At 37.6% G+C, this 117907-nt stretch overlaps 1 protein-coding gene, 1 long non-coding RNA gene and 2 pseudogenes across 7 annotated transcripts; 2 read left to right on the top strand and 2 right to left on the bottom strand.

Annotated features, from left to right (window-relative positions):
• Window positions 1–11323: 11323 nt before the first annotated feature.
• LOC101696514 (RB1-inducible coiled-coil protein 1 pseudogene) lies at window positions 11324–17217 on the bottom strand (annotated as a pseudogene).
• Window positions 17218–32606: 15389 nt separating this feature from the next.
• Window positions 32607–33178, top strand: LOC101715723 (large ribosomal subunit protein uL23 pseudogene; annotated as a pseudogene).
• An 18701-nt stretch (window positions 33179–51879) lies between these two features.
• Window positions 51880–65449, bottom strand: LOC110347171 (uncharacterized). The gene is made up of 3 exons (XR_002391608.2): window positions 64814–65449; window positions 60372–60508; window positions 51880–54431 (listed from the first exon to the last, which is right to left on the bottom strand). It is a non-coding gene; the product is annotated as an uncharacterized LOC110347171 (long non-coding RNA).
• Zc4h2 (zinc finger C4H2-type containing) lies at window positions 64305–112392 on the top strand. Of its 6 annotated transcripts, XM_087208143.1 has the most exons (7): window positions 64369–64482; window positions 80569–80602; window positions 91856–92040; window positions 106206–106377; window positions 109282–109454; window positions 110248–110410; window positions 111161–112392. In XM_087208143.1, the coding sequence occupies exons 3-7, from the start codon at window positions 91862–91864 to the stop codon at window positions 111272–111274; spliced, it is 801 nt and encodes a 266-aa protein (XP_087064269.1). In that variant the 5' UTR covers window positions 64369–64482; window positions 80569–80602; window positions 91856–91861; the 3' UTR covers window positions 111275–112392. The 6 variants fall into 6 exon arrangements, with proteins under 6 accessions (XP_004872313.1, XP_021105872.1, XP_012923771.1 ...); XM_021250213.2 differs by lacking the exon at window positions 80569–80602 and having other exon boundaries at window positions 64325–64482; XM_013068317.3 differs by lacking the exon at window positions 91856–92040 and having other exon boundaries at window positions 64327–64482.
• The last annotated feature ends 5515 nt before the right edge of the window (window positions 112393–117907 follow it).

Below are 117907 nucleotides of genomic sequence, written 5' to 3'. Positions count from 1 at the left end.
TAGACTGAATGTCAAAGTCTGGAAAACAATACTCATGTGACAGGAACTAAAAAAAAAAAGCAGTGGTAGATATTCTATTTGCAGACAATGTGGATTTCAAACTAAGACTAATTAAGAAAGACAAAGAAGGTCACTACATCCTTATAAAGGGAACAATCCAAGAGGAAGAGATCACAATCATAAGTACATATGCAACAAATGCTAGTTCGCCCAACTATATAAAACAGATATTAATGAACATGAAAAATCTAATAACCGCTAATACAATAGTATGGGGGACTTCAATACCCCACTGTCACAAATAGATCAACCTGACAAAAAATCAACAGCAAAATACTAGAACTCAACCAAACTCTTGAACAAATGGACTTTATAGATGTTTACACAGTGATCCACCCCATAAAATCAGAATACACATTCTTTTCAGCTGCACATCAGTTGTTCTCCAAAACCGATGACATAATAGCTCATAAAACATGCATAAGAAAATGCAAAGGAACTGAATTTATCCCCTGTGTGTTATCAGGTCATAGTGCAATGAAATTTTAGATCAATAGCAAAAGAAACCACAAGAACTCCATAAAAACATGGAAATTGAATAACACCGTCCTGAACAACCAATGAGTCACAAAGGAAATTTAAGAAGAAATTAGACAGTTTCTACAATTAAATGACAATGCCAATTCAACATACAAGAATTTATGGGACACAATGAAAGCAGGCTTATGAGGGAAATTCATTGCAGTGAATATGCATATTAGGAAGCTAAGCTCAAATAAACAACCTAATGCTGCACCTCAAGTTTCTAGAAAAAGAAGAGGACAAACCCAAAGCTCATATAAGAAAAAAAATTATAAAGATCAGAGTAGAAATCAATGCATTTGAGTCTAAGAGATTGATACAAAAAATCAATGAAGCAAAGATTTGGTTTTTCAAAAGAATAAATAAAATTGACAAACCCTTCGCCAGCCTTACCAAAAAAGGAAAGAAAAGGCTCAAATTCATGCAATTAGGAATGAAAAGGGTGAAATTACTACAGACCCAGCAGAAATTCAGAGGATCATTAATAGCTACCTTGAGAACATGTACTCCAATAAGATAAAAAACTCAGAAGAAATGAACAGATTTCTAGATACATATGAATTAACAAAGTTGAACCAAGAAGATATAAAAATTCTGAAAAGCCTAATATCATCAACAAAATTGCAAACAAAATTAAAATCTTACCAACAAAGAAAAGTCTGGGTCCTGATTGATTCACTGCTGAATTCTACAAGACATTTAGAGAAAAGATATTGGAACTACCATTTAAACTCTTAAATGAAATTGAAATAAAAGCAGTACTGTGAAATTCACTCCTGGAAGCAAACATCACCTTGATCCCAAAAACAGGAAAAGACCCGACTGAGAAAGAAAACTATAGGTCAATCATACTAATAAACATAGATGCAAAAAATACTAAATAAGATGCTGGCAAAGAGAATGCAGAAGATCATCAAGTAGATGATACACCCTGACAAATTAGGATTCATCCCAGGGATGCAGGAATATTTCAACATGCAAATAAATAAATGTAATATATTTTATTAACATAGTCAAGAAAAAAGCATATGATCATCTCAATTGATGCAGAAAAGGCATTCGACAAAATCCAACAGTCATTCATGATGAAAGCTCTATAGAAAATTGGAATAAAATGTCTTTATCTCAACCCAATAAAATCCATCTATGAAAAACCAAAAGCCAACATCATAGTAAATGGAGAAAAATTGAAATCTTTCATGCTAAAATCAGGAACAAGGCAAAAGTGTCCACTATCACCACTCCTGTTCAATATAGTTCTGGATATATTAGCCACAGCAATTGGACAAGCAAAAGAAATAAATGGAATGAGGATAGGAAATGAAGAAGCTAAATTGTCATTATTTGCAGATGACATGACACTATGTAGAAGATCCCCAAAACTACCAAAAGACTTCTAGACTTAATAACATAAATCAATAGAGTAGCTGGATACAATATCAACACTCAAAAATCAATAGCTTTCCTGTACATGAACAACAGACTCACTGAGAGAGAAACTGGAGAAACAAAAGCATCCAAAAAAATGAAATACCTAGGAATCAATCTAACGAAGGAACTACAAGACCTCTACTTTTAAAACTACAGCACTCTGACCAAATGCGACCAGACAGGAAAAACAAGCAGCTTGAAACTCCACAGCCATCCCTGGCCCCGCGCAGGCCATGGTGAGGTCCCAGGGGAGATGTGCAGTCCCACCCCCATCTGACGATCTCCTAGCACTACCAGCCAGCAGAGACAAGCAGCTTGAAGTTCCGCGGGCGTCCCGAGCCCCGCCCACGCCGCCGTGAGGTCCACTTAGCCGCACTGGAACCTGCAAGGCCCAACCCCCCCCCCCGGCACGCCTCTGGCCTTCTGGCTTTTCTCCTACATGGTCCCACACTACAGAGGCACAGGAGATTATAAAGACCCTTGTGCTGAGCGCCACAAGATAGAGCAGAAGTTAGTAACAGAAAGAGGGCTTCTCAGGGTCCTTGATGAAAACTGAAGCTCAGCGGAAAATTAAAGAGAATCTCTACAATAAAGGCACATCAGACCACTGTACTTGGTCTGCTGCTGCCTTGCTGAGACTCAGTGACTCGTATATGCACATGGATTCCTACGTTGCCTACTGTGACAGCAGAGACAACCCCTGAAGGAGGCCCATAATTTTTATTGCTATTTTCAAAAAAGAAAAGAAAAATTTTTTTCTCTTATTTTTAATTCTTAAGTTTTACTTTTTTTCTACTCTTCAAAGTTTTGCTTTTCTTTCTTTTCTTTCTTTTATCTTTTCTTTCTCTCTCTCTCTCTCACTCATTCTCTTGCTGTCCTACATTGCTCCTAATCTCCCCATTGGTTCCTTTCTGCACTGAATTCAGATTTCTCCCTTATTGTTTTTTTCTTCTCTTTTTCCTTCTCTTGATTATCATTAAGTTTAAAGGAAAGTAAATTCGGTATCCACCCTTCCTGTTGCTGTTAGATGATTCTATTCACATCTTTGTTCTTTCATTTTGCCTTTCTTTCTTGCCTTTAACAACTTCTTAAAGTTTGTGTGATCTTTCTGTGTCTTCTGGCCTCACCACTAATCTTACCTGTTCTTTCTACCTGTGCCTCCATGAGCAACTACTTTTAACTCCCCACCCTGAAGGGGAAAGATGCTACATTGAAGAGTTTATTCATTATAAACTTATGTTGGCTTGGTCCTCGGTTTTAATTTAACTCACATAGTTAAATGTGATAGATTAATAACTACCACAAATTGTCATTTTCTAAGCTGTGCTTGATGCGATGGTATTGCTGACTATGTCATTTGGGCTAACATGTTGTGATTGATCTAATTAGTTTTCCTTCCTGGTATAAAGAAAATAAAATAGCCTCAGAGGCATTAGAGTCTCAAAACCCAAACACAAGCTATATCTGGAACACACCTCTGAAAAGCAATCATTCCACAAGGGTTTTAAACAAAAGCAACCAACATACCTACATTAAGCAATTTTGAAATATCAACCCAGGAATAAAACCAAGGACAGTACCAAAAACAAAAATGAGAAGACACTTAAGCAAGGCACAGACTCAGGCTTCCACACCACAAAAAGGAAATTCTGGGGGAAATGAGGTGGAAAAGTCCAATAAGCAACCACTTGGACACCCTGAACTGATAGCACAGGAAGTAACAAAGAAGATGCATGAGGCTCTAGAAAGATTCAAAACAGAAATAATCTCCCAGATAAACACAGACATGGTGAGCAGAGTGAAAGACATGATTAGAAGCTCTAGAGCAGAAACAGATAAGAAAATAGATGAGATCAGAAACATGCTGGAAGCCATGAATGCCCAGCATAAGAAAGAAATGGAAAACATAATCACCCAACATAAGAAAGAAATGGAATCCATGAAACAGATTCAAACAGATATTCAGGAGACTGAAAACTCCATTGAAAGCATGCAGAGCAGACTAAGAGAATCTGAAGACAGAATATCAGATATAGAAGACAGGATTGCGGTGAAGGACCATGAAAACAGAGATTTCTTAAAGATAGTAAGGGATCATGAGAAAACAATCCAACAGCTGCTAGATGATGCAAAGAAGAATAACATAAGACTCATAGGAGTCCATGAAAAAACAGGAGAAAGTACAACTGACATAAAATACTGTTCAGAGAAGTAATAGTAGAAAACTTCCCAGACAGAGGTAGAGAATTGGATGTACGGATAAGTTCAGCATATAGAACTCCAACCAGGCATGATCAAAAAAAATCTACACCTAGACAGAAAGTAGTCAAGATCCCAGAAACCCAACAGAAGAACAAAATCCTACAGGCAGTTAGAGAAAAGAAACAAATCACCTACAAAGGGAAGCCAATCAGGATCACATCAGATTTCCAACACAAACCCTCAAATCAAGGAGAACCTGGAGTGAATTATTTCAAGCCCTAAAAGACAATAACTTCCAACCTAGACTGTTGTATCTGGCAAAATTATCTTTCAAAATCAATGGAGAAATTAGATACTTCCATGAAAAAGAACACCTGAGAAATTTTGTAAAGACCAAACCAGCACTCCAAACAATTTTAATCAATATCCTAGAAAAAGATAATGAAGGTCACAACTCCATGAGGCCCAACAGAGAGAAGGCACAATGCAAGGTAAGACACTAAAGTGAAAGGGGGGGGAAATACGAAATAAAAGAGCCAACAAGAGTAAAACATCATGACAAGGATGAGTGAATATCTGTCAATTATAACTATCAATGTTCATGGCCTCAATTCACCAATCAAAAGAAAAAGACGGACAGAATGGATTAAGAAGCAAAACCCAGGAACATGCTGTATACAAGAAACACACCTAACTCAAAAGGAAATCCATAGACTGAAAGTAAAAGGATGGAAAACAGTTCTCCACACAACAGGAAACCAGAAAAAAGCAGGGATAGCAATCTTATTTGCAGAAAAAGTAGATTTCAAGCCAAAACTAATTAAGAGAGACAAAGATGGTCACTACATACTTGTGAAGGAAACAATCCAAGAGGAATAGATGACAATCCTAAATATATATGCACCAAATATGAATGCCCCCAACTATACAAAAAATTTTAATGGACATGAAAAACCAAATAAGCACTAATACAATTGTAATGGGGGATGTCAACACCCCTCTATCACAAATAGACAGATCAACTAGAAAAATTTTAACAATGAAATTCTAGAACTGAACCAAGCTATTGAACAAATGGATTTAATAGATGTTTACAGAGTGTTCCATCCCAGAAAATCAGAATACACATTCTTTTCAGCTGCACATGGGTCATTCTCCAAAATAGATCACATGCTAGCTCATAGAACATATCTAAGTAAATGTAAAAGCATAGTGCAATAGAATTGGAGATCAATAACATAAGATACCGCAAAAATCCCACAAACACATGGAAATTGAACAACACCCTCCTGAACAACCAATGGGTGACAGAGGAAATTAAAGAAGAAATTAGACAATTTCTACAAGTAAATGATAATGCCAGTACAACATACAGGAATCTGTGGGACACAGTGAAAGCAATTCTATGCAGGAAATTCATAGTAGTGAATGCCCATATTAGCACAATAGAGAGAACTCAGTTAAATAATCTAATGTGGAAGCTCAAGCTCCTAGAAAAAAAAGAGCATAACAAACCAAAGCTCATAGAAGAAAGGACGTTATAAAGATCCGAGCAGAAATCAATGCAATGGAGACTAAGAGAATGATACAAAAAAACAATGAATCAAAGAGTTGGATTTTTTGAAAGAATAAATAAAATCGATAAACCTTTAGCCAACCTTATCAAAAAAAGGAAAGAAAAGGCTCAAGTCCATGCAATTAAGAATGAAAAAGAGGAAATCACAACAAATCCAGCAGAAATCCAGAGAATCATCAATACCTACTTGGAGAAGCTGTACTCTAATAAAATGGAAAACACAGAAGAAATGGATACATACAAATTGCCAAAATTAAATGAAGAAGATATAGAAATTCTAAACACTCCAATAACAAGTAGTGAAGTTGAAAATGTAATAAAAACTTACCAACAAAGAAAAGCCCAGGTCCTGATGTCTTCACTGCTAAATTCTGTAAGACATTTAAAGAAGAACTATCACCATTACTCTTTAAACTCATCAAGGAAATTGAAAGGGAAGAAAGGCTTCCAAATTCATTCCTGGAAGCAAGTGTTACTTTGATTCCAAAACCAGGGAAAGAACCAAACCAAAAAGAGTACTACTTACCAAACTCCCCAATGAACATAGATGCAAAAATCCTCAATAAGGTACTAGCAAACAGAATACAGAGTGTCATCAAGAAGATCATACTCCCTGACCAAGTCAGATTTATCCCAGGGATGCAAGGATGGTTCAATATCCATAAATCAATAAATGTAATACACTATATTAACAGAGTCAAGGACAAAAACCACATGATAATCTCAATACATGCAGAAAAAGCATTTGACAAAATCCAGCACCCATTCATGATAAAAACGCTACAGAAAATTGGAATAGAAGGTCTTTATCTCAACCTGATTATGGCTACCTATGAAAAACCAACAGCCAACATCATACTAAATGGTCAAAAACTGAAAACTTTCACACTAAAATCAGGAACAAGACAAGGATGCCCACTATCACCACCCCTGTTCAATATAGTTCTGGAAACATTAGCCATAGCAATTAGACAAGAGAAAGAAATAAAAGGAATAAAGATAGAAAAGGAAGAAGTTAAACTGTCATTATTTGCTGATGATATGATACTTTACATAGATGACCCAAAAAACTCAGTCAGAAGTCTTCTAGACCTAATTGACAGATTCAGTAAAGTAGTTGGATACAAGGTCAACACTCAAAAAATTATAGCCTTCTTATATGCAAATTGTAGACCCATTGAGAGAGAAATTTGGGAAATAATTCCTTTTACAATAGCATCTAAAAAAATGAAATATCTAGGAATCAACCTAACAAAGGAAGCAAAATACCTCTACACTGAAAACTACAGCACTCTGAAGAAGGAGATCAAAGAGGACACAAGAAAATGGAAGACATCCCTTGCTCCTGGATAGGAAGAACCAATATAGTGAAAATGACCATACTTCCAAAGCTACTGTATAGGTTCAAAGCAATGCCAATTGAAATTCCAACAATATACTTCACAGAACTAGAGAAAACAATACAAAAATTCATTTGGAAACAGAAGAAACCTAGAATAGCAAAAACAATTCTAGGCAACAGAGACATGGCTGGTGGTATCACAATCCCCAACTTGAAACTATTCTACAAATCTACTGTGGTAAAAACAGCACCGTACTGGCAATGAAACAGACCCAAAGATCAGTGGAATAGATTAGAAGACACAGAAACAACTCCAGACATACTCAGCCACCTCACCTTTGAGAAAGGAGCCAACCACCCTCATTGGAGGAAAAATAGCCTATTTAATAAATGGTGTTGGAAAAACTGGATTTCAACCTGCCAAAGATTAAAACTAGACCTATCACCATGCACTAAACTAAGATTGAGGTGGATTAAAGATCTAAATATTAAGTCACAAACACTAACCTTGCTGGAAGATAAGTTAGGTAGAACTCTTGAAGACTTTGGCATAGGAAAAGACTTTATGAACAAATCTTCAGTAGCACGGGAGCTAGTACAAGAATCAACAACTGGTATCTCATTGTATTAAAAAGCTTCTGCACTGCAAGAGAAACTACCTAATGAGCTAAGAGACAATCTAGAATGTGGGAAGAAATTTTTAGCAGCTGCACCTCAGATAAAAGTCTACTATCAAGAGTATATAAAGAACTGAAAAAAATCAACCCCCCCCAAATTCAAAGACCCAATTCTAAAATGGGCATCTGAAATGAGCAGACATTTTTCAAACAAAGAAGTAAAAACAGCAAATAAATATATGAAAATATGTTCAACATCATTGGTCATTCAAGAAATGTAGATGAAAACAACACTGAGATTCCACCTCACCCCACAAAGAATGGCTGCTATCAAGAAATCAACCAATAACAAATTCTGGCACGGGTGTGGAGAGAAAGGAACCCTCCTCCATTGTTGGTGGGAATGTAGATTGGTGCAACCACTGTAGAAGTCAGTATGGAGATACCTCAAAGAACTAGGACTACAGGTCCCATTTGACCCAGCTATTCCCCTACTGGGAATCTTCCCCAAAGAATTAAAAGAATCATACCACAGCGATATATCTGCACCTATGTATATAGCACCACAGTTTGTAATAGCTAAAGCTTGGAAACAGCCCAAGTGCCCATCGACTGGAAACTGGATAAAGAAGATGTCTTTTTTTATAAAATGGAGTACTACTCAGCCATAAAGAGTGAGAAACTAGAGACATTTATAGCCAAATGGATGCATATTGAGGCCATACTCTTAAGTGAAATAGATAGGACACACATGTGTAAATACCGAATAGTTTCTCTCGTGTGAGAAATTAAAAGTGTAAATAAGGATGAAAATGATTAAAATGAATAATTGATAATTTGAAATAGGAAAAGGTCCAAGTGTTTGGGGATAGCAGGAGGGGAAGGGGAAAGGCAAGAAGGGAAAAGAAAAATTATGAGTAAGAAAAAATAATGGAATCACAGTCTGTGTAAATAGGGAAGGATGGATGAGGTGAAGGGGTCACAGGTAATGGGAGAAAAAATAAGAACTAAGATACATCATATTCTGGTACAAACACCCAATGATAAATGTAAATGTATTTTATACCTAAAATGTATATATATATATATATATATATATATATATATATATATATATATATATATATATATATAACTACAGCACTCTAAAAAAAAATCAATGAGGATATCAGAAAACAGAATGACATCCCTTGTTCCTGGGTAGGAAGAACCAATATAGTGAAAATGGCCATACTTCCAAAACTGCTATATGGATTCAATGCAATCTTGATTGAAATTCCAAAAGTATATTACAGAGTACAAGAGAAGACAATCCACCCATTCATTTGGAATCAGAAGAGACCTAGAATGGCAAAGAAAATTCTAGGCAAAAAAGTCAAAACCAGGGGTATCACAACCCCCAACTTGAAACTGTACTACAAAGCTACTGTGATAAAAATGGCATAGTGCTGGAAGAGAAACAGACCCAAAGATCAATGGAACACATTGTAAGATGTAGAAACAACTCCAGACTTACTCAACCACCTCATCTTTGACAGAGGAGCCAAATAGCCTCACTGGAGGAAAGACAGCCTCTTTTATAAATGGTGTTGGAAAAATTTAGGTTCAACTTGCCAAAGACTAAAGCTAGAGCGATATCTCTCACCATGCACTAAACTAAAATCAAAATGCATCAAATCTCTAAGTTTTATAACAAAAACACTAGACCTGCTAGAAGATAGGTTAGTAGAACTCTTGAAGGCATTGGTGTAGGAAAAGATTTTATGAACAAAACCTCAGTCACCCATGAACTAGCACAAACAATCAACAAGTGGGATCTCTTCTTATTAAAAAGCTTCTGCACAGCAAGAGATATCATCAACAGCATGAAGAGACAACTCACAATGTGGGAAAAAAGTTTTCACCTGCTGTTCCTCAGACAATGGTCTACTATCTAAAATCTATAAAGAACTTTAAAAAGCAGACCTCCCAAATTTAAAGACCCAATCCAAAAATGGGCATCTGAAATGAACAGACATTTCTCAGACAAAGAAGTAGAAATAGCAAATACACATATAAAAAATGTTCAACATAACTGGTCGTTCGATAGATGCAAATGAAAACAATGCTGAGATTCCACCATGTCTGTTTAATTGCTTGTCCTGAATGATGCCTTCTTCCTATTGGTTTTCTTGGAATGTTGGTCTTCATTATCTCTTTCTAAAATATCCTTCAGAACATTTTGTAGAGCTGCTTTGGTGGTCATGAATTTCTGCAGTTGTTCTTTGTTATGGAAGTATCTTATTTCTCCATAGAATTTGAAATACAGTTTTGCAGGGTATGTCAATCTGGGTTGGAAGTTGTTTTCTTTCATGACCTGAAATAGTTCACTCCAAGCCTTCCTAGACTTAAGGGTTCATGTTGAGAAGTCTGCTGTGATTCTGATGGGGTTTCCTTTATAGGTGATTTGTTTCTTTTCTCCAACAGCTTTTAATATTCTGTTCTCATGCTGAATTTCTGGTATCTTGATTATTATATGCCTTTGTGTAGATTCATTTTGGTCATGTGTAATTCGAGTTGTGTATGACTCACTTATTTCTATGTCCAATGTATTTTCCATGCTTTGGAAATTTTCTGCTATTACTTCTGTGAACAGGTTTTTTATGTCATTTTCACTAACTCCTGCTTGTGATTAGTCTTATGTTCTTTTTCTTTGCATCACCTTGAAGCTGTTGAATTGATTTCCCACAGAACCTTGCTATTTTTAAGAAGTCTTTCTTTTTGTGATAGCTAACTGCAATCCTTTTTTCTAGGTCTGATGTTCTGTCTTCACATTCATTCATTTGGCTTTGCAAATTTTCAATGGAATTTTCTATCTTCTGGGAATCTATTTGAATCCGTTTCATGGATTCCATTTCTTTCTTATGTTGGGCACTCATTGTTTCAATTCTTTTCCTAAATTCTTCTAGTTTTTTAATCTGTGTCAACTTTTGATTTGCTGAGCAAGTCTTTCATTATGATCATCATCTCTTTTTTTTTTTTTTTTTTTACCTGAGAGATTATTTCTTCTCTGGTTTTTTTCTATACCTGCATTCTTCCATTAATTTACTCCTGCAGGTATCATTTCAGGAAATTCAGGTGGGCAGCTTCTTATTTCCTTTATCTTGTTGTCCCCTGGATTTGTCCTGGTGGGGCCTGAGGTCTGGGGTTACATTTTGCTTCTGCATCTAGCCATTTTTTATTTTTTCTTTTAAATCACTGTTCATTTATTCATTAATGTTGTCAAATTCAGTTTTCTATACATTATGATGCTTATTTCATTTTGTACTATTAGATAAACATATTTAAAAACATATTTAACTTATTTTATGAAGAAATTAAATATTTTCTGAAAAAAATCATTTTGTTACTGTTCTCTACCAAAAAACCTGAAACAACTTTCACCCAAATCAACTAATTCATTTAAATATCTCTGCACAATGGCAACAATTCTAAAAGCCTAGTTTTCACATTCTATTCTATATAACACTGTTTTACACTGTTTACTCTGATACAGAACAGTTTTCTCATACTCCCCCACAATCACTCAAATATATTAAAAATGTATTCTTCTTTAAAAGGCACACACATTTACAAGTTCAAGTCTTTATTGTTTAAAAATTGTACAGGTCTTTTACAATACAATATTTGTTATTTGAATGACCTTTAAATGGTTAATGTACAATGCATCTTTTTCTGAAATGTAGCTATGAATTACAATTTCATCAATATGATTATTCTAAATAGAATCATAAAGATGTTGGGAAGGTTCGAGTGCTGCCCTGGAAAACAGCAATAGCACAGACTCTTCCCTGTACAACCCAGATGACTTATCTGTTGAAAGTGCTTTTCAGGATTGCTGATTATTTATTACTGATCTTAAAGTCAGTCAGTCAAACTACAGAGTTCCTTTTTTTGAAACATTTAAGGGCATTTAAAAATGAAATAATTTGCTTTAGTAATCTACTGAGGCATACTCAAAATTATGATTATCTGCATGCAGCAACACTCTTTAAATAGTTTTGAAGAATTTGTATATTTTTATAAAGAATGTGTTAAAGAGTGCAAATATTCTGATACCGATTTCACAAAAGGACAAATGCTGGTAATAATAACTAACATTTAACATCTAACTTCAAGCTAATGCATATTTAACAGGCAATAAATATGTCTAACCATAAGCCACAATGCACAGGGTATGCCCTTTAAGAAGATGAATTAGTTTGGACCACATTTCTAGTTATCTGGGTATAAAAGAGAAAAAAACCCCGAAAACCATTTTAATTCAGCCAAGGGTTTTGATGAATTTATTGTTCCTAAAAAATAGCCAGTTAAAAAGTACAACAATGAAATATACTGTCATGATGACTTTTGTATAAAAAGATGGCCTGCTGTTTTTGAGGTGATTAATGAGAGATGTAGGAAAAGTCAGAAAATGACATAAAATGTAGTAATTTCTTCCATAGGTTATACTTCTCTTATTCCATGACACAGCTTTCACTCTGTAAAACTTTGTCCCTAAAGGAAATTTCAATCTTTTTTGTGTCTTTTTGGCTTGACAATATTCCTTTTCTAGTACTTTTCTAAGTACCCAGGGTCTTCTAGATGCACTTGAAGCTGGTTTGAGATCCAGGGCAGGCAGAGACTCTGAATGTAAAAAATATAAAGTAGCACTAACAGTAAATAATATGTAATTGTCATGGCATTCATCTAGGATGATGAGTACCAAATCTCCCACCTGAAAATCTCTAATTGCTATCTTTTCAGAATACCTTGAAGATACTGAAAACATGCTCTGAGATATCAGTCATTGATTTAACTGCTTACTTTCTTCCTCTTTCAACTCCAATGTTCTTTCTAAGAGCATTATCCTCTGTTTTTCTTCAGAAAGCATATGGACATTTTCCTGGACAGACATCATGCTTGTCTCCATTGCTGAATCCACTTTTCTTTCATCTGCTGTCTCCCTGATCTATCTGCTTCACCTGGGGATCCAGGTGCACAGGCTCCATAAAGTTCTGGGGGTGCAGCTACATATGGAGAAGGAACAAAAGTGCTGCTCTGCAACTTACTGACTTCAAGCTTCTTTTCTTCAACCAAACGAGCTCTATCTTCAGAAAGTGATTCTATCAAATCTTTATCCCTTTCTTGTTGTTGCATTGCACTCTTCAACTTATCATTAAGATCATTTATTATGTTTTCTTTTCTCATTTTCTCTCTTGTTAAAAGTGTTAATATTGGTTTGTTGTTCAGCAATCAAAGATGTTTGAACATTTTGCATTTCTTCATTCTTTCTCTTCTCTTGCTCTTCAAGTTGTTCCAGAAACTTAGCTTTTTATTCCTGAAGTTTTCTTGAAGTTCAGCAACTAAACTTGAAGAATCTTCTCTGGTAGATTCAATGACAGGACTTTTTGCTATTTGATTTTCAAGATGTTTAATTTTTTCTAATAACTCTATCTCAACAACTTCTCTCTTCAATTTAAATTCTTTTCGGGCAGTCTGAATAGCTTCATCCTTTTCACAATTAAGTTTCTGAATTAACTGTTCTCTTTGTTGCTCATGGCTCATAATCAATTTCTCTTTGTCTTTCTCAAGATTCTGTATAATTGCTTCATATTTCTCTTCTTGTTGGGTGATTTTTTTCATCTTTTCATTTTTCAAGAACATGCAATTCTGAATCCAATTTATTCTGCAGTTCAACTACTTGCTCTTTTAGGTTTTTTTTCTATTTCAAATACTTGGTGATGCAAAGATGTTACTCTGTCTAATTCAGCTTTAAGTATGCCAGAGTCTTCTCCCTGTCTACTAATTAACTCTGAAATGCACTGATCCTTTTCAATTGTCATTAAAGTTCTTAGCTCTGCTAAGCCCACCTAATAATTTTCATTATTATCATGAATCATGTGGTTTAATTGACTTATCTCTGTTCTCAAATTTTCTGTTTCTTTTTCAAGAAGAGATTTCAATGTTTCTTTCTGCTGCATTCTGCTTTCTTCCAGCAACATTTTTATTTCATCAGTTTCTGCTTCCTTCAATGCAAGCTTAACCTCTATCTTACACCTCATGTCTGACAAATCAGAAAATTTGTTTTAATTCCTGCAGCTGCTGTTCTTTTTCATGGATAGCTACGGCCTGAGATTCTTGTAGCTGATCAATTCTTTGTTGATTTTCCTGCTTTAATTTCTCCAAAGAAATTTTGTGGTCTGTCATAATTTTCTCAAACTCCTGTGTGTGCCTGACATGCAATGTGTCCTCTAATTCCTTTAGGTGGCTTTGCTCTAAACACTGAAACTCTGCCCTCAATAACTCAATCTTCTCATCATTTTCAACATGAAGCTTTTTTAAGTCTTCTAATACAACCTCTCGTGACTGCTTCAGTTTGTTAATTTTGCAATTTTGAGTGTGCATTATGTTTTCCATCTCCAACAACTTCTGATCCTTTTCATTCTGCAGGCAGATGACAGCTTCTTTTTCATGTTTAACCAAAGCAAATTCACTATTTTTATTTTGTAAAACTTCTTCAAGGTATACCAAGTCTTTCAATTTTTAAATTTTGTTTTCATTTTCTTCACTCTCCTTAATTAATGCATTGATTTTACCTTCATATTCAGTTTTCAAAGACTGTAGTTCTTTTTGATGCTTTTCTTTTAGTGTTATTTCCAGGGAACATTTTACTTTTTCAATAATGCTTCTTATTTCTATCACTGTACACTTTAAAGAATTTGAGAAGTCACATTGTTCATTTTGTACAAATGTTTTGAAATGGCAAAGAGCTTCCTTAAAGCTTTGTGTACTGAAATGATAACCTTGGGCAACAACTCTACATTTTTCCAACTGGACATTCAGAGAAGCATGATCTCCAAAGTCCTCTTTACCACATGTATTTGTATCTTGCATACGTCTACTATCTATTGCATTGATAACCGATGAATAAAGTGATTCCACCATCATTTCTGGACTTTGGGGATCACTTACAGGATTAGGAGATGATAGGTTTTCTTCTATCACAAACTCATTCACAGCAGACATAAAATCTGACTCAGGACTTTCTGCTAATGAATCTAAGTCTAAAGAAACTTGGTGAATAGTTTGTTCAATGTTTGGATGGGGTATAGTTTCAAAATCAAATGTATGTGCATCAATGCTAGCTGGAGTTAATTCTTCTAAGGGACACACTGCAGGACACAAGGCACCCTGAACAGTGAGTGGAGGGGAAGTTCTTGGTGAGGTAGTAGTTGTAATACCTGCTGCACTTTCTGTCCATGGGGAAGAAGCTGACTGAGGGGATGCTTGATTCATGGATGCCTTTTGTTCATTCAGGAGATCTGTAATGGTCTGCAACATTTCATCCAAACTTTGTACTGCTTTTACCAAACTTTGTAGGGCAAGTACATGCTGGTGTAGAGGTTCAAAGTCACAAAGTAAGGGAACCCTGAGGAATGGCTGAACTTCAGAAGGACAAAATGATTGCAGAAACTGTAAATCTTTTAATGAAATATCTGGAAGTTCACAGTCAAACTTTTGAGGCTTCTGAGTACAAAAGGAAGGTGGCCAGGAGTCCAGTCCCCTAAACAGACAATTTCTTTAAAAGGACTTTCTAAATACTTTCCCAAAGGATACCCTTTTAGAGTTTCCTGCTTCATACAATCATTTTCCATCTTTGACTAAAGCACCAGCCCACTCCCTGTAGTGTTTAATGAACATTTTTCTATTTACAACCTCAACAACAGCTAAGCAATACATCTGAGGAACAGTACTAAGGGCTTCAACAATTTTGACTCTTTCTAACAGCTCTATTAAGAGGCAGAGCAAAGCTTGCAATTTTTCTCCATCTTGATCAGCATGAAGCATCACAAAGCAACACCACTTCAGTCTGACATGTTGATTATTTGCTAGTTCTTGTTTGTCAGTGGTACACTTCTGCTTAATATCCAGTAGTTTTCTGTGATTTTGCAACATAATCATCAACTGATCTGTATGAGTCAGGCACAAATCAGGTAATACAGATTCATCCTTCAAATTTTCAGCTCTCATCTGATTAGCTAAAAATCCCTCAGAGCTCTTTCTGTTTGTTCACCAGCCAGCCACAGCTGTCAATCATCTGGTCCAGGGCATATAGCCAATCTGCAAGCCCTTTAATGGCTTTCGTATTCTAATTATCAAGTTTGGCAATAGTTTGATGGCATTCTACTATAAATGGTTGTCTGATAATCTTTGGGTCAATCCTGCTCATAGAATCAAAGCACTTTCTGACCAAAGATTCCACATCATTAGATCTATCTTGAACATTTATCCAGTCTAACAAAGATACATTTTAAAAAGGCAAATCACTGTCTTTAGCATCTACTGAAGTTTCATCTTGCTATACAATACTTTGACTAGATTCTCTAATTCCTTTGCCTCTCTTAGCATCTGTAGTATCTGGGGCTACATGTTCCACTGACTTGTGAAATGAGGTTAACAAGGATGTATTAGTTGTTCTGGGCATATCAGGAAAGAGCACCAGTTCAGTGGATTGTTTGGTCTCAGCCTTTTCTGAGCCTTCGCGTTCATTCAAAGAATCCAGTCTTCCCAAACATTCCCTGTAACTATGTCTGGTTAGGCACTCTAACAATGGAATCTTGGCAATTACTGAAACAGCAGTTCCTAAATGAGTAAGTTTTAACTTGATGTCTTCTATGGATTGCAGATAATTTGAATAAATTCTTTCAAACTTGAAAAGTAGCTATTGGTATGAATTTGAACAGTCCTCCAGATTGGCCATGATTGCAGCCCAGCCTTCGTGTTGAAGATGTTCATCATGGACAAGGCCTTCACAAAAAGAACAAAGTTTCTTGGCAACTTCTTAAATGTCCACAGCAAGTTGTGTCCTTGAAGCAACAGTGTGAAAAACTGCAGGCATCATAAGAGATTCTTCAACTTTTATTTCCATGTTATTTGCTATTGAAAAATGTAGTTTTAGGAATAGCAGGTGCATGATCATATAAGATCATTTCTTTGTTAAACAGAAAAATTGGATTTGTGTCTGTCCCAGTGCTATAAGTGCATACACTTCAATCTGCAGCCACATTTCATTCTCCTCCATTGACCACCAGCACCTGAGGCTGAATGGCAATCTTGTATTTGCTTTGAATGGCATGTTTAAGGTCTGCCACAGTTTGCACTGTAAATTCAGTGTCAAATGCTAGAGTAGTTCCGGTGTTAACCAGAAATACATATAACTTCAAGATTTCACTGGATTCTGTGAGTTTAAGCTTCACCTTCTGATATAGTTCGGTCAGGCACTGTGAAAAGCACTACCACTTTTCTTAAAAAGCACATCAAAACTGGCTTTTGTTTGCTTTGCTTGATATTGGCAACTGAATGGCATTACTGGTTGAACACAAAGAACCGACAGCGCCTCCTCCTCCGCCGGCAGCAGCAGTACAGCGGGCGTATCGGGGCACCATCTTCCGCTGCCACCTACCAACCGCCCATTCGGCACAGCCAACCGACACAACTGCAGATGCCAGGGAGCCGATGTGCCAGCTGCGACGCCGAACTCTGGGTAGAAAGGAGGGTTCTGGGCCTAGGACGGGGTCAGGCCCCTCGGCTCCTGATAAGAGGCCGGGAGTAAGGGGGCCACGGCCGGTCAGAGCCTAGGGGCCTGGGCGACTGGGGGACCCGAAGGCAGCACCGAGGGCTCTGCAGGGCTGCGGACATGACCATGGGTGAGTTTGTAATTGTCGACTCTGTCTCTTCCTCCCTCTATTTTTTAATTATATGTTTTTTATGTATTGATGCTTCTGAATTTCTTATGGCAGATAAATTTATCACTAGTATCGAGGCTTCCCTAGGAAATGTCTATTCCTCAGAGATGTCTTCTGGCCATATGTGGCTCTTGGTCTTTGTGTCTGTCCCAAGATTCTACCTTCCCAATTTTTTAGGGATGAGAAATTACTATTTCGTTCAGTACTCAGTCCTTTAATACTTGACTATGGTGATAGTTATGACCCCAGACAATCACAGTGTTGTCATATAAGGGAGAACAATTGATTACAAGTATGACATCTTGGGTAAAGTATTGCAATTAGCAATATCATTAGCATCAAGCACAGCCTTGAAACTGACAAACTGTGGTGTCTATTAATTTGGTACCTTTAAGCATAGGAGCAAGCTCTAGAGGTATATACCAAACTCCATCATATACCAGAAACTTGTATGAAGTTAATTTTCCCTTAGTAGAGTGATTTTTCCCTGTGGGGTATAAAGTTAAGAGGGATAGGTGACAAAACAGAGATAAATAAAGAGAAATGTAGTAGGAGCAAGGTTGAATGCTTCTTAAAGGCTGATTACCCAAGCTTTGGGAAACTGAAGAAGAGGACAGGAGGAAAGAATGAAGAAGAAAGCAAAAGAAGAGAACCAGAAAGACTAGAGACTATGTTCACTTGCATGAAAATAACAAAAAATCAAGAGAAACAGTTGAGGAAATAGAGAAAGAAAACAAACAAAATAAACACTAAAAGTAAAAGCCTAAATGACAAAAAAACCCCTAGACAAAAATGACAACAAAACAAAGAATACAACAACAACAAAATAATAAAATTCTTCTGTTGTCCACTGTTCCATAGTTCTGTGGTATTGTCCAAATTAGAGCCCAAAACTGTGTTGGATGATTCCTCCAAGTCTGCAGTAGGATTAGTGCTGGAAGTGAGACTGATCTTGGCCTCCAGGTGATGGGGCTGGGTCCAATCTTCAGCCAGGAAGTTTCCATACGTCCCTTGGTGGCCTCCCCACATCTCCTCACCCTTTTTTTCTCTGTTTCACTTTCCTAGCTGCTGTGGCACCCTCAGACAGAGACATCCTGAGGCTGATCCCAGTTCTGTATACAGTTGGACCCTCCCAGTCCTTGCACAGCCTTCACTGACATGTCTCTCTTCTCATGCTACTTATCACAGGGCAGGAAGAGTGGTGTCACCACTGTCACCACTGCTGCACAGTTAGCCCAAGGCTGCTCAGTCCCACTTCAATCTCCTCTGTATCAGGGAAAGTGATGACTTGCCTCAGAGCCAGCCCAAGGCTGCTTGGTCCTACTTCAACCTGCAAACATTTTTTCATATAGTCATTGACCATTTGTACTTCCTTCTCTGTGAAGAGTCTGTTAATTACATTTCCTCATTTCTGGACTAGGTCTTTAATTTTAAGTGGTTGAGTTATTTTTCAGTTCTTTATGTATTCTATATATTACCCCTCTGAGGAATAGCTCACAAATTTTTTCGCATTCTATCAATTGTCTTTTCACTCTACTAATTGATTCTCTTGCTATACAGAAGCATTTTAGTCTGATATAATCCCATTTGTTGATAGGTGCTGTTATTTATTGTGCAAATTGAGGTTCTCTTTAGAAAATCCTTTTCTATATGTATGCCTTGAAGTTGTTTTACCTATTTTATCTTCCAGTAAGATAATTGTTTCCACATCTTTGATCCATTTTGATTTTAAGGTAGTACATAGTAAGCAATATGAATTGTTTCAATCTTCTACAAACAGGAATGTTAAAGCCTCCTGCTTTGCTCTTGTTACCCAAAATTGCTTTTGTTACTCTGGGTCTCTTTGGTTCAATATGAATTTGAGGATTGTTTTCTATAGATATGTAAAGTATGCTGTTTGTAATTTTATTGGGATGACACTGAATCTGTGTAACAAGAGTTTTTTGGTGGAGTTCTTTGGGTCACCTATGTAGAGTATCATTTCATCTGAAAATAATGATAATTTGAGTTCTTCCTTTCTTATATATGACCCATTCATTTTTTTCTCTTGGCTGATTGCTTTGGCTAGTTATTCAAGCACTATGCTGAACAGAAGAGATGATAGTAGGCATCATTGTCTTGTTCATGACTTTAGGGTGTATGCTTTTAGGTTTTCTGAATTTAATGTGAAGCTGGCTATTGGTTTGTCATAAATAACTTTTACAAATACTGGTAAGGTTCTTCTATACTTGTTTACTTGAGGGTTTTTATCATAAAGCGGTGTTGGATTTTGTCAAAAGCCTTTTCTGCAAACATTGATATGATCATGTGATTTTTGACTTTGCTTCTGTTTATGTCATATATTACATTTATTGACTTCTATATGTTGAACCATCCTTGCATCTCTGGGATGAAACATACTTAGTCATGATGTATGATCTTTTTGAAGATATGCTTCATTCTATATGCTAATATATTGTTGAGGAGTTTTGCATCTGTGTTCATTAATAGGATCTTTACCAGCTTTTGGAATCAAGGTGATACTGGCTTCCATAAATGAATTTGGGAGTATTTCATCTCTTTAAAATTCTTTGAAGATCTTGAAGGAGTATTGGTGATATAACATCCTAAAAGTTTTTGTAGAATTAAGCAGTTAATTCAGCAGGTGCTGGGCTTCTTCTATGTGATAGACTCTTTATTAGTGTGCCAATTTCATTGCTTATTATTGGGTTGTTAAGCATAGTTATGTATTCTTGGGCTAGCTCTGGTAATTTTATACGAGCCTAGGAACCTGTACATTTCTTCAAAATTTGTTAATTAGCTGGAATACAACTTTTCAAGTAGTTTCTAACTTCAAGATTTTGACAATGCACTTTGTGATTTCAACTTTTTCATTTTTAATTGCTTTGAAGTGACACTTTTCTCTCTTTCTCTTGGTAAGTCAGGTAAAGAGCTTATCTATTTTGTTTGTTCTTTCAAAGAACAAGCTCTTCAATTTGTTGATTTTTTTGTAATGTTTCTTTCCTCTCTATTCCACTGACTTCTCTTATGTTTTAATTTTCTGTTGCAGTTCATGAACATGGCTCCATGCAAAGGATGAAAGATTACTTGGAGTCAATATCCAATTCATACTCCAAGAGGGCTCAGAGGGACTGCTTTTAACTGAAATCCCTCAGCATGAGAGAGTCTGATAATGATAGAACCCAACTGAAGCCTCGATGGCTATTTATTAATAGAACCATGAAGCAAGGATAAAGAACAGAGGCAGAACAATGTTTATACACGAATTTATGTAAGGGACAGGGGAAGGACAGGGGAAGGTTGGGAAAGACAAGGGACAGAGCCCTCTTAAGATAGTGTGCTTGATCCTATTTCGAATTGTGGCCTTGAAGGCTATCTTTGAATCTCTAACAATACATTCCAGGAGGCTTTGGGCATGTGGCTCCAAAAATCCCTTATGTCTGCCTATCCAACTCGTATATACCTCTGGTCAATAACCCCACACAACCCTCTTTTTTGTTTTATACATAGGCTTGAGAAAGAAGGACAAGATGAAGGGAGGAAGGTAATTGGGCTTGGTGGAAAAAGGCCATCATGGCTTCAGCATGCAGCATCCACTGAAATAGTATACAGAAGGCTCTTAGTACTGCAAGAAAATGGAAAAAGAAAATTATTCCAATAGCCATAAGAATCTAAATGTGAAGGCTGAAACCAGAAAACAAACTTTTATAATTCAGCCAATAAATAATATCATTGAAATCACCTAAAATAATATTTTAAGCTTCCATTTAAAGCTTTTAAATTTGGGCCTGAAGCCGCCCCATAAGACCTGTGATTTCTCTATCTAGATTTGTATGAAAAGCACCATAGAGAAGACGTTGGCCCTCTGCTCAAGAATGAGAATGATTAAGTGGAATAGGGGTGATGTACACAAAACATTAACCAGCATCATATTTGAGCCTACTGTATCCAAAGAGCTTCTTGATGTTTGGTGAGCCATCTGGCAGCTGCCTGAAGGGTGTCAAGTGTTTGAAAACTTTCCTTGTCAATATAGGTTTGAGTTAAGAGCTTAGAAATAACATTTTTAAAATAGCCATGCATGATTTGGCCAGTTTGGATGGAATGAGTTAGGGGAACAGTTGCTGTGGCTATAGTAGCTGGCAGTTCCATTGCTACTATAATGCCCTCAAATGGCTTTTACCTGAGATATTTAATTGTTGAAATGTTGTAATTTGTTCAAGAGGAAAGTCTCCTACCCAATCATGTGTGAGATTGTTGGGGAGCTAGGCTTTAATCTTTAGTCTACGAACCATAATATGAATAATATTTAATTGAGAAATATTATTAACACATGGAGTGAGCCATGTGGAGTTTATAATAAGGTAAAATTGAGAGACTTAAAAGGTCAGTACCGAGCAGTGGGTGAAATGTAAACAGTAAAAATAGGTTCCTCCTTAGTGGGGGCCAAAATATATGGTCAGGAAGTACAGATCATGACATGATCAGAGGTGATCCATGTGAGCTTCTCTATATATTCATAGCTGCAAATTCTGACAATGCAAGAAAAGAAAGCAATAGTTGGGCCTGGGATTTAGCTCAGTGGTTTCGCTGCCTGCTGCACAAGTGCAAGGACCTGAGTTCAATCCCCGGTACCAAAAAAAAAAAAAAAAAAAAAAAAAGAGAAAGCAATAGTTCAGCACTATACGGCTTTTAAAAGGGGGATATAAGTAGGTACCAGAAGAAAGACATTATAAAGGTCAAGCAAGCCCAAGATTCCATAAGGGAGTGTTGCCTCTATAATTAAAAGGTACAATATAATTTCAGGTTGATTAGACTGCAACACTTTCAGATTATGAGATCTCAAATTTTCTAGCATTAGGATATAAACAACATGAAAAACAGAGAGATTAGGGACAGACATTAAGTCCACCCCATATCTAGGTCATCTCCTACAGGCACCAACAGATGAGAACATACAGGAATATTGGGTTTAGGAAGGTGCCTGCTAGACACAGAGGAACATAGGATTCTGAAAATATTAATAAAAACTTGATGATGGGGCCCTTAATAGTGGTTAGGTCTGATGAAAATATGAATTCATATACCACAGAGGCTGAGAGGGAATATAATGACCACTGGATATTACATTAGTGATGATATATACAGGAAAGACTTCAAGCAAAAAGTATCATTCATGAGGTAGTAAATATCAGCCAATAAAGTACCCAGAGTGGACCACTTCCTGCCCAGAGGAAGGCACTTCCAGGCCGCCTTTCCACTGCTCCCAGCCCAGAGGAAGGTAAGCCATGCCAGCACCTATAGGAGCCCCCCCCCATCAAATGAGAAGATATATAAACACTCTCAAAACCAGACTTCCAGATCACCTACAGCAACCACAAAGGGAAATGAGATGGAACACTCTGATACTCAACCACGTGGACTCCCTGAATTGGCAACAAAAGAGGATCTGGAAAAAATGAAATCAGAAATAATTTCTCAGATAACAGGAGAAATTGTGCTCATAGTACAAGACATGATTAATAAGTCTAGGGAGGAGCTGAGAAACATGATGGAATCCCAGCATAGGAAACAAGGGGAATCGATAAAACAGATGCAAATAGATTTCCAGGACATCAAAAACTCCATTGAAAGTCCACAAAGCAGAATGAGCCAATGTGAAGAAAGAATTTCAGATATAGAAGATAAGATTGCAATTAGTGACCAGGAAAAGAAAAATTGCTTCAAAATTGTACGGGACCATGATAAATCAATCCAGCAGCTGCTAGATGATAAAAAGAATAACATAAGACTGATTGCAGTCAAGGAAGAAACAGGAGAGAGTGGAGATGACATAACAAAATCTGCCCACAGAAGCCATGGCAGAAAACTTCCCAAGCAGGGGAAAAGAACTTGACATACAGATAAGTGAGGCATATAGGAATCCAAATAGCCTTGATCAAAAAAAACTACACATAGGCATATAATTGTTAAGATTCCAGAAACACAACAGAGCAAAGTTCTACAAGCAGTTAGAGAAAAGAAACAAATCACATACAAAGGAAAGCCCATCAGAATCACAGCAGACTTCTCAACACAAAAGATCAAGGCAAGAAGAGCTTGGAGGGACAGATTCCAAGCCCTAAAGGAAAACAGCCTCCAACCCAGATTGATGTACCCTGCAAAACTATCTTTAAAAAATGATGGACAACTAAGATACTTTCATGACAAAGAGGACCTTACAAACCTAATGAATACCAAACGAGCACTCCAAAGAATTTACACAATATCCTAGGAACAGAAAATTAGGATGGCAACAAAAGGAAGCACAGCAGGATGAACCCATCGGGTGTGTGTGACAAGAAAGTAAAAGTAAAGGAGGAGAATCCAACAAAAAGAAAAAGTCATGACAATGATAACTCAACATGTACCAGTTATAACCATCAATGTTAATGGTCTCAATTCACCAATCAAAAGAAATAGACTGGCAGAATGGGTCAAGAAGCAAAATCCAACATTATGCTGCATTCAAGAAACACACTTAATTCAAAAGGAAACTCACAGACTGAAAGTTAAGGGGTGGAAAACAATACTCCATGCAACAGGAACTCAAAAAAAGCAGGAGTAGTTAACCTCTTTGCAGATCAAGTAGATTTCAAACCAACACTGATTAAGAGAGACAAAGAAGGACACTATATCCTTATAAAGGGAACAATCCAAGAAGAAGAGATGACAACCATAAATATCTATGCAACAAACACTAGTGCACCCTACCATATAAAACAAACACTAATGGACATGAAAAGACATATGCGCACAAATACAATTGTAATAGGGGACCTCAATACCCCACTGTCACAGATAGATCAATTAGATTAAAAAAAATGAAATACTAGAACTCAATCGAACTCTTCAACATATGAACTTAACAGATGTTTACAGAATGATTCACTCCACAAAATCAGAATACACATTCTTTTCAGCTGCACATGGGTTGTTCTCCAAAATAGACCACATTCTCGCTCATAGAACATGTTTAAGTAAATGCAAATGAATTGAAGTTATCCCCTGTATATTATCAGGCCATAGTGCAATGAAATTGGACATCCATACCAAAAGAAACTGCAAGAATTTCATAAACACATGGAAATTGAACAACACACTTCTGAATAACCAATGGGTCGCAGAGGGAATTAAAGAAGAAATCAGACAGTTCCAAAATTAAATAACAATGACAGTACAACATACCAGAATCTATGGGACATAATGAAAGCAATCTTACGAGGGAAATTCATAGCAGTGAATGCACATATGAGGAAAACAGAGTGAGCACAATTAAACAACCTGATGTTGAACTTCAAGCTTCTAAAAAAGAAAAGCAGGACAAACCAAAAGCTCATACAAGGGAGGAAATTATAAAGATCAGAGAAGAAATCAATGCAATGGACACTAAAAGAATGATACAAAAAAATCAAGGAAGCCAAGAGTTGGTTCTTCAAAAGAATCAACAAAAGATCCCGCTGCAGATAGGCAGGTCTGCCCATGCCCTACCTAGGTCCTGAGTCACACAGAACACCCTGAATCAGCCAGCTGCAGACAGGCAGGTCTGTGCATGCCCTACCCAGGTGCTGACTAGAGCAGAAGATGCCGAGTCACCCCTCTGCAAACAGGCAGGTCTGCCCACACCCTAAAGAGGTCCCCAGTTATGCAGAACACACGCCAAATCAGCCCACTGCAGAGAGGCAGGTCTGTGCACACCCTACCAAGGTCCTGAGTCGCTAGGAAGATGCCGAATCACCCCGCTGCAGACAGGCAGCCACCTGATTCCACACTAAAAGATGCAGAGGACACCAGACCACCAGATCAAGGTACTGAGTCCCACTGTTCCCGGCCCAGAGGTAGGGGCTTCTGAGCCACCACCCCACTGCTCCTGGTCCAGAGGAAGGGGCTTCCTGGTCACCATCCCTCCCGCTCCTCCCAGCCCAGAGGAAAGGGCTTTTGGGCCACCTTCTGTCCCACTGCTCCTGGCCCAGAGGAAGGGGCTTCTGGGCCACCATCCCTCCCACTGCTCTGGGCCCAGAGGGAGGGGCTTCTGAGCCAACATCTCACTACTCCTGGTCCAGAGGAAGGGGTTTCACGGCCATCATCCCTCCGGCTGCTCCCAGCCCACAGGAAAGGGCTTTTGGGTCACCATCACTACGACTGCTCACGGCCCCTGTCCCACCTCACCCAGCTCAGAGGAGGTAATCCATGCAGGCACTAACAGCCCCCTGCCCCAGTCAAAATGAGAAAAAACAAAAATAAGTCTCAAAACCAGACTTCCAGATCACCTACAGCAACCACAAAGGGAAATGAGATGGAACGCTCTGATACTCAACCACCTGGACCCACTGAACTGGCAACAAAAGGGGATCTGGAAAAAATGAAATCAGAAATAATTTCTCAGATAACAGGAGAAATTGTGCCCCTAGTGCAAGACATGATTAATAAATCTAGAGAGGAGCTCAGGAATATGATGGAATCTCAACATTAAAAAAAATGGAATCCATAAAACAGATGCAAATAGATTTCCAGGACATGAAAAACTCCACTGAAAGTCTGCACAGCAGAATGAGCCACTGTAAGGACAAAATTTCAGATATAGAAGATAAGATTGCAATTAGTGACAGGGAAAAGAAAAATTGCTTCAAAATTAAAAGGGAACAAGTGAAATCAACCCAGCAGCTGCTAGTTGATGCAAAAAAGAATAATATAAGACTGATTGGGCTCAATGAAGAAACAGGAGAGAGTGCAGATGACATAAAAAATCTCTTCACAGAAATAATGGCAGAAAGCTTCCCAAGCAGGGGAAAAGAGCTTGACATACAGATAAGTGAGGCATATAGGACTCCAAATAGCCTTGATCAAAAAAATCTACACATAGGCCTATAATTGTTAAGATTCCAGAAACTCAACAGAAGATCAAAGTTCTCCAAGCAATCAGAGAAGAGAAATCAAATACAAAGGAAAGCCTATCAGAATGACAGCAGACTTCTCAACACAAACCATCAAGGCAAGAAGAGCTTGGAGTGACATATTCCAAGCCCTAAAAGAAAACAGCCTCCAACCCAGATTGATGTACCCTGCAAAACTATCTTTCAAAATGGATGGAGAAATAAGATACTTCCATGAAAAAGAGCACCTTAGGAACTTCGTGAATACCAAACCAGCACTCCAAAGAATTTTACACAATATCCTAGGAACAGACATTGAGGATCACAACCCCAGGAAGCAAAGCAGAATGAACCCATCTGGCATGACAAGAAATTAAATGTAAAGGGGGAGAACTCAACAAAAAGAAAAAGTCATGGCAATGACAAGTCAATATGTTTCAGTTATAACCATCAACGTTAATGGTCTCAATTCACCAATCAAAAGAAGTAGACTGGCAGAATGGGTCAAGAAGCAAAATCCAACAATATGCAGCATACAAGAAACACACTTAATTCAAAAGGAAACTCATAGACTGAAAGTTAGAGGGTGGAAAACAATACTGCATGAGACAGGAACCCGAAAAAAAGCAGGAGTAGCTATCCTCTTGGCAGATCAAGTAGATTTCAAACCAACACTGATTAAGAGAGAAGAAGAAGGACACTACATCCGTGTAAAGGGAAGAATCCAAGAGGAAGAGATGCAAACATAAATATCTATGCACCAAACACTAGTGCACCCAACTATATAAAACAAATACTAATGGACATGAAAGTCATATATGCACTAATACAATTGTAGTGGGGGACCTCAACACCCCACTGTCACAAGTAGATAGATCAAGTAGACTAAAAATAAGTAATGAAATACTAGAACTCAATCGAACTCTTGAACCAATGAACTTAACAGATGTTTACAGAGTCTTCCACCCCACAAAATCAGAATACACATTCTTCTCAGCTGCACATGGCTCATTCTCCAAAATAGACCACATACTCACACATAGAACATGTTTAAGTAAGTGCAAAGGAAATGAAGTTATCACCTGTATATTATCAGACCATAGTGAGATGAAATTGGAGATCCAGAGCAAAAGAAACTCAAAAAATTTCATAAGCACAAGGAAATTGAACAACACACTTCTGAATAAACAATGGGTCACAGAGAAAATTAAAGAAGAAATCAGACAGTTCCTTCAATTAAATGACAATGACAATACAACATATCGGAATCTATGGGACACAATGAAAGCAGTATTATGAGGGAAATTCATAGCAGTGAATACGCATATTAGGAAAACAGAATGAGCCCAATTAACCTGATGCTGATCCTCATACTTCTAGAAAAAGAAGAGCAGGACAACCCCAAAGCTCATCCAAGGGAGGAAATTTTAAAGATCAGAGGAGAAATCAATGCAATAGAGACTAAGAGAACAATACAAAAAATCAATGAAGCCAAGAGTTGGTTCTTTGAAAGAATCAACAAAATTGACAAACCTTTAGCCAACCTTGTCAGAAAAAGGAAAGAAAAGGCCCAAATCCATGCAATTAGGAATGAAAAGGGTGAAATTACAACAGACCCAGCAGAAATCCAGAGAATCATCAATACCTATTTCCAGAACCTATAGGCCAATAAGATGGAAAACACAGAAGAAATGGACAGATTCCTAGATACATATGAATTACCAAAGTTGAATGAAGAAGACCTAAAAATTCTAAACAATGCAATATCAACCAATGAAATCAAAAAATGTAATTAAAAACTTAACAGCTAAGAAAATCCAGGGCCCTGATGGCTTCACTCCTGAATTCTACAAGACATTTAGAGAGGAACTGCTGCCACTACCGTTTAAACTCTTCATTGAAAATGAAAGGGAAGGACTACTCCCAAATTCATTCCTGGAAGCAAGCATCACCTTGATCCCCAAAGCAGAGAAAGACCCAACTAAAAAAGAGGACTATAGGCCAATCTCACTAATGAACATAGATGCAAAAATCCTTAATAAGATACTGGCAAACAGAAAGCAGAAGATCATCAAGAAGATCATACACCCTGATCAAGTGGGATTCATCCCAGGGATGCAGGGTTGGTTCAATATATGAAAATCAATCAATGTAACATACTACATCAATAGAGCCAAGGACAAAAACCATATGATTATCCCCATAGATGCAGAAAAATCATTTGGCAAAATCCAACATGCATTTATGATAAAAACCCTACAAACAATTGGAATAGATGGTGTTTACCTCAAAGTGATAGAAGCCATCTATGACAAACCAACAGCCAATATCATACTAAATGGTCAAAAACTGAAATCCTTCACACTTAAATCAGGATCAAGACAAGGATGTCCACTATCACCACTTTTGTTCAATATAGTTCTGGAAACATTAGCCATGGCAATTAGACAAGAGAAAGAAATAAAAGGAAAAAGATAGGTAATGAAGAAGTCAAATTGTCATTATTTGCAGATGACATGATACTCTATATAGAAGACCCCAAGAACTCCACCAAAAGTCTTCTAGACTTAATAACCAAATTCAGTCAAGTAGCTGGTTACAAGGTCAACACACAAAAATCAATAGCTTTCCTCTACACCAATGACAGACCCACTGAGAGAGAAATAGGGCAAATAATTCCTTTCACAATAGCATCCAAAAAACTGAAATACCTAGGAATCATCCTAATGAAAAAAATCACAGACCTCTTCTCTGAAAACTATGGCACTCTGAAAAGAGAGATTAAAGATGATATCAGAAAATGGACAGACATCCCCTGCTCCTGGGTAGGAAGGATTAATATAGTGAAAATGGCCATACTTCCAAAACTGCTACATAGATTTAATGCAATTCCAATTGAGATCCCACCAGCATACTTCATAGACCATGAGAAAACAATCCAAACATTCATTTGGAGCAAGAAGAGACCCAGACTAGCAAAAGCAATTCTAGGTAATAGAGACATGGCAGGAGATATCACAATCCCCAACCTAAAACTATACTACAAAGCTACTGTGATAAAAACAGCATGGTACTGGCAAAGAAACAGACTTGAGGACCAGTGGATCACATTAGAAGATGCAGAAACAATGCCAGATACGCTCAGCCATCTCATCTTCGACAAAGGAGCCAAACACCCTCACTGGAGGAAAGGTAGCCTCCTTAATAAATGGTGCTAGAAAAATTGGGCTTCAACTTGCCAAAGATTAAAACTAGACCTATATCTCTCACCATGCACTAAACTAAAATCAAAATGGATTCAAGATCTAAATATTAAAATAGAAACTCTGAACCAGTTGGAACAGAGGTTAGGTAGAACCCTTGAAGACATTGGTGTAGGAAAAGATTTTATGAACAAAACCTCAGTTGCCCATGAACTAGCACAAACAATCAACAAATGGGATCTCTTCTTATTAAAAAGCTTCTGCACAGCAAGAGAAACCACCAGCAGTGTGAAGAGACAACCCACAATGTGGGCAAATATCTTCACCTGCTCTTCCTCAGACAAAGGTCTACTATCTCAAATCTATAAAGAACTTAAAAAGATCAGGTACCCAATCCAAAAATGGGCATCTGAAATGAACAGACATTTCTCAGACAAAGAAGTAGAAATAGCAAATAAATACATGAAAAAATGTTCAACATCACTGGTCATTCGAGAGATGCAAATGAAAACAACGCTGAGATTCCACTTCACTCCAGAAAGAATGGCTGCCGTCATGGAATCAACCATTAACAAATGCTGGCATGGCTGTGGGGAAAGAGGAACCCTGCTCCACTGCTGGTGTGTGTCGACTGGTACAACCACTGTGGAAATCAGTATGGAGATACCTCAAAGAACTAAGCCTGGAAGTCCCATTTGACCCTGCTAATCCACTGCTGGGGGTCTTCCCCAAAGAATTGAAAGAATCATACCACAGTGATATATGTACACCCATGTTCATAGCAGCGCAGTTTGAGATAGCTAGAACTTGGAAACAGCTAAAATGCCCATCAACTGGAGACTGGATAAAGAAAATGTGGGTTTTTTTTATAAAATGGAGTACTACTCAGCCATAAAAAATGAGAAATTAGAGACATTTATAGCTAAGTGGATGCACATTGAGGCAATATTCTTAAGTGAAATAAGTAGGACACACGTGTGTAAATACCGAATAGTTTCTCTAGTGTGAGAAACTGAAAGTGTAAATAAGGACTAAATGTATAATAGGTAATGGGAAATAGGAAGAAAAGGGGCAAAGGGGAAGGAAGTGGGAGGGCTAGGGGAAAGGATAGAAGGGAATGGGATTAATATGAGAAAATGGAAAAATAGGAACAAAATCTTTGTAAATAGAGAGGAATGGAGGGATTGAAGGGAGGGCTGGGCAAGGGTGAAAAATAAGAACCAAGAGAGACTATGTAAAGGTGCAAATTTCCAATGATGAATGTCATTATATTGTATACCTAAAATGTACCAATGATTAGAATGAATAATCGATAATGTAAAATAGGAAGAAAAGGTCCAAAGGGGTAGGGGTATTGGGAGGGGCAGGAGAAAGGAAAGAAGGGAAAAGAAAAAATGATGAGAAATGGAAAAAATGGAAATAAAATCTTTGTAAATAGGGAAGGGTGGAGGGCGTGAAGGGAGGGCTAGGAATGTGGAAAAAATAAGAACCAAGATGCATTATGTAAAGGTACAATTCCCAATGAGAAATGTAATTGTGTTGTATACCTACAATGTACCAATAAAAGAATTTAATATAAAAAAAACAATGCTGGTAGGGTCCTTTCTCAAGCCTCCATTCAGAGTTGAGCTGCATATTGGGACTGTCCTCTCTCTGCTAAGAAGATAGGCCACTGGGCAGACACAAATAGGAACAATAGCTCTCTGGAGGTTTTTGACAAATATTTAATAAGCTAGAAACTCCCAAGCTCTTGGGAATTAACTTTAGCAGTGTTTAGCTAATTTATCATTAGACTGCACCTCTAGAGGAAGACTCAGGCAGAAATAGCTTATAGAAAACTGCCTTTCACAGAACACCTAACAGAGAAGTGATTTACATTTGTGCTTTGCTAACTAAAAATAAAAGAGATTTCAGCCAACTTGTTTCTCCTTACATTTGCATGTGGAAAACCAATAAGTGTGCCTTGTGGTTGCTAAGTGACAGGTATAAGCTTAATCTGTGAGATTCAGACTTAAAATGAACTTTGAACAATGCATAGCCTTTTTCTTGCACTGGGGAAGGTTATCCAAGTTTCTCAGACAGATAAGACAGATGTCTTACAGGTTTCTTCACAGAGAAGGATTCTCTGAAGCACTTCTTTGTTTTTGTCTGTCTCTAGAAGTGATCTCTTTTGAAGGGTAAGAATTGATCTCTTTTGAAGGGTAAAAAGTGATGTCCTTTAATCTGTCTGTCTCTTTCTCAAAGAATTAGAAAAGAGTGGTTTAGATATCTTGAATATTGGTTTGGCTAACAATGCTTTATTCTTTAAAACATGATCATACAGCTACAATCAATTTTAACTTGGGCTTTTAAAATACCTATGGGAATAAGTACAGAAGTTCTCTGGAAAGATAAGATCATGTGCTGGTAAAGAGTGGCTATTCCAGTCCAATCTATCTTCTAGGCTCTCTCCAGATGGCAGCCAACTGCCTGGAGCTGTGTCACCTTGGGAAAAGTAGAAATCAATTAGAATTACAGGAATGGCTTCTTTTTGCATTTCAGACAAATGGGGAACTTAATCAAAACCCCTTACTCCTTTGAAATATATTCTTGAACACTGGCAAAAGTTTGAGCCTTGTGTACTGAGGAAAAGCAGCTGAATATTCTCCTGCATCCACACATAGGCTGCCTAGCCTCTAGAATCAAAATGGAATGCAAAAGAAAATATTGATTATGATGCTATTTAACAATTAGAATTATACTGTAAGAAAAAGGGAAAATTGTCAGAAATGGCTTATGTTCAAATATTCACTGTGTTAAAATATAATCCTTACTTATGTTCAAAATGTAAATATAAGCTGCAGAAAGACCACACACCTCTGGTCCTTATCACTAAGTCTGAGGTTTGCCACCCTTGCCTTTTGGACCATGAGGATGAGGTTTCCAAGTCAATCCTAGTTAAAACCCTACCTACTACTAAACTTGAGATTTTTCCCACTTTCCCATTAGAGACTGAGATGCCTCCCCCTTACTCTTAAGAATCTAGGGGTGAGCCTTTTTTACCAAGATGGCACCGAAGGCAAAGAAGGAAGCTCCTGCCCCTCCCAAAGCTAAAGCCAAAGCAAAAGCTTTGAAAGCCAAGAAAGCAGTGCTGCGAGGCATCCACAGCCACAAAAAGAAGAAAATCCACATGTCACCCACCTTCCACTGTCCCAAGACACTGTGGCTCTGGCGGCAGCCAAAATACCCTCGGAAAAGCGCCCCCAGGAGAAACAATCTTGACCACTATGCCATCATCAAGTTCCCCCTGACCACAGAGTCAGCCATGAAAAAGATAGAGGACAACAACACACTCGTATTCATTGTGGACGTCAAGGCCAACAAGCACCAGATCAAACAAGCTGTGAAGAAGCTCTATGACATTGATGTGGCCAAGGTCAATACCTTAATCAGGCCTGATGGAGAGAAGGCGTATGTCTGACTGGTTCCTGATTATGATGCTTTGGATGTTGCCAACAAAATTGGGATCATCTAAACTGAGTCCAGCTGGCTAATTCTAAATACACATTATTTTCATGATATAAAAAAAAAAGAATCTAAGGGTGAAACTTCCAAGCCAGCCATAATTAAGGCTGGTATGGGACTATATGCCCCTGTAGCTAATTTTGTTCAAGCCCTTCAAGGACAAAATGTCTTACAAGAAATAAATAGTGAATTCGGACATGCCCATGTCCATGTGTCTTTTTCTCTCGGTAACTGTAGATGGGTCAAACAAGCACTAGGAAAGTTTTCAGACAACCTTGATAAATACATTGATGCCTATAAGTGACGTATCCAAACCTATGAACTAGATTGAAAACATATAATGTTACTTTTAAAGCAAGCATTAACTGCTAATAAAAAACAAGCAGTGTTATAAGCTGCCATTGCATTTGGAGATAATTACCATATTTGTTTAAGGGCCAAAACACAGACAGCCTGGGGAATAACCAGTACCTCCATGTCATGATCACAGTGATCACCACTAGGGTCAGATTGCTCCGAGACAAAGACGCCAAGAATCAGGTGCAACTCACCAGCTGGACCAACAAAACTAAAGGGCCGCAGGACAATCCTTGCCACCTCCCTCTGGTCAAACTTTTATCTCCACAGAGAAGCACCAAATCATCTGACATGTATGTATCTCCATTGTTCTTTTTATTTTTTATTTCTTATTTTTTTGCTTAAATTCTTCTATTCGTACATTTTAGGTATACAATACATTTGCATTTATCATTGAGTTCTTGTACCTGTACATGATTTATCTTGGTTATTTTTTCCCCATTACCTGTGCACCCTTAACCCCTCCACCCTTCCCTATTTACATAGACTTCATCTCCATTTTTTTTCTTTTCTCATAATTTTTCCTTCCCATTCTTTCCTTTCCCCATCTCCTCCCACCACCCCTACCCCTTTGGACATCTTCCTACTTCAAAGTATCAATTATTAATTATTAATCCTTTTCATCCTTATTTACACTCTCAGTTTCTCACACTAGAGAAACTATTCAGTATTTACACATCTGTGTCCTATTTATTTCACTTAAGCATATGGCCTCAATATGCATCCATTTAGCTATAAATGTCTCTAGTTTCTCATTCTTTATTGCTGAGTAGTACTCCATTTTATACAAAAACCACATCTTCTTTATCCAGTTTCCAGTTGATGGGCACTTGGGCTGCTTCCAACCTTTAGCTATTACAAACTGTGCCACTATACACATGGGTGCAAATATATCCCTGTGGTATGATTCTTTTAATTCTTTTGGGGAGATACCCAGCAGGGGAATAGCTGGGTCAAATGGGACCTCCAGCCCCAGTTCTTCAAGGTATTTCCACACTGATGTCCATAGTGGTCACACCAGTCTGCACTCCCAACAACAATGGAGAAGGGTTCCTTTCTCTCCACAACCCTGCCAGCATTTGTTATTGGTTGATTTCTTGATAGCAGATATTCTTTCTGGAGTGAGGTGGAATCTCAGTGTTGTTTTCATTTGCATCTCTCGAATGACCAGTGAGGTTGAACATTTTGTCATATGTTTATTTGCTGCTTTTACTTTTTTGTCTGACAAATGTCTATTCATTTCAGATGCCCTTTTTTGAATTGGGTCTTTGAATTTGGGGGGTCTGATTTTCTTCAGTTCTTTATATATTCTAGATAGTAGTCCTTTGTCTGAGTTACAGCTGCTAAAAAAATTTTTCCACATTGTAGGTTGTCACTTAGCTCTGTTGGTGGTTTCTCTTGCAGTACAGAAGCTTTTAATAGATGAAATCCCAGGGTTCTTTCTGCTAGTTTCCATGCTATTGAGGTTTTGTTCATAAAGTTTTTTCCTGTGCCAATGTCTTCAAGAGTTCTACCTAACTTATCTTCCAACAAGTTTAGAGTTTCTGTCTTAATATTTAGATCTTTAATCCACTTTGATCTTAGTTTAGTGCATGGTGATAGAAATGGGTCTAGTTTTAATCTCTGGCAGGTTAAAATCCAATTTTTCCAACACCATTTATTAAATAAGCTATCTTTCCTCCAATGAAGGTGGTTAGCTCCTTTGTCAAACATGAGGTAGCTGAGTATGTCTGAAGTTGTTTCTGCATCTTCTAATCTATTCCACTGATCCTTGGATCTGTTTCTTTGCCAGTACCATGCTATTTTTATCACAGTACATTTGTAATATTTATCCCAAGGATGCAAGGATGGTTCAATATTCATAAATCAATAAATGTAATACGCTATATTAACAGAGTCAAGGACAAAAACCATATGATCAGCTCAATAGATGCAGAAAAAGCATTTGAGAAAATCCAACACCCATTCATGATAATTCATGATAAAAACCCTACAGAAAATTAGAATAGAAGGTCTTTATCTCAACCTGATTAAGGCCATCTATGAAAAACCAACAGCCAACATCATACTAAATGGTCAAAAACTGAAAACTTTCATGTTAAAATCAGGAACAAGATAAGCATGGCCACTCTCACCACTCCTGTTCAATATCATTCTGGAAACATTGGCCACATCAATTAGGAAAGAGAAAGAAATAAAAGGAATAAAGATAGGAAAGGAAGAAGTTAAACTGTCATTATTTGCTGATGATATGATACTTTACATAGAGGACCCAAAAAACTCTACCAAAAAACTTCTAGACTTAATTGACAGATTCAGTAGAGTAGTTGGATATAAGGTCAACACTCAAAAAACAATAGCCTTCTTATACACAAATAACAGACTCACTGAGAGAGAAATTAGGGAAACAATTCCTTTTACAATAGCATCCAAAAAAATGAAGTGTCTAGGAATCAATCTAACAAAGGAAGCAAAAGACCTCTACACTGAAAATTACAGCACGCTGAAAAAGTAGATCAAGGAGGATATAAGAAAATGGGAACACATCCCTTGTTCCTGAGTAGGAAGAACCAATAGAGTGAAAATAGCCATACTTACAAAACTACTATATAGATTTACTGCAATGCCGATTGGATTCCAACAATATACTTCACAGAACTAGAGAAAACAATCCAAAAATTCATTTGGAACCAGAAGAGACAGAGAATAGCAAAAGCAATTCTGGGCAATAGAGGCATGGCTGGGGGTATCACAATACCTAACTTGAAGCTATACTACATTGTTCTTTTTTAAAATTACTTTTATTGGTACATTTAAGGTATAAAATATAATGACATTCATCATTGGAAATTTGCACCTTTACATAATCACTCTTGGTTCTTATTTTTTCCCCATTCCCCTGCCCTCTCTTTAACCCCTCCAACCCTTCCTATTTACATAGACTTTCTTTCCATTTTTCCATTTTCTCATATTAATCCCATTCCCTTCTATCCTTTCCCCTAGCCCTCCCACTTCCTTCCCCTTTGCCCCTTTTCTTCCTATTTCCCATTACCTATTATACATTTAGTCCTTATTTACACTTTCAGTTTCTCACACTAGAGAAACTATTCGGTATTTACACATCTGTGTCCTATTTATTTCACTTAAGAGTATCACCTCAATGTGCATCCACTTAGCTATAAATGTCTAATTTCTCATTTTTTATGGCTGAGTACTACTCCATTTTATAAAAAAACCCACATTTTCTTTATCCAGTCTCCAGTTGATAAGCATTTTAGCTGTTTCCAAGTTTTAGCTATCTCAAACTGTGCTGCTATGAACATGGGTGCACATATATGCCTGTGGTATGATTCTTTTAATTCTTTGGGGAAGATCCTCAGCAGTGGAATAATGGGGTCAAATGGGACTTCCAGTCCTAGTTCTTTGAGTTATCTCCATACTGATTTCCACAGTGGATGCACCAGTCTACACTCCCACCAGCAGTGGAGCAGGGTTCCTCTTTCCCCACAGCCCCATCAGCATTTGTTATTTGTTGATTTCATGATAGCAGCCATTCTTTCTGGAGTGAAGCGGAATCTCAGTGTTGTTTTCATTTGCATCTCTCTAATGACCAGTGATGTTGAACATTTTTTCATGTATTTATTTGCTATTTCTACTTCTTTGTCTGAGAAATGTCTGTTCATTTCAGATGCCCATTTTCAGATTTGGGAGGTCTGATCATTTTTAGTTCTTTATAGATTCCAGATAGCAGACCATTGTCTGAGGAAGAGCAGGTGAAGACTTTTTCCCACATTGTGGGTTGTCTCTTCACACTGATGGTGGTTTCTCTTGCTGTGAAGATGCCTCTTAATAAGAAGATATCCCACTTGTTGATTATTTTTGCTAGTTCACGGGCAATGGAGGTTTGGTTCATAAAATCTTTTCCTACACCAATGTCTTCAAGGGTTCTACCTAATCTCTGTTCCACCTGGTTCAGAGTTTCTATTTTAATATTTAGATCTTTAATCCATTTCAATTTTAGTTTAGTGCATGGTGAGAGATACGGGTCTAGTTTTAATCTCTGGCAAGTTTAGGCCCAATTTTTCCAGCACCATTAATTAAAGAGGCTATCTATCCCCCAGTGAGGGTGTTTGGCTCCTTTGTCAAAGATGAGATGGCTGAGTGTGTCTGGCATTGTTTCTGCATCTTCTGATCTGTTCCAATGGTCCTCAGGTCTGTTTCTTTGCCAGTACCATGCTGTTTTTATCACAGTAGCTTTGTAGTATAGTTTTAGGTTGGGGATTGTGATGCCCCTGCCATGTCTCTGTTACCTAGAATTGCTTTTGCTATTCTGGGTCTCTTCTTGTTCCAAATGAATTTTTGTATTGTTTTCTCGAGGTCTATGAAGTATGCTGCTGGGATCTCAATTGGAATTGCATTAAATCTATATAGCAGTTTTGGAGGTATGGCCATTTTCACTGTATTAATCCTTCCTACCCAGGAGCAGGGGATGTCTGTCCATTTTCTGATATCATCTTCAATCTCTCTTTTCAGAGTGCCATAGTTTTCAGAGAAGAGGTCTTGGATTTCTTTCACTAGGTTGATTCCTAGGTATTTCAGTTTTTTGGATGCTATTGTGAAAGGAATTATTTGCCCTATTTCTCTCTCAGTGAGTCTGTCATTGGTGTAGAGGAAAGCTATTGATTTTTGTGTGTTGACCTTGTAACCAGCTACTTGACTGAATTTGGTTATTAAGTCTAGAAGACTTTTGGTGGAGTTCTTGGGGTCTTCTATGTAGAGTATCATGTCATCTGCAAAGAATGACAATTTGACTTCTTCATTTCCGATCTTTATTCCTTTTATTTCTTTCTCTTGTCTAACTGCTGTGGCTAATGTTTCCAAAACTATGCATATATTGAAAGGAGTGGTAGTAGTGCACATCCATTTCATGTTCCTGATTTTAGTATGAAGGATTTCAGTTTTTGACTATATAGTATGATATTGGCTGTTGGTTTTTCATAGATGGCTTCTATCAGTTTGAGGTAGAGACCATCTATTCCAATTTTTTGTAGGGTTTTTATCATAAATGCATGTTGGATTTTGTCGAGTGCTTTTTCTGCATCTATTGAGATGATCATATGGTTTTTGTCCTTGACTTTAATGATATAGTCTATTACATTTATTTATTTGTGTGTGTTGAACCATCCCTGCATCCCTGGGATGTATCCCAGTTGGTCAGGTAGTATGATATTCTTGAAGATCTTCTGCATTCTATTTGTCAGTATCTTATTAAGGATTTTTGCATCTGTGTTCATTAGTGAGATTGGCATACAGTTCTTTTTTTCAGTTGGGTCGTTGTCTACTTTGGGAATCAAGGTGATGCTTGCTTCCTGGAATGAATTTGGGAGTATTGCTTCCCTTTCAATTTCATTGATATGTTTAAACAGTAGTGGCAGTAGTTCCTTTCTAAATGTCTTGTAGAATTCAGCAGTCAAGCCATCAGGTACTGGACTTTTCCTAGTTAATAAGTTTTTAATTGTGTTTTCAATTTCATTGATTGATATTGGGTCTTTTAAAACTTCTAGGTCGTCTTCCTTCAACTTTGGTAATTCATATATATCTAGAAATGTGTCCATTTCTTCTGTGTTTTCCATCTTATTGGCATATAGGTTCTTGAAGTAGGTATTTATGATTCTCTGGATTTCTGCTGGGTCTGTTGTAATTTCACCCTTTTCATTCCTAATTGCATGAACATGGGCCTTTTCTTTCCTTTTTTTGATAAGGTTGGCTAAGAATTTGTCAATTTTGTTTATTTCGATGAACCAACTCTTGGCTTCATTTATTTTTTTTGTGTCATTCCCTTCATCTCCTTGCATTGATTCTTGCTCTGATTTTTATAATCTCCTCCCTTATATGAGCTCTGGGGTTGTTTTGCTCTTCTTTTTCTAGAAGCTTGCGGTGCAACATCAGGTTGTTTAATTGGGCTCGTTCTGTTTTCCTAATATGCATATTCACTGCTATGAATTTCCCTCATAAAACTGCTTTCATTGTGTCCCATAGATTCTGATATGTTGTACTGGCATTGTCTTTTAATTGAAGGAACTGTCTGATTTCTTCTTTAATTTCCTCTGTGACCCATTGGTTATTCAGAAATGTTTTGTTCAGTTTCCATGTGTTTATGAAATTCTTGCTGTTTCTTTTGCCATTAATCTCCAAATTCTTTGCACTATGATCTGATAATATACAAGGGATATCTTCAATTCTTTGCAATTTCTTAAATATGTTCTATGAGAGAATATGTGGTCTATTTTGGAGCACAAGCCATGCACAGCTGCAAGGAATGTATATTCTGAATTTTTGGGGTGGAACACTCTTTAAACATTTATTAAGTTCATTTATTCAAGAGTTTGAATTCTAGTATTTCATTGTTTATTTTCTGTCTAGTTGATCTATCCATTTGTGCCAGTGGGGTACTGTGATCCCCTACTACTATTGTATTAGTCCTTATTTCATTTTCTATGTCCATTAGTATTTGTTTTATATAGTTGGGTGCACTATTGTTTGGTGCATATATATTTATGATTGTCATCTCTTCTTCTTGGAATTTTCCTTTTACAAGGATATAGTGTTCTTCTTTTTCTCTGTTCATCAGTGTCGGTTTGAAATCCATGTGATGTGCAAATAGGATAGCTACTCCTGCTTTTTGGGGGGTTCCTCTCACATGAAGTATTGTTTTCCACCCTTTAACTTTCAGTCTGTGATTTTCTTTTTGAATTAAGTGTGTTTCTTGAATGCAGCCTATTGTTGGATCTTGCTTCTTGACCCATTCTGCCAGTTTATTTCCTTTGATTGGTGAATTGCGATCATTAACATTGATGGTTATAATTGATATGCATTGACTCATCCTTGTCATGACTTTTTCATTTTGTTGGATTCTCCCCCTTTACATTTAATTTCTTGTCATGCCCAATGGATTCATTCTTCTGAGCTTCCTGGTGTTGTTTTCCTCATTGTCTTTTCCTAGGATATTGCCTAAAGGTTTTTGGTGTGCTGGCTTCATATTCATGAAGTTCCTAAGGTGCTCTTTGTCATGAAAGTGTCTTATTTCTCCATCCATTTTGAAAGATAGTTTTGCGAGGTACATCAGTCTTGCTTGGAGGTTGTTTTCCTGTAGGGCTTAAAATATGTCACCCAGTCTTTTCTTTCCTTTAGAGTTTGTGCTGAGGAGTCTGCTGTGATTCTGATGGGCTTTCCTTTGTGTGTTATTTGTTCCTTTTCTCTAACTGCTTTGTAGAAGTTTGTTCCTCTGTTGGGTTTCTGGAATCCTAAATAATATATGACTAGGTGTAGATTTTCTTTTTCCTTTTTTTGGTACCAGGGATCAAACTCAGGTCCTTTTGCTTGTGCAGCAAGCAACGGAATCACTGAGCTAAATCCCCAGCCCTAGGTGTAGATTTTTTTGAGCATGACTAGTTGAAGTCCCTATATGCGTCACTTATCTGTATGTCAAGTTCTTTTCCCCTGTTTGGGAAGTTTTCTGCCATTACCTCTGTGAACAGTTTTTTTATGTCATTTGTGCTCTCACCTGTTTCTTCCTTGACTCTGATCAGTCTTGGGTTATTCTTCTTTGCATCATCTAGCAACTGCTGCATTGATTTCTCTTTCTCTTGCTATTTGAAGAAATCTTTTCCTGGTCACTAATCTCAATCTTGTCATCTATATCTGATTTTTTGTCCTCACATTGGCTCATTTTACTGGCTATGCATTCAATGGTATTTTTAGTCTCCTTGATATCTGTTTGAATTTGTTTTATGGATTTTCTTTCTTTCCTGTGCTTGGATTCCATCATGTTTCCTAGTTCACCTTTTTTTTTTTTACCTGTGTCTACTCTAGAGTTATTAATCATGTCTTTCACTATGGACTCCATCTCTGATTTTATCTGAGAAAGTATCTCTGATTTCATATTTTCTAGATCCTCTTTTGTTGACAGTTCAGGTAGTGGAGGTGGTTGATTTTCAGACTGACCCATCTTATTTTCCCTTGGAGTTGCCTTTGGTTATCTGAAAGTCTGTTTTTTTGTCTTGTTTAGGTATCTTTCCATTTCTATTTTGTTGTTGTTATTGATATTTTTTGTTTAAATCCTGGGTTGCTGCTTGTAAAATACTTCTTGTGAGTATCTTTATTGCTAGCATTTATAACTTTTAGAGAATGGCTACATCTTGGATTGTCTTCCAGGTTTAGTTGGCCTCTGGCTTTTGAATCTGTGTAATGGCCCTTAAGTAATTTCAGTTTTGGTATATCAGGAAGGACAACTGACTAGAATAATCACATCACCATGGTCAAAATAATACAATCAGCATCAACAATAGCATAAAACACAGCCTAGAAAATGACAAACTGTGGTAACTATTAATCTACCACCTTTGACCATATGAACTAGACTTGTGGTTATATATCAAAATGTTGGACCAACCAGAAATATATTTGCCATAAATCAGCCCTTCAGTATAGCAAATTTGCCCTCTGGGGAGATTGAGAAGGAGTTGCAAGATTAGAGAAATAGAAAGAGAGTGAGTTTTGAAGTAAAATTGGAGGGCATAGGAAGATCAAGCAAACTTTGGGAAACTGGTGAAGTCAGAATGAAAAGAAAGAAGGAAGCAACAAAAAGAAGTAACTGACAGCAACAGAAAAACCAGAAACTGTATTCTCATTCCTATAAAAATAAGAACAATCGAGAGAAAACAGGACAAAAACAGGTACAAGAAAATTGAGAAATGAAGCCAAATGAGAAAAAAAGAAAAAATATCCCTGTCAAGGCATGTCTCTGGTGTCCCTGTCTGACAATGTGTGTAGCATACAGATCTGTTTCTACTGATTTCACTGAGCCAAGTATAGTCCACTGAAGTTCAGCCTGGTTTCTGGCTACAAGGCTGGAATTGAGCTTCCTGACCTCCTTCCAGTTTGAACTCTGCAGAGTTCTACTGCAAGTTTGAGCTGCTCTTCTCCTGCAACAAGTCTGGTTCTGGTAGGAGATGTTGACCCCAACAACTCACCAACTGCTGCAGTCTATTGTGCCTTCACTGAGGTGACTCTTTGCTGGACCAGTGGACTTCAATTCTCAACAAGCCTTGAAGAAGCCTTTTCTCTACTGCTCATCACTGTGCCAATTCCTGGGCTCAGAATGATTCCCTTCTGCATCCCTGTGCTGTGCTGCTGTTCTGGTGGCCCTCTGGCTGAGGCCTGTGTGTCCTTACAGATGGTGTCTGGGCAGGTATCTGGCTGGGGCCTGTGTGCCTGCACCACTGTTTTCCTGGCAGGTCTTTCTGTAGTTTTCAATGTATAGGTCTTTTACTTTGTTTGATTGATGCTTAGGAATTTCAGTTTTTTATGCTCTTGTGAAAGGTGTTGTTTTCCTAATTTCTTTCTCAGTGAGATTGTTATTTGTTTACAGGTTGGCTATTGATTTTTGCATGTTGGCTATACTTCAGGAAGAAGAGATAACAATTATAAATATATATGCACCAAATATTGGTGCACCCAATTATATAAAACAAATATTAACAGACATGAAAAAATCTGATAAGCACTAACACAATTGTACTGGGGTACCTTAATACACCACTATTACAAATAGACATAACAGTTTGACAAAAGATCGACAAAGATATATCAAGACTGAACCAAATTTGTGAACAAATGTACTTAGTAGATGTCTACAGAGTGTTCCACAACAAAATTTCAGAATACACTTTCTTCTCTGCTGCACATGGGGTGTTCTTCAAAATAGACCATATACTAGCTCATAGTACATGTTCAGGTAAATGTAAAGTAATTTAAATTATCCCATGCATATTATTTGACAATAGTGCAATGAAATTGCAAATCAGTAGCAAAGGAAACCACAAAAACTCTATAAAGACATGGAAATTAAATAGAATCCTTCTGGTCAACCAATGGGTCACAGATAAAATTAAAAATGGTATCTTCAATTAAATGATAACACAAACAAAACATACCATAACTTATGGGATGCAGTGAAAGCAGTCCTAAAAGGGAAATTTATGGCGATAAATTCTCACATCAAGAAAAGAGAATCAGCTCAAATAAACAACCTAATACTGAACCTCAAGCTTTTAGAAAAAGAAGAAAAAGTCATGCCCAAACCTCATATGAGGGAGGAAATTATAAACATCAGAGAAGAAATTAGTGCATTTGAAACTAAAAAAACAATACAAAGAATCAATGAATCAAAGAGTTGGTTCTTTGAAAGAATAAATAAAATTGATAAACCCTTAGCCAACCTTATCCAATAAAGGAAAGAAAAGACACAAAATCATCCAATTAGGAATAAAAAGAGTGAAATCAAAGTAGTTCCTGTGGAAATCCAGAAGACCTACTTCCAGAAATTTTATTCTAATAAGATATGAAACACAGAAAAATGGACAGATTCTTAGATACATTTGAATTACCAAAACTGAAACAAGAAGATATCAAAATTCTAAATAACCCAATATCAGCCATTGAAATTGAAAATTTAATTAAAAACTTACCAAGAAAAAAGTCCAGGTCCTGATGGTTTCACTACTGAATTCTACAAGAAATTTGGAGGAGATCTAATGCCACTACTCTTCAAAATCTTCAATGAAATTTAAAAGGAAGCAATGCTCCCAAAATCATTTCTTGAAGCAAATATAACCTTGATACCAAAACCAGAGAATGACCCAACCAAAAAGGAAAACTATAGACCAATCTCTCTAACAAATATAGGTGCAAAAATCCTCAATAAGATACTGGCAAACAAAGTGCACCAAATCATCAAGAGAATTATACACCAAGGTCAAGTAAGATTCATCCTAGGGATGCAGGGATGGTTCAACATATGCAATTCAATAAATTAATACACCATGTCCAATTGAGATGATCATGTGATACAGACAAAAATCACATGATCATCTCAATAGATGCAGCAAAATCATCTGACAAAGTCTAACACCCACTCATGATAAAAAAAAAAAACCTACAGAAAATTGGAATACATGGTCTTTATCTCAATCTGATACAAGCCATCTATGATAAACCAACAGACAACATCATGCTAAATGAACAAAAACTGAAAGCTTTCACTCCAAAATCAGGGACAGGAGAGTGGGTTCAACAGCTTCACTTGAAGAAGTTGGCTCTGAAGAGCATGGATAAGTGGTCCAGGACCAGGACTCAATTCCTGAAGAGGCAAAACTAAATCAACTACTCAAGAATCAGCACAGAAGTAAAACCTAAGATTCTGGTATAGTCTTCTCAAAAACACAATGTGTGCCCAGGAGGTGCTTTTTTCAGATCTATTCCAAGTAAGGGCACTAATAGGTGGTGAAATCAAGGTACAGAACAATAAATCTTTGTAGTTCTTCACGTTTATGAAAGTAAAAAAGGGAATGGAACTCAGAAGTGTCAAACATAAGCATAAAAGATGGGAAAATGGCAAAAATCAAGTCCTGCAGATTGGGCACACATGAACAGAGCAGGCTTATTACAATTAGGTAATTACTTTACTGACATGCTTGGTCTGGTCCCTGGGACCACTGAGTGTCTGAAAGAAGGGAGGAGTTCAGTTATTGTGTGAGGACACTCAAAATCAAGTTTGGGAATGTAAATGAATTCTAAAGCCCACAAGATAATGGGCAGGAGGTTTTTTAAGTCTTGCTGATGAGCTCATAACTTAAGGTAGATCTTAGCTTAGGTGAGACAATTAGAAGATTCAGCCAAAACCTTAGTAGACATATGGATGGCATACATTGAGGGATATTCACTCTGAATCTATCAAAGGTTAGAGTCATGAGAGGAATGGGTACAAGAAAGTCCATTTGGTCTGAATGTTACATTCATGAAAGGTCTTGATTTGAGACAAGAATTTACATATTGTTACTAACATAAGGCATGATTTGATTTTTATCCATTTTTATTCATACATAGCTCACATACCACAAATTTCTACTTTAAAATGTACAATTATATTTAAGTATATAATTCAGTACATGTGAAACCTCACCACTATCTAATTCTAGAATATTTTTATAATCACTAAAATAAACCCCATATCCATTAAGAAGTCACTCTTTATTCCCTATTCCCAGCCCCTGGCAAACACTAATCTACTTTTGGTCTGTATGTATTTATCTATATTTTGTATTTCATACACTAGAATTATACAATATGTGGTCTTTTGTATCAGGTTTCTTTTACTTCATATGTTTTCAAAGTTCATCTATGCTTTAGCGTGAAATCATTACTTAATTCCCTTTTATGAATGAGAACAATTGCACTGTAAGGGTAGACCACATTTTGTTTATACACTCATCACTTGATGGGTGTTGGATGTATTTCCACCTTTGGAGCCCTTAAGAATAATGCTGCTATGATAATTCATGTGTAAGAATTTTGTGTGGACATATATTTTCAATTCTCTTGGATGTATACCTAGAATGAAATCATATGGAAATTCTATATAAAACTTTTTGAAGAACTGTTAATGCTTCCACTTTCTAATATCCTAGAAGCCTTCAAAAATGAAAATAAATCTGACTGTACACATCATGATTCTCTAAAACCTCTACTCTAATTAAGGCCATTTTTGTCTTAATTTTTTTAAGGCCATTTTTCCTCAGGGAAAACAATGGCTTCAAACTTCACATCAAATGATGCTTTATTTTGAGATTTCAAAATGAAGCTTCCATTATTATGTTCTCAAGCATAAATCAAGATAATTTATTTATTATTGTTATACTGTGCTTCTGCTTCTGTTTCTGGTCACTGAATTCTTTCCAAATCTGTGTGCTCAATATGATTTTGATAATTATGGAAAGTGGAGAGGAGGTTGAAAAGTATTAATATGTACTGAATGCCTATTATATTTCATCTATTGTGCTAAGTGCTTCTTCATACTTTATCTCTTTTCATTTAATCCTTAAAAAGCTATATGTGGAGTAGAAGGGCCCTCTGGGTAGTTCCAAAATAGCCCAGTTATTGATATGAAGGGAACCTGCCAAGACTCAGCCATTTTGAAAGCCCAGTCCCATACTTGTTCCTGATGATAAAAAAGGATGTTAAAATGATGATATGATAGTAATTAGAAATAGACTATTGGTTTTGGTCACTCTCAAAGAGGGGAGAAATGAAGGAGTGGGAAGAGTGTTTTCAGTTCCTTGAGGAAGAAACCAGAAGAAAACAAGGTATTTCATATCACTACCTTGGGGATTGTATTTTGAAGTCAGGAGAAAGGAAGAAAAAGAAAAGTTGCTAAAGAAAGATGCACTCAGAGAAGGCAATGAAGGCAGTGCTATGTCTTAAAAGCTAAGAGAAAGAACTTCATTTCTGCGCAACATCACCCTAAGAACATGGCTTTGACCATCTGTTTGAGTAGTGGCAGAGACCCTGAGCCCAGCAGCCACCTGCTGCTCTGCTACCATAAATGCCAATGATGACTAGAACAAGCTTCAGCAGGAATGAAATGTATAGGTAAAAGCATTTGATGAGCAGAGAACCCTTGGAAAATCCGATCATCAACAGCTAATATCCTTATGGGAAGAGGAATATCAAAAGAGACAAAACATGAAAAACATACACTGAGCTACCCAGCAATCCTGAAAGATACCCAGTGAAAGCTTCAAAGAATTCCAAAATGACAGAGCTAAAATACCAAACAAGGTAGTCCAAACTGAGTCAATGGCAAATCTGGACAGACAACTCATGTTTCCTGCATCCACTTCCAAGTTAAACAGGCAAGGAGAGGCAGTGTGAGCAATTGGGAGATTTATAACAAGGGACCTATGGGTATAGGGTCATGCATGGGAAGTGGCAGTCATTGCAGAACCTTGACTGTTTATTTAACAGTGTTGTTGTTATAACTTTGGGATAGCCAGAAAAATGGACAAGCTGAGTGAATGGGCCATCCTGAGTAACCCAGTAGGTAGCTGGCATAGTTGCTCAAGGCCGTTAACAGTAATGTATAGTTACACTGGTGGGGGAGTAGATGTCCTAGTGATATACCATAGGACAGATTATGCTGAATCCAAATGGGAGCTTGGAAGGTCAGAGTAGTGTCACTGGTTATAGGGCCATGGATGGGCTTTCATATTTAGTATTATTAGCAAAATAGGATGGGAGGAGTTGGGCTGCATGTCCTAATTGAGGGGTTTTTGTTCTGTCAGTGATGGGGAAATTAGCCACTGATGTTTCATTGAGGAGTTGGAGTGGTTCTTTCATTTCATATTGGGGATGATATATAAGACTGGTAAAGGCCCAGATCTAGGGAGGAACTGGGACAGCCATATAGGTGGCTGTAGACATGGTAATACAGAGCCAGCAATCTTTGGCTAAGGACAGATTGTGCTCATTCAGCAAGAAATGAGTTAACTGTAAGGTCTTTTTAAAGACAATTGGGAACAGCAGGGGAGGGGGAGCAGCTAGAGTGCTGCTTGGCAGGAGAGAAAGAAGAGGAAGACTAACTGAATCAAAGGACATTGGGAGGAGGAAGGGAGAGGTATACCTAGGGCAGTTGATAACCAGTGTGAGTGTAAGAAGTGATTCCATCTCTGAGGCAAAAGACAGTTGAATTGGAGCTTTAAACAGGATGTTTAAGGTCCTTGCTATCAATTATAAAACAGGAGGAGGGCAAGAAGGAAGGAAAAATACTCAACCTTTTCTGGGTAAAAGTCACACAGGGTGCCCTGAAAACAGAGATCTTTTATTCATGTAAGATATGACTCTAGAGTGGAAGTTCTGGGGTGAAACCAAGTAAGGTCAAAGAAGACTGGATGGAAAAAGTAAATAAAACAAGAAACACAAAAACAAGGCATTTATATATCCTTTGGAATTCAAGTCAGCCTGATGGAATTACTTGCAATTTCCACAAAGAGGGGTCATGCAGGTTGTCAGCTGGGCACAGCTTCACTTGAGCCCAATGAACCCAGTGAGGAGGATCCCAGAGACACCCAGCCATCAGAGTGCTATAAATATCCAATAAATGAATGAATGAATAAATAAATAAATATATAAATAAAAGTTTCTTTCCATTTAGGCTGTAGGGACTGAGGATTTAAATTTTTTATTAGAATCCATTTATTAGCCAGGTCATCTTCATGGGGCTGGGTGTTGGGAAAAGGCAGGAGAAGGTTAGCAGCATGTCTTATGACTTTTTGGACTTGTAGGACAGGGAGGTAATCTCTAATGGGGTTAAGTTTCTGACTGAGGTGTGGTCCAAGTAAAAATGTGTGGCCATATAAAAGCTCAAATGGAGCCCTGTCGGTTCTCTTGAGACTCTGATGCAAAGGAGCACAGTGGGAAGCAGGGAAACCCAATCTTTAAGGAGCTGAATTGTGAGCTTTGTAAGGTGGGCCTTAAGGAAGCCGTTAGCCCATTCTACCTTCCTGGAAAATTGAGACCTGTAGGGGGTGTGAGGTTTTCATTGTATACCAAGTAACTGACTTACCTATCAGTTAGGAGGGAGTTAACAACTGTCAAGGCTTTTGCTGAGCCTATGGGAAAACCCTCTATCCACCCTGTGAAGGTGTTGCCCCATACCAGGAGATATTTTAACTTTTGCACTCATGGCATATGAGTGAAGTCAATCTGCCAGTCCTGAGTTGGGGAGAAACCTTGCAACTGATATGTAGGAAAAGGAGGGGACCTCAGGGAGCCCTGAGCTGTGATTACTTGGCTAACAGAACATTGAGCTGTGATAGTTTTGAGGAGCATCTTCCAGGAAGGAAAACAGATAAGAGGCTCAAGCAGACAAGTTAGAGGTTTGTAGCCTGCATGAAAATTGTCATGAAGTGATGAAAGAATGACTTTGGCCTGTAAGGCAGGGAGGAGGAATTTTCCCTGATTTAGGAACCATCTATCTTTGGTGGGAAGGCCTTGATATTGTTGGTGCTTGGAAGGAGAGTAGGCTGTAGTGAATCCAGAAAGGGAAAAATACTGAACCTTAGTGCCCTAGAGGGAGAGATTAGCAGCTTCCTTTGTGGTTTCATCTGCAAAGGCATTTCTGGCAGCTATGGGGTCTGAAAGTTTCTGGCACAGCAGCCTATGTAGGTAGAAAAGCATCCTGAAGAAGGGCTTTAATGAGTGTGCATTAATGTTTGAAGACCCTTGGGAGGCTAACAACCTTCTTTCTGCCCAGATGGCAGTGTGATTTGTAATATGAAATGAATACTTTGAATCAGTATAGATGTCAACTTATAAGCCCTTAGCTTGTGTAAGAGCATGGGTCAGAGCAGTTAGTTCAGCCTGTTAAGAGGTAGTGAAAGGAAGAAGAGCTGCAGCTTCTATAATAGAGTCTTGGGAGACAATAGCATATCCTGCCCTGACAGGGGAGTTGGGAGCAGGCTTGTATGAATTCCCATTGATAAACTAGGTGTGGTTGGATTGGGAAGGGGAAAGGTGGTAATGTGAGGAAAGAGGGAGGTTGCTATATGTATTAGAGACATGCAGTCATGTGATTCAGGCTTTTTGGAAAGGGGTGGTGGGTTGATAAAGTGAGTGGCTGGATTAAAGTCAGGGTCCAGGGTGATTGTAACTGTGGGAGTCTCTATGAAACATGCACAGAATTGAATAAGGCAAGAGGTAGAGAGAAAGTGTGAGACGTGGGATAAAAAAAAAGGGTTTATGAAGGTTGTGGGAAGAGTAAAGGGTGAGTGGAGCATGTATAGTGATTTTGAATGTCTCTAGAAGTAGCAGGGCTACAGCAGCAGCTATTCATAGGTGTTGTGGCCAGCGTATGACAGTGGGATCAAGCTCCTTGGACAGAAATGCAATTGGCCATGGGCCGAGACCTTGTATCAGAACCTCTACTGCACACTTCTTGCATTCTGCCATATAAAGGCTGAAAGATTGGGTGAGGTCTGGGAGGGTGAAAGTGGTGGCTGTTCTTAGGGATTCTTTTAGTTTGTGAAAGGATGAGTGAGGGAAGGCTTTGTGATCTAAGGGCTCAGCTGGATGTCCCTTTGTAAGTTTGTAGAGGGGTTTCATAAGGAGAGCAAAGCTGGGAACCCAGAAGCAGAAATATCCTGGCATGCTGAGGAAGGAAAGAAGCTGTGGTTTGGTAGTAGGAACTGGAATCTGGGAAATTAAGTGGACACCATCTGGAGGTAGGGCTTTGGTATGTTTGTGGAGAATGATGCCCAGATAGGTGACAGATGGGGAAGAGATTTGAGCCTTAGAAGGGGAGACATGATACCCCTTGGAGTCTAGATGTTGTAATAATAAGAGGGTGTCTTTATGGGACGATTCATGGGAGGGGATGCAGAAGAGAAGTTCATTTACATACTGTATGAGATGAGGGGAGGAGGGATGAAAGGAGAGTAAATCTCACACAAGGGCCTGACCAAAATAGTGGCGACTAGCCCAGAAGCCTTGGCTTTGGCTGGATAATGGGTACAGCCAGTTCCTGAACATGAGTCTCCTAATTCCTGAGCTTATTTCTTCATGGAAACAGAACACTTTCAGAATGAAGAGAGAGAAATACAATAAAAGATGTTGTTTACATAATTTCTTCTTTCTTCTGGTCAGAATAAAACTGCTGTGAGAAAAATCACAGAAAGAAAAAGTTCAAGGAAATGATGAAATCACTTTTAGAATACTTTAAACAAGAAAGGACAAGCGCAGATGACTCACACTTACTTGGGTAGAGGGATAATATGGGAAAATAAACCAGGGAGGGCCTTAGGTTCATATGTTTTGGAGCTTGCAAAATGGAGCTTTTAAACATGTGTTTCTTGTTATATAAAGTTCCAAAGGACTTTAGATAGTTCCATCCTGTCATATTACAGATGTGGAAATTGAGGTCTAATAGAGAAAAGGACTTGCCTAAGAAGACATGAGGTGGAAGTATCAGAAGTGGAATTTGAATCCATGTTTCTGGACTCAGAAATCAATGGGACTTCTCCCCTATTGTGTTTCTGAGGAAACTGGTAAAAGTTCCTAAGAAAATTCAGCAGATATACAGCAGACTATTTTTATAATAAGAGTTTTAACATTAGGGTTTTATAGACTTGGAGAAGGGAAAAGTGGGGCTCTCCTACTCCCACTGCTGAGACTTCTTTGTTCTCTGCACTTTGCAGTTCAGGGATCTAGGACAGTGACATTGGACAGTGACATTGGGTAAATGAGAAAGAATAAAGGAAAGTTCAGTGGAATAACACCATCAAAAATAGCAAGAATCACACCTGAAATATTGCTAGAAAATACCTAACAATATTTGTAGATAGATGCAAATTATGTTAATTATTCACAACTCCCATCAACTGGAGTAAACTTAGGTAAGTTTGAAATTACCACTCCTCAAACTGGTTGAAGAGAGGGAGAGCATGAAAGTTTTCTGGAAAAGTGTGAAGAATAAGATTATCTATTTCAATCCTTAATTCCCTAACCCAGGCCGGTCAATTACCATTTCTAATCTTCAATTTTTCCATATGTCACATGTGGAAGCTACATCAGCTCTAACATTTTATTTCCTCTTTGAATCTTTCTGTCACAGAAACAGGCACTGTCTCTCATTTCTCAGGACCCAACTCCAGGAGGAAATTTATTATTTTTGAATTATTATTATTTGTTTTATTTTATTTTTGATTGGCATACAATAATTGTACATGTTTGTAGGTAAAATGTGATATTTTGATACATGTATACACAGTGTAAAGATCAAATCAAAAGAACTAGCATATTCATCACCTTAAATATTTATTTATTTTTGGTGAAAACATTCAAAATCTCTTCATATACCTACTTTAGAATACACACTACATTATTATTAATCACCCTAGTATTCAATAGAACAGGAACACTTATTCCTTCTATTATTGTACTTCTTACAGGATTCATTTTATATACTCTACCTCTCCCTCTCCACCTCCATATACCATTCATGAACTAGTCATATCATTTTTTTGTTCAGTAATGTTTCTAGTAAGTCTATTTTTATTGATATCTACTATTACTACTGAAATTTAAGTCACCATCATCTCTTTCTGCACAAATTTAATAGCTTTTTAAATAATTTTTCTGCTTCCATTCTTGCCCAGTACAATTTATTCTCTTCAGAGTACTCATTGATTTCTTTTTAATTTTTATTTTTTATTACTACATGTTTGCAGAACAAAATGATTGTATTCCTTGTGGGAATTGGTACATGTACATAAAACATCTTAATTCTCTCTTCATTTCTTTCCCTTCCCTTCCCTCTCTTCTACCCTCCCTTTCTCCTTCCCTTCACTTCCTCTCCCCTTCCTCTCTTCTCCCACCAGCTCATAGTCCCTTTCCTTTTTTCTAAAAGAACTCTCTCCCCATTTCTAATTATTTATCTTTTATTTTGATTTTTATATTCTGAATTCTTCATATAAAAGAAATCATGCAATGCTTAAGCTTGCGTTTATGATTTATTTCACTTAATATTATGGTTTCAAGGTGTATTCATTTCTTACAAATGACTCAAATTTATCCTTTTTTATAACAGAATATATAAATACCATTGTGTGTAACTACCATGTTGTCTTTATCCGTTCATCTGTTTATGGACATATGAGCAACTTTCAAAATTTAGCTATTACAAATTGTGCTACTATAAACATAGGGATGTATGTATCACTATAATATGATACATACATAAAGAGATATTCTTATCTCTTACAAGAAGATAACTAGAAGTGGAATAGTTGGGTGGAATGGCATTTCTATTTTTAGTTTTTCAGGGCTCTCTATACTGATTTACAGATCATGTTGCTTCCCTGCTTAAAATAAAATCTTAAGTCATCAGCACAGTTTGTAAGGTTGTTTAGACACTTTATGGCCTTAGCTCCAACTAATATGACAATATTTTTAGTTATTTTTTCTTTTTGTAATTCTGACACCTCCCCCTATAATATAAATTTCATGAGGGTATGGATTTTAGAGAATCAATAGAACATAATGGCTAAAACCATGACTGATTCTGGAACAAGTCTGTAAATTCAAATTCTATTCTGCCATTTACTATATGTGTGACTCTGAGCAAGTTTCTCAAATTCTTCATGGCTTAGCTTCCTCTTCTGTAAAGTGAGGAAAATAATAGTACTGTATATATGTCATAGGGTTAATGCAAGGATTTAACTAACAATGCATGAAAAGTGCTATATTTCTGGTATCAGTTTAGTGGAATCATTGTTTTGCTTCCTGATACAAGCTTTCCCCACTCTGGAGCTAAGACTTCTAGGCTAGCAAAGCATAAGGTCATGGGTACAAGAAGCAAAAACTTTACTAGTGGATCAATAGGGTAATGGTGAGATGCAACATTTCCACTTCTACTCCTTGATTCCTGGACCCATGAATCCTGGGTATTGGAGACACTGTACCATATAATGGATGCTTAATCAAAGCATATATAGCCTTTTGAAGAACCTTGCCCCAGGCATGCAAGCTATTGCCACCTAGCTAGCTCTGTAACTGCATCTTCAACAGACCACTCCACCTTTCTATCAATCCAGCTGCTTCTAGATAGTAAGGAACATGGTAAGACCAATGAATTCCATGAGCATGAGCCCACTGCCTGATTTCTCTGGCTGTAAAATGTGTTTCTTATTCCATGATGGTGGATAAGGCATTCTGTAAGTTCATGGATGGTGGATTTGGCAGAAACATCACATACAGGGAAGGCAAGTCCATATCCAGAATAAGTGTCTCTGCCAGTAAGCACAAAGCACTGTCCTTTGCAATATGGAAGCAATTCAGCATAATCAACCTGCTGCCAAGTTGGTGACTCAATACTGACCTCTGCTGCTAGCATATTGGGCATTCAGCAGTGGCTGTAGCCAGATTAGCTTTGGTGAGTGGGAGTCCATGTTGTTGAGCCCAGGCATAACCTCCATCTCTGCCACCATGGTCACTTTGTTCATGAGCCCATTGGACAATGATAGGAGTGACTGAAGAAAGAGGTTGACCCCTGTAGACAGAATAGGTTACTCTATCCACTTTATTGTTAAAGTCTTCTGCTGAGGCCACTTTTTGAATACATTTGTCATCAATTAGTCATGTTCTTTCTGAGTTCCTGACCATTCTGCCAGATTGGCTACAACACATGAATTAGTACACAATCACACATCTGGCCATATTACCTTCAAGGCAAAATGTACTACCAAGTGTACTGCCCAAAGTTCTGCCCATTTTGAAGCTCTCTTTTCACCACAGTCCTTCAGAGATCTCCTGGTAAGGGCCTGTAATGCTACAACTGTTCACTTGTGGGTGGTGCTTGCATAACATATAGAATCATCTGTAAGCCAGGCCCTTGGCTTCTCTTCCTCCTACAGCTAATCATATGGTACACCCCATGAGGCCATATACAGAAGAAAAGATAGCAGGAGTAGGAACTGTGGGCATCTGGACAACTTCTTAACATAACTTGTTTATTGTGATAGTTAACTGATCATGTCAACTTGAGTAAGAAACATCCAACTAACTTGGATTTGCATAGCTCTGGGTATGGTTGACGAGAATTACTGAGGACAGAAGACTCACCCTGGGTTTGAGTGGCACCAATCAATAGGCTTGTAGCCAGAATGCAATAAAAAGGAAACAGAGAAGGAAGTCTCGCTTCTGTTTTCTTGGAGGAGCTCCAGTCTTCACCTTCAACTTGGATGTTGTCTCCTGGCTGCTAGCATAAACTCTTCAGCCTTCCATTACAGACCCTTGCCATCCTGATACTGATTCATATGGGACACTACAGTGAGCTCCAGGCCTTTGGCCATTGATGGATCCTTCTAATCTCCACCATAAAGATGTCCCTTTTGCACTGTTCCACACCTGAGTCTGCAGAGAGCCATTTAATCCTATCTTGTAAATCCTCACATATTTGTATATCTTGCATTAAATTTGTTTCACTCATAAGCACTGACTGATACAGATTTTGGTACCAGGAGTGGCTCTAGAAAAACAGAATTGTAAAGATGGGATTCTTTAATGGATTTAGGGGTTCTTGGAGATGGTTCTCTCATTTGATGAGATTTAAAGATGTCATGGTCTCTCTTGATAATGTGGGGAATACTGATAGTCTTTGGTGTGAACTTTTCTAAGTAATATGCAATGTAGATCTATTCGATTATCTTAATTAACCACTTGTGAGATGTAAGGAATTTAGCAGCTCCATATATGATACTTTTGAATATTTTTGTAGAGTGGGTAAAATTACACTGGCTGATTACTCTTAGCATCTCTGGGACGGACTATGATGGAAAATAATGTGCTCAAAAGATGCATAGGAAATCTAAAGTCTTCTAACAGTGAGGATGAATTAATAAAGGAAACTAAGGTGCTTATATATTCAAATTATCGGCTCCAGACACACATAAGTAATCTAAAATTTTCTAATTGTGTTCTGAAAAAGAATCTCTTCTCCTTTAGCTGCAAGTTTGAGATTGCAGAAACCTAAACACAGTTTCTCATAATTCACTTGGCTGAAATACAGCATAAATATAATGCTCAGCCTCAATGGATATCAGAAGTAAAGATGAAACCACTGATTAGGAAAGAATGAGAATGAGAATTGGGATGGAGATGTTTGGGCGGATACTGGTGAAGCTGTGGATGTTGAGCTCCTAGACTCTAATGAGATTATTTTGCCATAGGAAGAGTTTTCCCCACCCACAATGGTGGGGTCATCCCCACCCTTGCTCCCTGTGGTGTTTGCCTCTCCTGGTATGCCTAAGGAAATTCACTGGGTGTTGACAAATCCTAATAATGCTGATATCACTCAGGACCCACCCTCACTAACTACTTTTGCCTCTAGGCCTACAATGAGGCTCAAATCACAGAAGGCTCCTAAGGTAGAGGTACATAGTGTGATACATGAGGCAGTATGCTATTCTCCCAAATAACTTCTTGAGTTTTCTCTTATAAGCAGAGACCTGATGAACAAGTGTAAGAATGAATTTTACATCTGTGGGACAATGGTGGCAAAAATATACACTTTGATCAGGCTGCATTTGTCAGTATATGCCCATTAAGTAGAGATTCTGAATTCAAAGTTCCAGTTTGTGGAGTAAAAAAATGGTGTTAATAGTTTATTTGGCTGGTTGGCAGAAGAATGGATAAAAAATGGTCCATTATAAATGAGTGAGAGATAGCTGATATTCCATGGTTTACTGTTGATGAAGGGATTGAAAGGGTCAGGGAAATGGGAATGATATAGTGAATTTGTCATGTTGAACACTAGGATGATCTAGAAAATGTATCCTTCACTAACACCTTAAGAAACAGATTTGTGAGGAGAGCACTGGCATCTTGAATAGCCGAATAGCCCTGTCATTGCTCTTTTCTGTATGCCAGACTTTATAGTGGGGAATTCACTTACTTAATTGGGAAACTTAAGGGCAATGGGTTTAATTGGACCCCAGAGTGTCTGGGGTCAAATGGCAGCACCTAGTTGTCAAAGGCACTTACTGTATGCACTTACTGTAATAGACAGAAGAAGCAGAAAAATGATCAGAATAATCTGACATGCGTAGACCTGTAGTTGTTTTGCTATGATGTTTCCAACAGTGAAATAGACAGGAAGCCTACTAAATTTTTACTGGATTTATATCATCAAAAATATTTAAGGGCAGATGAACTGAAACCTACTTCAAATCGTAAAAGAGAATCATGATCCCTCAGTCAGTTTCCAGATTTGAGACAGTTTATAGATCCAGAACCCTTTGAATGAAGAGGAAGCCAGGTCCCCTTGAGGAAGGACTCTGGTGTACTACCAAAATTTTATACAGTCAATCTTTCTCCCATTCTTTCCCAAAGGGCCTAGGGCCTTTTTCCAGGGTAAGTGCACGTTGGGGAAAGGGAAATGATTTAACATTTCAGGGACAATTGAACACTATTTCTGAACTAACTATGATTCCAGGGCATCCAAAATGTCATTATGGCACTCCAGTAAGAGTAGGGGCCTATGGAGGTCAGGTTATCATCAAAGTTTTAGCAAAGGTCTGACTCACAGTGGATCCAGTAGGTCCTTGAATCCATCCTCTAGTCATTTCCCCTGTTTCAGAATGCATAATTGGGATGGATATGCTTAGTACTTGGCAGAATCCTCACATATGTCATTTAACCTTTAATATGAGGGGTATTATGGTTGGAAAGGCCAAATGAAAGCTATTAGAGTTGCCGTTACCTGTTAAAATAGTAAACCAAACCAATATTTTATCCATGGAGGGAATGTAGAGATTAGTGCCACTATCAAGGACTTGAAGGATTCAGGGTTTGGGCTCCCACCACATCTCCATTTAATTCTCCCATTTAGTCGGGGATTTAGCTCAGTGGTTCCACAGCCTCCCTCTCAAGTGCAAGGTCCCGAGTTGGATCCCTGGTACAAAAAAAAAAATTCTCCCATTTAGCCTGTGAAGAAGTCTGGTGGTCCTTGCAGAAAGATGCTGGATTACCATAAACTGAATCAAATGGTAACTCCTTCTGTACAAAAAGTAGTTTTCTTGCTTGAGCAGATTAACACATTTTGGTATTTGGTATGCAGCTATTCATTCGGCAAATTCCTTCTTCTCCATGCCTATCCATAAGGTCCATCAGAAACAATTGATTTTACACTGGCAATGTCAGCAATATACCTTCACTGTTATATAAATTCTTCATCCTTGTGTCACAACTTAGTTCACAGGGATATTGATCACCTTTCCCTCCCACAAGTTATCACCTTGGTCCATTACATTGCTAATATGCTGATTGGACCAAGTCAGCAGAGGGTAGCAACCACTCTGGACTTGTAAAGCATTTGTGAGCCAGAGAATGGGAAGTAAACCCAACTAAAATTCAAGGTCCTTCTAACTCACTGAAATTTCTGAGTACAGTGGTGTAGGGCATGTAGAGATATCTCTTCTAAAGTAAAAGATAAATTGTTGCATCTGGCTCACCATACAAGGGTAAAAAGGCACAATGCCGAGTGGGTGGGCCTATTTGGATTATTAAAACAACACATTCCTCACTTAGGCGTTTTACTCAGGCCCATTTACCGAGAGCGACTCAGAAAGCTGCTAATTTTGAGTGGGGCCCAGAACAAGAAAAGTTTCTGCAACAGGTCCAGGTGCTGTGCAGGTTACTCTGACATTGGGGCCATATGGTCAACCAAATTCAATGGTACTTGAAGTGTCAGTGGCAAGTTTAGATGTTGTTTGGTATCTCTGGCAAGCCCCCATAGGTGAATCACGGTGGAGGCTTTTAGAATTTTGGAGCAAGGCTCTGCCATCATCTGCAGGTCTTGACCTGCTACTGAGCCTTGGTGGAAACTGAATGCTTGATTATGGCATACCAAGTTACCATGCAACCTGAATTGCCCATCATGAGATGAGTATTATCTGATCCACCAAGTCATAAAGGTGGACATGCACAGCAACAGTCTACCATTAAACAGAAATGGTGTATACATGATTATTGATGTGTGTCTGGAGCTGGGAATTTTAATCTTTGAGATCTTTATTTTCTTTCATTAATTTGTCCTCACTGTTAGAAAACTTTAGATTCCCTGTGCATGTTTTGAGCTCATTATTTTCCTTCATAGTTTGTCCAGAGGTGCTAAGAGCAACTAGCCAGCATCATTGTATTTCCAACTCTCCAAAAATATTCAAAAGTATCATATAAAGAGTTGCTAAATTCCTTATATCTCACAGGTGGTGAATTAGGATAATAAAATGAATATTACTTTAAACAGTTTACATCAAGGACTATCAGTATTCCTCCACATTATTAAAAAAGACTATGGCATCTTTAGATCTCATCAAATTACAGAGCCAACTCCAGGAACCATTAAAGCCATTAAAGGATTTCATTCTTACAATTCTGTTTCTCTAGAGCCATTCTCAGTACCAAACTCTATATCAATCAGTGCTTACTAGAGGAATATTTTTATTGCAAGATATATAAATATATAGTGATTTATAAGATAGGCTTACAATGGCCACCTGCAGAGTCAGATGTGGAAGAGTGCAAAAGGGGTATCTATGTGCTGGAAATTGGAAGGATCCAGTCAAAGATCAAAGGCCTGGAGCTCACTGTAGTGCCTCCTATGAATCAGTACTAGGAGACTGAGGGTCTGCGATGGAAGGCTAAAGAGTTTGTGCTAGAAGCCAGGAGATGATGTCCAAGATGTAGTGAAGACTAGAGCTCCTCTGATGAAGCAGAGACAAGCCTTTGTCTTCATTTTTCTTTTATTGCATTCAAGCTACAAGGCAATTAGTTGGTTTCAGTCACACCCAGGGTGGGTCTTCTGTCTTCAGTAAATCCCCTCAGCCACACCCAGAACTGTGTGCATTCAATTTAGTTGGGCACTTCTCATTCAAGTTGACAAGGTGGTTAACTACCACTACCTTCCTCCCTGTCTAGTTTCCTACTGGACTCTTTCTTAAAGAATTTTTTCTCTTGCTGACTGCTTCCTCATTGCACGGAAAAGGAAATTAGTTCTTCTTTAATGCATACTTGAAGGAACCCAAACTTATAAGCCCTGACTGATATAGCTCTATATGATATATGATCTTTGTAGTAGCATTCTCTATCACTAAATATCAAGTTCAGTGAGGACACGGCCTAATGTCTGTCATAATGTCTGTGGGATTTCCACTGCCAAACATGGTGACTGACATATAAGGTACACAATAAACATTTTTGGTTGAGTAAATTAAAATCTTTCTGGATCATTTTCTTCGTTTAAATGCTAATTAATAAAAAGAGCAGGGTAAGTTTGCACATATAGTTCAAGGCTAGCCTGGGCAAGTTAGCTACTTAGTAAGACCCTGTCTCTAAACCTTTTTTAAAGGGCTAAAAATTTAGCTAATGGTGAAGGTCATGGGTTCAGTTTCCAGGACAAACAAAAAGAAATTTAGTATAAAATTTTTACTACCTTTTGAAAGGCAATTCAGAAAGAAGTGTATTGTTGCATTTATGCTTCCTCTCTTAGTTCTGTTCACTGTTGACGCCAGCAGGAAATCTGTGCATTCAAACATTCTGGCCTCCACTTTTAAATTCTTGATCTATTACCTGAAAGTATCAACATTTCAACAATAGATTGGTTTCCCTTTTGCTGAATTCTTGTATTTCAATGATATTTGCCCCAACATACTCTGTCCTCCTTACCTGTTACTTAGCAATAACAAAAATGTTGGCCCTGATAGAGCTGAGATTTTAAAATTTTCTTACATCTCAATCAGTAATTTTAATAAAATTATAAATTAGAACTCAGTGCTAGCTCCTAAATATTGTCTCATCCATTATAGAGTTCTGATCAATTGAGAACAAACACTATGAAAAAGCCAGAAACAGTTTCAAGTGCTGCTTCATAAGGGTCAAAAAGCTATGGTTTCCTTCTATTTGCCTGGAACAGTTTCTTCCCTCTCATTTCTAGCCTAGTTTCTTACAACTCAGCAAGGAACAGGCAAGCCACTTGTTGCTAAAGAGGTGAAGGATCCAAGACACTCATGGAAGCTGAGTCTTATTAACCTTTCTCTAACTGAACATCTTAATTGTTACAATAGTACAAAACTTCATCTATGCTCTAGTTGTTCCCAAGTTCCAGTCTCCTAAATTAACTCCTATCTCCCTTTAATGTCTGTGGATTGGGAATATTGGAGTGCATTGCCGGGCTGAAGTAGTAGAGGCATTCTTAATCTATGGTAATGGAAGTGGTTTGATAAAAGCCTATGGTACTATAGGAACAGTACAGACCCTGAGTCAGAAGTCCTGGTGTATGTCAGCCAAGCTGGTGACCTTGGACAAATCTTTTCATTCCCTTTGTCTCAATTTCCTCATATGTGAAAAGGGATTATGGTGAGGCTTGAAAGACATTTGTCAAATTACTTTGAAAATCAGATTGTTGTAAGTCTATAACACATTTAATTTAAACAGTTACCTAAGCACATGTAGAACTTTCAAAACATGTTGATATAGTGTGAGATAAGGATTCTTAGAGGAACTTTTTTGTGGAAAAAGAGAGAAACATTAGTTTTAAAACCTCAAAGACCATTCTTAAACTATTTCTCACACATCTTCAAATACACTTTCCACTTCCCCCTACAGCAGTATTAACACACTTTGCATAGCATTTTGTGTTCACCAAGGATCCCATTTTGCTTTTGGTCTCCATATTTTCTTTATACCCATTCTGTTCATTAATCTGCAGGTAACTTAGCCCAAACTCAGCCCAGGCTTTTGCTTTGTAACTTACTGTGTAGCCCTGACAAAGCCATTTTTTTCTGAGTTGATTTTCTTCTTTGTAAGAGGATGAATCTCCTTGCTCCCCTACATGGTGCTTGTGAGAAAGAAAGGATGAACTATACACATACCTCTCAGCATAATACATATACATGTCAGACACTTGCTTGGGCTTCTTTCTCTCACTCATCTCTTATAGTATGTGGTTGGGGCTAGTTCTTGGCTCTGGATCCACAGCTATGGTGACCAACCAACACAATACTGTTTAAATGACACTTAGTGTTATTGTAAGGTTGGGACCCTCAATACTTCCAGAAAAAAAAATGTTAGGATAGATAATTTCCTGGGTCTGAAAGTATTATGCCTTGGATCCAAAGAAAAGAAAGGATTCAATTCCTTCTTTAGAGGACATTTAAATTGTGTGAACACCTAGAATGACCTGTGATTCATGCTCCACACACTTTTCTTGAGCTCCTACTATAAAATGCCAACTCCTACATTTAGCACTATCAAGGGGATGATCTCATTAAGTCTTCACATCAAACTTTTGGGATGGAGCTTACTAGTTCCATTTTTTACATATGAGGAAACTGAGTTTCACAAAAATTGAAGCGCCATCAGATAGAACTCTGACTCATATTTACTTTGGAGTGAGTCAAACTCCTTTGTGCAAAGCCTAGCTCTCTGGGCCTATTTATGCTTTTGGAGTAACTAACCTGCTCTCATCTCCTGTAGTCATTCTCCACTTTGCATTTCAGTATTGCCTCCCTAAGATATTTTTTATTTTTTATCACTCCCATACTTTTAAAATTATTTTATTTTATGGGGTGGGAGTGTAGCTTGGTGGTAGGTAGCATGCGTGTTTAACATATATGAGGCCTTGGTTAAGTACTCAGCACCCCCAATTTTTAAAATATAATTCTATATTACTTAGGATGTAGAAAAATGTAGGGAAATTTTAGAAACAGGCAGGGAAAGGTAAGGGCCTTAATGAGGTTTCTGGCACATCCTGGCTGGAAAGAGGTAAACTCCTGCTAGAGAGAGCAATTAAGACAAGCAGGGAGAACTGGCAAGAACCCTGGCTTGCTTTGGTGCCACAATTTGCTTCTCTCCACCTCCAGTTAAGTACAAAGGAGACTAAGTGGGGAGGCGGTTATATTTTAGAAAATTCACTTAGTATATAAAATATATGCTTACACCTAGACACAGACACACACATATATATAGTATTATACTCTCACCATGTTAATAGACTAAAATATACATGTATCCCTTTACTAATTGCTAACTCAGCCTTGAATATAAGGCTTTGCTATAAATCTGAGATATTACCTGACAAAACAAAAGGAGCTTACCCAATAGAGAGAATCAGTGGCCAATTCAGGGATCCTGGGGCCTAAAACAGCCAATCAAGTTATTACAACTCCCAAAGGGGAGAGTCCCTTTCTTGCCATGTAATACAAGGGGCTAAGAACAAAGACCCTCTGCACCAGCTCTGGGCTCTGTACTTTATGCTGACAAGGTAGCTGTCTGTTTCTTCATTTCTCTTCTCTTTTCAATAAAGTGATTTTGTTTCTCCTTCTAAACTTGTATCCCTAATTTTTTTACTATTATAAAGTTTACAGATAAAATCTAGACTCACTCCAGACACTTAATTCTTATTGGATGTGTGTGAACATAGGATTAAGTCCAAATTCTTTAGTCTGACATTGAAGTACTTCATAGTATATCTCCAACTTATCTTTTTTCCACTTCCTTTTCTCACCTCCACATACTATGTAAGAGCTTAAAAGCCCCAGACACCCTGACCCACTTGCTTTTTCCTTTCCATATATGTTGTATTCTCTCCTGGAAAGCCGATTCTCCTCTGTGATCTGGAAAATTCTTAGCTACCTTTTGAGGCCTATTTACATATTCTCAGCCCACATTATACGTTATCTATTCCTATATTACGATATTTCACTGCACTGTAATTAATGGGTTACTTTCCTGTTTCTCAAAGGCAAGGACTTGCTTTTATTTTGTCTCTCCCAGTGTCTCCCTCAGTAGTTCTTTCGTTGACTAGAAAAATATAAGCTCGATATCTTTAAAAAAATATTTTGTTTTAGTAATGCATATCAGTAACTGTTGAATGGATGGCCAGTAGTCTTTCCCTCCTTCAACTCTTAATTTCCCCAGTTTTTGTAGCAGTTTCCTTCTTTCTTCCTCCTCTTTCCCACTTTCATTCTAAAAAGCTATTAGTCCTCAGGCAGCAGCTAGAACACTAGACAGCTCAGAATCTAATGCCCCAGCATCGTTTCTCTTCAGACTCAAGGCTTTGAATAACTAGCGATTTCTGGTAACTTTGGGGCGGTAGGTAGGCATGAGGGCCTCCCAGAGGAGAGTGAGCGGATATGTCTCTCATCTTCCAGTTGCCTTCGGGGAAAAAAAATTCCCCCATTTTTCCGCATATAGGTCCGAGTATATCCACATACTCTTGCATTCCTCTCAACCTTTGATAAATTGATTTAAAGTACGCTGCAGGAAGAGAAACGGGCATGTCTCGCTTAGCCTTCTGGGAGTTGTAGTCCTATAGACCCCCAGGCTGCCAGGCTAGCCCTGGAGGTGCGGACTACATCTCCCAGGCCTTCTCTAAGTCTCTACCGCACAGACTCAGAGCCCCAAGCTGGGAGGTGGCTACATTGTATCTATTGTATCCTTTGGCTAGCGTATTTGTACATTGCTCCAGACAAGAAATTGAGGGTGAAAAACATGGCAGATGAGCAAGAAATCATGTGCAAATTGGAAAGCATTAAAGAGATCAGGTAAGTGGCAGGTGGTAGCACACTCCAGCCCTCCTTGAGTCTCCCAAAATCCCTCGCAGAGGGAGAAAGAAGGCTGTTACCTATCTATTGTTGAGCTACTTGCGTAGGGGAGTAGGAAAGGGGCTGCATTACCACAGACTCATGGGTTAGTTTAGGATTGGGGAAAGCTGGGGAGAGTCAAAACTGAAAGGAGGAAGGAAGAGGGAAGGCAGAAGAGAGCTACAGCGAAAGCGGTTTTGCTAGATTTCGCCGAGAAAGAGCAGGCACAGGGACTGGTCCCAATAAACTGGGAGTCAGGGTCAGGATTCACAGATGCATTTTTTAAAAGTACCTGTTAATTCCAAGGTGTCCTCGCATCTTGCTCTTTAGGAGTCGAAGACCCCATACGTGTGTGTGTGCGTGTGTGTGTGCCCGTCTCCAGTTCAACCTCCGAACCCAAAGCTCAGGAAAGCCTTTTCAGAGCCTATCTACTGGGTCCGGGGTGGTGGCGGCTGCCAGTAGCTGCAGGGCGGGGCCTGCAGAAGAATCCCAGTGAACACCGGCTGCAAGGATGTACGGGGCTCATTTTCTTTTTACCCACTTGCCATTTTTATCCGGTCGCGCTTAGGGGTGGCGTGGGGTGGACGGGGGATGGAAGCTATGGAGACTGAGGACACTAGTAGCTGCGTTGATGGTGGGTTCGAGACAGCAGCTCTGAAGAGCTGAAGATGAAGGACAGGCTGGCAGAGTGGGAGCTGCCAGTCTGCCACACTGCCCTCAGAGCAGCTTTGCATAGATGTTGTCTTTGCTCAGAGTACAGTGGCGCCTGACGGGGCTGATTAGGTAGGTAGGTAAGCAGGCTTTCCTTCACCTCTTCTTCTCCACCTGGGCCCTTGCTCCCACTCTCTTTCTTAGGATGACCTGCATTGGGCTGTCTTCCTGTTTCTGTGCAATGTTCTTCAGAAACCTGGGGAAAAAGAGGTGGAAGATATCAAATGTGTCTGTTTAGTAACTAAGGCCATAAGATTTAACCATGACACATTTGACAGATTTAACTCCTGGAGTGCCTGAGTGTACATGGTGTGGTGGGGAAGCACTTGCATTTCTTCCTTTGAAGGTTTGTTTTCCTTCTACAGAAGAGGAAAAGGAAGAGAATTAATTGACCCTCTGGTGATCTACTCACACTTGTTTCTGCAGTAGTCCTGTGACTTTCCTATCCCTCCTTTACAGTTTGGGACAGTGGAGGCTCACAGTATTTGAATAAGTTTTCCAGAGCCACACAATTTGAACATGCCACGTTTTGACAGGAACCTGGTCAGTCTGCTTATAGAGGCCCTGTACTTCCCACTGCCTCCCATAGAAAAGCTGGGAATATATATGTGTACATGCATATGGGAGGGAGGGTAGATCATGATGCAGTTTTTTTCCTACAAAAACATTTAGAGATAGGGAGTGAGACATTTTGCTGCAAGAGAATGTCATAGAAATGCAAATAATATGAAGCTTAGGCCTGTAAGTCTTCTACTCCTATTGGTCTTTAAAGGAAGCCTATCTTATTCCCAGAAGAAAATAAAAACAAAACATGCGGGAGCAAGGAATTTCAAACCCATTGAAAATATACCTCTCCCATTGGAAAACACCTGGGGAACCAAACTTCCGCCTTCACCAGTGGTAATCAGAAGTTTCTTCCCTAATTAGTTTGGATGGCATCAGTAAAGGTTTAGAAAGTAGGGTGAATACCCATCCCTAACCAGCAGTAATAAAGACATCCCAACTTGAATGTCAAGAGAGACCCCATAGAGAAATGGGACTTCTGCCCCACTTTCATCTAGGAGAGCATCAGAGGAGGTCTGCTAAAACAAAAGATTTAAGTAAGATCTAGTCTCCAACTTTTAATGAAAAAATAAACAATTACCATACCAAGATATCAACTTTAATGAAAAGAGAAAATACATAGATGCTAATCCTGAGATGGCACAGATATTAGAATTATCTGACAAGGGCTTTAAAATACTCATAATAGGTCCAGAGATTTAGCTCAGTGGTGCTGTTGCCTGCCTCGCAAGCGCAAGGTCCTGAGTTTGATCCTTGGTACCAAAATAAATAAATAAAATAAAATACTCATAATAAAAATGCTTCCATGAGCAATTAAAATATGCTTGAAACAAATGACAAAAGAAAAACTCACAGCAAGTAAGTAGAAAGTCTCAACAACAGCAACAACAAAATAAAAAAGAAGCCATGAAATTTTTATAACTGAAAAGTACAACACTACCTTCCTAAAAACTCAAAAGATTGGCTCAATAGCAAGGTGATGAAGACAGGAATGAAAATCAGTGGTTTACTTTGACTCTATTACAAAACCTTTAACATTCATGCCAACAGATTGACAGGATAAGAAGGAGAGGAATGCAAAAGAACTTGAAGAAATAATGACTAAAACTCCACAAATTCAGTGAAAGACACTTTACAGATTCATGAAGGGGAGAAAACACCACCAAAATCAATGAAAAGAAGTCAACATTCTGAGGAGAATGAAAGAGAAAAAGAATCTTGAAGGGAAGGCAACCAAACAGAAACAAGACCTAACCAATACCAACAAAAGGGAAAAATTAGAATGACAGATTTTTCCTCAGAAAATGACAAAACCCTAGCAGGAAGTAAGACATTTTTCAGGTTTTGAAAGAAAGGAACTGTCAATCCAAAATTCCATGTTCAGGAATAATATCCTTCAAGATTGAAGGGATAATCAAGATCATCTCAGGTGAAGGAAAACTAAGAGAATTTATCAGTGGATCCACTCTGAAAGAATGATGAAATAAGTTCTTAGAAAAGACAAAAGAAGGAACCTTGGAACATCAGGAAAGAATGATCACAGTAAGCACAAACATCTGTAAATATGGTAGATTTTCCCTTTTAAGGTTTATTAATTATGTTGGATGAGTGAAAAAATTGTATAAGATCTAATGTAATCTCAATATATAGAGAGGACATATGACATTTTTCAAATAGTGGAGTGTAAAGGAATGTAAGAAGGAAAGGTTTCTATACTTCACTAAAGCTGATAAAATGATATCAGAGGATAGTGATACATTCTGCATATATAATATAGTACTGAAAGCAAACACTAAAAACTATGCAGAGATGAACTCAAAAACATTAAATATGTACCAAAATGGCATTTAAAAAAAGTTCAGTTCACCCAAGGAAGATAGTGCATAGAAAACAGAGAAACTGAAAGTAAAGAAAATGAATAGAGTACAAAAAATGCAGATTTAGTTTTAATATATCAATAATTAGGTAAAATGTAAACAATGTGAGTACAACAATTAAAAGAAATTAGCAGAGTGGATTAAAAAACAATCCAATTGAGTGTTTCTTAAAAAAACTCACATCAAAAATAATTATAAAGGTACATTGAGAGTAAAAGGATAGGGAAATTTATAATGCAGCATTAATCAAAAGAAAACAGGAGTGGTTATCCTATTAGTCTTATCAAATTAATCAAACTTAGTTAAACCAGGGACAGGGAGGGACATTACAAAATGAAAAAAAGTCAACCAAGAAAACATAAAAATTCAAAATGAATGTGTGTGAAAAGTGACTTAAGCTGCTTTTTTGACAACTGAACTGAAATGTACAAGGGATAAATCACCTGATTTAAGAATGTAAAGTGGAGAAAGTATTACATTGGTATTTGTATGAAGACAGACAAAAACAGCAGAGGTAGAGATAAGAGAACAAAGGAAGAGGTCAACAGTAAGTGGAGAAAGAAATCAATATTTGTTGAGCACCTACTAATTTATAGCCTCTTGGCTTTCCTAATCTTTAATCATCCCAATGGTAATCTATAGTTGGAATTACTATACACATTTTTCAGATAAGGACACAGATTCAGACAGGTTAGGCAACTTATCCATGATGACAAAGCTAGGAAAAAATTAATACATTCTCCTGTTCACATGGTACATGTATTTCAATATCACTAAATGCCCTTAGAAATGCTGATGATCTGGTTGACCATTATTCACAGTTCTTCAACTACTCTAAATTATAATTGTCATTATCATAAAGATCTTAAAATTATATTAAAGAGCAGAGCAGCTCTTTCTCTTACAAATTTAATGTTCTTGGGGCTGAAGTAGCAATGATGATGGCATTATCACCTCATGAAGCCAAACTAAAAGCCTACATACACCTGGAGTGAGGCCTAGAAACATACACTTTCATATCTAGCACTCGCAAACATCACTGGTAGGATTTGCAGTGGGAAAAGACCCAGGTTTGGATTCTCTTATCATAGCCCATTCTCTCCTCCTGACTTTGAACATATGTCCAGCCTAACCCCAACCACACTTCAACATTGTCCTTCAGACCTCAGCTTCCAAATACCACTGTATTTCCTCATTGTATTCTGTGGGCTTTAAAGTGGTGGTGAAGGAGCATGTTGGTATGTGGAAGAACAAAGAAAATAATGGAAAAAAGACAGGAGATAGAAAAGAGGGAAAAGGGAGGAGAGCAATAATGAAACCAAGAAAGTGAATATAGTCACTGTACCAAGAAAATTATCAACAAATATAAGAAGTTGTCATAACTCAGTACATGATTAGTACATGTTTGCAGTTCATGCACTTTACAATTGTCTTGGGGAGTGGATATATATATATATATATATATATATATATATATACACACAGCTTGTTTCTTTTTTTAAAAAACCCTTTCCTCCTCCTCCCTCCCTGTTCCTCCAGTTCCTCTATCCCATTTTCCATTTTTATTGATAATAGACTTAGCTCATGATATGGCATATAATGTTTACATTAATTGAGGCTATTTGGTTACTGGAAATGGCATATATTTATTCTATTTATTTTCCCTTTCCCTCCTTCTCACCCCTTGCCATTGTTTCCTTGGATAAATAACTTCCCTATTGCAAGAGATCCACCCCTTGTCCCCTTCTATCCATCCTTTATTATTCTCTTTGTACTGTGCCTCACTCAAATGAAAAATACCGTACAGTATTTAAGCTTGTGTATCTGGTTTATTTTATTCAACATTATATTTTCCAGGTGTATCCATTTTCCTACAAATGGGTCAAATTTGTCATTCTTTACAGCTGAGTAGTGTTTCATTATACAGATACCACATTTTCTTTATCCAAATGTCTGTTGATATGTATACAGGCTGCTTCCAGGATTTAGCTATTACAAATTTGTGTAGCTATAATCATTAGTATGCATATATTGCTGTAGTATGATGACTTAAGCTCTTCAGGGATGATACTTAGCAGGGAGACATCTGGGTCACATGGAATTTCTAATTTCAGTTCACTGAGAAATCTCTACACTGATTTCCATAGTGGTTATACTAGTTTGCATTCCCACCAACGATGAAGGAGGATTCTTTTTTCACAACAGCCACACCAGCATCTGTTATTGATTGATTTCTTAATGATTGCCATTCTTCCTGGAGTAAGATGAAATCTTAACATTCTTTTAATTTGTATTTTTCTAATGACCAGAGATGTTGAACTTTATTTTATATATTCATTGACTGTTTGTATTCATTTATCTTTTGAGCTGGTCTTTTTAAAGGAAATACTTTATTTCTCCATCTATTTTGAAGGGTATCTTTGCTGGTTAAGTTAATCTAGGTTGGAAGTTATTTGCTCTTAGGGGTTTGGAATACTTCACTCAAAGATCTGGCCTTTAGGGTTTGTGTTAAGAAGTCTACTGTGATTCGTAACTGGTTTACCTTTATATGTGATTTTTTTTGGGGGGGGGGGTTTCTGTGACTGCTTTTAAACTTCTGTTTTTATTGTGGACATCTGTTAGTTTAATAGAAATATGCCTTGGTGAGCTTCTTTTTTCATGACTTTTTTGGTGTTCTATAAGTAAGCATAGCTTAACTATATTTTAGACTCATATTTGGAAAATTTTTATCTATGGTTTCTGTAAACATGTTATTAAATCCATCTGTGCTCTCTTCTAAATTTTTCTCTAACTCCATCTAGCCATAGATTGGTCTTATTTTCATCTGGTAGCTGCTGGATAAATTTCTCTTATTCTCTTATTTTCTCTTTTTAGCTTAGTTTGATTTTTTTATTTTAATTCACTTTTTTGTCTTCAATATCAGACAACCTGTCTTCACATTGGTCATTTCCACAATTTATGAATTCTACACTTTTTTTTAAATTTCATGTATTTCTGTATGACATCTTTACAAGGATTCCATATCCTTGTTGAATCTGTCATTCAAATTTTAAACTATTTTGGTTAGCTCATCCAGTTTTTTTTTAACCTATTTTCCTGAAATTCACCTTGGGCACATTGAATGAGATTGCTGTGAACTTTTGATTCATTTTATCTTTGAACTCATCTATTTTATTCATCTTTTCTATGAATTTTTCATAGATATTTGCTACCTGGTATTTATTTTATTCTCACATTGTGACCCCTTGCTCTGCCTTGGGATGTTTGGGAGAATTCAGGGACCTTCTATTTCATTGCTTCTCCATGCTCCTATGTCTATCTGTGTTTTGTTTTGTATGCATATCATATATATATATATATATATTTCTCTTTTCCCCTCCTTTTTGGGGGGTACTTCAGGTTTAGGACTAGAGAAGTGAGGAGAGTTTGTGGCATATTTGGAAAACTTTAGTAGGGTGTTGCTTCCCTGTGAATAATTTTTAGCTTTGTATGTCCAATGCTAGTATTTACTCCTTCTGTTACTTACTTTAATTGATTTGGACTCTATGCTTATGTTTTGCCAAAAGAATTGCTTCTTATTATATCAGCATCTTCAGATTCACTCTTGCAATACTTCTATATAATAGTCCTTGCAGTTACACTTGCCCCTTTTGTCTCTCTTCTGTGCACACTGTGACAGTTTATAATGTGTCATTGATCTGCCTGGAGGTAAGTGACATGGGGTGAGGAGAATGGGAAGTGGTTGGATGAGAAGTGTTAGACAGCAAGGGGGAATTTTCAAGGGAGGAATAGTGGTAGATGAGAAAAAAATGTTGATGTGAGGTCTGATTCTATTGAAGTACTTTTAGTTGAGTTGAAGGGTTAGTATTGAGAGTTTTCAGAGAATATTTGTGGAAGCAAGAGTGAGATATCGGAGAAAGGAGATCAACTTTGTTATTGAGCAAAGCTATGTACTTATCAGTACCTGCTGATAGGGAGGACAATAAGCTAGGTAAGGTATGGAAGAGCCAAAGGCTTAGGATGGGGAGGACCTAGGGTTAATACTAGAAAAGATAAATGTGACTGTGAGGGAGCTAAGTGTGGAAAATTTGTGAAGAGGAGTTTATGTGTTTGGAAAAAGAATAAAGAGACGTGTTAATAGTATTGTCTTGGGGTGTTTGAAGAGAAGAAACTACGTATAGAGCTGAGGTGAGGGGCAGAACCTAGACACTTATGGAATCAAAGCCAATGGACAAATATATAAGTGTAACAACCTAATAAATGCATGAAGTCATAAAAGGACATAAGATAACCCCACATTATTAATAAATCAAGAAACATACAAAAACTTAAACCTATGAAATGTCTGATAGAAGCACAGATTAAATATTCTAATGAGACACAATGTGTTTTCCAAATAGCTTGGTTGTGAGAGAGTATGAGTGCTCACACCCAGATAACACCTCTGATCCTTCTGCTGCAATACTGAAGCTAACTCAGACTAAGGACTTCTTTCCTCCAAGTTGTAGAAATTTTTGCAAAGTCTGTTTTAGTCTGAGATCTTGGATTGGGAACTTTTGCTATCTGTGTCCCTGAGTATAATGGTGGAATAGGAAGATAGATTTACTGGCATGAAATTATCCACTGACTCAGGATTATTCCTATGCAGTCAAATCAGTAGTAACAAGCTAATCTATTGCAGCGGTGTCTATCAGGCCTACTTGTGGAATAACATACCACGAGACCATGTTTTGAGTCTCTGTTTAGCCTAGAGAAGAAATTCATGTTTATAGTATAAGCATCATAACAGACCAAGTACTGACCCAGAGTTAATATGCACTAAATGCAATGGCTATGTCTCTTCTAATGATGAAAAATAGCATTAAAGAGTAATTTTATAGAATTAGTTATCTAAATTTTAGGGGTTGGGGACTGGGTAATACTAGAGGGAGGAAAGAGAAGAAAAGAAAAAAATCTTTTTTAAAAAAAGTCTTCTGTTGTGTGATATGGGGTAGTGGGAGATGGAGGAGGCCAAAGGATCCTAACGATGAAAATGGTAGGCTCTATATTTAGATGGGGATAACAGGGAAAATTGGCTACAAAATAGATAGTGAGAAATGGAGATGAAAAATATTCTATGACTTGTATAAACATTAGAGAAGAAATTAAAGGGAAAAAATGAAAAGGGAGAGAAGAAAGAAAAGTTGAGGAAGAATAAGAAACAGGAGAAAGAAGTCAGGTGAAAAGACATGGATAAAAATATGAGGGATATAAAAGGACAAAGGAGAATTCCCTTACCCTCTATAAACTATATTGGAAGAAAAAGACAAGAGGAAAAGAAGCACATACACAAATAGACATGCTCAGAAAAGAAAAAAAAAGGGAAACAATGGAATTAAAATGGGGGTGAACAAAAGGAGGAAAACAGCAAAAAATTTAAAAATAAAGAATAATGCAATAAAATAAAAATAATAAAAGAAAGTTTTCTATTTTCTTTGTATACATTGCTATTTTCCTCAGCCTAAGTTTAAGGAGTAGAGTTCAAGCCAGGATGTATCTTTGTTTATGCTAGCATTCTAACGTGGCACTCCACTCCCAGAAGTGTATAGTCTGCAGACATTAGCTTACAGTGAGAACAGGGTGCCAATATGAGGTTCCATCCAAATCAGGCTAAAAATGGCCTCTGAGTGCAGGAGTTGGGTCCACACTCACCAGGTCCAGCTCCTCAGCAGGACTCCCTCCAGTGTGTTCTCCACTAGCTGTCTCCCATAGCTGTCCTACCCTAATCCACTGTAGGAGCTTGACAGTATAGAGTGTGGCTTAGAGGCAAGGTGCTGCTGTGGGACCCAGGTTTAAACACTCAGCTCTTCGCTACAGTGGTGTCCCTGCCAATGGTGGGCACTGTACCGAGGTCACTCACCAACTGTTGACTGTGGAAGGCCATTCTGGAGGCAGTGACTCTTATTTTCCTTGCTGGTTCCAACTCCCACTGATTCTCTTGACCCCAGTGTGGTTCCCTCGCTCTCCATGAACCAAAAGTTTTATTTCACTTTGTCTCCTGACTGGCAGCTGGCCAGCCATTGTTGGTGACACCACATCTGCAGGGATTTTGCTTTCTCCTCCATGATGTGATCTATTTTTTTTGTATCACTTAATACTTTTTTATTCTCCTTTGTCAGTTCCCTCCTGGTTCCTGTGTAACCTCCTCTCATTTTGATTCCTTTCCAAGCTACTGTTTTGCAAACTCTGGATACTTTGTCCTGGGGAAGCTGAGTTGCTGGCACTTACTGCTCTACCATTTTTTGATCTCCTGTATATGAGATCTTGATCTGAAATTCATAGAACTTAGATCATTTGTTACTATATATCAGTTGGACACATGTTTGCCTATCATTATTACCATGGTATTCTTGACTCTGCCCTACAAATTATGTCTAGATTCACCATTCCTATCTTAACTACTACTCCTTCTTTTCTTCACTGTATACTTTAGCCATACAGAAATTCTTCACTATTTGTTGTACTTCCATTCCTCCAGCCTTTGAGAGCATAGATTTGTTATTCTAGATTGCCCCTCCTCATTCTGAGCCTGTAAATCCTACTCAGTTTTCAAGGAACACCCAGATGAAATTCCATCTCGTGTGAAAACTTTCTCAAATTTCCCAGTCCAAATAAATCAGTCTCTTTGGGCTCTATAGGCAGATTTATTATAGCACTCAAGTTAACCTGCCTTATGATGCAGTTTTAAATTGACATATGTCCTCTTCCTTTCCTCTTTTTTCCCTTGCCCCATTCTGCTTTCCCCCTCATTTTGTTCCTTTCCTTTTTCCTTTAGTCCTTCAGCTAGAACTCTGGCACTCTCAGCCAGCTCCTGTGTCATTGGGCTTGAGAACTGACTCATTCTCAGTGCTCATTCGAGAGCAAGTCATAGGACAGCTGGAACCTCTGGGACTTAGAGATGGGCAAGTTAAGCCAAATGGTGTTGACCACAGGAGAAAAAATGGAAATGACTTGGCATTTGGTATTGAGCTATAACAAAGTATTCAAAGTGAACTGTTGTATGAAACCTGCTTTTCTGAAAGTATCTGTTTTTTTCAGATGAACGAATAATTATTAAATGGAAGAACATTTGGTACTTAATGTTCTCACCAGACTGGAGGAAGTAGGAAAAGGTGGCTCCTTTTTATTCATTCAGTGACATTTATAGAGCACCTGTTTTGTGTCGTATACAGGGTTGGGCTATTCTGTGGAGGCCTTTTACTTAGGAGAAATTGGACCTGACTTGAAGAGTCATCCAACGAAGTCAGTAGATCTGATCTCTTCCTGAGTTCCAGATTCACATATCCAACTATCCACTTAACCACCCTCCCTGCATATACCAGTGGTATCTCAAATATACCTCAAACAGAATTCTCAGCTCCAGGCCCTCTTGCAGACCACCTCCTTTCTCTGTCTTTCCTATCCATGTAAATGTTCCACCATCCTAAAATCTGGAAGTCATTCTTTATTTTTCTCTCTCTGTGACCCACGCATCCAAATAACTAGTAGTGTGACCAAACTTGACCATGCATCAGGTTGCACCTGCAGAACTACTGAATTATAGATTGTTGAGCCCTATCCCCAAAGTCTCTGATTCTGTAGACCTGGGATACAGACTGAAGATTTACATTTCTAACAAGTTCCTAGGCAATCCTGTTGCTGATGGTCCAGGGACCACACTTTGCAGAATCACTGCATTCTTAAGTAAGGCCTGAAAAATTATGCCTCTTCAAAATTCAGGTTCATATATTTCCACTAGCCAGTGTCTTTCCATGTGTTTATCCATCCTCAAGTCTTTCAGGTCTCTCTCTCTCTCTTTTTTTTTAAAAAATAAAACTGAGAATTGAACCCAGGGAGCATTGAGCTACATCAAGGCCCTTTCTTTTGAGCTATTATCACATTATGTAGCCAGGGCTGGACTTTGACTTGCAATCTTCCTACTTCAGCCTGTGGAGTAGCTGGGAATACAGGTGTGCACCATAACCCCTTGCTCTACCCTGCCTTTTGAGTAATCATTGGAGCTGAGTCATCTCTGAAGCTGGATGACTGATGAGCCTGTTGATTTTCTTCCAGATAGATGATCTATGCTATTAGCACCTCTCCTTTTTTCTTTGATAATAGCCACCAAGGAGTCATTTGGAAAGAAAGTAGTTAGATGAATTCTTAGATAATGACTTTGTCCAAACAGCTTGTGGCATAGGAATCTCAGCAATGCTGTTTCAAAAGTTTTAAGGAAGACTGAGTCCCCAGTGATTTTTAGAAACCATCAGAAAATATCTTGTGATTTTCCTGGGATTGAGTGGCCATACCAGCTGTACTTTGATCTTTTGAGATGATCTCACTATGAGATACTACACAAAAAAATCAAATAATGACTTGGATACTTTCCTCACTTGTAATGGCAAACATTTCAAAGACATTATACCATGGACTCATTCAACATTTATTTTGCAAGGCTACACTACTACCCAGGTAGAATTTCTAAGGTTTAAGCAATTCCATGATATGCCTTAGTTCATCCTGAAAATTGATGACTAAGCCAGAACAAAAACTTACCCTATTGGCTTGTTTTTCATGGGTTTAAATTCATCATATGATGAAAGTTCCTTTGTGAGATAGAAAGGTGATCAGGATCACAACACCAGATTTTTCACTTCCTGAATTTGTGATCTTAGGCATGTCACTTTACTTATCTCAACTTCAAATGTTTCCTTTGTGAAAATAAAGCTGAACATACCTGCTTGTATGGTTATAATGGGGATTTTCATAGCATATAAAATGCCCAGCACAGGCTCCACAAATATAATAGCTGTTATTATTAAATAAAGCTGTTATCAAGTGACACCTTTCTTAACATTTGATTCCTTCCCAGCTCCTGACACTTATATATAGACTCTTAATAAATGCTAACTGAATGAATGAAATGCTCCCCAAACCAAACTTTACTGACTTTCTCTGAGGCTACTGATGGATTTATGATTCATTTTCATTCAACTTTTTAGCATTCCAAATATAATTGTGCAGGGCCACTTATAGCCAAAAGAGAGATGGTAAATTGCCAGTTTCTACAAGGCTCTTGCACGTATAATTATCTTCATTTGAAATTGCTGTGACTAAGTACATACATTTAGAGGACCCAGAGGGTTGTGGCTATATGCTGTTATAGTTCCTTTCCCATTGTGGATCTTCACTTGTTTTCTCTGAAAAAAAAAAAAAGAGGATGGATTTTATTAGTGCCTTTGAAATAATGTTCTGAGCAACCCGGTGGGCTCCAGAAAAATTTATCATGGGTCGCTCTAGTGACTCAGTTGGGGGTTGGACTTGAAGAGAATATAAAGATTTTGGGAACCACTGCCACTTCAACCATAATAGTTATGATTTGTTCTATTTTCTATATTGAATAAGTTATTTTATTTGAAAGAAGAGGTTTTATTCATGGCAATACAGGAGCCAGCAATACTGCTGGCTTAATGGAACTGGTTCAATAATTTGGTTGTCTTCTTGATTGTTGGAATTTGTAAAGTGAAGGAACCTAATGTGTGAGTGCATCTATGCAGATGGCTGGGATGATGCCCTCTCTCTAGATTTCAGAAAGTCACACTGTTTGCTTAGATTTAATCTTAGCCCAGACTATAGGCTAATTGTTAAAGTATCGGTATTAGATATGAATCCTGAAGAGCTTAGTAAAGAGAATCAACCTTGAGGGTAAGAAGTCCATATTTCTTTTTATTGTTAATCCCTTTTCCGTTCCTCCTGGGCACCTCAATCAATCAACTCATTAAAAATCCTTTCCTTCTACTCAAGCCTTTTGTCCAGTCATTATTTTGTTGGGAAAATATCAGAAGAGAACTAGAAAAAGCTTAGAATTTGGGATCAGAGGGAACTATGGGTTTACATTTAATTCTGACTGTAGTAAGCAGCCATTGCAAGATATTTATTGAGTCCAAATTTATGTACAATAGAAAGCAGCCATTTAAAAACATAATTTAATGATTTTAATACATTTACATAGCTGTGCATCTATCATAACAATGCTATTTTAGAATATTTCAGTTGCCCTAAGTTATCTCTCAGGCCCAGTTTCAGCAAATAATCTGTTCTAATTCACAGATCAAAACAATCAGTAATAGTCCATCTGTCTCTATAGGTTTGCCTTACCTGGACATCACATATAAATGTGATTATACAAATGTGCCTTTTGAATCTGCTTTTATTCACATAGCACTCTGTTTTTGAAATTCATTCTCATTGGAGCATATGTATTTTATTCCCTTTTATTGACAAAAATTTCTCATTGTTTGTATATACCACATTTTGGTTGTTCACTTGCAGTTGATGAACATTTTGATTGTTTCAGCCTTTTTGGCCCTTGTGAAAAAAAGGTTACTGTGAACATTTGCCTATAACCCTTTATATGGAAATATGTTTTCATTTCTATTGTTTAGATTCCAAGGTGTGAAATGTCTGTTTCATATAAGTGTATGTGTAACTTTTTAAAATACTTTAAAAATTTTTTCCAAAGTGTTTGTCCCAATTCTTATTCCCAGAAGAAGTGTATGAGAGTTCCAGCTTCTCTACATCTTCAACAATACTTGATATTGTATATTTGAAAAGACATTATGACCCTGGTAGTGGGGTGAAGTAGTATCTCATTGTAGTCTTAATTTGGATTTTCCTAATGACTTATTTCGCTCAGTATCCCTTCATAGGTTTTGTACCATCCATATGTCCTCTTTGGTGAAGTGTCTATATTAAAAGCTTTTGCCCATTTTTCAATTGCATTGTTTGCCATTGTAAATTTTGAGTGTTTTTATATTTTCTGAACAGGTCCTTTATCAGACTTGTCTTCTCATTATTTTAAAAGTGTCTTTTGAATTGTGGAAGTTTCTGTTGTATCAAAGAATTCTTTTTTTTTTTTGGCTTACATTCTTTTATTGGTACATTTTAGGTATACAATATGTTTACATTTATCATTGGGTGATTGTACCTGTACATGATGTATCTTGGTTCTGATTTTCCCCCTTCCTCTGCCCTCCCTTCACCCCCTCCATCTTTCCCTATTTACAAAGACTTTGTTTCCATTTTTTCCTTTTCTCATAATTTTGCCTTTCCCTTCTTTCCTTTCCCCTTCCCCTCCCACTTCCCCTACCTCTTTGGACCTCTTTGGACATGTGTGTCCTACTTATTTCACTCACGAGTATGACTTCAGTGTGCATTCATTTAGCTACAAATGTCTCTAGTTTCTCATTCTTTATGGCTGAGTAGTACTCCATTTTATAAAAAGCCCACATCTTCTTAATCTTTTTTCCAGTTGAAGGGCACTTGGGCTGTTTCAAAGCTTTAGCTATTACAAACTCTGCCACCATAAACATGGGTACACATATATCACTGTGGTATGATTCTTTTAATTCTTTGGGGAAGACACCCAGCAAGGGAACAGCTGGGTCAAATGGGACCCCTAGTCCTAGTTCTTTGAGGAATCGCCGTACTGATTTCCTCAGTGGTCCCACCAGTCTGCACTCCCACCAGCAGTGGAGCAGGGTTCCTCTTTCCCCACAGCCCCGTCAGCATTTGTTATTGGTTGATTTCTTGATAGCAGCCATTCTTTCTGGGGTGAGGTGGAGTCTCAGTGTTGTTTTCATCTGCATCTCTCGAATGACCAGTGAGGTTGAACATTTTGTCATATGTTTATTTGCTGCTTTTACTTCTTTGTCTGAGAAATGTCTGTTCATTTCAGATGCCCAGTTTTGAATTAGGTCTTTGAATTTGGGGGGGGTCTGATTTGTTTCAATTCTTTATATATTCTAGATAGTAGTCCTTTGTCTGAGCTACAACTGCTAAAAGTTTTTTCCCACATTGTAGGTTGTCTCTTAGCTCTGTTGGTGGTTTCTCTTATAGTGCAGAAGCTTTTTAATGAGATGAGATCCCAGTTGTTGATTCTTTGTGCTAGTTCCTGTGCTAGTGAAGTTTTGTTCATAAAGTCTTTTCCTATGCCAATATCTTCAAGAGTTCTACCTAACTTATCTTCCAGTAAGTTCAGTGTTTCTGTTTTAATATTTAGATCTTTAATCCACTTTGATCTTAGTTTAGTGCATGATGATAGATATGGGTCTAGTTTTAATCTCTGGCAGGTTGAAATCCAGTTTTCCCAACATCATTTATTAAATAGGCTATCTTTCCTCCAGTGAGGGTGGTTTGCTCCTTTGTCAAAGATGAGGTAGCCATCTGATTTTTGAAAGGACCTAAAAACAAAGGCCAAAGAAAAGCCAGCCTCTTCACCAAATGGTGCTCAGAAAACTGGTTAACCATGTGGAGAAGAATGGATCTAGATCCATGTCTCTCACCCTGTGTTAAAATTAAATAAAAGTGGGGCAAAGGCCCAGATATAAAAGCAGAAACACTGAGTTTTCTGAAAGGTAAAATAAGAAAAATACTTGAAGACACAGGCATACCTAAGGACTTCCTAAACCGAACTCCAATTACACAAGAAATAATACCAAGAACAGGCAAGCATGGTGGTGTACACCTGTAATCCCAGCACTGGAGAAGCTGAGGCAGGAAAAGCACCGCAAATTGGAGACCTGCTGGGGTACACAGTGAGTTAAGGCCAGCCTGGACTACATAGTGAGACTCTATCTCAAGAAATGGAAGGAAGGAAGGAAGGAAGGAAGGAAGGAAGGAAGGAAGGAAGAGGAAAGGAAAGGAAAGGAAAGGAAGGAAGGAAGGAAGGAAGGAAGGAAGGAAGGAAGGAAGGAAAGGAAGGAAGGAAGGAAGGAAGGAAGGAAGGAAGGAAGGAAGGGAGGGTTATGTTCTTCTAATTCACTATGACTTCTTCCATATTTTCTTGTTGTCTTTTTTTTTTTTTTCCCGGTACCAGGGATTGAACTCAGGACCTTGAACGTTCGAAGCAGGTACTGTGCCTTTGAGCTAAATCCCTGTCCCACTTCTTCCACATTTTCTTCAAAAATAGTCAAGATTTTACAATGTGTCTAATAATGCCACTACTTGACATTACTGCTTATCTCTACGGTGTGATATTTCTGCTTTTTGGGTCACGGTGCCATTGTGTGTGTGTGTGTGTGTGTGTGTGTGTGTGTGTGTGTGTGTGTGTGTGTGTTTAGCTATAAGCTGTTGTTAAAAGTTTTTAGGATTCTTTGAATCCTAAGATGAAGCTGTCTTCTTACAGAAGCATTTATATTTGAATCAAGGAGGAACCTTGAGGGAGAGTCAAGTTTCATGCCATTTTCGGAGCTTGAGAAAGATGAAGGTAGTCAGCAAGCGTGAGTCTGCACCAGCGACAGCACTTTGTAGGTGTTGGGGTCCTTGGCCGGGTGCGCGCGCGCCGCCTTTTAGGGCGCCTTCTCACGCAGCTCCATGGGTGCCAGCAGGGCCGCTGCCGGTCCCCGGGCACCCCGCCGAGGCTGGGGTCGCCGCCATCCCGCCGCTCCATGCTGGTCACCCCGCCGCCCGCCGTGCCTTTAAGGGCGACCGCCGCGCCCCCGCGCCGCCCTTGGTCCTGCGCGCCCGGCTATTTCGGTCCGCGGGGCGGGAGCTCAAAGAATTCTTTGCCTAAACTATAGTCACAATGATCTTATCCTATGATTTCTTCTACAAATTTTATATTTACCTTTCATGCTTCTGTCTATAATCCATTTTCATTTAATCTTTGGATGTTTGGCTTTTCAGGGATAACTGTTTAAAAGACTATCTTTTCTTCACACTATTGCCTTTGAAATCTTGTCAAAACTCAGTTTTCCATATATCTATGGGTTTATGAATGCTCTATATGCCCGCATTGGTCTATTTGTCTATCTGTAATCAAATACCTTGCTGTTTTATTTACTGTACCTTCATAATAATTCTCGGAATCAAGTAGTATAAGGTCTCTAACTTTTGTTATAATTCTTCAGAGTTAATTTTGCTATTCTAGCCCCTCTGAATTTCTGCAGATATAGTGTAAAAAACAACAGCATTCTTTCATTTCTCCCTTTCTGGTCCCATGCTTTCACTATGTGCTTTTTGCTTTAAACTGTTATTATATTTTGGAACATTTTAATCACTAGAAAGTCATATTTTTTCCATTTAGCTACCAGTTTCTGTTCTGTATATTCCTTTGTCTAGATACATGTTGCCATCAGCTATTGCTTTCCTTCTGTTTCAATTACTTCCATTAAAACTTCTTGTAGTGAATGTTTGCTCGTGATACAGCATTTCAGCTTATCTATGTCTGAAGGGTTCTTATTTTTCCTTTGCTTTTAAAATTTATTTTAAGTGGGAAAATAATTCTATATTGTAAAGGATCTTGTCAGTATTTTTAAAGGGACAAATCACTATTTTCTTGTTTCCATCATGTTTTGCTTCTCTGTATCTAACATGTCTTTTTTTTCCTCTGACTACTTTTTTTTTGTTTTTGAGACAAGGTCTTGCTATGTAGTTCAGACTGGGCTTGTAGCCTAGGCTAGCCTCAAACATGCACTGATCCTCCAGTCTCAGCCTCCCAAATGCTAGGATTATAGGTGTGTGCTACCATGATCAGCCCATTTCTGATTGGTTTTAGTTTTCTCATTATCTCAGGTTTTAAGCAGTTTAAATATGATTAAACTTTGTACAGTTGTTTTCATGCTTCCTGTGCTTTAAGTTTAGTTTATTAGATTGGTGGATATGTAACTGTTGTCAAATTTGGAACATTTTTTACCATTAATTCCTTTTTTTCCCTTAAATTCTCTTATTGGTACATTTTAGGTATTCAATACATTTACATTTGTCATTGGGTGCTTGTACCTTTTCATGATGCATCTTGGTTCTTATTTTTTCCCCATTCCCTGTCCTCCCTTCATTCCCTCCACCCTTCCCTATTTACAAAGATTTTGTTTCCATTTTTTCCTTCTCTCATAATTTTTGCTTTCCTTTCTTACCTTTCCTCTTCCTTTCCCACTTCCTTACCCCTTTGGACCTTTTCTTCCTGTTTCAAATTATCAATTATTCATTTTAATCATTTTAATCCTTACTTACATTTTCAGTTTCTCACACCAGAGAAACTATTCGGTAATTACACGTGTGTCCTACTTATTGCACTTAAGAGTATAGCTCAATATGCATCCATTTAGCTATAAATGTTTCTAGTTTGTGGTTCTTTATGACTGAGTAGTACTCCATTTATTTAAAAAAACACATCTTCTTTATCCAGTTTCCAGATGATGGGCACTTGGGCTGTTTCCAAACTTTAGCTATTACAACTCTGCTGCTATAAACATGGGTGCACATATATCGCTGTGGTATGATTAGACCCATACCTATCACCATGCACTAAACTAAGATCAAAGGGGATTAAAGATCTTAATATTAAAACAGAAACATTAAACTTGCTGGAAGATAAGTTAGGTAGGACTCTTGAAGACATTGGCATAGGAAAAGACTTTATGAACAAAACCTCAATAGCATGGGAACTAGCACAAAGAATCAACAACTGGGATCTCATCTTATTAAAAAGCTTCTGCACTACAAAAGAAACCACCAACAGAGCTAAGAGAACCTACAATGTGGGAAAAAAATTTTAGCAGCTGTACCTGAGACAAAAGACTACTATCTAGAATATATAAAGAACTGAAAAAAAATCAACCCCCCCAAATTTAAAGACCCAATTCAAAACTGGGCATCTGAAATGAACAGACATTTCTCAGACAAAGAAGTAAAAGCAGCAAATAAATATATGAAAAAATGTTCAACCTCACTGGTCATTCTAGAGATGCAGATGAAAACAACACTGAGATTCCACCTCACCCCAGAAAGAATGGCTGCTATCAAGAAATCAACCAATAAAAAATGTGGGTGGGGTTGTGGAGAGAAAGGAACCCTTCTCCATTGTTGGTGAGAGTGCAGACTGGTGCAACCACTGTGGAAATCAGTATGGAGATACCTCAGAGAACTAGGACTAGAGGTCCCATTTGAACCAGCTATTCCCCTTCTGGGTATCTTCCCAAAAGAATTAAAAGAATCATACCATTAATTCTTCAAATATTTTTTTCCCTCCTTGTTCTTCAGTTACCATTATTTGTTTTATTTTGCTTTACTCTGATAAGAAATCCGAATATGAGTTCTATTCTGTCTTTGTCAGCTTTCTTGTTCTTGAAACATAATACTTGTAATTTAAGGAGGTTTATTTTGGCTCACAACTTTACAGGTTTTAGTGCAGGAGCATCATAGTAGAAGGGTGTTGTGGAGCAACGCTGCTCTTGGAAACAGCACAGCAGAAAGAGTGTTAGCAAGAGAAATACACTGCAAAGGCATGTCTCCAGTGATCCACGTACTCCAACTGGGCCTTAACTCCTAACAGCACATTCAACTATGAATATTAGTGGATTAATCTATTGATTAATGTAGCACTCCCATGATCCAATCACATTACAGGAGTCTCTTAATCTGGTCAAATTGGCAAGATTAACTGGCACATAACCCTTTAACAAATTTTGATATTTACAATATTGTTAAAAACTAGAGGCAGAATGTTCTATAACAGACCTCTTGAAAGACTCCTTACATTAATTGAAACTATACATATTTTTTATACATTGACTCCACATTTTTCCCTTCCCCTAGTCCTTCACAATCACCATTCTTTTCTGCTTCTATGAGCTTCATTTCTATAGATACTTCATATAAGTGAAGTTGGGTTGTTTTTGTCTTCCTCTGACTTACTTCCTTTAGTATTATGTACTCAAGGTTTATGTAGTAATGTATCACAAGATTTCATTTTATATGTTGAATAATATTCCATTTTGTGATTCCATAGTGGTTTCTTTATTCATTCATCCATTGATGGACATTCAGGGTTTTTCCCCTCCAAATCTTGGCTATTGTGACTAATGTTGCAATCAACAGGGGATAGCTGGTATCTCTTTGAGATTATGGTTTCAGTTCTTTCAGATAAATACTCAGAAGATGAATTGTTAAATCATATGGAGTTCTGTTTAATTTAATAAGGTTTTATGTTATTTTAAGTGGAAACATAATTATACATGCTTATGGGGCAAAATGTTTTGACACATCTATTTATTGTGCAGTGATCAAATCAGGGTAATTAACAAGTCCATCAAATTAAACATCGTTATGATCTCTATCTAGATGTCCCCACCAGAAGTCTCATGCACTCATAGGCTGGGCTTTTGAAAGGAGATTGGGTTATGTGGGCAGTATAATTGGCTTGCTGTTAGGAGGCAGGATCTGGACAGAAGAAGATCACTAGAGACATGACCTGGAAGGACGTATCTTCTTCCCTGGCTCCTTCCTTTTCTTCTCTCTTTGCTGATTGCCCTGACATGAGTAGCTTTTCTCTCTAGGTCCTTTCACCATGTTCCTTCTGTCTGGAGCTGGCCAATCGTGCAATAACTGAAACTTCTAAAACATAGGCCACAATCATCTTCTCTTCCTTTAAGTTGCTTGTCATGGATATTTTGTCCCAGTGATGAGGGAAGTGATTAAGACAAACACATATCATTTGTTAATGGTGAAAACATTTAAACTCCTCTCTTCTACTTATTTCAAAATATAGAATAAATTATTGTTAATTATAGTCACCCTACCATACAACAGAATACTAGAATTTATTCCTCCCATCTAACTGTAACTTTGTACCTGTTGACCAACTTCCCCCTATCCCAGCTTCTGGTAACTGCTGTTCTACTATTTACCAAGTGCCCATCAATGAAGGAATGGATTTAAAATTATCATATATATATATGCAAAATGAGGTAGTAATCAGCCATAAAAATGGATGAGTCTTGTCATTTTTAGTAAATTAGATGAACCCGGAGGACATTAAGTATCTGAAATAAGCCAGAGAAAGTAATATACAATGTCATGCATATGGAATATTTTAATTTGGTGGGAATATCTATAGCTACTGTATCATTTTGAATTTCTTCTAACAGTGTTCAAGGGTTTCAATTTCTCCTCATCCTTGCCAACGTGTGTGTGTGTGTGTGTGTGTGTGTGTGTGTGTGTGTGTGCATGTCTGTGTGTTACTGAGGATAAAATCTAGGGCTAAGCACAGTCTCTACAACTGAGTTTCATCCCCAGCCCTCCTTTTAGATAACAGATATCTTATCCAGTGTGAGGTGTTATTTCACTGTAGTTTTGATTTGTATTTCCCAAATGAATATCAATACAGAGCAACTTTTTATATACTTGACCATTTTTGTGCTTTTGGAGAAATGCATGTTCAATTCTTTGCCCCTTTTAATTAATTATTAGATTTTTTTATATTGAATTGTAGGAATTTGTTATATATTTTGAAAATCAACCACTTTTAAGATAGACAAAGAAAATAAAAGGTAGACATTCTGCAAATATTTTACCCTTTCTGCAGGTCTGCAGGTTGCCTTTTTACTCTCTTGATTATTTTCTTTGTTATGTAGAAGCATTTTAGTTTGATAAAATCCCACATATTCATTATTGCTTTTGTTTCACATGCTTTTGGAATTATACCCATTAAATCGTTGCTAAGACCAAAGATATAAAGCTTTATTTCTGCTTTCTTTAGGAATCTGCAATATATACATCTATTTGGTATGTCATAACAAAATACCATAGACTAGACAGCTTAATACACATTTATTTTCTTATAGTTCTGGCAGTTAGAAGGCTATGATCAAGTTACCGGATATTTTGTTTTTCTGACAGCACCCTTTCTGGCTTGTGGATGGCCAGCTTCTCATTCTGTTCTTGCAGTGTTTCTTCTGGCCTTTCCTCTGTGTGCCTGTAGATAGATAGACATAGAGATAGAAATAGAATATCAGAGCACTCTTGTATTTTTTTTTTTAGTAATGGCACCTATTCTATTAGATTAGAGCTCTGCAGTTGTGACTGTTGATCCTCAAAAGGTTATATATGTAGGGAGAGGAGGTAAATTATATAAAGAATGAGGATAAAAGGAATAAATAAAGTAAGTAATTAATTCATCAGAAAGACCTATTTTTTGTGTGTATAAAGAGGACAGAACCAAAAAAAATCACTTGAAGTAATGTCTGAAAACACCATAAATTTGTCAGAAGAGATATACCTAAAGATTCAAGTCATTTTGTAAACTCCAAAGAATATAGAATATAGATTCCCATAGAAATCTGCATGAAGAAAACATCATCATTGCTGAAACTAGTGAAAAAATCCTTAATGTAGCCAAAGAAAAGTGACATTTTACCTATATATGAAAGCAATATGAATGACTGCATTTCTCATTAGAAATCATAGAAACTAGGAGGAAGTGGTACACTTTTAAGTGCTGAAGGAGAAGAAGTGTCAATCTATATTTTTATGTAGCAGAAATACCTATAATCAGGAAGAAAGGAAGATAGGCAGGAAAACTGAAAGGAGTTTTCATCAGCAGATCTACCCTAAAATAATGGCCAGAGGAATTTTTCTAAAAAGAATGGAAAAATAAAAAGGAAACATGGAATATCAGGAAGGAAAAAAATTAATGAAAAGAGAAACAGATCATTTTCCTTCTCCTGTTCAGTTTTCTAAATCAGCTTTGATGGTAAAAGCAATAATATAGTGCTATATAATGTTGTTCTCAATATGTGTCGAAGTAATATTTCAGACAGTTATAAATGGGGGAGGGTAAGGGGACATAAAGAGATGTAATGTTTCTTCATTTACATTAATAAAATGATGACACAGTGGACTATAAATTATGAAATATAATTCCTAGAGAAACCACTAAAACTGTACCAAACACTAAATATTCTGGAAATTAATGTAATTCCAAAAAAAATCAACCAACCATATAAAGGCAGCAAAAAAAACCCCAACCAAATAAGACAGCAAACAGTAAATAAAAATAAAATGTAGACTTAGCCCAAAGCATCAATAAGTACACAAAATGTAAATGACCTAAATAATACATTAAAAACACTGATTAGCCCAAAACATTACAAAATATTAGCTACCTCTGTAATCTCTAGGAAAGGAATGTAGGAATTTATATATTAGTATTGGCTAAAATATACTTCTTAGCCAAAAATATTACTAGATAACAAGAGAGACTTTACATAATGACAAAGGTGTCATTCCATCAAGAAACTTGAGTCGGGCCAGGGATTTAGCTCAGTGGTGCCAATGCCTGCCTCGCAAGCATAAGGTCCTGAGTTCGATCCCTGGTACAAAAAAAAAAAGATACCTGAGTCATTTGTAGGAAAATGGATGCACGTTGAGACCATAATGTTAAGTGAAGTAACTCAGATACACAGTCTTAATTATTGCATGGTTTCTCTTATATGAGGACTCTAAAATATAAATAAAGAACAAAATAAATGATAGATAATAGGAAACAAGAGGATTGATTTTTTTGCAGAAGGGAAGGGAAACAAGAAATGAAAATGGGGAAGGGAGAGGAAAAGGATGAAAAAATAATTAAGATGTTTTTCGTATATGGACCAACTCTCCATTATGGATGTAATCAGTATGTACTGCAAACGTGTATTAATAAAATATTAAAATTAAAAAAAATAGAAGACATAGCATTGTTAAATGTGCATACACCAAATATTAAAACTGCAAACTAAGTAACAGAAAAACTGACACTAGAGGTGAAGGAAGAAATAGATAAATTCACACCTCCATCAACCTCTGATAGAAGTAGCTAGAAATAATCAATGATATATAACTCCATATCACCCTCAACCAACAGTATCTAATTGACATTTATAGAACACTCCACCCAACTGTAGCAAGATACATGTTCTTCTCAAATGGCCATAGAACATATAACAAAATTGACCATCCGCAGGAATATAAAAAATAACAAACAAATTTAAAGGTGTTAAATATAGAATGTGTTCTCTGACATTAATAAAATCAGTCTAGAAATCAACAAATCAAAAAAGTGCTAGAAAATTGATATACACTGGACTTTAAGCAACATGTACCTAAATAATTCATATGTCAAAGATGAATTGTCAAGGGAAATAAAAATACATTGAACTGAGTAAAAACCAAAATACTTCATATCTAAATGTGTTGATGTAGCAAAAGTATTTGGGTCTAATAAAAGCAATAAAAAAAGAGAAACACAGCACTAATGTTTACATTAGAAAAGAGGAAATTCCTCAAATCAATAATCTAAGCTCCCATCTCTAGAAACTAGAAAAAGAAAAAAGCAAGACCAAGGCAAGCAGAAGACAGGAAATAACCTATGAGAACAAAAATCAATAAAATTGAAAACAAAAAAATAAAAGAGAAATCAATGAAAACAAAAGCTTGTTATTTGAAATATATATGAAATTCAAAAACCTGTAGCAACACTAACAAAGAAAAAAGGAGAGAAGCCACAAATTATTGGTATCAGGAATGAAATAGGATATCATTAAATATCCCATAGACAAAAAAAGGATAACAACTATGAAAACTCTATACATGTAAATTGGATAAGTTTCATAAAATGTGTCAATTGCTCCAAAAGTCAAACTATTACTGTTCACCACCACGAAATACAGGTATACCTCAGAGACATCAAAGATTGGATTCCAAACTATAACAATAAAGCAGATGATGCAATAAAGTGAGCAACATAAATTGTTTTCTTTTCTAGGGCTTATAAATATCCTACACACTATACTCTTGTCTTATTAAGTATACAATGGCATTATACCTAAAAATGTATATGCTTTAATTAAAAATGATTTTTTTAGTTAAAATAAATGCTAATGATCATCTGAGGCCAAAGTAGGTTGTGATCTCTTTGCTAGTAGAGGGACTTGCCTCAACATTAATGGCTGCTAACTATCAGGGTGGTGATTCCTTAATGTTGGGGTGGCTATATTAATTTCTTAAAATAAGACTACAATAAAGTGTGCCACATTGGTTGATTTTTACATTTATAAAACATTTCTCTGTAGCCCATAGTTCTGTTTATGCTATTTTATACTGTAGAACTTCTTTCAAAATTAATCTTTTTAAATTGTGTTGCTGCTTTTATTAACTAAGTTTATATAATATTCTAAACCTTTGTTGTCATTTTAGCAATGTTTATAGCATTTTTGCTAGGAGTAAATTCTACCTCAAGAAGCCATTTATTTTTGCTCCATACATAAGAAGCAACTCCTCATCTATTAAAGTTTTCTCATGAGTTTGTAGCAATTCAGTCACATCTTCAGGCTCCATTTCTAATTCCCATTCCCTTACTATTCCACCATATCTGCAGTTACTTCCTTTACTGAAGTCTTGAACTCACAGTCTGTGTCAAGCTATACCCATAAAATGCATTTCTTAGATAGTAAGGCCTGAAAGTTGAAACTACTTGATCTATGAGATGCACAGTGGATATTTCATTAGCAGACATGAAAACTATATTAATTTCTTTGTACATCTCCATCAGAGTTATTGGGTGACTAGGTGCGTTATCAGTGAGCAATAATATCTTGAAAGGAACCTTCTTTTCTGAGCAGTAGTTATCAACAGTGGTCTAAAATATTCAATAAACTGTGTTGGAAACAGATGTACTGTCATCTGGGATTTGTTCTATTTATATAGAATAAATTTAAGTATAATTCTTAAGGGCATTAGGATTTTTGGAATGGTAAATGAATGTTGGATTTTACTTAGAGTTAGTAGCTGTATTAGCTCCTAACAAGTCAACTGATCCTTTGAAACCAGACATTGATGTCTCTGTAGTTATGAGAGTTCTAGAAGGTATCTTCTTTTAGTATAAGTCTGTTTCATCTATACTGATTCCTATAGTTTTGTGTGGCCTTTATCATCAATTATCTTAGCTAGATCTGGATTACTTAGTATAGCTTCTATATTAACACTTGCTTCTTCATCTTGCACTTTTATGTTATAGAAACAGATTATTTCTTTGAACCTCTTAAACCAATCTCTTCTATCATCAAACTTTTCTTCTTCAGCTTTCTCACCTTTTTCAGTCTGCACAGAATTGAAGAAAGTTGGGCCCAGCTGTAAATTAGGCTTTGGCTTGAGGAAATGTGTCTCGTTTGATTGCCTAACTAGACCACTAAAACATTTTTTTATAACAGCAGTAAGGGTGTTTTACTTTATTATCAGACTTGTAATCCACTGGAGCAGCACTTTTCACTTCTTTCAAGAAATTTTCTTTTGCATTTAAAACTTAGCTGTTTGGCATATAAGCCCTCTTTTTCTGTCTTGTCTTTTGACATGCTTTTCTCACTAAGCTTAACTGCTTACAGCTTTCACTTGAACACTTAGTTGTCATTGTAGAGTTATGAATTGGCCCAATTTTAGTATTGTTGTGTCTTAAGGAATACAGAGACCCAAGGAGAGAGAGAGACAGAGAGAGAGAGAGAGGGAGAGAGGAAGAGAGAGAGTGTGTTAGGGGAATAGCAGGGGATGGAGTGGTCAGAACATATACAACATTAATTAAGTTTGCCATCTTAGGTGTGTGCAGTTTGTCATACCCCCAAACAGTTACAATAGTAACATCAAAGATTACAGAATACAGATCACCATAAAAGATATGATAATGAAAATGTTTGAAATACTGTAGGAATTACAAAAATGTAACACAGAGACAAAAAGTGAACATATGCTATTGGAGAAATGGTGCAAATAGATTTGCTTGACTCAAGGTTGCCACAAACCTTCATTTAAAAATTTTGTTTTGCTATGTTAGGTGTTGAACCCAAGGTCTTCTGCATGCAAAGCAGGGATTCTACCACTTTTTACTTACCATCATGTTTTCAAGCTCCATTCCATATGTAGCACACATCAGTACTTCATTCCTTTTATTGCCAAAATGTATTCATTGTATGGATATATACTACATTTTGTTTATCCATTTATCAATTGCTGGAAATTTAATGTTTTCTACTTTTTTGACCACTATGAATAATGTATTGTGTACAAGTTGTGTAATATATATTTTTGTTGCTCATGGTTACTACATGCTAGAGCAGATTTTCTGGGTTGTGGACAGTTCCATGTTTGTGCTCTGAGAAATTTCCATGCTGCATTTTGAAGAAGATTCTCCATTTTAAATCCTTTGGGAATTCTCTTTTTATGACAATTCTGACTCCACGCTAAGTCCTCAATTTTTAAAGAATGCTGTATATGTAAAGCACAATAAAGAGAAATGCAATAAAATGAATTACAGTAAGCCCTCAACTTATGAACATTCTATTTGCAAACTTTCACAGATACAAATGGACCTCGCACTATGTAGATGTGAACAAATTGTGGAAATAGCTCACATGTCTGCTGGACATTGTCACAGTTGGGCTGCTCTGTGCTTACTGTACAGGGAAATAGTGTACAGTAGTACAGTGTTCAATCAGAGCCCAGGATGTCTGAAAGCAAGAGGAAAAGCAGTGGTGATGTGGAGGTTTGGTTTTTTTTTATGCTTTACATTGCATATTTGTGTATATGACTCACTTTGCTGGAATTACAAACAAATCTGACCTACAAATCTTCTGCTGTAATGGAACTCATTCGTAAGTCAGTCACTTACTGTATGTCTGTAGAAAATTTGAATAATGCTATATAGCTATGTAGGAAATTAAATTTATAACTTAACAGTTCTCAAAAAATGGAATCTTTGGGCCCAAATAGTTTCACTGGATAATCCTTCCAAATGTTTAAAAAGGAATTAACAACAAATCCACACAGTTTCTTCCAGAAAGTAGCAGTATAAAGAATGCTTCCTATTTCATCTCATGAATTCTGTATTACCCTGACGCCAACTCCCGGTAAAGACAGTGTAGGACAGTGGTGACAAACCTATGGCACACATCCCACAACAGACTATTTGTATCACTGAAAGCTCTAAAAAGTTTGCCATTACTGGTGTAGAAAAAGAAAACTAAAGACTCATTTGTCTCGCAAATATAGATTTAAAAGTCTTTATGAAAAGACTAGGAAATAGAATTTAACAATATATAAAAAATAATTATACATCATGATCAAATGGTATTTATTCTAGAGATGCAAGGACAGTTAATTAAAATCAGTGTTAGTCAAAAATCAGTGTTACTTATATTATCAAGCTAAAGAAGAAAAATAACTTAATCATTTCAATCCATGCAGATAAATCATTTGACTAGATTGCTTTAATTGCTTACCCCCCTCTAGCTTTCTATTATCTATCTTTTATTTTGGTTTTTACTTGAATTTTGGATTTCTCACATAAGAGAAACCCTGTGATATTTAAATTTGTGTGACTGATTTATTTCACTTAATATTACAGTCTCAAGGGGCACCCATTTTCCTACAAATGACTCGATTTTATCCGTCTTTCTGGCAGAGTGTATAAATATCACATTTTCTTTATCCAGTCATCTGTTGATGGACATATAGGCCATTCGCAAGATTATCTATTGTGAATTGTGCTGCTATAAACATAGATATACATGTATCACTGTAATATAATGCCTTTAACCCTTTGGGGAAGATACCTAGGAAAGGAATAGTTGGGTCAAATAGAATTTGTTTTAGCTTTATGAGGAATCTTCATACTGATTTACATAATAGTTGTACTAGTTTATATTCCCACCAACAATGAAGAAGGGTTCCCTTTTCATCTGCAGCCTCTCCAGCATCTGCTATTATCTGATTTCTTGATGATAGTCATTCTTGAGTAAGATGAAATCTCAGTGTTGTATTAATTTGCATTTTTCTCATAACCAGTGATGTTGAAGATTTTTTCATGCGTTTATTGACCATTTGTGTTTCATTTTCTGTGAAGTATCTGTTTATTTCAGTTACACATTTTTATTGGGCCTTTTTTCAGGGGAGGTCTCATTTTTTTTAGTTCTTTATATATTCTACATATTACCTTTGAGTTGGAGAAATATGTGGCAAATTTTTTTCTTATTCTATAGGTTGTCTATTCACTCTTGTTTGTTTCTTTTGATGTGCAGAAGCCTTCTAATTTGATAATGATACCATTTATTAATTCGTGTTATTTCAGATAGTCCTTGCCCATACTTACGTACTCAAGAGTTTTACCTATTTTATCTTCTAGCAGTATTTCTGTTTTAATATTTTGATGTTTGATCCATTATGATTTTAGTTTAGCACATAGTGAGAAATAGAGGTCTAGATTCAATCTTCTGCATAAAGATAGGCAGTTTTCTTAATATGATTTGTTAAAGAGGCTATCTTTCCTCCAGCTTGTTTTTATGTCCCCTTTGTCATAGATCAGGTAGCTGAATGTGCTTGGAGTTGTTTCTCTAGCCACTATTCTGGTCCATCCATCCATATTTCTGGGCTTTTTTTTAAATTTGTTTGTTTTTGCCAATACCATGCTATTTTTTATCATTGTAGCTATGTAGTATAACTTGAAGTCTGGAATTGTAGTTCTTCCTGCCTTGCTTTTGTTGACCAGGATTGCTTTTGCTATTCCAGTTCTCTTCAAGTTACATGAGAATTTTAGAATTGTTTCTCTAGTTCTGTGAATAATGCTATTGATTGGTATTATGATTGGGATTGCATTGACTCTGTATATTAGTTTTGGAAGGATGACCTTATTGACTATATTAGTACTGCCTATCCTAGAAAAGGGGCTTTCTTTCCATTTTGTGTGGTGCTCTTTAATCTCTCTGAGTACTGTAGTTTTTGTTGTAGAGGACTTTCACTTCCTTGGTTAAGTTAATTCCTAGGTATTTAATATTTCTTTTTTTTCCATTAAGTTTATTGGTACATTTTAGGTATACAATACAGTTACATTCATCATTGGGATCTTGTACCTTTACTTGGTGTGTCTTGGTTCTTATTTTTTCCCCATTCCCCTTCCCTCCATTCCTGCCCTCCACCCTTCCCTATTTACAAAGACTTTGTTTCCATTTTTTCCTTTTCTCATATTTTTTTCTTTTTTCTTCTTTCCTTTCCCCTACCCCTGTATTTACTTTTTCTTGATGCTATTGTTAAAGGTATTGTTTTTTCTAATTTATTTCTCAATGAGTTTATTATTGAAGTACAGAAACACTATTTTTTGTTTGTTTCTTTCTTTGTTTGAGATAGGGGCTCACTGTGTAGTTCTTTAGGCTGGCCTCCTGCCTCAGCCTCCTGAGTGCTGGGATTAGAAGCATGTGCCACAATGCTTGGCCAGGAATGCTACTGATTTTTGTGTGCTAATTTTGTATCCTGCTTTGCTACTGAATTTGGTTATTAATTGGAGGAGGATTTGATGGAATTTTGGGGCCTTGTATGTAGAAGGATCATTGTTTCCTCTATATACCCCTTTATTTCTTTCTCTTGCCTGATTGCTTTCACTAATGTTTTAGAACTATATTGAGCAGTAGTGGTGATAGAAGACATCCCTTGTCTTGTTCTTGATTTTTAGAAGGAAATCTCTCAACTTCTTCCCAATTAATATGATATTGGTTTTTGGTTTCTCATAAATGGCTTTTATCAGATTGAGTTAATGTTCTTCTATACTTATTTTCTTCAAGGTTTTTTTAAAGTTATGAATAGTTGTTTAATTTTTTAAAAAGATTTTTCTGCATCAAATGAGATGATCATGTGATTTGTATCTTTGTTTCTGTTTATGTGATGTATTACATTTATTTAGATGTGTATGTTGAAATATCCCTGCATGTCTAGGATGAATCCTACTTGGTCTTGATGGATGATCTTTCTGATGATTTATTGCTCCCTATTTGCTAGTATCTTGTTGAGGATATTATCAACAATGTTCATTCAAGAGATTTTCTTGCAGTTATCTTTTTTGGTTGGGGTCTTTTCCAGTTTGGGGATCAGGAAATACTCTATATCATTCTTAATTGTGAAAAAAATGAATGCTACCCCTCAAAGATCCAAGAAATTCAGGATGCTTACTCTGAGCAGTGTTAGTCTACATAGTGATATAGGAGAAAATATAACTCCCAATCTGCTAGATGTCAGATATGCCAAGGTTATGTCCCCCAAAACTGAAGAATAAATTCTAAGGAACAATGGAGGTTAAGAGTAGGAAATATTTTATTGATAGCTCCTCAGAGATAGGAGGGGACTTGAAAGTGGGTTGTCACAGAGGTCATTTCTCTAGGAATGTTTTATAGAGCAAAATCATGAAGTGGGTACAAAGTTACAAAGTTGGTACAAACATGGGTCAAGTTATAATCAACCAATAAGATTACAAGTACAGCTGCTTAGCTAATATTGATCCAATAGGGAAGGAGGTCAGGTAGCAAGGGTACATGGAAAGAACAAAGACATTTTTGGGAAGGGATGGCTCTGGATGCTCTGGTCACCCACGTAGGTGACTGATGTCCATCCAGACTTAATGGACTGGGTGGTACCAGTTACAATATAATCTCAAAATTCCATTCATCCTTTAGGGAAGCATGCAAGTCTGGCCATTGTGATTTTAATCTTGAAGGCTTACCTTTTTCAGATGTACCTCTAGGCATAGTTTTGATGTGTTTTCACCTTTCCACTGACTCCCTTGAGGACCTAGCCCTGACTGACTGCCTATTAATTTCTATCTAATTTAGCTGCCTATAATAATAGTACTAAAAGTTTTAGGTTGGAAAGTTAGGCAGGAAAGTAAATGAAAGATATGCAGATAGAAAAGAAGAAAAAACTTATTTTCAAGTTACATGGTTGTCTTTATACAAAATTCCTACAATTCTAAACAAAACAAAAAACAAATTTTAATGATGACTACTAAAATCTCCTAAGTCTATTCATTTCAGATGCTCATTTTTGGATTGGGTCTTTAAATTTTGGGAGTCTGATTTTTTTTTAATTCTTTGTATGTTTTAGATATTAGTCCTTTATCTGAGGGACTACTGGCTAAAAATTTTTTTCTTTTTTCTTTTTTTGGTACCAGGGATCGAACTCGGGTCCTTAGCTTGTGAGGCAGGCGGTGGAACCTCTGAGCTAAATCCCCAGCCTGTGGCTAAATTTTTTTTCCACTCTGTGGATTGTCTCTTTACTCTGTTGGTGATTTCATTTTTTTTGTTGTTGTTCCACTAAGTTTATTGGGACATTCTAGGTATAAAATACAGTTACATTCATCATTGGGATCTTGTACCATTACATGAGTATCTTGGTTCTTATTTTTTTCCCCTTCCCCTGGCCTCCCTTCACCCCCTCCACCCTTCCCTATTTGCAAGGACTTTGTTTCCATTTTTCTCCTTTTCTCATATTTTTTCTTTTCCCTTCTTTCCCTTCCCCTTCCCCTCCCACTTCCCTTACTCTTTTAGACCTTTTCTCCCTATTACACAATATCAATTACACATTTTTAAAATTATAATATCAAGATCTAGGAGACATTACCACACATGTTACAGAATTTAAAAGGACATAGAAAGCATATTACAAAAGTCTGTTTTGAAATAAATTTGACAACTTCTAAGAAGTACCTTGGAAGACAAATTAATGAAACTAACTCTGGAGGAAGTATAAAACTTGAATAGCACTTATTAAAGAAAGTATATCCCTAGCTTGAAAACCTACCTATGTGACAACAGGCTCGTATACATTTTAACTGATAAATTATATCAAACATTTAAAGCAGAAAAAAAAAGGAACACTTCTCCCCTCATTTTAGGAAATTAACATTGTGCTAATCCTAAAACTGGATAAAGATAATAGAAGAAAAAAGTATGAACATAGATAGAAATTTGTTTAACAAAACAAACCATTAGAAGTCAGATGTGGCAGTATGTAGAAAGTAGTTTTGTTATAGGGATGGCAGTGTTGGTTCAGCATTGGAAGATCCACCCCCAAAAGTCATCATTTTATCAGAGGAAAGGCAAAAGCCATATGATCCTGTCACTAGTTGGAGAAAGAGTGTTGGACTAAATTCTACAGCTGTTCATGGTAAAAGCTATCAGGAGACTAGAAGTAGAACAGAACCTTCTCAACACATCAAAGACATGTACTCCATACTTCTAGCAAAAATGTCTTATATGAATGGAGAAGATACAAGGCTTTCTCCCTAGGATGGGGAACACGGGCAGATATGCCTACTCTTCATCTGTCTATTAAACTTTGAAAACATAGGGCTAAACCAAAATAGTCTGGCAATAAAATGACACAATTACTATAGGATTGGCAAGGTAGAAAGAAAATCTTTATATGTAGGTGAAATGATCATCTACAGAGAAAATACTAAGAAATCTCTAGGAGCCCCTAGAACTTGTATTTGAATTTAGCAGGATTAGAAAACACAAGGTATATATAAAAATTCAGGTCCATGTATACTTGCTATAAATGAAGAATTGGATATTGAAATTTAAATGTTATGTAGGAGTACAAAGGACCTAGAAAAGTAAAAAGAAAAAGGAGAAAAAAAGAAAAAAAATCTGTGTTGGAAGATGTTTAGTACCTAATTTTAAGACTTCCTCTAAAGCTACAGTAATCAAGGGAATTTTCTGGTGTAAGGAAAGACATATAGATCACTGGAATAAAACAGAGAATCTAGAAATAGAACCACACATATATAGTCCACTGAGTTTTGAAAGATTATTTAACATTAGCATTTTATAGAGTATAAACTCAATTCAAGAGCCAAGGAAAAGATAGTATTTTCAGCAAATGGCACTAGAATACCTGGTATCCGTATATAAAAAATTAACATCAACCCTTTATTTCCATACATAAAAATAACTTGAAAGGATCTATGAACCTAAACATGAAAGACTAAAACTATAAAATTTTAAGAAGAAATTATAAGGGAAAATGTTTATGAATTTAGGGTAGGCAAGAACTTCCTAGTACACAAAAAAACATGATGTATAAAAGAAAGAAATTGATAAATGAACTTTATAATTTTAAATGACATCATTAAAATGAAAAGTAGTCCTTAAACAGACCATATTTACAATACATATAACCTATGACCAGAATATATAAAGAACTCTTACAGCTCATTAATAGACAATCCACTTAAAAAGTAGACACTAGAAGATGATAAATAGCCAGTACAGCACAAGGAAAGGTGTGCAACACTAGAATCAGAAAAATACTAATCAGTACAATGACAAGATTGAATTATACACTCATTAGGGAGATGAAGTTAAAAGTTTTAAAAGCCTTTTCATGACTTTTTCTTTTTGTTGGATTCTCCCCCTTTGCGTTTAATTTGTCACATCCAACGGATTCATTCTGCTGAGCTTCCTGAGGTTGTGATCCTCATTGTCTTTTCCTAGGATATTGTCTAAAATTTGTTGGAGTGCTGGTTGGTATTCATGAAGTTCCTAAGGTGCTCTTTATCATGAAAGTATCTTATTTCTCCATCCATTTTGAAAGATAGTTTTGCAGAGTACATCAATCTGGGTTGGAGGGTGTTTTCCTTTAGGGCTTGAAATACATCACTCCAAGCTCTTCTTGCCTTGAGGGTTTGCATTGAGAAGTCTGCTGTGATTCTGATGGGCTTTCCTTTGTATGTGATTTGTTTCTTTTCTCTCACTGCTTGTAGAATTTTGTTCTTCTGTTGGGTTTCTGGAATCCTATTATATGCCTATGTGTAGATTTTTTTTTTGATCAAGGCTAGCTGGAGTCCTATATGCATCACTTTTCTGTATGTCAAGTTCTTTTCCCCTGCTTGGGAAGTTTTCTGCCATCACTTCTGTGAGCAGTTTTTTTTTAATGTCATCTGCACTCTCTCCTGTTTCTTCATTGACTCCAATCAGTCTTATGTTATTCTTCTTTGCATCGTTTAGCAGCTACTGGATTGATTTCTCATGGTCCCTTACAATTTTAAAACAACTTTTCTTTTCCTGGTCACTAATTGCAATCTTATCTTCTATATCTGAAATTCTCTCCTCACATTGGTTCATTCTGCTGTGTAAACTTTCAATGGAATTTTTAATCTCCTGGAAATCTGTTTGTATCTGTTTTATGGATTCCATTTGTTTCCTGTGTTGGGATTACATCATGTTCCTCAACTCCTCTATTTTTTTATCTGTGTTCTTTCTAAATTTATTAATCATGTCTTGCACTATGGGCACCATCTCTGCTGTTATGTGAGAAATTATTTCTGATTTCATTTTTTCCAGATCCTCTTTTGTTGCCAATTCAGAGAGTCCACGTGGTTGAGTATCAGATTGTTCCATCTCTTTTCCCTTTGGGGTTGCTGTAGGTGATCTGGAAGTCGTTTTTGAGGCTTGTTTACGTGTCTTCTCATTTTGATGGGGGTTGGGGGGTGCTGCTGGCACCCATGCGGCTCACCTCCTCTGCCCTGGGAACAATGGAATGGCTACTGGGGAGCCTCCTCCTGGGCTCTGGGATTGGCTCACCTCCTCTGCCCTGGGAACAGTGGAATGGTGGCCAGGGAGCCTCCTCCTGGGTGCTGGGATTGGCTCACCTCCTCTGCCCTCTCATCTCTAAATATTTCAGCATGCATTTTAATTCTCAGAAACTTGACTATTGTAGAATGTGAACATCACTGGTAGTGATTTGTGGTAAAAATATTTTGATCTTGTTCCCTTAGATAATGTACACAAAGCTCTGGCCAGAGAGGAGAGAGAGAGAGAGCACTTCTCCAACAAACTGCTTGTTTTGCTATGGCAGACTTTCAGTATGGAGATTAATTCCAAATCCAACACAGGTCTCTGCAATTTGCACCTCCACGCTGCTGACAAGTAGTGGCCACCATGAAGCTTAGAAAGGTGTCATGTTACTACTGAAATTATTTTTCACAGATGCTTCACTTCTGAGACCATTCAGGAAATAGAGTCCTGGTAGAGATAAACAAAGCGTCACCTGCGGTCACCTGCTCCACAGCCTCTGGTGAATTCTTTTGTGGAAAAAGTTTTTAATAGAATGAGATCCCAGTTGTTGATTCTTTGTACTACTTGTCATGCAGTTTGGTTTTGTTTCATGACGTCATCGCCTAACCCTATGTCCTCAAGAGTTCTACCTAATCTCTCTTCAAGAAGATTTAGTGTTTTCTATTTTAATATTTAGATCTTTGATCCATTTTGATTTTAGTTTAGTGCATGGTGAGAGATGTGGGTCTAATTTTAATCTTTAACATGTAGAAAGCCAGTTTTTCAGCACCATGTATTAAAGAGGCTAACTTTCCTCCAGTGAACATGTTTGGCCCCTTTGTCAAAGGTAAGGTGTTGAGTGTGTCTGGTTCTGTTTCTGCCTCTTTTAGTCTGTTCCATTGGTCCTCAAGCCAGTACCATGCTGGGTTTTTTTCCACAGTGGCTCTGTATTATAATTTCAAGTCACCGATTGTGATGCCCCCTGACTTGCCTTTGTCTCTCAATTGTTTTGGCTATTCTAGGTTTCTTCTGGTTCCAAATAAATTTTAGGAATGTTTTCTCTAGTTCTGTGAAGTATGCTAATGGTAATTGGGATTGCATTAAATCTGTATAGCAATTTGGGGAGTACGGCCATTTTCACTCTGTTGGTTCTTCCTACCCATGAGTAAGGGATATCTTTCCATCTTCTGTTACCTTCAGATGAAGAAGTAAAAATGGCAAGCAAATATATGAAAAAATATTCAACATCACTGGTCATCCAAGAGATGCAAATTAAAACAATGCTGAGATTCCTTCTCACTTCAGAAAGAACGGCTATTATCAAGAAATCAGCCAACAACAAATGCTGGTGACCATTGTGGAAATCAGTGTGGAGATTCCTCAAAAAATTAGGTTTACAGTTCTCATTTGATCCAGCTATTCCTCTGCTAGATATCTCCCCCCCAAAATTAAAAGGATCATACAACAACAATATATGCACACCCATGTTTATAATGACACAGTTTGCAACAGTTAAATCTTGGAAACTACTCAAATGCCCATCAACTGATGAATGGATAGAAAAGATGTGGGGTTTTTTTATATAATGGGGTACTACTCAGCCATAAAGAAAGTTGAATTTGAGACATTTATAGCTAAATGGATGCAACTTGAGACTCCTACTCTTAAGTGAAATAATTTTAGGTGAAATATTTTATCTCAGCAATAAGAAAAGTAACTAAGATTGTAGGCAATTGACAAAGGGTTCAAAACACCTTGGATGGAGGTAGGCATTTCAGCTAACTTGTGCTCATAGAGGATGAGACTATCATCTCACTGGCAACAGACCTCCTCCTCTGGAAAAGGAAATGCCACTCATGCTTTGAGGAAGGCCTTATGCCTTTGATTTTCCATTTCCAGGTAGCACTTAACTACACTACCAGGTAAAAAAAATCCTTTGTTTTATTTAAAATTAATCTGGGACTTCAGTATCACCTGCCTGGCAACATACATTTTGTAAACAGAAGTAGACAAGGAGAGAGAAGGGAGGATTTTCTAAAGGCACTCATCCAGTTAGGGCTAGCTGTGCTCTGCTAATTTCTATTAAGTGTCAGTGGGAGAGCTCTTATCCATGATTTCATCTAGTGATGGTTGTTGCCACCTTAATTGAACTGGTTATAAATTAAGAAGGTTTGTCTTGATCCTACAAAATGCCATTATTTATATTGACATTATAAGGTGGCTTATGCTAATGATTTTTATTTTAATCTTAATAACCAGTAATATATCTGACTACTCACTCTGGTATATGTACATACATACATTCATGGACATATACTCACATGTGTACACATGTGCACACATATGTAACTTGGTGTAAGCTCATTATAATGTCCAAATCACTGTGGTGAAGGAGATAATCATGAAAGAGCAGTTGGGTACAGTTGGAAGAAAAAGGCACTATCATTTTTACCTGCTTCCTATGTGCCACATAGTCTGCTTGGGGACTTTACACATGTTATCATATTTAATCCTCACCACATAACATGTAAATTAGTTGTGATCATTCCTGTGTGAGGATAAGGATGCCAAGGCTGAGTGAAGTAAGATGAGATGATTAGATAATATCACTTTCCTGCTTGTTAAACTTCTAAGATTTCCCCTTTCTCCTAAGCATAAATTTCCTAACTCATCCCAACTAATCCTAGCTGTCAAGCTGAATTCTAACTTCTGTGAAGTTCCCCAGTTTCACTTAGGCCCCAGTCCCCTTTGCAGTAGATTTTCCAGCCATACTGATATTTGTGTAATTCATTTAATTTTCCATATTTTTCTGCTCTGGGGCCATTGTTCATGTTATTCCCTCTACCTAGACTACTTTCTACTGTGTCCATTTGTACTCACCAGCTAGCTCCCTCATACTTGTTCTTCAGGTCTCAGCTTAGATATCACATCCTCAGATTCTGAGGAAACCTCTGCACTATCCTCTTGACTCTGTAGTATTGTTCACACTGTTAGGGCATTTTTTTGGATCCTTTCATTGTGTTCTGCATCTCCTCCCTACTTTCATCATATGCTTGTATATATAATCATGTGTTCAGGGTCCATTTTCCTCAGTAAATCAAGCTTCTTATCCATATACTGTCCTGTTCTCTGCACTATCCCTAACATCTACTACAATGCTTGGCATATGATAGGTGTTTGATAAATACCTGTTGAATGAATTTATATATTATCCCTCTGTATCTCATACATAGTAAGTGCTCAACAATTAGAGTTAAAAATATAATTGGAGTTGTTGTTATTTTCCAAAGGCAAACAAATAGTCAAGGGCAGAACCAGGATTTATACCCATGTATGATCTAAAGTGTATATTCCTTTCATGATATGACTCTTCCTGCAGAAATTGGTTGTGGGCCCAAAATTGCCTTAACTGGTTATATGAATTAGTGTAAGGCACTGTACCTCTCTGAATCTCAATTTTCCCTGCTGTAAAATTGGGGTAGGGGAAGGCAAATTTCAGATTGTTCTGCATGTTACCTAGAAGAGGAGAACAGAAGCCTAGATATGAGAGGATCTAAATAAATAATTGACCAACATAAACCAGTATCATTTCTCTGCAAGACAGTTGAACAGCTATACCACGAACTCTTGATATGTTTATGCACTTCATCCTGGTAACCTCAGTTAAAGATAGTCTGTAGTAGTGAGTGTTTTGTAGGTTCAAATCTCAACAATCAATTTATTAACTTTATAGTCCTGGGAAAGTTACTATTCTGAACCCCAATTTCCTTCTCTAAAAATGGAATAACAACCATACCTTTACTCCTTTCTAAAGCAAAGACAATGAAATAACATTGAAAAAAGTTCTTGAGTACAGAAAGAGAAGAACTCCCATCATTCTACCCATCTAACACAGTTCTTTCTGTGATCCTGGGCCATTGAAGGACACCTCTTGAAGCAGGAGCCTCAGGAAGTGCTATGAGAAAAAGAACCTGAAGACAGAAGCTGACTGATTCAGAAGTCAAAGGCCAAGGTGTGGGGCTGGAGTATACATGGGATAGGCTAGGACAGAGGAGAAGGCTAACTACTGAGGCAGACAAAAGGAGATGCCAAATATGAGTAAGGGGGATGGTCAGACAGGTCCAGAGAATCAGGGAGTAAGGGGGCCAGTGGAATGACAGCAATATGCCTCAGAAGGGCCTCCTTCCAAAATATTATAAGCCTCTTCTGTAGGTAGACTTCAAATGGTGTTAAATGTCCTTGAAATCACATCTTTTCAGTTCCTTTTCTTCTTTAGTCACATGCATATATATTTTTAAATTTCAATCTTAGTACTAATACTTGCAATCTTAATGCGTATACCTTTTCATTGAGTAAGAATTTCCAACATTTTTCATGTTGCAACTCTCTGACTGCTAAATATTCTGGCTTTCCCCATAGCCCAGAAAACACATCTCTGTGTATTAACTTTTTGTTTATTTGATTAAACTTCCAGGTGTCGGATTCCTAAACCAGAGGGTATATAATTGAAATTTAATCACTATAAATATTTTTTAAATAAAAGAGTGATCCCAAATAGTTCTCTTCCCACTCATGGAACTGATGAGTAGACACTATAGCTGTGCTATCTAGTATGAGAGCAATTAGCCATATATGGTTGTTGAAATGGATAGTTTAGTTTTATTAAAATTAAATTCAAAATTCAGTTCCTCAATTACATAAAATGCATTTTTACATGCTCTATGGTCTAGGGCTACTGTGTTAGAAAGCACAAATACAAAATATTTCTATCACTACAGAAAATTTACTGTACAGTGTTTCTCTAGACTTTCTCAAGAAGTCTCTCTTTGCATCTTAGATGGAATTTCTTTGTGGTTTGGGACTTTTCTGTTCATTGAGAGACATCTCTGGGCCATGTCCACTGAATGTGCTTCCTTGAATCAATCTCATACCTAAACTCATACCTAATCTCATACTTAAAATTCATCTCATATTTGCAAATGAACCAAGGAAACAAAATTAATCCTATTTGACATCCACTGAGCTTTGTTCTTAAAAGAAAGCATCTCCTTGCAAATGAAAACAAAGCTGAGATTCCACTTCACTCCAGAAAGAATGGCTGCTATCATGAAATCAATCAATAACAAATGCTGACGGGGCTGTGGGGAAAGAGGAACCCTGCTCCACTGCTGGTGGGAGTGTAGACTGGTGCAACCACTGTGGAAATCAGTATGGAGATACCTCAAAGAACTAGGACTGGAAGTCCCATTTGACCCTGCTATTCCACTGCTGGGGATCTTCCCCAAAGAATTCAAAGAATCATACCACAGTGATATATGTGCACCCATGCTCATAGCAGCGCAGTTTCTAATAGCTAAAACTTGTAATAGCTAAAACTTGGAAACAGCCCAAATGCCCATCAACTGGAGACTGGATCAAGAAAATGTGGTTTTTTTATAAAATGGAGTAGTACTCAGCCATAAAAATTGAGAAATTAGAGACATTTATAGCTAAGTGGATGCACATTGAGGCAATACTCTTAAGTGAAATAAATAGGACACACATGTGGAAATACAGAATAGTTTCTCTGGTGTGAGAAACTGAAAGTGTAAATAAGGACTAAATGTATAATAGGTAATGTGAAATAGGAAGAAAAAGGGCAAAGGGGAAGGAAGTGGGAGGGCTAGGGGAAAGGATAGAAGGGAATGGGATTAATATGAGAAAATGGAAAAATAGGAAAAGAATCTTTGTAAATAGGGAGGACTGGAGGGGTGGAAGGGGGGGCTGGGCAAGGGTGAACAATAAGAACCAAGAGAGACTATGTAAAGGTGCAAATTTCCAATGATGAATGTCATTATATTGTATACCTAAAATGTACCAATGATTAGAATGAATAATCGATAATGTAAAATAGGAAGAAAAAGTCCAAAGGGGTAGGGGTAGTGGGAGGGTCAGGGGAAAGGAAAGAAGGGAAAGGAAAAAATGATGAGAAATGGAAAAAATGGAAATAAAGTTTTATAAATAGGGAAGGGTGGAGGGCGTGAAGGGAGGGCTAGGAATGGGGAAAAAATAGGAACCAAGATGCATTATATAAAGGTACAATTCCCAATGAGAAATGTAATTGTGTTGTATACCTACAATGTACCAATAAAAGAATTTAATACAAAAAAAAAAAAGAAAGCATCTCCTAATATTTCTATGGGATAGCTTTTGGTTAGCTTTGCCTAGAGAGAGAGGAATGTGGGAAAGATAGTTTAGAAGGGAAACCCCAGCTCATGGCCTAATTCTGTTCTCCATTTCCACTTTCCTTCTCTCTTCTGCTGGCCTGCTTGCTGCTTTTGGGGAACCACAGGAACAAGACCCTGCAGATGGAGAAGATCAAGGCCCGGCTGAAGGCTGAGTTTGAGGCACTTGAGTCAGAGGAAAGGCACCTGAAGGAATACAAGCAGGAGATGGACCTCCTGTTACAGGAGAAGATGGCCCATGTGGAGGAACTCCGACTGATCCATGCTGATATTAATGTGGTATGTGGCTGCCTACTTGGAGCTTGTGGGCCCCTTAAGAAAAAGGCTGTAGTGAGTGCTGTGGCCTTTCCTTGAGATGTACCTGTGAATACCCTCGGAGAGTAGGCATCAGGCTGTGGTAGAGTGAAGGAATCTTGTTTTGAGACCCACACTGACATTGTCACTGATTGCCCACTTATCATTGGGCAAGTCCCTTCTCTCTGGGCCTCATTTTTTCTCTCAGCCCCCATGAAAGGGATACAGTAACCTCCAAGGACTCTTTCAGCCATGATGTGCTCTCATTCTGGGAGTCTGAGAGGTAAGAGATAATAGCCTTGGGGAAAAGTAGAGCAAGGAACCAGCCTCTGAGGCACAGTTAAAGGTGTTCCAAAGCTTCCAACCAGCCTGAACAAATTACCTGTGCTCCATTATCAAATAGAACTCCTTCATTAGATTGTCTCTTTTGGAAACTCTTAGAACATGGGAAATTAACTGACTGCTGAATTGATAAGCTTCCTTCTTTTGGAGTAATTAAAGCAGAGTCTGGAGTGCTGTACTGCTGATTCTCTCACAAGAAAGGAGGTTAGAAGGACTGACCTGTAAAGTAATTTCCAATCCATAGAGCCTATGAATATTAGAATTTTTAAAAAATAACTTTTGAAGGAGCTAAGTTTCTATCCTTGGAAAACTCGTTTCTGTGGTAATACTCATTTCCTGATGTTATCAGGCCTAAGATCTTAAAAGAAATATAAAGATTTGGACACTAGGCACCTAGGATTTTCTGGTAGAGATCAGATTCCTAGGTCTCATGAGGAACTGGCAGTTTTGCTGCCAACTAATGAAAGCCACAGAGCCAATGAAATAAAGATATTTGCCACAGAGGGCCTGAAAATTTAAGCCAGTCAATCTCAGATTTGAAAATCAGAGTCACCTGGAAGATATGTTAAAACACAAATTGTCAGACTCGACTCTATGACAAACGAACAGCCAACATCATACTAAATGGTCAAAAATTGAAAATGTTCACTCTAAAATTACGAATAAGAAAAGAATGTCCACTATCACCAGTCCTATCCAATATCGTTCTGGAAACATTAGCCAGAACAATTACACAAGAGAAAGAAATAAAAGGAATAAGTGTAGGAAAGGAAGAAGTTAAATTATTATTTGCAGATGACATGATACTCTACATAGAAGAGTATCTCCACCAAAAGACTCCTAGAATTAATAACCAAATTCAGTAGCATGGCAGGATACAAAGTCAACACTCATAAACACTCCATAAAATGGAGTATTACTCAGCCATAAAAAATGAGAAATTAGAAACATTTATAGCTAAATGGATGCACATTGAGGTGATACTCTTAAGTGAAATAAATAGGACACACACGTGCAAATATCGAGTGGTTTCACTAGTGTGAGAAGCTGAAAGTGTAAATAAGGACGAAAAGGTATAATAGATAATGTGAAATAGGAAGAAAAGGTGCAAATGAGAAGGGGAAGTGGGAGGGGTAGGGGAAAGGAAAGAAGGGAATGGAATTAATATGAGAAAATGAAAAAAGGGAAACAAAGTCTTTGTAAATAGGGAGGGATGGAGGGGTTGAAGGGAGGGCAGGGGAATGGGGAAAAAAATAAAAACCAAGAAAGATTATGTAAAGGTGTAAATTTCCAATGATGAATGTCATTATATTGTATACCTAAAATGTACCAATAAAATTAATTTTAAAAAAAACAAAGTCAACACTCAGAAATCCATAGCATTTCTGTACACAAACAACAAACTCACTGAAAGAGAAATTAGGCAAACTATACCTTTCATAATAGTATCAAGAAAAGTGAAATACTTAGGAGTCAATTTAATGAAGGAAGTAAAAGACCTTTACATTGAAAATGACAGTACTTGAAAAAAGAGGTCAAGGAAGATATCAGAAACTGGAATAACAGATATTAAGAAACAGAGTTTCTAATTTTATATGTCTGGAATGGAGCCTGAGAATTTGCATTTCTGAGTTCCTGAATGATGCTGCTGTTGCTAATCTGGCAAATGCATTTTTTAAATTTATATATTAATTGGTACATTTTAGGTATACAATACATTTACATTTATCATTGGGTGTTTGTACCTGAACATGATGTATCTTAGTTCTTATTTTTTTTTCCATTATCTATGTGCCCTTCACCCCCGCCACCCTTCCCTATTTACATAGACTTTGTTTCCATTCTTTTTTTCTTTCTCATAATTTTTCCTTTCCTTTCTTCCCTTTCCCCTTCCCCTCCCGCCACCCCTCCACCTCTGGACCTTTTCCTATTTCAAATTACCAGTTATTCATTTTAATCATTTTCATCCTTATTTACACTTTCAGTTTCTCACACTAGAGATACTATTCGGTATTTACACGTAAGGGCCGGGGATTTAGCTCAGTGGTTCTGCTGCCTGCCGGGCAAATGCACTTTGAGAACCACTGATCTAGGAGAAAGGTCACTGTTCTAGGTGACAGAAGCCCTGAGTCCTTGTTCCTAAGAAAATTTTCCCTGGAAAAGTCCCCTCATGTCTGAGCTTTGGTGCTTTCACCAGGAAAATGGTGTTAGGGTGAACTAAATGAATTCTAAAGGCCATCCCAACTCTGACATGTTATATTTGAACTATACTGTTTATTGAGCCTTTAACCTGTTCGCCCCTGTATTATATGTGCTTTATATAAATTTGACCATTGAATCTTCACTAAGATTGCATGAGGTATACACTATTAAACTGTCACCATTACAAAGGTGAAGAAACATGATTGACCAGAGTATGTGGCAAATTTAGGATTTAAACATAGATTGGCCTGGATCTGGAGCCTGTGTTAGTATCCACTCAGTTATAAAAACCTCTCCAAGAAATTTGGGTTCTTTTTTCTGTACCTACCCCACTCTATTTTCCAGATGGAAAACACCATCAAACAGTCTGAGAATGACCTAAACAAACTGCTAGAGTCTACCCGCCGGCTACATGATGAGTATAAGCCCCTGAAGGAACATGTGGATGCTCTGCGTATGACTCTGGGCTTGCAAAGGCTTCCTGACTTATGTGAAGAAGAGGAGAAGCTCTCTTTGGAGTAAGCTGCTTGACTTCTGTCTACCCCCTTCCCATACACACAGAGACATGTATATATGCACAAAGCCTGGCCTGAAAGTCAGGGTACCTAGTCCTAGTCTTAGGCCTGTCAATAACTGGCTCATTGTGTAACCTTGGGCAAGTCTATCCTGGGATCTTACACCAGAAGAATGATGATTAAACTAGAATTACTGAATGGCTTTAGTAATTCTTTGTATGATTTTGACAAGACTTATTATGACTCTTAAGAGATCACTTATAAAGTCCCGGTCTCTAAAGGATGTCCAGAAAACTTTAAATATACAATATATTTAGCTTTTATAGTCTCTTTCAGCAAGTCTAGGGCTTCATCTTGTGACCTAGAGTTAAAAACTAGGCTCACTTTAAATGCAGACAGATTTCAGCCGAGTAAAAGGAAGCATTTCCTATATGTACAACAGATTGCCTGTGGGAGTGTTGAGCTTCCTAATCCTAGAAATACGTAAAGATAGATGCCTGGGTATGCTTCATACGCATACTACAAATGACCATGGGATGAAATGGACTTTGGGAACCTTGCTAGCCCTGCAATTTCTTGCTCATCTTAGTTCTGTCAGAGATAAGGAAAAGGAAGGTTAATGTTCCTAGCAGATAATGAACCTGGTACCCAAGGAAAAGAACCTTGTATTGGGCAGGGTTTAGGAACATTCTGAAGTGAACTGTGGTCTAACCCTTGGTTCTTGGCATGGAATCTTTAAAGAGGAGCAAAGTTCTTGCTTTCAGAATGATCCAGCCAGTGTCTCTCATTTCCAAAGTTACTTTGAGAAACAGAAAGCAGAATGGCAGACGGAGCCTCAGGAGCCCCCTATCCCTGAGTCCTTGGCCGCTGCAGCCGCTGCCGCCCAACAACTCCAAGTGGCTAGAAAGCAGGACACTCGGCAGACAGCCACCTTCAGGCAGCAGCCTCCACCTATGAAGGTACGTGAGCTAGGTAGGGGTTGTGTAGGAAGCAAAGTATCCTCCCATGGAAGTCCCATGGGGTCTGGGACTTTAGCCTTATCTTGGGGGTCTTCCTTAAAACAGCCTTTGCTTGTGGCACAGAGAAAGGAGTGCTATGTTGGGTCTTCTGTTTTTGTTGTCCCACATTCCCAGAGGAGATAGAATGCAAGAAGTTTGACAATCTTTGCTGAAGTATAATTTTCTAAAAGTAAAAACATAACTTTTATACAAATATATAGTGAGTATGTGTCATTAATGAGGGAGCAAGCAGGATTACAAAGCAGCTTCCAAAAACATCTAAAGAACAAATAAATTCGAGGAAAAAAAGGAATGCTGAAATAAATTAGCTCTACCAAACACCATGTAATGTGAAAAATCTACAGTATGTACTATTTTGGCCTTTACTGAAAAATTTGCTGATTTCTGTCGAGGAAAATTTGATAATCTCTGGGTGGTCCTGTTAGACAATAGTCCAGTATAATGCTAATTGACATGTAGTCCTCATTTTGCCTTATTTCTCAGTTTTGCATGTATTTTCTCAGCATACCTCTATGATCTGGGTTATTCATTTTTTGTAGTCTCCAAGAGCACTGGTTTCTACATAGGTCTCTTACTGATTACTGTTCTCTCTTGATTAGATATCACATTGTTTTTAGGGCCCCTGAGAAGTCTGAGCCATGACCTAGAAGAATCTGAGCACTAACTTTCTTTGTCTCGTGCTCCCACCAGGCCTGTTTGTCATGCCACCAGCAAATTCACCGGAATGCACCCATATGCCCTCTGTGCAAAGCCAAAAGTCGGTCCCGGAACCCCAAGAAGCCCAAAAGGAAACAGGATGAATGAAGAAAGGGGGAACACATGGAACTCTTCTGCTCAGTCCCTTGGCCAGAATGATTGATGTCCTGATGTGAAAAAAAAACCCTTCTCAACCCCTACCATGTCTCCCATTTAATGTGATAAAAGCACAACCTCTCTCTCACTTTGCTCTAATTTCTTTCTGTGCTTTGCATTTCTAGTTTAGGAAGAGGGGTTCAGGTGCTGATGATTTTGATGATCCCTTCTGTACCATCAACATTTTAGCATCTGCCCTTGTTTGGAGCTGAGGGCAGGGTGAAAGACTCACATATAATTCTCTGTCAGTTGTGTTTGAGGCCTAAATCTTAAGAGATGTGGGATCTGGGGACTGGGAGCAGCCCATATCTTCTTTCAGGAAAAAGCTTCAGTGTTTTCTTTCCATGTATCTTTGCTTATGCTCTGAAAGGACAACAATCTTGCTGGACTTTCCAACAGGCTGAGTGTATATATCTCCCTCATCCCCACACTGATCCTTAAGGCCCAGAGGTAGCTTAGACAAACCTTCTTTTGCATATTCATTTGTGAGACCTATTCTATAGTTCTCCCTACTCAGGTCTCCCAGTTATACTAACATTCTTAGGTAGTAAGCTGTGTGTCTGGGGATCCTGATATCTGTAGGCCTTTTCCCCATACCTCTAATCTTTACTAATCTATAGAAGTTTCCCACAGAGAAAATAAGGAGCTGGACTCACTCTACACATCCTGTCTAACTCACTGCCTAAGACACTGGGGTCAAGGGCTCTATTTTAGGGGGCTTCCTTAGATTAAGAGGGACCCCAGGCTGATACTTGTATGCTTAGTTTAAAAATAGAACAGGCCTCAAGCTCCTCAAGCTCCACAGGTCTCTTTTCACAAAAGCTGAGTCTATTAGTCGAGTCACTGTTGGACTTAAAGGATGAGAATGGGGACAGGCTGACTGAAAAATTTTAGCCCCAATTCTTGGCCCCTGGCTTGAGCAGAGAGATGTCTTTCCTTCTTTCCTTAATTGTAGTTTTAAGTTGCCACAGTATATGTGTTCATAATATGAAAGATTCCTCTGCTCTTTGAAATTAAGAGTGTTAGGTCTGTACAAATCTTTTTAAATAAACATTTGTTCATTGGAGTAATGCTGACTGAGTGCTGCTATGTAAAGGATAATATAAAAGATGTAGTACCATTTACCATTTTGGATAGCTTTTTGCTTTTATTAATTCCAGCTTAGAAATGAGAAAGCCAATCATCATGGTGCAATAATTTAACCAATTATCATAATAATTTCCATTTACTCAGTACCTATTCTGTGCCAGGTCTGTATGCAAGATACTTTATACAAATGGTTGTATTTAATTTTTAAATCAGTCTTACAAGCTAAGTTCTTATTATAATTTTCCCAAAAAAAGCAAACTGAGAAGTTAAATAACTTATCCAGAATTAACTAGGAAAAGGAAGGTTCCAGATTTGAAGGCAGATTTTTCTGATTCCAGAGCCCATTTTTATTTCTACTTATCCATCATATTGTCCTATTTAAACATTTCTCCCTTTGGGAAAAGCTTGTTGGAGGAGGTGGTTGAAATAGCTCTCAATGTAAATTGGAGACTAGATATCTAGTGACTGATTTATGCAGGCCTATAAAGACCTGGTCCCCTATAGGAATACCATAGGGTAGAACTCAGAAGAGGCATCTCAGCTTTAGAACACCCTACAGGGTATATGTTGGTTGCCATTAGGACTGCATCATAGTTCAGCATGTCCCTGTATTGAATCCTGTCCACTTGGCTTCCCTTTCCTTCTCTGCTCTTTATTTCTCTTTCTTTGCATCAGTATTGATTCCAAAGTCTCCCTAATTATTATCCTCTTGTCACTAAAATGTCTCAGTACCAAGGAACTTAACAACTGACAAAGCCCTCTCTGTGCCTCATTGTCCTCATCTGGCAAATGGGGGAAATAACACCTACTTCATGAGGCTGTTGTGAGCAAAGCCAGGTATACAGTAAGAACTCAAATATTAATTTCTCTCTCTTCCCTGTGCCACTGGAATCATGTAGATTAGAGGACTAGTCAAAAGAAATACTATTCATCTTGTCTGACATTACTCCATCATCTGAGGTTTTAGTTTCACTACAAGCCTGTTTTTGAGGTTGCCATGGTTCAGCCTGAGCAAAGGGAGGGCACCAATCTGTAGAAATGGGGTTGTACTTTAATCTCTATAGGGTCAGTGGGTCCCTTTACAGTATAGGAGGCACAGTAATTGCTCTGCATTTTGGTGGGATACAAGTTCAGGTCTGTCAATTCTGTTATACTAAAAGTAACAGAAGTTGTTCTCTGAGCACCACAAGCCAGGCAAGCCAGGGCTCCTCCTGAATGGGAAGAAAATAATCATGTATTGAGCACCCACACCTGGCAGACACTTGGTGCTGCCATCTTATGACACTGCTATCTCATTTAGTCTTTTTGGATTATTTGTGTGAAACAATGTATCCCAAACTTACAAATTTAAAACAGCCACCATTTATTTGCTCATGTTTCAGCAGTTTGAGCAAGACTGACCAGGAATGGCTCACTTCTGTTCCATGTATTGTTGCCTCAGACAGCTTGGCTGGGACTGGAGGGCTGGTGGTCATGCAAGATCCCTGCACTCTCATCTGGCATCTGAGCTGGAGGTGGCTAGAACAACTGTGCACTAAGTTCCTACCTCTCTTTTGACCTCCAGGGCCTCTCTCTATATGCCTCTCTTTACAGTAGTTAGACTTTTTCACCTGGCAACTGGCTTCCAGACCAAAGCCATAAGGCCTTTTGTGACATAAAACCAGAAGTTATGCAGCAATACAGCTGCTTCAGCACAATTGATAAAAGCAAGTCACAGAGCCAGATCAGATTTAAGAGGTGAGAAAACACTTCTCTAAAGGGGCATCATGGTGGGTAAAATACATCCCAACCATATTTTTCTAATGAAAACATGTACTTTAGATAATGGTAGCTAGCTGTGTGTCTTAGCTGTGCTGGAGGAATATAGGAAGCAATTTTTGTGTTCACCCACATGGGACAATGAAAGCAAGTTGTGTGCATGTGTGTCAAAGTGTAAATGGGTGAGCTAACACACATTATGCACCATGTTACATTTTTGTGTATTATACTTTTTAAATTACAGTTTTGTTTTACTTTTTCTTGTAGAATTAGCCCAATTAAGTACAATGTTGCATGAAAATCTGCTTTTACAATTTTGGGAGGAGGTTGAAAGTGAGTCATCAGATTATTCAGCTACCAGTGATGACTTGGATCATGTAAGCCAGAGAAGTTAGCAAGATATGACAGAGAAGTACAGAATGAAGATGTTGATTCAGATGAGGAAAAAAACAGTAATGTAAATAAATATTTGATGTCAAAATGTGACAAAATGGTCATGTATACCTGAAGATCCAACACTAGAACTAGATCAGAAAATGTTATTAGTTTCTTGTCATGGGTGAAACTTATTGGATGGAATATGAACACTGATTTAATGTTGGAAATGTTTGTAATGGAGTATATGCCCCAATGTTATCAGGCATCTTACTTTTATAAAGTGGCTTGCCAAGTAAACATTACTGGATTTGGGGTTGTTGGCCTCTCCTTCTGGAGTTGGATTACAGGTTCTTCTCATCTTGAACAAAGAATTAAACAAAATGAGCAAAGAGCAGTGGCAAAGTTTACTCAACAAGGTAAAAATGAACAGTGGGAGAGAAACTGGCTCGGCAGAGTGAGCTTGGGCTGAGTAGAGAAAGAGGGTAAGAGTAAAGATAAAAGTACACACTGCATCTGGGTAACACAACATGGGCTATCGTAGAAAGCTATAATAGCACCGGCTCCTCATGGCTGCCTTTCTTTTCCACTATCCAAATCTTGGAAACTCATGAAAACTTCTATGTCTAGGTACTGAGAGACAATGCTGAGATCCCAGGCCTCAGGTTGATGTAAAGTCTAGACCATCTTATTGAAAGCCTACTCATGTTCTCACAAGAAGTCCCCATGCAGGGCTTTGGAAACTGTTCTATGCATGTGTTTGGGATCTTATAGTAAACAGGTCATGCCTCCTTCCCCAGCCAGTTTTTGCCACCCTCTAATTTCCTATCTCAACAAGATGTTTTGAAATACACTAATAATGAGATACAAGTAAAACATTCTATATGCATTAATAGTAATACTCAAAAATATATTTATCATTACATCTCACTATCTGAATTAAAACCCTTCATAGCAGGACTTTATCATTCTAATTGTCTGAATCTAAAGCATTGATGGAGAAGTGACAAATATGATTTAAGCAGAGACTACTTTAAATCCCTTTCCTTTGCTATGCGTTTACACCTGCTGCAGATGTACAGTCATGGGTTCATAAGGCCCAATAAGCACAGCTACACTTTATAATTCACAGTCATTGTTCAACCCTGCTCTTGACAAACAACATGCAACTCCTTGTATCTTCTCAAGTCCTCTCCCTGGCAGATAGCCACAACTCCTTTGTACTAAACTCTCCCCCTCAAAAGACCCATCCTGATTTTTACTTCCACAACTCTCCTTTTTTATGCTCATGGTCCTATAAAGACCTTATAGACTGTATGAGAGTTAGCCAGTCTGGTCTCTAGTGCCAGAGCAATCCTTCTCAGGTTTGCTCTGAAATAAACCTGTCCTGTTGAGCTTGTACCTACCTCTGTTTCTTTTCATTTTTCCTAACACACCCTCTTTCCACGTCTTGATTAGGACCTGGTCACCAGGGCAGACATTGGGCTGACAATTGTTAGACCCTGGAGTGGAAGAATCTTATTTCCACATTTCTGGAGGGCCTGTTGGAAAGTTCTTAGATGGGTCACATATTTAAAGGAGTTGGAAGGTTTGTGTCAGTGGGTAGATCAGATGTCAAAAAGGGCCTCCCATAAAGTATTTCAGATGGATTGAGATTAAGTTTGGATTTGGGTGCTGCCTGAAGTCTCATTAAGGCAATTAGAAGGTCTTGCCACTTAGGGTGGGTTTCTTGATACAGTTTGGCTAATGTTCATTTGAGAGCTTGGTCAGCTCTTTCAACCTTTCCTGATGATTGGGGTCTCCAATCAGTGTGGAGGTGATACTTAATTCCCAGTGCCTTGGTAACTGCCCATGTGCTTTGGGATATGAAAGAGGGTCCATTATCACTGGATGGATCAATGCACTCCGCATCTAGGGATTACTTCTTTAAGGAGAACTTTTACTGCCTCCAGAACCCATTCTGACCTGGTAGGGAAGGCCTTTATCCATGCAGTAAAGGTATTAATGCATACCAGGAGGTGTATACATCCCTTATATGTAGGTATGTGAATAAAGTCTATTTTCCAATCTTCTCCAGGGGAGGACCTATTCCTTTTTACTGGTTCAGACAAGGGAGGAGGATGAGACTGTGGGTTATGGAGGGGACAGATAAGACGTGCCTTACAGACCTGAGATACAACGTTATAGACACCAGGCACTATTAAGAGCCTATATGCCATAGCAGTGGTGGTATCTTGCTCTAGGTAGAAGGTAGCCAATTGCACTCATTGTAGCAAGAACAGTCAGGGTCCCACATACAGCCCAAAGTGGGGTATCCATATGCGGCAGAAGCCTGTCATTCCCAAGATAGCCCTCAATTGATGTTTGTACTCTGGAAGACCCAGATAGCAAATTGCCTGTTTTCCTTAAGGACAGTTGTCTTTGTTCCTGAGTTAAGACATGTCAGAGATAAGTCACTTTTGTTGAGAAATCTGAGCCTTGTGCTGGGACATTTTATAACCCAGTTTTGCTAGAAAATTGAAAATCATAATGGTGTTCTTATCAGATAAATCTTTTGTGGGGCTACAAATAAGGAGGTCATATACACACTGTAATAGGCCTACCCTTTTGAATTATAAACCTCTCAGGTCTTGAGTCAAACTCTGGGCAAACAAGTGGGGGTTATCTCTAAAGCCCTGAGGCAAGACAGTCCAGGTATACTGTTGGCAAAGTCCCATTTGGAGATCTTCCCATTCAGATATGAACAAATATGAACAAATATTGGAAGCTAGGATCCACAGGCGTAGAAAAGAAGGCATCTTTGAGATCAAGGACAGAGAACCATTTAGTGTCTTCTGGCATATGTGCTAAAAGGGTGAATGGATCTAATACTAATGTGTGAATAGAAACCACTGACTCATTGATGGCTTTGAGATCTTGTACTAGGCAATAGTCTCCTGATGGCTTGATTACTGGTAAAATGGGTGTATTGCATGGGAACTGGCATGGCACCAGTAATCTTGTAGCCAAAAACTTATGGTTAATGAGCTTTAACCCCAGTCTAGCTTCTTTCTTAAGGAAATACTATCTTCTGTGAGGATACAGATTGGAGTCTTCTTTAGCTGAATGACTACTAAAGTGGACTTGACAGCCCTCCCCAGGGTGCTAGCATACCATGCTTGAGGATCTACTCCTAGCAGAGACATCAGGCTTTGTGGGATTCCTAGCAACTGGGACATGGGTAACTAGAACTTTGAGAGTGGTCCTGAGTAAGAAGAGTATATCTCTTCCAATTATTGGTATGGGGCATTTCAGTATCACCATATAGGCAGCTGGGAAAAGAAAATCTTCCAAATGGTAGTTCAGAATAGGGATAAAGAAAGC

The sequence above is a fragment of the Heterocephalus glaber genome, unplaced genomic scaffold (genome assembly GCF_053883595.1).
Source record: "Heterocephalus glaber isolate CG9 unplaced genomic scaffold, H.glaber_assembly_v1.0 deba00000936, whole genome shotgun sequence".
NCBI classification, from domain to species: Eukaryota; Metazoa; Chordata; class Mammalia; order Rodentia; family Bathyergidae; genus Heterocephalus; species Heterocephalus glaber.
Note: the sequence above shows the minus strand (reverse complement) of the source record. Positions and strands in the feature narration are given on the sequence as shown.

Coding starts and splice junctions, on each gene's coding strand:
- Zc4h2 (XM_021250213.2), top strand. CDS start 91,862: ATGGACCTCGCACTATGTAGATGTGAACAAATTGTGGAAATAGCTCAC. Junction 106,378..109,281: donor TCCATGCTGATATTAATGTG/GTATGTGGCTGC, acceptor TCTATTTTCCAG/ATGGAAAACACCATCAAACA. Junction 110,411..111,160: donor AGCAGCCTCCACCTATGAAG/GTACGTGAGCTA, acceptor TGCTCCCACCAG/GCCTGTTTGTCATGCCACCA.